At 45.0% G+C, this 111,060-nt stretch overlaps 5 protein-coding genes and 2 long non-coding RNA genes across 10 annotated transcripts in view; 6 read left to right on the top strand and 1 right to left on the bottom strand.

Annotated features, from left to right (window-relative positions):
• Positions 1 to 2,395, top strand: part of LOC310825295 (uncharacterized protein) — a 13,515-nt gene extending 11,120 nt beyond the window's left edge. For both annotated transcript variants that reach the window (XM_083698649.1, XM_083698650.1), the window contains 4 exons: positions 1 to 239; positions 607 to 758; positions 1,149 to 1,192; positions 2,171 to 2,395. The exon at positions 1 to 239 is cut by the window's left edge and continues 47 nt beyond it. In XM_083698649.1, the coding sequence (XP_083554775.1) occupies positions 1 to 239; positions 607 to 758; positions 1,149 to 1,186 (429 nt within the window). In that variant the 3' untranslated portion in view covers positions 1,187 to 1,192; positions 2,171 to 2,395. The remainder of the gene's footprint in view (positions 240 to 606; positions 759 to 1,148; positions 1,193 to 2,170) is intronic.
• Positions 2,396 to 28,214: 25,819 nt separating this feature from the next.
• On the top strand, positions 28,215 to 42,231 carry LOC310825317 (uncharacterized protein). Its single transcript, XM_083698699.1, has 10 exons — positions 28,215 to 28,357; positions 30,093 to 30,378; positions 31,453 to 31,604; positions 32,157 to 32,442; positions 33,797 to 33,948; positions 36,165 to 36,450; positions 37,694 to 37,845; positions 40,030 to 40,071; positions 40,892 to 40,928; positions 41,806 to 42,231. The coding sequence occupies exons 1-9, from the start codon at positions 28,279 to 28,281 to the stop codon at positions 40,903 to 40,905; spliced, it is 1,449 nt and encodes a 482-aa protein (XP_083554825.1). The 5' UTR covers positions 28,215 to 28,278; the 3' UTR covers positions 40,906 to 40,928; positions 41,806 to 42,231.
• On the bottom strand, positions 39,965 to 51,627 carry LOC310825406. 2 transcript variants are annotated; one of them, XR_014555285.1, is made up of 4 exons: positions 50,574 to 50,649; positions 49,797 to 49,897; positions 40,687 to 40,897; positions 39,965 to 40,050 (listed from the first exon to the last, which is right to left on the bottom strand). It is a non-coding gene; the product is annotated as an uncharacterized lncRNA (long non-coding RNA). The 2 variants fall into 2 exon arrangements; XR_014555284.1 differs by lacking the exons at positions 49,797 to 49,897; positions 50,574 to 50,649 and adding an exon at positions 51,442 to 51,627.
• On the top strand, positions 43,881 to 48,785 carry APOLD1 (apolipoprotein L domain containing 1). Its single transcript, XM_083698788.1, has 2 exons — positions 43,881 to 43,929; positions 45,517 to 48,785. Exons 1-2 carry the CDS (start codon positions 43,927 to 43,929, stop codon positions 46,225 to 46,227), a joined length of 714 nt encoding a protein of 237 aa, XP_083554914.1. The 5' UTR covers positions 43,881 to 43,926; the 3' UTR covers positions 46,228 to 48,785.
• Positions 51,628 to 51,745: 118 nt separating the features above from the next.
• Positions 51,746 to 61,969, top strand: DDX47 (DEAD-box helicase 47). Its single transcript, XM_083698708.1, has 12 exons — positions 51,746 to 51,887; positions 53,249 to 53,342; positions 54,551 to 54,739; positions 55,760 to 55,831; positions 56,579 to 56,697; positions 57,872 to 57,943; positions 58,052 to 58,168; positions 58,344 to 58,490; positions 58,750 to 58,887; positions 59,806 to 59,876; positions 60,090 to 60,219; positions 60,590 to 61,969. The coding sequence occupies exons 1-12, from the start codon at positions 51,747 to 51,749 to the stop codon at positions 60,716 to 60,718; spliced, it is 1,419 nt and encodes a 472-aa protein (XP_083554834.1). The 5' UTR covers position 51,746; the 3' UTR covers positions 60,719 to 61,969.
• Positions 61,970 to 65,205: 3,236 nt separating this feature from the next.
• On the top strand, positions 65,206 to 83,473 carry LOC310825774. Of its 2 annotated transcripts, none has more exons than XR_014555530.1 (3): positions 65,206 to 65,282; positions 76,614 to 76,690; positions 83,225 to 83,473. It is a non-coding gene; the product is annotated as an uncharacterized lncRNA (long non-coding RNA). The 2 variants fall into 2 exon arrangements; XR_014555531.1 differs by lacking the exon at positions 65,206 to 65,282 and adding an exon at positions 73,019 to 73,195.
• Positions 83,474 to 91,247: 7,774 nt separating this feature from the next.
• On the top strand, positions 91,248 to 100,444 carry LOC310825789 (retinoic acid-induced protein 3-like). The gene is made up of 4 exons (XM_083699595.1): positions 91,248 to 91,794; positions 94,190 to 95,151; positions 96,557 to 96,615; positions 97,784 to 100,444. The coding sequence occupies exons 2-4, from the start codon at positions 94,236 to 94,238 to the stop codon at positions 97,874 to 97,876; spliced, it is 1,068 nt and encodes a 355-aa protein (XP_083555721.1). The 5' UTR covers positions 91,248 to 91,794; positions 94,190 to 94,235; the 3' UTR covers positions 97,877 to 100,444.
• Positions 100,445 to 111,060: the final 10,616 nt, after the last annotated feature.

The raw sequence follows: 111,060 nt of genomic DNA, 5'->3' as shown, positions 1-111,060 counted from the left end.
AACCAACTAGGAGTTGCAAAGAATGCCATTGATGGGTCCACCTCCACTAACTATATGCGTAGATCATGCACTCACACGGATAGAGAGTCGAATCCATGGTGGGCGGTGAACTTGAAGGGAGAATTTGATGTGTCTAGCATAAGCATCACCAATCGAGAAGACTGTTGTGCAGACCGGCTAGATGGGGCTGAAATCCGCATTGGCAACTCCTTTGAGAATGGCGGTTCTGCAAATCCCAGGTACCTGCGGGTTGAATGTTCTCAAGGGGATCACAAGGATAAGGCACAGAGAAGACAATACCATGGGAAAGATGAGACAATGCAGAAACCACAGATAAAAAATATATCTGTGAAATGCAGTGATCTTCCATTATTCATCTGTATCTTTTATTCTTTTCAGTGTGGATCAGGTTGACCAGTGGTCATCCAGATGTGGCTGGACTACAACTCCCATCACCCCTGACCTTTGGCCTGGGGCTGATGGGAGTTGGGTTCCCACAACTTCTAGAGGTCTTTTGTTTAGCCATTCCAGGCATAAATCATGTTGCAGTTGATGGTGTCCTTCAGTCACCTAATATTATTAACATTAATGGATTTCTTTTTCAAGGTGTGCCACTATCACCTCACTAGGTGCTGGAGAAACCCGCAATTACAACTGTGGAGGATTCAAAGGGCAGTATGTAACATTGACCATTCCAGGCGCTCAGTATCTCACCCTCTGTGAAGTCCAAGTGTTTGGTGTGAAGGTGGATTCATCTGGTGAGTCAAAAGGTTTCTCGGGTGGATAAGAAATGTGGATAAGCCCTTAGTGGTGCAATTGAGGCCTATCCCCATTTGCTGATAGCTGAGCACCCTGCTCAGCATTACTTACAGTAGGCATGTAACATGAGTTCAGCACTAAACTGTTCTAAAACAATTGTGCTTCTAGTCAAGAGCTACCCATTTGGAACGCAGAAAGTGTAAAAGCGAACGGGGGCATTTTATCCCAACAGCCAGAAAGGAGCCACCCTAAGGAGATAGGTGGAGATTGGGCAGATGGGGACCCTTTCCCCTCATCATCTGAGGAAGCTTGATGTTGTCAGAATTGGACACTTCTTCTTGTTTTGGATGTAAACACATATAATCATCTTCCCATCTTGAATTTTGCAGGACATCCAGACATCCCATCCGAAAAGGAAGAAGCATAATTGAGAGTAAGTTCATTGCTCTTTAAATTCACAGATCTAAAAGATCTGTCACCCCCAATATTTGCAGAGGTCTACAAGGACTGGTTCTGAACTCTGTTTTGGACTGAACTGAATTTTGGGTGAAGTTCTGGGCTTCCTCTCAGATAGATTCCTCAAATTTGACTGAGAGGCTTGCTTCAAATTGGCACCATTTTTTCACATGCTTAAGAGCTTCCAACTTATAGGAAGTGGAGTTTTAGGCTATGCTGATCTCACTTCAGTCGCATCCTTCCCTATAGGAACAAAGACCTCAAGAGCTGAATCAGAGAACTACCTCTATTGTCAAATGTCGTGTTTATGGTGATATATGCATTTATTTTATGGTGGTATATATCTGCCCATGGTTTTAGTGTGTGACGGCTGTTTCATTCATATGTATCCTTCCATATAGCAAAGAAGACCTGGCAATGCTTCAGATAGGCAAAGAAGACAATTTTCCACTCTGCAAGCTTTGCAAAGGATTGCTCCTAACTGAATTTCGTATCGTTATCTCTCTTGAGTTTATTTTATTAGACAGAAAACCCTATGTGTTTTTTTTTTGTATTGTGTGCTATTTGTAGTCCTTGTGTATTGTAGGTAACCTTGGATAATTCATACAGAGGCGGAATATACAGTATATATTATTTCAAAAGAAAATAAATAATTGAGGCTGTGGTCATCCCACATGAATGTGTGAACTAGCCTTAAAAGGCCGTGGAGTGAACAACACTTTTCTAATAAGACAGAAGACAGTTAATATTTTAATTATTAGTTTTAATAACCTATATTGCCTGTTTAATATTGTTTTGCAGTATGTTGTCCAGGGAATGTTTGTGGATGGGTAGCTATAAACATGTAATGCATAAAATAAACAACCCTGGGAGGTTGCAGCCCAAGGAGAGCACAGATCCTGCAACCCACAAATCACCCTGGTATCTCAGCTGCCTTATTTTTCTTTCCACATAGATTACATTGCATGGGACAGCAGAAATTGTGAAACCAAGAGCCCCTACATTTGTAGAAAGACACCACAAATTATTGTTAGTAGGTACTAACAAGGAGGAACCCTGGCTGGCTGTCTAGAAGAACCTGCACCCAGAGGGATTGTCAACTCCTTCCATGACTGCTAAACTCACCTGCTACTCATCTATAGGCTGAAATCCCAAATAAACAGTAGAACTTGCAACTCTATGTGGCTGGGTGTGTCATCTGTTACAAGATGGGGAAACGTATTCCTTGATTTTTCTTACATACTTTATTTATTTGAATAGTCATAATTCTCACTTTTTCAAAGTGGTGGTATACCCAGCAGAAACAATTTAAAAATGGCAGACATATTAGTAAAAGCTGTTGGGAAGCAATCTCAGATTTGAAAGGCCTTTGTGACTGAGTCAGACCAATGGGTCCATTTGGATCAATATATGAATGTACTGTAACAGAGACGGAACACATAAAACCACAGCATGGCCCATGGCTTTGTTTCCATGTAGAATATATATGGGAGAAAACCAGCCATGTTATTCTGTTGTGGCAAAAACACATTTGTTATGAACAAAATGGTGATTCTGCCCAAGAGGTGAGGCAAGGGTATGGTTGTACCACTGAGCTTGGCTGTGGACCAGACTCTCCTTATTGGGTGTCGTCCAGATGTTGAACTGCAACCCCAGGAGCCCCAGTCAGCTTGGTTGGAGGAGGTTACTGTAGGCAATGGGTTTTTGAGATCACAGATTGTACTCCTTGCTTCCTACTGCCACCCATTCCTCCTCCTTTATGGCCATGTTGCACGAAGCTGCCAACTGATCTGATAAAGGAGACACTCCTCTCTCTCTCTCTCTCTCTCTCTCTCTCTCTCTCTCTCTCTCTTTCTCTCTCTCGTAAGCTGATTGAGTTTGTTCATAACTTGCAAACAGGTCTGTCAGGTTGTTCCCAAGGCTGTCCTATTTTCCAGATTAGATTAGATCTTTCGGCATTGAATAAATATTGCTACAGTCGAATAATGTTGATTTTCAGGAACTGAAGCTGCTAGCCTTGAACTCTGTTGCAGAAAAAGTTGAATGGATATTGACAGCCTTCCAAAAACCACCCAGCAGCAGAGTTTCAGCTGTCTTTAGCTAGGCAGGATAAAATAAATATCTTGCATGCCTCCCATCCTACTTTTACTCTTGGGTTGGAAAACAGGGAACATGGTCTTAAAACTGTTTAGGAATGGGTGCATCTGTCAAATTTGGTTTCTCTCAGATTTCCCTTCTGAAGTTCCAGTGATGCCAAAACTGGATTTCCCGGGCCAATGGACTGCATGTTGACTGGGGGCCCGACATCCACCCACTCAGTCCATAGGCAAGAACTGATGTTTATGTATATATATAAAATTATCCTAGTCTGTCTCACGGGGCGATTGCAAAGATAAAAAGAGGGGAGAACAAGGTACACAGCCTTGAGCTCCTGAGCTGAAAAACAAAATACAAATAAACAACAAGAAGCAGCAAATGTGTGCAGTTTCAGAACTGCACAGAAAAGAAACACATTCAGAAAGAAATTTTTTAAATTAGAATTTTAACTTTTTTGTAATTTTAAGGTGTGCAATGATTTTACGGATGCATTTGCTGATTCGTTTTATATTTTACATTTATGTTTTGTGGTTACTGCATATGAATCAATGGTAGCCCAATGATGAAAAGGAGACCAGTAGTGGTTGTGTGGCTGACTTGGAAAACTGCATTTACTAGGTAGCAGTGAAGCCTCATTTATTCATTTACCTGCAAGTAAATCATACCAAAAACAGCCAGTTGTGTTTTCCACTGTAAAGGCAGGATACTTGGTGAGTGAATGAAATAATGTGGACATGCAGGACGGCACTTAAATATGCATACAGCTGATCTCTTCATCCAGCGACAGACTAGCAGCAATAACAATATATTCCTCTTTTTTTCTGCCACCCTGGGAGGCCTGTCTGGGAGTCCCAGGTAGGGGCGGTCAGCATTCCTTCCTCTGATTGCTTTACAGAGTTTATGTTATTGAGCATTCTTGGCAATAGCAGCTTCTCTGTATCTCCCTAATTGTTGCCTCCACATTTTGCTTTCTAGCTTTGATTGGCTTGCCCTCTTTTTAAAAAGAATGTTAAGAATCCAGGGCCCTTGTTATGTTGGGGGTCTGGTACACGTGTACCCTCTATATTTCCTGTTGACAGTCCTGTTAATTTAAGATCTTCACATCACTGTGATAATTTTTTTAAGAACTCCAAGTCCTCAGAAGAAATCATCAACGTTTTGCATTAATTTCTCCTAATATGCCCATCTTTGTATGTCATTTTGCATAATATACTGTTGCACACCACCTCAATCTATCAGCAGTGCAAGATTCCAGTAGTTCTAGGTACTTACCCAGGGTTTGATTTCCCCAGTATGAAGGACAGAAAAGACACTGGTGTCTTTAGGATATATGGTGTACACACACACACACACACACACACACACACACGCACACACACACACACACAACTTGAGCCTATGATGGAAGGGCTGACAGCAAGTCTTGTTTCTCCCATAAATGCAGCCTGGGCATTTTCCAGCAAGAATTCACCAGAACTCAGTTCTGTCACCTCTCAGGTAGGCACCATTACCATTATAAGAGAACAAGTAAGGCATTCCTGCTGAGTTCCTGCACCTCTTTTTCTAGAAAAATAGTACTGGCTATAGCTTTGGATTCAGGCATGTCTCTCCACTGCCTACAGGAGTTGCCAGAAGCAGGAATACAAGGTGCCATGCACCCATCATAGAGAGTCCACTCTGGATTTGTGTAGGGATCAAACCAAATTTTATTGGTCAACCAAATACAGGTTAAAGCCTGAAATCAAACGTAAACAAACAGGTCACAAAAACATTATAGCACATAAGGTTAAATCATTATACACACCACAGGTATAGACAAACGGCCAAAAAAACTCCTCAGGGCACGAGACTGGACTCTTGGGCTTTCCTGAGTTGGGAGCCTTTTATCACTGGGTTAACATAACTGATTTGTTCAAGCTAGACAGCAGGTAAGGCTGTGGAGAATTAGCCATGGGGAACCAGGGAGAGTTCCATGACAAAAGATCCTGAACAGCTTCCTGTGTGCTGGCATCTTCACACAACAGAGGGAGAAGAGGGAAAGCACTCATTCTCTTTTCTAAGCTCTACACAATTTCACAGTGCGTGGAGATTCCTTGCACCAGAGGAGTAGTACTTTCCTGCTTTGAGAGAGTCCTATCAATGGGAGAGAAATATTTTGATAGCTTCCCTTGTTGGTTTGGCTTTGTCTGGCTTGCTTAACTTGTTCCAATCTTTTTCTTTTTGCATTCTTGTAACCACCATATCAGATGGATCTACTTCACTTAATATTTTGAACTGAACTATAGGGCAGATTCTTTTGCCTTTAATTCCTTTAATTCCTTCCAGCAACTCCCGGCCTAGTTGCTAAACTCCAGGCAGGACAGGTTTTTCTCTTGAGCAAAGCAAATTTGTGCAAGAAGTTACAACACTCAACGGCTTTCTTACTTGAAGGAAATGGTAAATTATAGCAATAATAGGTAGAGAGTGACACGTCACACCACCCAGTCTCTGTACTCCACAGACAAACGGAGTTCTTATGGGTTTAAAATTAATTAAAAACAGACCTCCGGGGCAAATGTCCTCTGGTCTCCACTGCATAAAATATTGGTAAGACAAGTTGAAACTCCTTAACATGAAGTTAAAACAAAGTTAAGACTAATTTAGAACCTCGAGAGCTGGTGAGCAACCTGAGCTGTCAGCTGTCTCCCTTTCACTGTCAGTATGTGTACGGTTTGCTCCTTAAGCTTTTCTTCTCCTGAATATATTCCACAAGGCAGTGCATGTTTAGGTCCAGAATTTTCCTTTTCTTAGATGGGCTACCTTCCCGGATTGATGAGCCCCATCTGCCCCTTATTTCCATCTACAGCATGTGCAGAAACCACCTTCTTGTCTGTTGGACCCACTATTAGGCCCACCCGCTCAATCCCCAGGAGCCTGTCTTCACATGCAAGAGAGTCCTTTAATTCACCAATGGTTTGAAACCCATCAGCTACCCTCACCTGGTTTAGCTGGCCAGCGAAAGCCATTCCCTGGGTGTGGCTGCTGTCGCATGCTGACAGTTTCTAGGAGCCACAGGTGAGAGCTGGGTGCAGGGTGGGGACCAAAGTTGGGCAAAGTACCCTAGGAAGAGTATGACATGTCCCCCACCAGAGGTATCAACCCTCTCCTAACACCCTTGATAACGTACTACTAAGTAACTGAAGGGGAGAGAATCAGAAATAGCAAAATATGCAATAATGTAGCACAGCACAAATGCTGAAGAGGTTGAAAAAGTTCTTAAAACACTTGGGGAAAACAAAAAGATATCATCACCTGGTGTTGAAAAGACCAAAACAATTGGAGTGCCACTGCCAAAAAGACCCTTAATCTGGTAGACACCCTTTCTTCTTTTGGAATGGACAATGAAGAGTGTCCAAAGAAGATCTATGGGTTCAAGGAGGCATCTTCACCATCATTTTATTTGGGTACCACATTTCCAGCCTCTGGACTTACATCCCTGGAGAAGGTAGAATGGCGCCCTCTTTGTTGTCCTTCTGCTGACAGGTGAAGAGTTTCTCTTTCCAACAGGCTCTTGGAAACTGGCTGCTTCTAATGAAAGGGGTGGAGCACTGGTATGTTTTAAACAGATTTTATATAGGTATATAGTTTTAATTCTTTTAATGTATTTTTAACGATTTCTCCCCCTATGTTTTTAACAATTCTTGTTTTTATCTGTAAGCTGCCTTGAGTACTGTCAGGGGGGAAAGGTGATGTAGAAATAAATATAATACTACTACTACTACTACTACTACTACTACTACTACTACTAGTAATAATAATAATATATAAAAAAGTTAAAACCATGCTCATGGTGATGTACAGCATGAATTTACATAATTACAAGTGTTACAAAAGTAGCCATAACAATACACAACCAAAGTAGAAAAAATTCACATAAATTAGGCAAGGTGGGAAAAGGACTGCAAGGCAGGATTAGCATTCAATACGGTCTCTTGGTTGGGCAAGGAGGCAATCGATTTTAGGTAATCTGACCCAAAGGCTGCTAATGGCTTTAAAGGTTAAAACCAGCACTCTGAATTGGGCCTAGGAACAGACCCACAGCTGACGGTAAAGAGCTGGTGTGATATGATTGGAATAAATGTTAGATGCTTCACATGACACAGCTCTATATAGGTTTGGAGCTGGAGGGGTCTTTTTGTGGTTTGTGATACAGTGTTTGTGTAACTTTGTTCTGAAAGAAAGAACTGAACTATTTATTTACATTTAAGACCATTGTTCATGTACTGTTTCTGATATTTTGTCTCATTTATCTCAGCCTGCCCTTTATCAACCTAATCTCCTCATGTTTTAATAACTGGCAAGAGGTCAAATATTTGCTTTGACTACAAAGTTGAAAGGAAACTTTGAGTGGTCTTTGCTATGAACAGTTTTCTGATTGGAGGAGAACAGCATCCCGGGCAGTTTAGTAACCCCCTTCCCACTCTGTTGGGGGCACTCAAGCCAAGAGCCCTTCTCTCTCTCTGTAAGTCTTGTCTCCTGAGCCTTGCCCAAAAAGGACACAATGCTTCAAGGAAGGATTGTGAGATGGTGCCTTTTGCTGATGCTCTTGACCATCCTGCCTACACGGCCTGCATTGAAAGGTGCGTTACCAAGAATTGGGTGTCATTCCTCCCACTATTTTTCCTCCCCCCCCCCCCAATATTCACTGGTGCAAAGCCATAGAAGGCTGGCTTAATTCCTACTGGAAAAGAATATGACAAGTTAATGGTGACTTACAGATAGCCTGTTAATTTCAATAGGGCTTCCTATGTGATTGCCTGCCTTTAGATCTGGGCCTCTGTTTTGGTTAAGAAATATTTCTTAACAGTAGTTAATCAGGCTCAAGACAAATTCCTGAAGTGCTCAATCTGCCCTCCTCATTGGAAACTACTGTTTGGGGTTTTTATAATAATTTTTATTTTTAATTACAATCCAATAATAGTCTCATTATAGCAATACCAATTTACAATACAATTATTAATACCAATAGTTCAAATACCAAATTGTATAATTTAGATAAGGTGCCCCCCCCACATGCTAGATTTGATGGCTTGGTTATTTGCTTTATTTCTGCATTCCAAAATCTTACTAATTTCCATTACATTCCGGTCATAATAATAATAATCCCTTATATACAACAACTGCAATATTAATAACTTCTATTCATGTTGACACATTAAATTATTTATAAAACTACAAGTCAGGAACTCAAACTATATCCTTGTTCTTCCTGTGTGTGGCAATTATTCTGTCCGTAGTGTTTCTTCCTGTCCTTGTAAGATGTCATGTCTTTCTTTCACCCACTTGTTGCTGTTATCCATCATGCCTTGAGTGAAGCTGATATCCCATTGTTGTTCCAGAAATTTCTCCATCGTTCTGTCCCATGCTTCATTGTTTTACAACTTTAATAATAGCTGCAAAAATCAGTCTGTCCCAATAAATAACCTGTTTTCACAATTTTTCCACTCAGCCTGGGGAAAAGAGTGGTCTGTCAAACTGCAGATGACTCAGTAATGGACCTTATAAGTTCCTTGGCAAGTTCACAGATCTCTTTTTATCCAAATGAAGATAAATGAGCAATTATACTTCCAATTAAATTAAATTCCAAGTCCTCTTAGCATTATTCAATTTATTCCATAAATAATAAAGGATGGAAAAGTCAGCTTTAAGTTTTCATCATAAACCTTTTGCAAAACAGAGCTTCCCTTCCCTTTTCCTTTTTTTTTACACACACAGTTCCGTTTAATGTTATATTGCATATCTATAATCGAATTTCTTCCATCCTCGTTGTACAAATATAAATTGAACTAAACATTCAGAGGAGAGTTGCCAAGTCATAATTGTAGAGAAGAAAAAAATTAAATAACGAAACCATAGGCTCCCCTCCCCCAACACCGTCTTTGGCACCAAATGAGATTTTACCTCTAATTCAAACCTTAAAGTCCTTGCAGTTGTTAATGTTCCACAGTTTGTGATCCCTATCTTTTCCAGTACGCACCTGTACTTTAGTCCAATTAAGCTCGAATTAACAGGATAATGTGTGCTTCTTAATGGTGGCATTGGAGGGTTTTAAGCAGGCAAAGTGCTTTTGCACTCAGCGCCTTCCTGCCTCTCGCAATCCATGCCGGAGTGAGAGCCAGGTACTGAGACAAACTGCGAGTGAAGCCCATTCCCCCTTGTCCCTAGGGGGAATTTGTAAGGATAATTACCCTCAATCACCCTTGTTTTTCCTTCACCAACAGTCTCCCGCTGTTGTGGGAGCTGCCTGCATTAAGGCAGTGTGGAACCGGAAGTCCCTCACTGGGCAATTCTAGCCATGTTTGCTATGGGGTTGGTTTAATTGACAACAGAACTTGCATTAATCACAACTAACTTGTTCCTTTGGTTTCAATGGGCTTTTAGTGTCACTGAAGTAAAGCTCATTGAGTTCAAGGAGATTTACTCCAGGTAAGTGAGTACAAGAATGCAGTCTTAAGCACAACCAACCCATACCCTTCAACATTCCTCAAATGAAAATAGGAAAATTTCACCCTCCCCTAACAATTGACACCATTCCTCCACCCCCTGAGCATTTCCACCACCAATACACCAATGGGACACAGCACACCCACCCTCCACCATCCTAAGGAAACCCCCTAGTCCCAATTTTATGGTATCTTTACGGAGTTTCCGTGTGCTGCTCTCGTTCGCCAGAAGCAGCTTAGTCATGCTGGCCACATGACCAGGAAGCTGTCTGCGGACAAATGCCAGCTCCCTCGGCCCATAGAGCGAGATGAGCGCCGCAACCCCAGAGTCGGTCACGACTAGACATAATGGTCAGGGGTACCTTTACCTATCTTTACAAAAAGAAAAACACACTAATAAATAACTTAAGGTTAGACATGGGTGCACAAAGTGGTGTTTTTTAAAAAAGCCAAGACTCCTTGCATGCTGCTCTGCTCCCCTTTTTCTGCCCAGGATGGTCCTGCTCCGTTTGCACCTTGAAGCCAGTGAGTGGTAGCAGCAGCCTCTCCTCCTCCTCACTTGCTCTCCTACAGCTGCTTCAAGTGGCCATGGAGAATCCATTGAGAGGCCACCTTAGAGACCCCGGGATGCTGCTGCACAGCTGCCACTGCTGGTGCCACCACTGCTGCTCCGAGCAAGCGCCAGCTCATTCTCCTCCCCAAGCTTTGTGGCGGTGGCAATGATGGGGGGCATTCCAGAATCAAATCAGAAGCCAGGATGGCTTCTGTAATTCCAGAACTATCCCTGGAAAACAGGGACACTTGGAGGGTATGCTAACCTTTCGTGCTGCTTGCTGCAGTAACCTCAAGTAGAATATGACATAGGTTTAGAGGCACCATTATACTTCTGGTTTTACTTTGCACTGGAAGCTTTCATAACACCGAATGGGGGCCCATCAACACTTCTGTTTGTGCCACAATTTCTAGGCAGAGAACTGTGATTTTTAGGCATGGGTGCAAGGGAGTGGGGTTTTTTATTTGTGCCACCACAGAAAACCTGTTTGACTTTTGCTTTGATTAAGCGGTAAACAGTGAGTTTTCCCAGGAAAGTGGTGTGACAAAAAAACGCTGTGCTTGGATCCATGCCTACAAATCACAGACCTGAAAGAAGCATTATTTTTTTAAAAATAATTTTTTACAATTGCCAATAAGGAAATACAGGATACAGCTATGTGATTTACTAAGTCAATAATATAAAACATATGCTGAAGAAAAGAATGAATGGCCCATGATTACAAAGGGCTCCATTGTCTAAATCAAAACCATTATAAATCTTTCTTTCATAAAAGAAGATAAAAAGTAATCTTAAAGTTAAAGGTAAAGGGACCCCTGAATGTTAAGTCCAGTTGCGGATGACTCTGGGGTTGCGGCGCTCATCTCTCTATACTTAATCTTAAACTGTATTAAATCCAGACATTCACATAGACCTGCTGGACCTAATGCTCCAGAGCTGCCGTGGTTGTTTATGAAATGAAATAAAACCAAATGGTGAATAAGCAATCTTGGGCTCTTTGGCCCATGGACACTTTCAGCTTTTGTGATAATTTTTTCAAGATTTTCTATTCTTTCTTATAGTTCCCAATGTGGCTCTTGATGGTAAGGCATCGCAGTCCAGTATCTACAATGACCTTGGAAAGCCTGAGAATGCCATTGATGGGTCACCATCTACCAACTATATGGATGGCCACTGCACAAACACAAAACTAGAACTGAATCCATGGTGGACAGTGGATTTGGGAGCAGAGTTTCGTGTGTCCGGTGTTAGCATCACCAATCGAGGAGACTGCTGTGCAATGCGAATAATTGGGGCTCAAATCCGAATTGGAAACTCACCAGGAAAAGGTGGAATCACGAGTCCAAGGTAGAGTAACAGAGTGATGATATTGAAGGGGTTATATTTGACTTTTCTTTAAGATCCTAAGAAGAGCCCTGCTAGATTAGATGAAGGCCAAGGTTAAATAGTCTCTTGTTTTCTGTAGTAGCCAACCACATGCCTGCTGGGACCCCATATATAGAGCATGAGAACAATAGCCCTCTTCAGCCTTTGTCCCTAATAACTGGCATTAAGAAGCATGTTACCTCTGATCCATCCTACAATATGACTTCTAGTTAATACTAATCAATATGAACTGGTTCCTATTCAAGGTGTGCTACAATCCTATTACTGGGCCGAGGGAGAACCGCCAATTTTGGCTGTAGAAAAATGCAAGGGCGGTATGTAACTATCACCATCCCAGGCATTCGTATCCTCTCACTGTGTGAAGTTCAAGTGTTTGGTGAAAAGGTACCTTCCTCGGGTAAGTGCAGAGGTTTCCTTCTCATGTTGTGGTTTGGTGGGCTGCTAACCGATAGCCTTGAAAAGAAGTGGATGGGAGATGTCTAGGCTAGGAAGTCTTTAATGGCAAGGGAAGCTCTGGAGGAGGAATCCATCTCTTCTATTGGATGCTTCATGTCACATGTGCCTCTTTGTCTTTTAATAACTGCAGTATCATGTGATGATACACAAGAGGTGGGGAATCTTTAGCCCATAGGCCTATATAGGCTTGCTAGGCCTCCCTGTTTTGGCCAGGGGGCTATATCAGGAAAGCCATGCTCACTTGCCCTACAACTGACGACATATAGATGACTTTAACATCTTCATGAAGAAGATGCTGATGCCCTGAGGGTAAAGCTGTGCCTGTAAACCTCTACCCTGCTCCCTTAGAGGCATGGAAGCTTTACCGGTAGAAAGCTGGCAACTTTAGTTAGGAGAAGGCTCAGAGTCCGATTGTTGACTCAGTCCAGAACAGTGTGTCCCAAAGTGGATGATACTACCCCCTGGAGGGCACTGGAATGATCCTGGGGGTCTCTCATGGTTCTGGTGGTCATGCTGAAGGTCAAGTGTTTTCCCAGGCATGGGTGAACTCTTTTCAGCTTCACCCAAGCCCGGGAAGTGGACCACAGCTTGCCAATGCATTTGGCCAATGGCAGGCAGGCTGCAGCACTGGCCCCACTCCTGGAATGGATTGTACTGAGGCCTCACTCTGGTCCACCCCATGGGTTTTTAATCCCGGGGCCTAGTCCACCTCCTTGTCCAGTTTTGAAAAAACATTCATACACTCATCACCGGTTGTGTAATGATGCTTACCGATGTAACCAAGAGTTAAAGCCATAGTGATAACTTTATTTTACTTTACAAAGAAACACACCAAGCGCAAGTTATAACCGATCAGTGGTCCAGTCCTCCAACAGGTCTTGACAAGCAAGTCCTGGCAGACAAGCGTGTCGCGCATTGTTGGGAAGTCTGGTGAACAGGCCAAATAGGTTTGGGAACCTCTGGTCTAGGAAGTTCACATCTGTTATATTCATTGATATTCCTGTGGGACACTGACGAAATTCTTCTCGAGTTCTGTGCTATTTGGGGGTTTGTGATTTCAGTGATCTCCATCAACCAAGTATACTTGGGGTTGTTGTTTTTTAAGTAAGATTTGGCATGGCTCAGATATTTTTCATCACATAGGAAGTCTTGCTTTGACATTTAATATATGTTTTAACTAGGAGATGAAGAGGGGACCACATCTGGAATGGAAGAAGCATAAGGTTGGTAAATGATCCTAAGATAAAACATGCTCCAAAAGCCTAAAACATTATATACTAAACATGAACAGTCAATATTTATTTAGCTGGTTAGTTTCAATATAGTAAATTTGGTTTTCTTCACCTCACCAAACACTTCCAGCAACCTGATGCTTTCCCCTCTTGTTCCTAAGCCTCTATAAGGTGGCTCATTTCATCTTGCAGGGCACAGCCTTCCATCCCACCCACACCCATCACAATCTTTAAGACAGTGACCCGGGGCCCTTCAGATCTTATTGGACTCCAACTCCCACCATTACCAGACAATATGGGCAATGGCCAGGGATGACTGGAGCTCCAGATGGGCATTTCCAGATTGGTGATACATACATAGAGTTATGCAATCATTTGTTTTTCTACTGAGAGCTACAAGTGGAAGTGTGTGTGTGTATACTCTTTTAATGGGAGCATCCTGCTATATTACATGCACACTAGTGGGTAGGACTAAGCTGAGTGGATGGGGAAGCCTCCCATAAGTACCTTTCTGCTGCTCCCACCAGATGCATGTTGCCATTGGTGCATCTTCCTTGGGATATTGTGTATGCCTAAAGAAGCAGCTGGGCCTTGTGCTATCTCTAGAAAGCTAGGTTCGATCGGCACTTGATCCTTGCTTTCTGGGCATTGCCCCACTCCTTCCGAAGGGAAAACTCACTCTTTAGTGGTGTTGTGTTCATGCTGATACAGAAAATCTGTCCATGGTTCTGATCTGTGACAACTGTCTCATGCGTATGCATCCTTCCATATAGGAAAGATGTCCTAGTGAGCAACACTTTTATAATAAGATTATAGTATTGCTGTATATTGCATGTTTAGTATTGTTTTGCAGTACAGTTATACCTTGGAAGTTGAACGGAATCCATTCTGGAAGTACATTCTATTTCCAAAATCAGCAGCCAATCAGAAGTCACAGAAGCCCTATTGGACGTTCGGGTTCCAAAAGACCATTGGCAAAACAGAACAATAACTTATGGGTTTGCGGCATTCCGGAACCAAAATGTACAAGTTCCAGGGTGTTTGACAACCAAGGTACGACTGTATGTTGCCCAGGGAATGTTTGGGGTGGGTAGCTATAATCATGTAATGAATGGAATAAATAACCCTGGGAGGTTGCATCCCAAGGAGATGCAACCCACAAATTACCCTGGTATCTCAGCTGCCTTATTTTTCTTTATGCACAGATTATATTTTATGGGACAGCAGAAATTGTGTAACCAAGAGCCGCTAGATTTGTAGAAAGACATCACAAATTATCGTTAATCAGTGGTAACAAGAAGGAACCTGGTTGGCTGTCTAGAAGAACCTGCACCCAGAGGGATGTCAACACCTTCCATGACTGCTAAAATCCCAAATAAACAGTAGAACTTGCAACTCTATGTGGCTGGGTGTGTCATCTGTTACAAGACGGGGAAACGTATTCCTTGATTTTTCTTACATACTTTATTTAAATGGTCATAATTCTCACTTTTTCAAAGTGGTGGTATACCCAGCAGAAACAATTTAAAAATGGCAAACATATCAATAAAAGCTGTTGGGAAGCAATCTCAGATTTTGAAAGGCCTTTGTGACTGAGTCAGACCATTATGTCCATTTAGATCAATACTGTATATGAATGTACTGTAACAGAGATTTAACACATGAAACTGGAGTGTGGCCCATAGGCTTTGTTTCCATGTAGAACATATACAGTGGTACCTCGGGTTAAGAACTTAATTCATTCTGGAGGTCTGTTCTTAACCTGAAACTATTCTTAACCTGAGGCACCACTTTAGCTAATGGGGCCTCCTGCTGCCGCCGCGCCACCGTCATGCAATTTCTGTTCTCATCCTGAAGCAAAGTTCTTAACCCGAGGTACTGTTTCTGGGTTAGCGGAGTCTGTAACCTGAAGTGCTTGTAACCTGAAGCATCTGTAACGCGAGATACCACTGTATAGGAGAAAACCAGCCATGTTATTCTGTTGTGGAAAAAACATACATTTGGAATGAGCAAAATGGTGATTCTGCCCAACACGTGAGGCAAGGGTGTAGTTCTAACAATGAACGTGGCTGTGAACCAGACTCTCCTTATTGGGTGTTGTCCAGATGTTGAACTACAACCCCAGGAGCTCCAGGAGGAGGAGGAGGAGTTGGAGGAGGTTACTGTAGGCAATGGATCTTTGAGATCACAGATTGTACTGCTTGCCTCCTGCTCCCATTCCTCCCCCTTTATGGCCACGTTGCACAATGCTGCCAACCAAGGATTTCACTTTGTCCATCTGATAAAGCGGACACCGTCTCTCTTTCCCACAGCTAGTGTTTGTTCATAACTTGCAAACAGGTCCATCAGGCTGTTCCCAAGGTTGCCCTATTTTCCATTCCATCTTTCAGCCTTGAATGACTATTGCTGCAGTTGTATAGTGTTTATTTTCAGGAGCTGAAGCTGCTAGCCTTGAACTCTGTTGCAGAAGAAGTTGAACAGATATTGACAGTCTTCCAAAAAACAGCAGGCAGCAGGGTTTCAGCTGTCTTTAGGCAAGATTAAACTATCTTGCATGCCTCCCACCCTGCTTTTACTCTTGGGTTGGAAAACAGGGAACATGGTCTTAAAACTGTATAGGAATGGGCGCATGTGTCCATTTTGGGTTCTCTCCGATTTCCCTTCTTCCCTTCTGAAGTTCCAGTGATACCAACAGGATTTCCTAAGGCAGTTCGCTGCATGTCGATTGGGGGCCCTGCATCCACCTACACAATCAATTTGGCAAGAGCTGCTGCTGATGTATCCTAGTCTTGTATAAGTTATCCTAGTCTGTCTCACGGGGCTGTTGCAAAGATAAAAAGAGGGGAGGACAAGGTACACAGCCATGAGTTCCTGAGCTGAAAAGCAAAATACAAATATACAACAAGAATCAACAAATATGTGCAGTTTCAGAACTCTCAGGGGGGCAAACACCCCCCACAATTTTGTCAACCTTAATAAATTTTCACCTTCTGTAGCTGTAAAGTGTGCATTGATTATATGGGTGTATTTGGTGATTTTTAAAAAATATAGTTTATACTTTTGATTTATGCTTAGTGCATATGAGTCAGTAACACCCCAGTGATGACAAGCAAATCAGCAGTGGCTGTGGGGCTGACATGAAAAACCACACTGGGGTGGGGCGGACACTGCAGTATAAAGTCATCATAACAATATCAAGTGAATCATACCCAAACTTTTGCTTGGTAGGAGAGGAGCCTCATTTATTCAAGAGAATTACTTGCAAGTACCGTATTTGCTCAAGTCTAATGCGCCAGCGCCATTTTGTTTCAAAACCTTGAAATAAAAAGCTCTGGAAAGTGATCCCTGAGTTTTAATGGCAGAATGGGTGTCTTGTTGAGGAGTTACTTTTAGCTCAGCTTGTCCTTGAACAACATAAGGAATGTTTTCAAAGGAGTGGACTGTAAATGGATAGACAATGAGGGCAGTTAATCTCTTCACACACCAGGTCTGAGAACAGAGTGCCAGAAGGGCTGCATGCACAAAATGGATTTCTATATGTTTGGGAAACCACAGTGGTGCTGACTGTATGGAAATAATCAAGGCCAACTATGACAATGGATTAAAACTAGCAGAAGGACGAGAAGGCGATGAAAAGAAGGAATGTAGCAACAACAGGAGGAATTGGACATATGTTTGTAACACATGTGGGAAATTATTTAAAAATTTGTATAAAATTTAAAAAATATGGACTGATTTGTTAAAATCTGGAAAACTAATAAAAGAAAGAAAAATAAAAAGAAACAAAAAACGTATTTGCTGGTGAATGTAGTGTGCATCGGCAAAATGTGCACTTTTTATAACGAGTTTCAGTCAGCCTGCTGCCTGCATTGCATTCCGCTTTTCCTCCTCCTCTTCCTTCCCTCTCGGAACTTGTGCAAGTGGAGGGAGCCAGGTTTTAAAATACACACACACACAAACACATTTCTCTCTGCTCCCCTCTGCTGTATCAACATTCCCAAATGGAAGGGTGCCTGGAGCTGGCTTGAGCGCTGATTGGACAGCCTGGCCCGGGGGGCTTCTGATCTGTCACGCCTTCACCGCTGCTACCTCTGTTGTAAGCGAGTTTTTAGAAAAGGATTGGTTAGTTGGTTGTGTCTGTATGTTCATTTTTTAAAAAATCTCTCTGTGTGCAATCTCTCTTAAACAACAACAACAACAAACCAACCATGCTGATGGAGCCAGAAGGGGAGGGTCTCGTGGAGGGGAAGGCCGGCTTTCCCTTGCTTGCTCTGTCAAAAGTTGTGGGTGCCCAGCAGCTTCATGGACAATTTCTGGGTGCTCAGGCACTTATGAAGGCAGGAATCTCAGGGAGAGGCTTTTGGGGACCAAGGCATGATCAATCATGGCCTGCAAAACTACTGTATTTACTCGAATGTAATACGCCATTGAATCTAATGCACACAGTAATTTTTGCAATGTAATTGGGGGAAAAGGGTGCTGTCAGGGGTTCAGAAGGAGAGACACAGGAGGGGGAGCAAATGGAGAGTGAGGAGGAGGAGTACGAGGGGGGCGCAGGCAGTGACAGTGGCCAGAGTTATTCCACAAGCCTCTCTAGCGAATCGGAGGACTCACAGAAGGGAGCGCCGGTGGCCAGAGCGAGGGGGGTTCCAGGGGGGAAGCCCCAGGAGGAAGGGGCCAGCGGGGAGTCCCTGAGCAGCAGTTGGAGATCAGGACCAGCGTCTCCACCAGAGCGCAGTGGGGAGGGGGAGTCCCAGGAGTCAGGACCAGTGTCCTCACCACCAGAGGGAGGAGAGGAGTCAGGTTTGGCAACGCCCACATCAGGAAGCGGGGAAACGGTCAGAAGGAAAGTCACCGGCTGGGCGCGCGCGCCAAGTTCAAATGTACAGGAGCGCGGCACAGCAGGGAGCCCGGGAAGGGAGCCAGGTCCTAAAGCCCGCTGGAGGGAGGGACAAGACTCAGGGGGCTCAGCGTCAGAGGAGTCCAGGAAGGAGGAAACCCCAGAGGGCAGAAGGACCCAGCGAAGGAAAGAACAGCGTAAGAGGTGGAGCCGGGCTAGAATCTTAAACTGGTGTGGGTGGAGCAGTGAGTCAGAGGGGACTTAGCCGGTCTAGCATCAAGACGTGGGTCTGCGCACCCAGAGCTTGGAAATGGCAACTAAACTTTAATAAAGACTTTTGTATATAACATCCACTGGGCGTTGGTCCTCTGTGAGCTGGGACCTAGCGGCAGTCCTGACAGTAAGTCCCCTCTCTCATTTTCCACCAATTTTACAACCTCGTGGAGTGTGGGAAAGCAGCGAGGGGTGAAGATTGGTGCTTCGCGAGCTCACGAAAACCAGGGAAATGACTACCGAAGAGAAGATAGCGAGTCTGCAAAACGCAGTGACGCAGCTGACTGCAGAAATTGCGGCGTCCAGAAAGAAGGAGCAGGAAGCAGCTGTTACCTGCCAGGATCTGCGAGCCAGGTTAGAAGTGCTAACTACACAGAGGCTACCGGCCACCAGACCAGAAGGGATTGGGCTGGGGAACAGAGGAGGGAGCCTTGTGTCTCACTTCAATGGGGACCTGCAGGAGTATCCTAACTTCAGAGCAGATGTACTATATGCACTGCAGCTGCTTGACAAGGACTTTAAAAATGAGGAAGAAAGAGTGGGATTTATTGTTTCACATTTACGGGGAGAGGCGAAATCGTGGCTGCGCAATCTCTGGAGAGATAAGGATCCAGCCCTCCAAAATGTGGGTGGCTTCCTTAAAGTGATGGATGCGTGTTTTTTGTCTGAGATTGATGTGGATATCGCTAGGAAACAGATTCACGGACTAAGACAAGGTAGAGCCACTGTAAGGCAATATCATTCACGTTTTTTCGCATTGGTGAATGTATTGGGCTGGGAGAGAGAATCGTCTGCCGTCAGAGATCTGTTCTGGGAGGGGCTGAACGGAGCTGTGAAAGACGAAATTGCAAGGGGGGAGAGACCCCAAACCACCAAGGGCATTGTGGAGAGGGCACTCACCATTGGGGTTAGGCTGGAAGGACGCCCTTGGGACAAAGAGGAAGGGCATTTGGGACGCACGCCAACGAAAGCACCACCCCCCTTTCCCAAGGAAGCGGCGCACGCTCGATCCATGCCTCCGCTGGGAGGAGGAGAGGAGCCGATGGAGATAGGTGGTGCTAAGGCTCAGTCCACAGCCGGAGCCCTAACGCCGGGAGCAGTCAAAATGAAGCCTCCTAGAGGGACCAGGAAGTGCTCAGCACATGGCGAAAGAGTGTCCCCAGCGGTTTCACAAGCACACTGCAGCCGCAGCGACAGTAACAGAAGCAGTTCAGCAGAGTGAATCACAGCAGGAAAACTCCACTGTCTGGCTGGAAATGGAGTCACTGGGGGCCAGCCAGACAAGTCAGTGAAGCAATCCCCAGTAATGTTACAGCCCACAGACCCCCTCCCACCCAAACCAGTAGTGCAGCTCACCGCATCCCTTCAACTTCCCAATGGGCTCACTGTGGAAATCCCCATTACCATTGACTCTGGGAGCAATGCAGATTTTATAGGCATGGACTTCATCCAGCAACATGGCATAGCCCTTCTGCCAGCGACGGTACCTCTGAACGTCGTCACGGTGGACGGCAGGGAGCTACTGGGAGGGCAAGTGCTGCAGCAGACGCCGCCAATGGTGATGCGCATTGGTAATCACCGCGAAGTCATCAGCTTCAACGTCACCCGCCTGTCAGACACGCCCATTGTGTTGGGCATGAGTTGGCTGGACAGGCACAGCCCGGCATTGGCATGGTACCAGCGTCAACTGACCTTCTGCTCCTCCTACTGCGCAGAACACTGCATCCTCGCTAACCAAGAAGATGAGGGGCACGAAGACGGACCACAGCTGCACTTAGGCATGTTGCAAGCGGTACCCAACAAGTACAAAGAGTTTTTGGAGGTCTTCTGCGAGAAGGAAGCGGACAAGCTGCCTCCCCACAGACCCTACGACTGCAAGATTGACCTCCTGCCGGGGGCGACGCTGCCAACGGGGAAACTGTATTCCATGTCTGAGGATGAACTGCAGGAACTCAGGGAGTTCATAGATCACAACTTGAAGCGGGGGTTCATCCGAGAATCCAAAGCAGTGGGGGGCAGTCCCGTGTTTTTTGTGAAGAAGCGGGACACGCCCCAAAAGAGGCTTGTAGTTGATTTCAGAATTTTGAATTCAAAAACCAAGCCCACAGCCTTCCCCATGCCCAAGATCGATGACCTGCTGGCGACGGTGCGGAAGGGGCGCATCTTTACCAAGTTGGATCTACTCGGAGCGTACAATCTCATACGCATGAGGGAGGGTGACGAGTGGAAGACGGCCATGTTTACGCCGCTGGGCACCTATGAATATAGAGTTATGCCTTTTGGATTACAAAATGGCTCCCACTGTTTTCAAGCATTCATGCATCATGTCTTGGCGGGTCTTCTCTACAAGAAGTGCGTCTGCTTCCTGGACGACATCCTCATCTTCTCGGAGTCGCCGGAGGCTCACGAGAGAGATGTCAGGGAAGTACTGCAGCGGCTGCGGGAGCACCGGCTTTACGCCAAGCTGGAGAAGTGCCAGTTCAACAAGACGGAGGTGGACTTCCTGGGCTACAAACTGTCCGACAAGGGACTCGCCATGGACAGTACCAAGGTACGTGCAGTGCTGGACTGGAAGAGCCCACGCAATCGAAAGGAAGTCCAGAGGTTTGTCGGCTTTGCCAACTTTTATCGCAAGTTCATCAAAGGTTTTGCCATGCAGACAGCAGCCATCACTGACACCCTCAATTCCAAGAAGAAGAAGTTCATCTGGACGGAGCAGGCAGAGCAGTCCTTTCAGAAGCTCAAGCATCTCTTCGCGTCCGAGGAACACCTGCTACACGTGAACCCCAGCAGGCCCATGAGAGTGGAGACGGACGCATCAGACAGGGCCGTGGGGGCCGTCCTGTTGCAGCAAGACCACCAGGGGGACTGGAGGCCGTGCGCTTTCTACTCCAGGAAACTCAGCAAGTCGGAGCAGAACTACACCATCTGGGACAGGGAGTTACTGGCCATACATGCAGCCTTCAAGGCGTGGCGGCATTTCCTCGTCGGGGCCAAACACACGGTGCAGGTCCGTACAGACCATAAGAACTTGGAGTACTGGCGCACGGCGAGGTTCCTGAACCAGAGACACATCCGCTGGGCGGAGTTCTTTGCAGATTTCGACTTCAGAATAGAATACATCCCTGGAAACAACAACATCATGGCGGACGCGCTGTCCAGGAAACCGCAGTATCTCGAAGAAGAGGCGCCGGCGGCAGCCAAGCATATTTTCGCACCAAAGGCGTGGGCATGCGCGTCAGCCACGGTGGACCTGGACGCGGTGCGTCGCGCGCTGCAGACGCACTCCTTCGCGTGAGCCAAGATGGAGGAGGTGCGTAGCGGCACGGTGAGGGACGACGACTTCCAAATACGCAACGGCCTGCTCGTCCGCAAAGGAGCCCTCTACGTGCCAGGAGACAACCTCCGCGCGAGGGTCCTGCAACAGCTGCACGACGTGCCCAGCGCGGGACACTTCGGCAAGGAGAAGATGGTGGACCTAGTAGCCAGAGACTTTTGGTGGCCCAAGATGAGGGGGGATGTCGCGGAATACGTCAGGAGGTGCGACACCTGCCAAAGGGCCAAACCAGTACACCAGCCGCCGGCGGGCCTGTTGGAACCGCTACAGACACCGTTCGAACCGTGGGAGAGGGTGGCCCTGGACTTTGTCACGGATCTGCCCAGCTCGAGAGGCAAGACGGCAGTACTCGTGGTAGTAGACTTGTTCACCAAGATGGCCCACTTCATTCCTTGCGCGAAGGTGGCCACAGCCGAGCAGACTGCCAAGCTGTTTATAGACCACGTGTTCAAGGTGCACGGCCTACCACGGTCCATCCTGTCCGACAGGGGGCGCCAGTTCATATCCAACTTCTGGCAAAAGCTGATGGGTTTCCTGAACGTCAAGGTCAGCCTGGCGTCGGCGCGACACCCGCAGACTAACGGACAGGCGGAGAGAGTCAATGCCATCATGCAGCAGTACCTGAGATGCTACGCGAACCAGCAGCCCTCGACCTGGGTGGACTACCTACCGCTAGCCGAGTTTGCCTACAACAACACGAAACACGTGTCCACGGGGGTGACACCGTTTTTCGCCAACAATGGGCGGCATCCCATAACCTTCCCGGGTTTAGAGAAAGTGAGGGAGGGGGAGCCGCAGGGAGCAGAGGCCGTGGCAGCGGAGTTGCAGGAGATCCACGAGCAGCTCAGGAGGCAGTTAGAGATGGCGAAACAGGCTTACAAAGTGCAGGCAGACCGACACAGGAGGGTTGGGGAAGACATCCGGGTAGGAGACTGGGTCTGGTTAGCAGCCCAGGCAGTTCCGGCCAGATCGTTGGCCAAGAAGAAGCTCGGGCACAAGCAGCTAGGGCCTTACCAAGTAGAGGCGCAGATCAACCCAGTGGCCTTCCGGTTAACACTCCCGGAGGGGTCCAGAATGCACCCGGTCTTTCATAGATCAGTGCTCACACCCTACAAAGAGCCCCACAGGTTTCAGGCACCAGGGACAGTGCCAGACCCGCTCAGGGAAGCACCCAAAAAGGGGGGGTCGCCGAGAAGGGGGCCACTCAACGAAGCCACAGAGATTTTAGACTCAAGGTGGGGGGAGGACGGGATTGAATATCTTCTCGCCACAGATGACACCCCGGCCAGCGCCAACAGGTGGGTGCCGGATTACGCATTGGAGGAGCAGTTGCTCAAGGAAGAATTCCATACACTTTTCCCGCACAAGCCTATGCCGGCGGGCTTTTTCGATGATTGTCTGTTCACACCCACACTCTCGGCCAGCACTTTCCGGGGTTTCTCGTCAGCGGAGGACTCGGCTCCGGGAGGCAGCTCCCCAGAGGGCTCGCTCTCAGGTTTTGGCACGGGGGGATCTTATTGGTGGGAGGACCAACCCGAAGTGGGATGGCGCAGAGACATGCCGGAGGGACCCTGGGAAGTGGCGTCACCTCAGGCGACAGGGGGAGAAGGGGTTTTGAGTGATTTGGGGGCGGCCTCAGATTTCGAACACACCGCCCAGGAGATGGAAGCGGAGGGAATCGCAGTCGACGAGCCCATGGAGGACTTTCCGGACTTATCACGATGGCTGCATGCCTCGGGGGACGAACTGTATCCTGAACTCACCCCGACAACTCTAGAGCACCCGGAACCCGCACCTGAAGAGGGGGAGGTGGGAAGGGGGGCTTCGAGGGGGGGATGGGTGTCAGGGGTTCAGAAGGAGAGACACAGGAGGGGGAGCAAATGGAGAGTGAGGAGGAGGAGTACGAGGGGGGCGCAGGCAGTGACAGTGGCCAGAGTTATTCCACAAGCCTCTCTAGCGAATCGGAGGACTCACAGAAGGGAGCGCCGGTGGCCAGAGCGAGGGGGGTTCCAGGGGGGAAGCCCCAGGAGGAAGGGGCCAGCGGGGAGTCCCTGAGCAGCAGTTGGAGATCAGGACCAGCGTCTCCACCAGAGCGCAGTGGGGAGGGGGAGTCCCAGGAGTCGGGACCAGTGTCCTCACCACCAGAGGGAGGAGAGGAGTCAGGTTTGGCAACGCCCACATCAGGAAGCGGGGAAACGGTCAGAAGGAAAGTCACCGGCTGGGCGCGCGTGCCAAGTTCAAATGTACAGGAGCGCGGCACAGCGGGGAGCCCGGGAAGGGAGCCAGGTCCTAAAGCCCGCCGGAGGGAGGGACAAGACTCAGGGGGCTCAGCGCCAGAGGAGTCCAGGAAGGAGGAAACCCCAGAGGGCAGAAGGACCCAGCGAAGGAAAGAACAGCGTAAGAGGTGGAGCCGGGCTAGAATCTTAAACTGGTGTGGGTGGAGCAGTGAGTCAGAGGGGACTTAGCCGGTCTAGCGTCAAGACGTGGGTCTGCGCGCCCAGAGCTTGGAAATGGAAACTAAACTTTAATAAAGACTTTTGTATATAACATCCACTGGGCGTTGGTCCTCTGTGAGCTGGGACCTAGCGGCAGTCCTGACAGGTGCGCATTAGTTTTGAGTAAATATAGTAAATCATACCAAAAACAGCCAGTTGTGTTTTCCACTGTAAAGGCAGGACACTTGGGGATTGAATGAAATAATGTGGACATGCAGGACAGCAATTAAACATGCATACAGCTTATCTCTTCATCCAGTGCCAGACTAGCAGGAATAACAAGATATTCCTCTTTTTTTTTCCTGCCACCCTTGGAGGCCATCTAGGAGTCCCAGGTAGAGATGGTCAGCATTCCTTCCTCTGATAGCTTCACAACAGAGATTAAGTTATTGAGCATTCTTGGCAATAGCAGCTTCTCTGTATCCCCCTAATTGTTGCCTCCACATTTTGCTTTCTAGCTTTCTTTGTAGATGTTTGATTGGCTTACCTTTTTAAAAATGGAAGTTAAGAATTCCGTACCCTTGCTGGGTTGGGGGCCTGGTACATGTGTACCCACTATATTGCCTGTTGGCAGCCCTGTTAATTTCAGATCTTCATATCACTTTGATAATTTTTAAAAAACAAGTCCCCACAATAATTCATCAACATTTTTGCATGAATTTCTCTTAATAGACATCCCTTTGTATGTCATTTTGCCCAATATACTGCTGCAAGCCACTCTGATCTCTGAAAGCAAAAGTAAACAAAAGGGTCTCAAAAACATAGCACATATCGTTAAATCACTATACACATCACAGGTATCCACAAATGGCAAAAAAACCAAACCCTCAGGGCACGAGACTGGACTCTTGGGCTTTCCTGAGTTGGGAGCCTTTTATCACTGTGTTATCATAACTGATTTGTTCAAGCTAGACAGCAGGTAAGGCTGTGGAGAATTAGCCATGGGGAACCAGGGACAGAGCTGTCAACTTTCAGATTTGAAATTAAGGGATCTGCAGCCTTATCTGTCCCAGGGACAGTCTACGGGATATCTAACAATCAGGGATAGCAGGTGGAAGCAGTGGGAAACGGTGCTGGAATAAGGGAATGTTCCACAAAAAACGGAGAGGTTGACAGCTATGATCAGGGACAGTTCCATGACAAAAGATCCTGAACAGCTTCCTGTGTGCTGGCATCTTCACACAACAGAGGGAGAAGAGGGAAAGCACTCATTCTCTTTTCTAAGCTCTACACAATTTCACAGTGCATGGAGATTCCTTGCACCAGAGGAGTAGTACTTTCCTGCTTTGAGAGAGTCCTATCAATGGGAGAGAAATATTTTGATAGCTTCCCTTGTTGGTTTGGCTTTGTCTGGCTTGCTTAACTTGTTCCAATCTTTTTCTTTTTGCATTCTTGTAACCACCATATCAGATGGATCTACTTCACTTAATATTTTGAACTGAACTATAGGGCAGATTCTTTTGCCTTTAATTCCTTTAATTCCTTTCAGCAACTCCCGGCCTAGTTGCTAAACTCCAGGCAGGACAGGTTTTTCTCTTGAGCAAAGCAAATTTGTGCAAGAAGTTACAACACTCAACGGCTTTCTTACTTGAAGGAAATGGTAAATTATAGCAATAATAGGTAGAGAGTGACACGTCACACCACCCAGTCTCTGTACTCCACAGACAAACGCCGTTCTTATGGGTTTAAAATTCATTAAAACAGACTTCCAGGCGGCAATGATTGACTGGGCTGCAGATTTTGGATATAATATAGACCTGGCAGATTGGGATAAATTATGGAATAATACGGTTAAAATTTCAGCATGCTATACATTTGGAGAAAATATAATAACGATGCTTTTTAGGTGGTACCTGATGCCCAGAAAATTGGTAAAGATAAATAAAAGAGGATCTAACCAATGCTGGATATGTATGGATGCAAAAGGCATGTTAATCCACTTGTGGTGGCAGTGCAAAAGCCCAAAAGCGTTTTGGGGGATGATTCATGAAGAACTTATGAAGATGCTCAAATGTTCATTCTCCCCAAAACCAGAAGCATTCCTGCTAGCCCTAATAGGACAGGAACATATGCAAAAATGTGGAAAGAAAGAACAATTCTGACAAAACATCAGTGGATGTTGAAACTAATAGAATTTACCGTAGCTGGTTTGACAGCTACAATTTTAAAAAGAGCGGAATAATGATAAATATACAAGTGGGGATAGATTTTTGAACACCAGTTTTTTAAAAGAGTAAAAGGATAGGTACAGGGAAAAAAGAAAATATAAACTAAGGAGTTGCAGCAAAATGAAAGGAAAATCTAGGCTGTCAAGGAAAGATAGGCTGGGAAGTCTTCATATGATAGGATCTGATTAGAGATGTTTCATTGTTGTATTAGATGCCTATTATTGTATTAGATGCTCTATTAGACATTTAGAAGAGGTGATAAGATAAACTAGAAAAACACAGAGAAAGAAATGAATGTGTATGTAACTGAAAAATGCAAAAAGAAAAATTTAAAAAGGGGGGAAAACCCAGACCTCCAGGACAGATGAAATCCAGACTTTTGTCCTCTGGTCTGCATTCTGTAAAATATCGATGAGACAAGTTAAAACTACTTAACAAAAGGTTGAAACAGTTAGAACTAATTAGAAACTTGAGAGTTGTGGAGCAAACTCAGCTTTCTCCTTTTCACTTGCCAATATGTGTATTAATCCTATCTACTCAATCCACAAGAGCCTATCTTCATATGCCAGGGAGTCCCTAACACACTAAGGGTTTGAAACCCATCATCTACCCTTGACCTGGTTTAGCCGGCCAGTGAACACTATTTCCGGGGTGTGGCTGCTGTTGCAGGCTGGCAGTTTCAGTAACAACAACCGAACCCCCGAGAAAACGCCCCAGCCCAAGAGTCTGTTCAGCAGCCTCAGCTTCTGCAGGGGGCATTAGTGCAGGTCCCGTTGTCTCAGGCCAGGCAGAAAAAGGACTGCAAGGCAGAGAGCAGGTCTTCCGCGACTCACAGCCAAGAAGGTCTCTTGGTTGGGAAAGCATGCGATCCTTCTTAGGTAATCTGCTCCAAAGGCTGCTAATGGATTTAAAGGTTAAAAACAGCACTTTGAATTGGGTACTGAAACAGGCCGGCAACCATCATTGACAGTCAAGAATTGGTGTGACATTATTGAGATAGCTAAACCCAGAACAGGTGTTAGATGCTTCACATGACACAACTCTATATAGGTTTGGAGCTGGAGGGATCTTCTTGTGGTGCGATATAGTGTTTGTGTAACTTTGCTTTGTCTTTTGTCTTTTTCCATGGAGTTTTCTTGGCAGGGATACTAGAGTGGCTTGCCGGTTCCTGCTCCAGGTGGATCATCTTGGGTGGCCCTGCACAGCATAGCTCATAGCTTCTCTGAGTTATTCAAGCCCCTTCACCACAGCAAGGCAGTGATCCACAGTTGGACAGTGTTCTCGAAGCTACCTATGGGTTTGACCAAACTGCGGGAAGCAGTGGAAGATAGGAGTGCCTGGAGTGCTCTGGTCCATGGGGTCACGGAGAGTCAGACACGACTAAATGACTAAACAACAACAACTTTGCTTTGAAAGAAATAACCAAACTCCTATTTATTTTCATTTAAGACCATGGTTCATGTACTCTTTCTGCTATTTTGTCTCATTTACCTCAGACCCTGCCCCTTATCAACCAAATCTCCTCATGTTGTAATAACTGGCAAGAGGTCAAATATTTGCTTTGACCACAAAATTGAAAGGAAACTTTGAGTGGTCTTTGTTATGAACAGTTTTCTGATTGGAGGAGAGCAGCATCCCGAGCAGTTTAATAACCTCCTTTCCACTCTCTTGTCAGCACTCAAGCCAAGAGCCCTTCTCTCTCTGTGTAAGTCTTGTCTCCTGAGCCTTGCTTGAAAAGGACACAATGCTTCGAGGAAGGACTGTGAGATGCTGCCTTTTGCTGATGCTCTTGACCATCCTGCCTACACGGCCTGCATTGGAAGGTGCGTTACCAAGAATTGGGTGTCATTCCTCCCACTATTTTTCCTCCCCCCCCCCCCCAATATTCACTGGTGCAAAGCCATAGAAGGCTGGCTTAATTCCCACTGGAAAAGAATATGACAAGTTAATGGTGACTTAGAGATAGCCTGTTAATTTCAATAGGGCTTCCTATGTGCCTGCCTGCCTTTAGATCTGGGCCTCTGTTTTGGTTAAGAAATATTTCTTAACAGTAGTTAATCAGGCTCAAGACAAATTCCCAAAGCACTCAATGTGCCCTCTTCTTTGGGAACTGCTGTTGCCCGCCAGCTTTTGTCACCCGGGGCTCATTTGCATATGGGTTACAGCTTTTCAGCAACAATTATGGGAACTAATGGCAGCACTCCTAACCTCTTTACCTCAGAGTAAGCTGCATTGAATTTAATAGGACTCAGGGGGAGATTCTAACCATGTTTGCTCAGGGGTTAGTTTAATGACAATGGAAGTTGCATTAGTCACAACTAACTTGTTCCTTTGGTTTCGATGGGCTTTTAGTGTCACTGAAGTAAAGCTCATTGAGTTCAAGATTTACTCCAGGTAAGTGAGTACAAGAATGCAGTCTTAAGCACAACTAACCCATACCCTTCAACATTCCTCAAATGAAAACAGGAACATTTCTCAGTCCCCCTAACAATTGACCCCATTCCTCTACCCCCGAGGGAAACCCTCTAATTCCATTGTTATCTTATTTCAATCTTTGGAAGATTTACAAAATGAAAAACACATACCAATTAATAACTTTTAGAAAGGGGCAATGTTAGACGTGGATGCACAAAGCATCTTAAAAATCAAGACTCCGTGCACCCTGCTCCACTCCCCCTTTCATTCCTCCCTGAATGGTCCTGATAGCCAAATCGCTACATGAAGCTGGATTTTAGGGTGGCAGCAGCCTCTCCTCCTGACCCGCCCTCCTGCAACTGCTGCAAACTGCCCAAGAGAAAAGGCCAGCAACAGCAGCCACAGAGAGTCCCTGGAGAGGCACCAGAGAGGGAACAGGATGTTCCTGCAGAGCTGCCCCTGCCACCGCCACTACTGCCACTGCTCTGAACAACCTCCAGCTCGTGCTCCTCTCCAAGCTCAGCAGCGGTAGCCCTGACGGGGAATTGGGGACATTCAGGGATCAGATCCCCAGCTAGCATGGCTTTTGTACTTCCAGAACTCTCCCCGAAAAACAGGGACACTTGGAGGTGATGCTAATCTTTTTGTTTGGTTGGAGTACGTGCCTTTTGTGCTGTTTGTTGCGGTAACTGCAAGTAGAATATGACATAGGTTTAGCCAGCTTCATTACACTTCTGGTTTTATTTTGCACTGGAAGGTTTCCTAACAAAGAACGAGGACCCATCCTCACTTTTGTTTGTGCCATGATTTCTAGGCAGAGGTATGTGATTTGTAGGCATGAGTCCAAGTGAGTGGGGTGTGTGTGTGTGGTCCCACTGCAGGAAACCCATTTGACTTTAGTTTTGATTTAGAGGTAAACAGTGAGTTTTCCCACTAAAGCAACGGGGCAAAATAAAGCCCTGCCTGGACCTGTGTCTACTTATGCCAGGCAATTGCAGAAAAAAACTGGTGTGGATAGGTTAGAATTTATGTGAATGGGTTAAGAATTGATTCAGCTCTCCTAGTTTTTCCTACCTTGCAGCTCAGTGGTTAAAGCACAACAGCAACAAAATGGAAACTTTCCCCTTTCTTTCTTTCTTTCAGACACCAACGTGGCCCTCGCTGGAGAGGCTTCACAATCCAGCAACATCCACCCGCTAGGAGCAGCTGGAAATGCCATTGACGGGTCCACAGCCAGTGATTTTAACCAGGGATCCTGCACCCACACAGATTCTGAAAGGAATGCTTGGTGGATGGTAGACTTGAAGGCACAATATCAAGTACTCCGTGTCACCATCACCAATCGGAAAGACTGCTGTGCTCACCGTCTTAATGGGGCTGAAATCCGAGTTGGAGACTCCGCAGAGAGAGGAGGCACCACAAATCCTAGGTACTGTATCCAGATCGGATGCTTTGTAGCCAGGGAAGGGGAAGCTGAGGCCGCCCAGGTGTTATTGGAGTACCACTCCCATCATCTTGATCCATTGTTATTCAAGCAGGTGGCAGTTGGAGTCCAACAATATTTGGAGGGCCATGGGTTTATTATATATCTCCCTTTCATGTAGAGAAGTTGTGAGGTATGATTTTCTGTTCTGCCATGTTTTCGTCACATGCAGTTCATTGTCTGCTGCAGTTCACTGTCTGCCAAAAGCTATGTTATTATGTTTTGCTTTCCACTGTGGCAAAACTTCTGTCATGAACACACCAGCTCCAAGTGTAATCTTGCAGCTGGCTGCAGAATGCAGTCTGGACAGGGGGGCTGGGCTTTCATGCTGCCATAGGAGAGCCCGCAGCTGCCAGCATCAGGTCCCCGTGATCTTGGATGGCTGGCTGATAAGGAAGGAACGGAGAGCAGGCTGGAACACAGCCAAAGCTCCCTGGAAGCCCAAACAGGCATGGAAAGTCACAGAGACAGCTTTTTGGAACAGGAAAGGGCTGCAGCTAACTAAGTAAGTCCAAGGTGTAGGCATATAGGAAGGCTCCTAGACAAGTCGAAGGCTCAATCTCTTCTGTCGACACAGGAAGAACCCCTCAGAAAGGTGATGGGGACTGGAGGTTTGTTAGAGCCGTCCGGAAATAATTGCTTGGGTTTTTTTTGCAATAAATCCTCCTTTTTAATTACTTACGCTTACTATGTTATCAAGCCGGGAACCTGGACTCCTAACAACTACATAACTTATGTAATTTATATAATTGAGTATGTAAATTACGTAGGTTGCATTGTTCTGTTATGCCACGCCAGCATAGCTCTGACAGTAGAGCATGAGACTTTTAATCTCCAGCTCATGTTCCAGACCCACACTGGACAAAATATTCCTAATTTGCAGATGTTTGGGCTAGGTGACCGTCATAGTCCTTTCCAACTCTACTGTTCTATGATTCTATGTGGGGTTTTTTGCTGAAAAAAATTCTTCCATTATTGTTTAATGCTATTCTTCTTTTTATGATTTCATTTCTTTTCTAGATGTGCTACAATAAGTTCTTTGGGTGCTGGGGAAACAGAAACTTTTTACTGTGAATCATCAAAGGGCCAGTTTGTGACAGTTACCCTACCTGGGAAAGAATACCTCACACTTTGTGAAGTCCAGGTGTTTGGATGTAAGATAGAGTCCCCTGGTACGTAGAAAAGATATTGTCATCTATTTGTGTACAAAGAGACTGAGGCTGTGGACACACCCTGTATTTAAATGCATGACTTCCCCCGAAGAATCCTGGGCTCTTTAGTTTAGGATTGGCTTTTGTGATTCTGGAATGTCCAGCTTAAATGGGGCAGTTGATGGGTATAGTATACAGGCATAAACTCTTACTTTCCATGCTCTGCTGCTACTAAGCCTGCAACTGAAATAACGGTTTCCCTGATTACAACCAGGCGCCCCTCCCCTCCCCTTCCTCACTCATAGGGGATTCACCCACTGCTGAGATTTTGTTTCAGCACCAGACAAATACAGTACCCTCCAATATGTTGAGGCTGAAAACTGGAATGCACATTTTTGGGTTCTAGGACCTCGCATACAATTGTGATCTCACATGTTTTTAGGCACCTGCTGAGAGCATGACAAGAGCATTAATTAAGAATTAATTCAGCTCTCTTAGTTTTTCCTACCTTGCAGTTCAGTGGTTGAAGCACAACAGCAACAAAACGGAAACTTTCCCCTTTCTTTCTTTCAGACACCAATGTGGCCCTCGCCGGAGAGGCTTCACAATCCAGCAACATCCACCCGCTAGGAGCTGCTGGAAATGCCATTGACGGGTCCACAGCCAGTGATTTTAACCAGGGATCCTGCACCCACACAGATTCTGAAAGGAATGCTTGGTGGATGGTAGACCTGAAGGCACAATATCAAGTACTCCATGTCACCATCACCAATCGGAAAGACTGCTGTGCTCAGCGTCTTAATGGGGCTGAAATCCGAATTGGGGACTCTGCAGAGAGAGGAGGGACCACAAATCCTAGGTATTGTATACGGATTGGATGCTTTGTAGCTAGGGAAGGGGAAGCTGTGGCCCCTCAGGTGTTAATGGAGTACCACTCCCATCATCTTGAGTTCAAGCAGGCGGGAGGTGGAGTCCAACAATATCTGGAGGGACATGGGTTCCCCATCCTTTCTTTACATATTGAGATGTCATGAGGTACGCTTTTCTGTTCTGCCCTGTTTTCGCCACATGCAGAACTGTTTCCATTCCACAGCAGTTTGCTTTCTGGTGAAAGCTAACTTATTTTGTCATGCTGTCTGCTGTGGCAAAACTACATAAGTTATGTAATTTAGTACAGTGGTACCTCAGGTTACATACACTTCAGGTTACATACGCTTCAGGTTACAGACTCTGCTAACCCAGAAATAGTACCTCGGGTTAAGAACTTTCCTTCAGGATGAGAACAGAAACCGTGCAGTGGCAGTGGGAGGCCCCACTAGCAAGTGGTGCTTCAGGTTAAGAACAGTTTCAGGTTAAGAACGGACCTCTGGAATGAATTAAGCACTTAACCCAAGGTACCACTATACGTATATTAGGCAGGTTACATTCTCCTGTTATGCCATGCCAGCATAGCTCCGACAGTAGTACCCATATTGAGATGTCATGAGGTACACTTTTCTGTTCTGCCCTGTTTTCACCACATGCAGAACTGTTTCCATTCCACAGCAATTCGCTTTCTGGTGAAAGCTAACTTATTTTGTTTTGCTGTCTGCTGTGGCAAAACTACATAAGTTATGTAATTTAGTATGTATATTAGGCAGGTTTCATTGTCCTGTTCTGCCATGCCAGCATAGCTCCGACAGTAGTACACGAGACATTTAATCTCAGGGTCATGGGTTCAAGATTCCTAAATTGCAGGGGGTTGGACTAGATGACCCTCACAGTCCTTTCAAACTCTGCTGTTCTATGATTTCATTGGAATGGAAATGCAATGCAAATCGGGGAACATGATGTAGTCAATTACATACTGTTTTTGGACTGATCAGCAAATAATGATCATATCCACTGGATCAATTTCTGTTCCTCTCATGGGGTGAATTTGTCAACACTGGCCATTTCCACTTCTAGTTTGTCAACATTTTCTGGCATCCCTGCTTTACAGGATTATGCCACAGGGAGGACAATGGAGTGCAAATGTTCCAGACATATCCTTAGCAATTTGATTTCCCAGAACATAGCAAATATTTGCTTTCTTTTCTGACTTTTTCATGTGAGTTCAGGTTACTGAAAAAAATTCTTCCATTACTGTTTAATGCTATAATAATAATAATAATATAATAATAATAATAATAATAATAATAATAATAATAATATATGATTTGGTTCTTTTCTAGATGTGCTACAATAAGTTCTTTGGGTGCTGGGAAAACAGGCAGCTTTAACTGTGAAGCATCAAAAGGGCGATATGTCACTGTTACCCTACCTAGGAAAGAATACCTCACACTTTGTGAAGTCCAGGTGTTTGGACGGAAGATAGAGTCCCCTGGTACGTAGAAAAGATATTGTCATTTATTTGTGTGCAAAGAGACTGAGGCTGTGGACAAACCAACAGAATGGTTGCCGCCCCTTCCGTGGAGGCGGGGGAGATGCACGGGGACACCCATTCTCAGGGATCACAGGTAGGAGGAGGAATTGTGCTAAGACCAGACCATGTCATTACCAAGGAGGCAAGTTTAGTCATTGTTTGAAGTCTATCCCTGCCTCCGGGTCTGGTCTAGACCAGACGGATACTGGAATCAACAAGGGAGACCCACATGCTAGGTGAATGATTCACAAGACGGCTGTCACCCACGACTTGGTCGTGGATGGAGGACTTGACCTGGCATGTGGTTCGATGAAGCAGATGGGCCTGTCCTTGCTCCTGCTTGTCCATCAGGTTTCTCTTACGCACAGCAACCCAGGACATATGGGCGGGTGGGTGCTGCAGTGATATTTAGAAAGTCATTAGCTTACACCAGGCATCCTATTGGGAAGACCCAGTTGTATGAGTGCATGTTCTGGAAGGTGGGCGATAGGAGCAGTACAGGATTCCTTTTGGTGTACTGACCTCCCCACCACACCAAGGATTCCCTATCCAAGCTGCTTCAGGTTGTGGCAGATGTTCTCCTAGCGACACCTAGTTTGGTTGCCCTAGGGGATTTTAACATCCATGCCGACACACTCTTACAAGGGGCCCCTCAGAACTTCATGCATAGTATGACCTCCCTGGAGCTGTCCCTGAATATGTTTGACCCAACTCATAGTCGTGGACATGCCTTAGACCTAGTGTTCACCTTTATGAATGTGGGTGATCTGACACTAAGGGAAAGCGAAACAAAAGAAGTTCCATGGTCGGATCACTTTCTGGTGCAACTGGACTTCTCCACGACCCTTCCCATTTGCAGGGAGGTGGGGCCAATTTGTATGGTCCGTCCCCACCACTTAATGGATCCAAATGGTTTCCAGAGAGTGGTAGGGAATATTTTATTCCGTGTTGATAGTCTTTCAGGTGATTCCCTGGTGGCCTGCTGGAATGTGGACTTAACCAGGGCTATTGACTGTCTGGCTCTGAAGCGCCCTCTCCGATTGCATGGAGCCTGGACAGCCCCATGGTTTACCCAGAGTTGAGGGCAATGAAACAATCGCTGAAATGGCTAGAGTGCCAGTGGTGGAAATCTCATTTTGAATTAGACCAGACATGGGTTAGAGCTGAACGTTGAGCCTACCAAGTGGCAATAGTGACACCGTAAAGGACCTTTCATCTGCAGAAGACAGCAGCAGGAGACTCTTTCAGGTGGTTTGCAATCTAACGGAACCACCTTTGCCGTTGGGGCCTGGTAAGGACCCCAAGATCTCCTGCAATGATTTTGCTAATTTTTTTGCAGATAAAGTCTGCAAAGTTTGCAGAGTTGGAAGTAGGTAGACTCCACCTTCCACCCTGGGAGCAGGGCTGGGGCAGAAGAGTGCTAGAGTCTTGTCTAGTCAAGTTGTATAGGATCGATTCCAATCTGTTACCTCCGAGGATTCGGACAGGCTGCTCGGACAAGTGAAACTGACCACCTGTCTCCTTGATCCTTGTCCATCCTGGCTCATAAAAGCGAGCCAGGAAGGGCTGGGCGATGGGCTCTGCAGGGTGGTGACCTAGTGCTGGACCTTGGCACTCTGAGGTCACCATGCTCACAAGCACCAGAGTGAGAGTCTTTTGGTCTGGTGCTGTGGCATGAGGACTTGCTACAGAGTGCTGGACCAAAAACAGAGAGATCCTGCAATCAAACAGAAGCCAGGATTGGCTTTTGTATTCTGGAATGTCCAGCTTAAATGGGGCAGTTGACGGGTAGAGTATACAGGCATAAACTCTTACTTTCCATGCTCTGCTGCTACTAAGCCTGCAACTGAAATAACAGTTTCCCCTGATTACACCCAGGCTCTCCTTCCCTCCCCTTCCTCACTTGTAGGGGATTCACCCACTGCTGAGATTTTGTTTCAGCACCAGACAAATACCGTACCCTCCAACACGTTGAGGCTGAAAACTGGGATGCACATTTTTGGGCCCTAGGACCTCGCATACAATTGTGATCTCACATGTTTTTAGGCACCTGCTGAGAGCATGGCAAGAGCATTAATTAAGAATTAATTCAGCTCTCTTAGTTTTTCCTGCCTTGCAGTTCAGTGGTTGAAGCACAACAGCAACAAAATGGAAACTTTCCCCTTTCTTTCTTTCAGACACCAATGTGGCCCTCGCCGGAGAGGCTTCACAATCCAGTACCTACAGCTCGCTAGGAGCAGCTGGAAATGCCATTGACGGGTCCACAGCCAGTAATTTTAAACAGGGATCCTGCACCCACACAAATTCTGAAAATAATCCATGGTGGATGGTAGACTTGAAGGCACAATATCATGTACTCCGTGTCAGCATCACCAATCGGAAAGACTGCTGTGCTCAGCGTCTTAATGGGGCTGAAATCCGAATTGGGGACTCTGCAGAGAGAGGAGGCACCGCAAATCCTAGGTACTGTATACGGATCAGATGCTTTCTAGCAGGGAAGGGGAAGTACCACTCCCATCATCTTGAGTTCAAGCAGGTGGGAGGTGGAGTCCAACAATATCTGGAGGGCCATGGGTTCCCCATCCTTTCCTTACATATAGAGATGTCATGAGGTATGCTTTTCTGTTCTGCCCTGTTTTCGCCACATGCAGGACTGTTTCCATTCCACAGCAGTTCGCTTTCTGCCAAAAGCTAACTTACTTTGTCTTGCTGTTTGCTGTGGCAAAACTACATAAGTTATGTAATTTAGTATGTATATTAGGCAGGGACGTGGGTGGCGCTGTGGGTAAAACCTGAGTGCCTAGGACTTGCTGATCGTAAGGTCGGCGGTTCGAATCCCCGCGGTGGGGTGAGCTCCCGTCTCTCGGTCCCAGCTCCTGCCCACATAGCAGTTTGAAAGCACCCCTAAGTGCAAGTAGATAAATAGGTACCACTTGATAGCGGGAAGGTAAACGGCGTTTCCATGTGCTGCTCTGGTGCAGGTTTGCCAGAGCAGCTTCGTCACGCTGGCCACGTGACCCGGAAGTTTCTCCGGACAGCACTGGCCCCCGGCCTCTTAAGTGAGATGGGCGCACAACCCTAGAGTCGGACATGACTGGCCTGTATGGGCAGGGGTACCTTTACCTTTTATGTATATTAGGCAGGTTACATTGTCCTGTTCTGCCATGCCAGCATAGCTCCGACAGTAGTACACGAGACATTTAATCTCAGGGTCATGGGTTCAAGATTCCTAAATTGCAGGGGGTTGGACTAGATGACCCTCACAGTCCTTTCAAACTCTGCTGTTCTATGATTTCATTGGAATGGAAATGCAATGCAAATCGGGGAACATGAGGTAGTCAATTACATACTGTTTTTGGACTGATCAGCAAATACTGATCATATCCACTGGATCAATTTCTGTTCCTCTCATGGGGTGAATTTGTCAACACTGGCCATTTCCACCTCTAGTTTGTCAACATTTTCTGGCATCCCTGCTTTACAGGATTATGCCACAGGGAGGACAATGGAGTGCAAATGTTCCAGACATATCCTTAGCAATTTGATTTCCCAGAACATAGCAAATATTTGCTTTCTTTTCTGACTTTTTCATGTGAGTTCAGGTTACTGAAAAAAATTCTTCCATTACTGTTTAATGCTATTTTTTAAAATAATAATAATAATAATAATAATAATAATAATAATATATGATTTGGTTCTTTTCTAGATGTACTACGATAGGTTCTTTGGGTGCTGGGGAAACAGGCAGCTTTAACTGTGAAGCATCAAAAGGGCGGTATGTCACTGTTACCCTACCTAGGAAAGAATACCTCACACTTTGTGAAGTCCAGGTGTTTGGATGTAAGATAGAGACCCCTGGTAAGTAGAAAAGATATTGTCATATATTTGTGCGCAATGAGACTGAGGCTGTGGACACATCCTGTATTTAAAGCACATTTAAATGCATGAACTACCCCCAAGAATCCTGGGATCTTTAGTTTAGGATTGGCTTCTGTCATTCTGGAAAGTCCAGCTTAAATGGGGCAGTTGACATGTATAGTATACAGACATAAACTCTTACTTTCCATGCTCTGCTGCTACTAAGCCTGCAACTGAAATAACGGTTTCCCCTGATTACACCCAGGTGCCCCTTCCCTCCCCTTCCTCACTTGTAGGGGATTCACCCACTGCTGAGATTTTGTTCCTCCCAATTGTTATGATTCTGCTATGTCAGAGAACCCTGGGAACTGGAGTGTTAAATGAGGGAATCTTTCATTAAAGGATAATTTCCCAGAATTCTTTGGAGGAAGCCATGCCAGTTAAATCATGATAGAACCCAGAAGCGAGATTCAACTATTTTGTTTCTTTGTATTTAAATGATAAATCAGGTTAAGTACACAGTACACCATCCATCATTATCATACCTGAAATTGGGACACGCGTTGCAGCTGGCTGAGTGACATGAGCTGTCCCACACTCTCACCCCCCAAAAAGTGTGGTGAGAGCACAGCATTGGCACCCTGGGTTCATTAGAGGGCTGTGCCAGAGTTCTGGACCTTTGACACTCTGATGCAATCCTGCTCACGAGCTGAGAGTCCTTTGGTCTGCTGCTGTGGCAGGACTCGCACTAGAATGCCGGACCAAGAAAAGAGAGATTCCGAAATCAAATAGAAACTGGGATTGGCTTCTGTGATCCTGGACCATTTCCCCTAAAATGGGGCTGTTGACGGGTATGGTATTCAGGTGTAACATTATTTAAAAGACAATAGGTTATCACAATTGCTAGTAAGGAAATACAGGATACGGCTATGCTATTAACGCAGGTGGCGCTGTGGGTTAAACCACAGAGCCTAGGGCTTGCCGATCAGAAGGTCTGCAGTTCGACGGGTTGAGATCCCGTTGCTCGGTCCCTGCAGGAGCCAACCTAGCAGTTTGAAAGCACGTCAAAGTGCAAGTAGATAAATAGGTACCGCTTCGGTGGGAAAGTAAACGGTGTTTCCATGCGCTGCTCTGGTTCGCCAGAAGTGGCTTAGTCATGCTGGCCACATGACCCGGAAGCTGTACACCGTCTCCCTTTATCAGTAAAGCAAGATGAGCGCCGCAACCCCAGAATCGTCTGTGACTGGACCTAATGGTCAGGGGTCCCTTTATCTTTATGCTATTAACTAAGTCAATAAAAAACATATTAAGAGGGAAACAATGTGTGGTCTATTATTATAAAGGCTTCACCCAGGCCCTGAAAGTGGATCACAGCTTGCCAGCCTAACTGGGCAATGGCAGGCAGGCTGCAGCACTAGCCCTGCCTCTGGGTCTGATTGGACTAAGCTGAACAGGCCTCACTCTGGTCAGCCCCAAGGGTATTTAATCCCAGGGTCTAGTCCATCTCCTTGTCCAGTTTTGAAAAACTATTTGTATATACTTCAGCTGTTGTGTAATGATGTCTACCAATGTAACATAAAGTTGTAGTGATAACTTTATTTTACTTTACAAAGAAACACACCAAGTGCAAGTTATAACCGATCAGTGGTCCAGTCCTCCAACTGGTCTTGACAAGCAACTGCAGGCAGGCGAGCGTGTCGCGCATTGTTGGGAAGTCTGATGAACAGGCCAAATAGGTTTGGGAACCTCTGGTCTAGGAAGTACACATCTGTTATATTCATTGATATTCCTGTGGGACACTGACGAAATTCTTCTCGAGTTCTGTGCTATTTGGGGGTTTGCGATACCAGTGAACACCATCAACCAAGTATACAGTGGTACCTTGGTTTGCATACGTCTTGCTTTGCATACGTTTTGGATTACAAACACATCAAACCCGGAAGTGTGTGTCCCGGTTTGCAACTTTTTTTTTTTTATTACAACCCATTTTTTTGGATTACAAACAAAATTTTTTTGGAGGCCTCATTGGCAAAAGCACGCCTTGAGTTACAACCTGTTTTGGTTTACAAACGGACCTCCAGAACGGATTATGGTTGTAAACCAAGGTGTGCTTTATTTCTTTGGCATGCCTCAGTGAAACACATAGGAAGTCTTGCTTTGACATTTAACATATGTTTTGTCTAGGAGATGAAGAGGGGACCGCATCTGGAATGGAAGAAGCAGGAGGTCAGTAAATTCATGTGTTCCAAAAGCCTAAAACATTATACACTAGACATGAACTGTCAATATTTATTTAGCTGGTTAGTTTGAATCAATATGGTAAATTTGGTCTTTTTCACCTCACCAAACATTCCCAGCAACTCGACGCTTGTCCCTCTTGTTCCTAAGCCTCTATAAGGTGGCTCATTTCATCTTCCAGGGCACAGCCCTCTATCCCACTCACCCCCATCACAATCTTTAAGGCAGTGACCTGGGGCGCTTCAGATCTTATTGGACTTCAACTCCCACCAGTCCCAGCCAATATGGGCAATGACCAGGGATGATGAAAGCTCACATGCGTACAGCTTTCCAATCATTTTTTCCTGCTGAGAGCTACAAGTGGATTTTTGTGTGTGTGTGTGTGTGTGTGTGTGTGTGTGTGTGCACTCTTTTAAGGTGTGCATCCTGCTATATTCCATGCACACTAGTGGGTAGGACAAATCTCAGTGGATGGGGAAGCCTCCCATAAAAACCTTTCTGCTGCTCCCACCAGATACATGTTGTTGTTATTTATTAATAAGGCATGGCAGTGCTATCTGGAACAAATAACCCAATAATATAATGCTTCTAGTCAAGACATACCCACTTGGAATGTACAAACTGCAAAAGTGAACAGGGACTTTCATCCCAATAGCCAGAAAGCAGCCACTCTAAGGAGACTGGTGGAGGTGGGCAGATGAGGACCCTTTCCCCTCATCAACTGAGGAAGCTCAGTGTGTCAGAATTGGACAGTTCTTTATTTTGGATGTAGACCTATATAATCTTCTCCCCATCTTGAATTCTGCAGGACAGCCTGTGTGAAAAGGAAGAAATATAAGTTCAAAGTAAGTTTATTTTCTTTTTTTAAAAAATGATATTTATTCAAGATTCAAGTTTAACAATAAAAACATACATAAACAAAAAAAAAACCACGTGTAATTTCCATTCTTATTTCCTTAAACCTAATTTCCCCGACATACCTCCCCCTTCTGTATTCTAGTTTCATTATCTAATCAGCAAATCCATTCCCTTATTTCCCAAAATCTTTAATAATTCTATTCTTTTTCCATAATCAACACCCCTGAAAACCACAAAATTTTTAAACCCATGTCAATTCTAACCTTCATCAATTCAAAGTAAGTTAATTTTCACTTCTCTTCAAATTCACTAACCTCAAACTTAGGCCTACCTCTTTTTTTTTTTTGCAGAGGTTTATAAGGGCTGGTTCTGAACTCTGACTTGGACTGAATTTTGGGTGAACTTTTGGGCTTCCACTTAGACAGATTCCCCCAAATTGGGCAGAGAGGCTTGCTTCAAATTGGCACCATTATTTCACATGCTTAACAGCTACCAACCTATAGGAAGTGAAGTTTTAGGCTATGCAGGTCTGACTTCAGTCGCTTCCAAACAAAATGTATATTGATCAATCGTCCTGATTTGTTTTCACAAAACTTGCACAGAGGTTATATGGTGTCACCATCAAGGGATTATGCTGCATTTCCACTATGGTTTCACCTCATTTTTCTTACTGGAAACATTGGGGGGAGGGTTGAGGGGGGGAGGAGCAGATTTGTTGTACAAGAGCTGCTTATGGTTGCCAGAACAGTTTCCATTGGTTTAGGTGTACTGAAGGATAGCAGTGTAAAAGGGACCAGCTAGAATTTGTTGAGATTTGCGATTCTGTTCTTTAATCAGCTCTTTTTGCCTTTTTTTGTATTCTAGATCTGTTTGGCACAGCTTTCCCTTTTCCTGACGAAACAGACAAAAGCTATTATGTCTTGGATTCCACACACTACTACTGGCAGCATTTATTCTTTGCAAGAGATTAGTTCCAGAGTTACGGACATGAAATCCCTTTTCTTTCCTGTTGGTACTACAACAAATTCAATATCTGGCAAGAGACAAAGGAACCCTCGATTTAGACCTGAGCAGTACCACAGTCTGCTCACCTCAAATCTGCTATCCACAGCCCTGTCCTATTAGGTACATTTCCTAATAGGAATCCTCTTTATCTTACTATTCTCCATGATTTAGGTTGTCTGTCTGATTTTTATTTTCAGAAGATTGCAGGCTGAAAATGTATTATACGTGTTATAGATCAACATCATCTGATTTATTTTCACATTTCCATGTTTGTATGTACAAGGGAGCAATACATAAAGAAGAAATAACTATGTAAGTGCTTCTTGTATTAACATAGAGAATAAATATGGTTGTGCCTCAATTTTTTTCATTTGTTTGTTTTGTATTGGATCCTATTGATTGGAAGAAGAAAACAGGAGACTTGGATCTGACAGCTGTCTACACATAGTTCCATTTGATTATTAAGAAAAGGGCCTTAGCTTAGTAGTAGAGCTCTGCTTTGCATGCAGAAGGTCTTGGGTATAATCCCTGGCACCTCCAGCTAGGTCTGGGAGAAACTCCCGCCAGGAGCCCTGGAGAGTCGCTTTCAGTCAGTGTAGACAATATTGAGGTAGGTGGACCAATGGTCGGATTCCCTATAAGGCCAGCTCTCTCTGTGTATAATGTATATATTTATCAGGTTCAATTCCTACCAGCTCCAGGATCTTGGGCTGTAGAACACCCCTCTCTGCCTGATGCCCTGGATAGAGTAGATAAGATTAGTCTGTCAGCTGAAGTTAGCATAGTAGGTGAGTGTCCTCCTCCTGCATGTGGATGGCTCTGTTGCATCTGGAATATTGCTTTGTAAGCAATCTTTTGTAAGCATCCACTTTCTTTCTGCTCGTTGCAGAGCATAGGCTGTCTTGCATGCACTGGCTTTGTGGGAGAGATGATGGGTTAAATGGGAGGCCCCCATCTGTATACAGAGAATTGTAGCGGGTGACTTTAAACCAGAACATTTTCCTCCATAGCAGAGCATCTACCTGCTGTGCAGGGGGAAAGCCTCTCATTTCAGTGGCCTTGCAAAAAAACAAAATATGGGTGTGCAGTGATGTGGCTTCTCACCTCAGACTATTGAGCCATCTTGCTCAGTACTGTCCACAGTCACAGGCAGTGGCTCTCCAGGGTTTCAGCAGATTTCTCTTTCAGCCCTGCCGAGAGATGTCAGAGACTGAACCTAGCAGCAAAGTAGGTGCTGTAATCCTGAGGGCTGGCCCTTCCCCAAGCCAGTAGCCGGTCAGCACAGCCACCAAAGAATATCTACCATGGCCACCCACCGCACAACCATTTATCCATGTGCATTCCATGATGTCATTAGGGTAGCTACTACGATAGCTGCTTGCACTATTCTTTTAAAAGCTGGATTGCTCTCCCGCCTGCTGTGCATCCCAGACAACCAGAAAGCAGCAGTTCTATAAAACATTTCATTTCCAAAGTAATTGTGATGATTGGCTGAGATCATACCTTATTTTCTCTATATTTACATAAGACTCTGAAGATTCAGTCATCTGGCTAGCATAGTGTCACCAGTTATTTCAAGAAGAGGAAGGGTAGTGTATTCCCTTTGGGAGATGACTACATTCCCTTTGAGTCAAGAATAGTGTGTGTGTGTGTGTGTGTGTGTGTGTGTGTGTGTGTGTGTGTGTGTAAATGTGCTTTGGGAAAAGCAAACACATAATGTTCACTTGCAAGGATTGTTTCCTGAATACGATACAAGCTGCACTGTCCCCAGTCAGTTTCCAGTGTGTCACATCCTTCTGAATTAGTCGGGCAGGGAGGAGGGTGCCGGTGGCAGCAGAGGGAATGTCAGGAAACGACAAATTCCTGGTGTGATGTAAAAGCAGTCCCAGGGGGGCAATAGGACTGTAGTAAGTATAAATTTGGCTTGTCCAGAAACAGCCTGAGAGTCATTCTTGGGAACACTGGATTGAACTGAAAACCATGGTAGGTGGGATTATTCCTTTGTCCTCAAAAACTCTGTAGCCGTTTATTTAGAAGAGCTTTGTCCTGCTTTCTGCTATCTTATAAAATAATGGAGTTTACCAAAAAAGAGAGACCCTATTTCTCATCCCACTGATTTAAGCAGAAGGTAAAATCAATGATTATAATCCTGCCTTACTTTCTGTCATTCTTATGGGTCACCACTTAATTGGTGAAACTTCCACCATGTGTGATATGCTAAAATAAACAGGTAGGTGATACACAGTGCTTGTTTTGAAGAGTATTAAGGACAGGTTTATATTACTTTGGAAGATACCTCCAGATGACACCTGGAGCATTAAAAATGAATTAATCCATAAACAAACTAGATAAAGAAGCAAAAATGATTGTATGGTCCTCTTGCCCTTGGAAAAGTCATCCAGAAGGGGAAATGTTAATCCAGGGGGAATCAATTAATTACAATTTAAGAATTAGTAAATAATTCCAGCAAATGAATATGGGATATTAGAGAAGATGGGTTTGCTAGTAAGTGCCAGGAATCTTGCTTTTGAGTGGCTATGTTGTGGAAGTTTCACTCAGAGTTGTTTTTTGACAGGAGAATAGGTTGTGTGTGTGAATTATCTGGGTGTCCTTCCTTTCTTTTCTCTGTGGGCTGTAGACACTTCTTGTTTGATAAGCTCCAGGGCATCCTGTTCTCTATATTGGCATGCTACAATCTGCTGCATGAGTACTTGTCAAACGTGACAGGGTGACATTAGATTAGGGCTGTGGCTGGTAGCCTGCATTTGATAAGACAAGCAACGAGGGCAGATAATTCTTTGGTGTGTGATACGAAGCACTGAAGGAGAGTGACAACCAGGAAACCTTTTTTCAAAAGAAATGATGACATTAATAAAGAAAAACATGCAGTTGTGCCCAGGCCTCCGACAGACATAACGGGTTGTATCTAACTTTAATTATACACAGACAATTTTCAGAGGGGTAGATGTGTGCTAAATCTGTTGCACCCAATAACAACAAATAAAGGGGTGAGGTGATCAGGCTCCAGCCTTGCTGGATCACATCAAGGCTTTTCTAGTCCAGCAATCTGTCTCCTACAGTAGCCAACCTGTGCCTACGGGAAGTCAACAAACGGGACATGAGTGCAATAGTGCTCTCTCACTGCTGTTCTCCAGCAACTGGTATTCAGAGACATCCTTATCATTACCTTTAGAGGCAAAGTCTGATAGGATCTGCTCAAAGGAACCACTGATGCTTATAGGATCTAGCTATACAGTGGTACCTCGGGTTAAAGATGCTTCAGGTTACAGACTCCGCTAACCCAGAAATAGTACCTTGGGTTAAGAACTTTGCTTCAGGATGAGAAAAGAAATTGCGCGGCAGTGGGAGGCCCCATTAGCTAACGTGGTACCTCAGGTTAAGAACAGTTTCAGGTTAAGAAAGGACCTCCAGAACGAATTACGTTCTTAACCTGAGGTACCACTGTACTAGGGGGAAAGGTGGTGTCAATGTCCCCGAAGCATCTGCAGGCCTGGCTGCCAGAGTGTGCTGTTACCTTTCTAAATGCCTTTCTCTCTCCCCTTCCCCCAGCTTCCCATCAAGGTTATGGAGGACAACTTTCCCCCTCACACTTTTGATCCTACACATCACTTCCATGTCGTACTGCTGGATCAGAGAAGCAGGCTTCGGGAGCACATCAGGAGTCTCCGGGAGATTTCACGGAGAATCAACAAACTGCACAGACGCTCTCTCATCGCCAATTTCACTGGGAGTTCGTTAAGCGCCACAGGTGCCATCGTGGCCATCGTGGGGCTGTCCTTGAGCCCTGCAACATTAGGGGCATCCCTTTTGGCTTCTGGGGTGGGCCTAGGAGTGGCGGCTGCAGGAGGGGCCGTCACAGTGACTTCCGACCTCTCCTTAGTCCTCTCTAATTCCAGGGAGGTGAGGAAGGTCAAGGAGATTGCAGTGAGCTGCCATGCTCAGATGAGAGAAATCATGCACTGCCTGGAATTCTTGCACCGCAGCCAGGGCCCAACGGATCCTAGGTTACTGCCGGCTGAGAGAAACGCCTCCGTCACACTGTACAATTCCATCTGCTTCATGGTGTTCTGCAGCTCCCACAGCTTCCTGGTCCCCGAGCACAACGAAGAGGTGACCAAAGTGAGTCATGCTGTGCTCAAGGCAAAAGTCCAGAAGCTGGCAGAAAGCCTAGAAGCCTGTGCAAGGCCCATGGATGAGATCTGTGGACTTTTGGAGAACAGGAAAGAATCCCCGCTGAAGACAAGAAGAATAGCACTCTAGGAGGATGTCCAGGGACAAAATCACCCACATCCTCTGAAAATGACGAAAGGGGCCTAAAAGACCTAAAACACACTGTGTTATTCCTATTAGGATAGTGCCAAATCAGAGTTTTCTCCAGGTATTTCTCAATTCTTGCAGCCAACACCCCTCAGGGGCTCGGTCTGTATTGCTCTCCTGTTATGTCTGTGCACGGCAAATAGAAATTGTAGCTACACAAGTGCTGGTCTATGCTCTCAGCACATTCCAAGGTCTGGTGTCTGCATATGGCTGTCTCACAGCACATCATACCTTGCTTTTTTAGGGGGTTAGGGGAGACTTCCACATTTCTCATTTGGTGCTAAAACACTGAACTTGATGCAATTAATGCTTCTGCATGCATGGACTCCAGCATACGTTCCTCCATAGCTGTCAACTTTTCCCTTTTCTTGCGAGGAATCCCAATCGGAATAAGGGAATTTCCCTTTAAAAAAAAGGGAAACATTGACAGCTATGCTTTCTCTCCCCCCGCAGCCCCACCTACCCAGGGTAATCAGGAGAAGTGGACGGGGACACTTGCCAAAGCTGATTAATTTTTTCTCCCACAGCGCTGAGCTAGGTGAAAACTGTGGTCGTGAGGGAACCAGAGTCAGCCTAGGAAGGAAACGGCTGCAGATTCCAGAACTTGCAGTTTCCAAAGCTCTGCGAGGCAGATAATGAGGGAGTCAAAGGCCAGAGAGCCTGAATGAACCTGAATATTTTCCAGTGATGTTCTTAGTAGCGGATGGGAATTGCACTCGCAAGTGCGGCAGGAGTTTGGCTTTGGTTTGTGGCTCAAACTTCATCCGCTCTTTATCATGCATTCTTCCAGTACAGGCAGGCAAATTAAGGCTCCACTAACTTCAGTCTTAGAATCATAGAGCAAGAAGGTGCCCAGAGAAGGTCACCAGGTCCGACACCCTGCAATGTAGGAATTGCAGCTAAAGAATCCCCATGATTCCTCTTGATTCCTATGTGCTTATTCCTTCAAACCAGCCCTGGAAGGGGGTGCTGCCTGCCTGCTTCCTTCTCCTCACTCTTGGTTTTGCCCTTGTAGAACTCATCAGGGAGGAGGACGGGGACAAAGGTAGAATCAGTGCCTCCACCTGCTATTGGCTGTGGCGCAAATATGGTTGACCTCCTTGCCTTCTGCCCTACGAACCTAGTAGGCAACAGCTGCCATTCCTAGCTTTAACTATCACCTATCTAAAGTGGGTGGTCTCCTCTCCCACACCACATGCTCAGGGACATGGTGTATTGGTATATTTTTGTATTTATTTGTTTTGGGTAATTTAAATGTGGATTTGAAGTTTCTATTTAAAGAAATAATAATACAGCCACTCCAAGATGGAAGAGCGCATTCTACGGAGCCAAAGTTTGTTATATCTGAGGCATGGAAATATCCTTGTTTGATGTCCGCTTCCCCTTGTCCGTTCCCCACAGACCCTACCATCAAATGACCTGTGAAAGAAGAGCAGATGGGACTAGCAATTCACGTGTGAATTTATTTATTTTTAAGTCACTTCACCCTTTTTTCAGATTTGAAAAGTGGAGAACTGAACTTACAATTAGAAAAATGAGCAACAAGGGAAACCAAAGCTGACACACACATTTCCCCATCCCTACTCTAAGACAGAGCTTATGATATGCAAATGTTTGTAAGTATATGCAGATGTGAGGGTGACTTGTGATGTCAGTTTTGTGTCTTCAAACACTGCTGATGAGCAAGAACTAAGCAGAAGAATTAGGTAGAAGATAGGACAGCTGTTCTTGCTGGCATCAATTTGTCTAGAGAGACAATGGAATAGTGCACCATCGGGAGTACAGTCAAACCATTGGAGAGTTACAGCGCCTGCTGTGGCTGTAGAGACCAATATGGGAGAGACATGTTTTATTGCAGCTGGGGCACATGAAAGCATTTGGTTGTGCTGTTACAGGTACATTATGTTGTTTCCTCTCTCCGCCTTCCTCCCAGCGGTCATTTCTCCTCTGGTCACTTCTCTGTGGGATGGTATCCCTAGGAAAACAGCAATAAAAAGTTGGAAGAGAGAAGAGGTAGAACTGGGCAGTGGGTATGTTGCTTATGAGGGCAAAACAACTTTACATGAGTAGTGGGAAGGACACTGCATAATGGTACGGGTGGCCTGTGAAGATAAGGAGATGGTTTGAAAGATGCATGTAAGCTCAGACGCAGGTTTACCAACTTGGTGAGAACTAGGCCATAGATTACACACAGCGATGCTATACCTCAAAGACCTGACTGATGCTCTTTATTTCTTTGCTTGTGGCTCAGGTGAAAGGAGACACATTATAATCTTAAAGTGTGGGATGGTGGGCAAGAGACAAGATTTAAATGCACTGGAACCTAAGGAATTTGGGTACGGGGTGAGCTTCCTCTAAACTGATCCTTGACTTTCTGCTCTTTGGGGAAAGGGGCAAGAGAAGTGGCCCAAAGGACCTGCTTGCTATTTTGGGTATTTGTAAAACCAAGGAACAACTTGCACAGATAACTAACTCTGATCCAATACAAAATACAAATTAAATGAATGAGAACAAAGTAACCTTGTGTCTGCGTCTATTTGTATATATTGTTTACTCACAAAACTGTTTATTCAAGCAATGGGAATGCCACAGCAACCTTAGTGGAGGCAGGCTGCTTTGAATATAGTTAATGGAGAGTTAATGTGCATTCGTAATAATGCATTTATTTTCAAACATGCAGGTTGTGTAGGTATTAAGGGGTGCAAAAATAAGCACACTGGCCGTCTCCTTAAATCAAAACAGAATCAATCTGCTTCTTTACAAGTTCTTCTCATGAGGGAGTTTTGGGCTAATGCTGTCTGTCACACAAAGTGCTTGTTTAGATTTCCTGCCTATTGCCTATTGTTATATAAGGACAGGATGTAGCATAGGTGGACTCCAGTAACTGAGGGCTCAGGGACGTCATCATTTCCACAGTGCTCACGCACGTAGCCAGGAGCTTTTGCAATCATGCCTCTTGGGTATCGGAGATCCTTCAGTATCCAGAATGAGTCCTCGGGGATACTTTGCTGGGACTTTCTGAAAATCACTGTCAATCAACTGCTAGGTTTAGGTTTGGCAAATAGTCCACATCTAAGGAAGAACTGCTTCTGATTTTATTTGGTATTATTAATCATCAGGATTTATACCAGCCCTTCAACAAGTTTCCTTTTGCAAGATTTGCAGGCAAATCTCTTAGACTCATTTATTGAATCTAATATCAAATGGCTGGTGCTGGGTAAGATGTTGCTGTGTGAGTCTGTGAAGAACCCTCTACTTTCATACAGTTTGTGACTTTTAGTCCCCTCCCTGCTATTTTGTTAAAACACATGTACAAGTGAGGATCGCTGCCACATTTTTAAAAAGACACTTGGGAGCTGTGCTTATGAGCATGCACAAAGGGAATGCTTCCTCGACAATCCAGAAACCATCAAACTGAGCTATCTGATTTAGTGTCCTTTGCTAGCCTGACCCAGCAGTGGCTAGAGGGCTAAGAGTATACTTCGGAGGACTGGGTTCAAAGGGCCACTTACCCACAAATCTTTGCTGCGTGACTTTGAGTCAGTCATCCTTCCTCAGCCTAGCCAACAGGGTTGCTATGAGGCATCTTTTGTGCTGCCCTCTTTTTGTGCAACTTAAGAAAATAATAAAAAAGTATTTAAAAAACAAACAAATGCAAGCCAATTAAAATACAGCATCAGCTTCAGAAGAAGATGTAACTAAAAACTTCATTTTTAAAAATGCTTTCAACAGCTTTGTTGTTTCTATGATAATAAAAGATAGGGAACTATACAGTGGTACCCTGGGTTAAGAACCTAATTCGTTCTGGAGGTCCGTTCTTAACCCGAAACTGTTCTTAACCTGAAGCACCACATTAGCTAATGGGGCCTCCTGCTGCTGCTGCGCCGCGGGAACACGATTTCTGTTCTCATCCTGAAGCAAAGTTCTTAACCCAAGGTAATATTTCTGGGTTAGCGGAGTCTGTAACCTGAAGCGTATGTAACCCGAGGTACCACTGTAGTTGCTTTTTGACTCCCCCCATCATGGTGCCCCAATGGACCATTACAGGCCCCAACACATCAAAACTAGTTTATGTTTTATGTTTAGGTTTGATTGTAAGTTGCTTTGGATTTTCCTAAATAAGATAAAGTAACTAACAAGTTCAACAAACAGACAAACTTAAATTGTAAATCACTTAGAGGTTCTATCAAGCAGGATATATATATTGTTGAATAAATTTTGTTAAATAAATATATGGATTTTATTTCCTTTCCCCCACCCCTCGGGATCTCCTAATATTTATTTATTACACGACAAAAGTGCTCCCTTTTCTTTCCGAACTCGTCTTCCCCGCAGCTATTTTCCTCTTGTTAGTTCCCGACCTCGCTTGCCCTCCAGAGATGAACTGCAAGTCACAGAACCCTCCGCGCGGACAGCAGCCCTCGCGGCTTTTTGGACTACAGAGATAATAGAATGAAGAGTAACACATCTCTCATTATTTAATGCACTGTATATAAACTTTTGAGCGCTACATTGGAATCCATTTTCAAATCTCACCAGGGGTGGAAATCAGCGCTGTCCATAAAAATTAATGGAGAAAGCCGAGATTTTACGTGGCTGTGACTAGGTCTCAGCGCACCCGCATCCGAACGAAAAGGAACAGTAAAAAGCAGCAGCTCGTGGCTTTTCTAACGAAGTTCTTGCGTCAGAGTGCTTACTTATTTCATAAAAGAACGTTTTAAAAATTTGCTTAGCTAATGCCAATTCCCCGATATGACCCCCATATTGTAGGTTGTGGGGAATGTGGCTGACAACCCTGCAGTGCAGCGCAGTGCAGACTTAAAATTGCAGTTCACATACCAGGCTGAAGGTGCGTTTGAATCCCTGGCTAAACATTCCGCATAGAAAATGCACTTTTAAGCTACAGCAAAGGTCAGTTTTGTTTGCACAGCGCTTCAGCCAGCCAGTGTCCTTCCTCCCGGCGTGTCACATGGATGGAAGCGCCGTGCTTCTTTGACTTGCACGTGGACGACTTGCGCTTTTATTGACTTCTTTTTAATTGCATCGATACCCTTTTCTCCCGAGAAGCTCGAGAAGGGGCAATGGGGTATGCATGGCTCGTCCCAGCTCCATATTACACTCATGATGACGACAGCCCTGCGAGATGGGTTGACTTACCCAAGATCACCCTGCGAAGTTCGTGGCCGAGTAGGGATTCGAACTCAGATCTCCTCCTATGTGCTGATTCTACACTCTCACCACTACACCAGAGACGCGTTGTTTTTGTTTTGTTTTTAAGTGCTTCCAAACAATTACATTCGCCGCATGAAATAACACCCGAGGTATAAGGCGCAGGCTTCTTTCCCCGTTAAGCGCCTCCAAATTCCGGCACAATTTTCTCCATTGAAGTGGAAGACGGCTACACTGCAACCGGAAGTTGGTGTCGCGTGTAACTCTACTCTTTTCCTATCTCTGCGGCTCAGATGCTCGTTCCGAACGCGCTTGGACTACGAGTCCCAGGGTACCTCGCGGCAACCCGGAAAACGAAGTGGGTACCGAACGTGGCGGCCGGCATGGAGGGCGAGGGAGCCGTCGAGGAGACCGCGAAGACCTTCCAAGAACTGGTGAGCGGGGAAGACTCGTTGTCTCTCTTAGCTCCCGACGACCCTTTACTTGCCCAGCGGTTTGACTTTTGAATTTTATTTTAAAACCAAGTCCAGCCATTGCACCGGAGTAGACGAAGCTGCCCCTCCGCCCCGCTCTGCTCAGTTCTGCGGAGGAGCTGCTATGATGGGGGCAGCATTTCTGGAAGCAGCCAGGCAATCGCAGTGCTCAAGGCTGGGGTCGCCCAGCTAGGTAGTGCTTTACAGCGTGGCAGTCATTTCCCCACTAGTTGCTTATACAAGCTTTCTTTCTCCACTGAGAAAATGCCCCGTTGAAACCATGGGAAAGTGCGTGTGCAGAGAAAGCTAGAGGGGTTATATTATACTTTGGTTGGTGGTGAGGGTGTTTATGGTCTGGTTGGCCCAGCGCTCAGAATTGCTTAGCGGGTTTGCATCTTGCTTTACAGCAGACAATGTTCTAAGGCACTGCAGTGGACAAAACGAAAGGAGAAAGATAAATGTGGTTTCTTGTGTAAAGGGATATTTTGCTATGTGATTGTGTGCTGCTGTCCTGCTAAGAAACTAAAATACGATTTCTCAGTTTTACCGTGACCTGGGTAAGGTCAGGTGTTTGGAGCAGGTGGTGCTGTGGTCTACTCTAAACCACTGAGCATCTTGGGCTTGCTGATCAGAAGGTCAGCGGTTCAAATCCGCACAACAAGGTGAGCTCCCAATGCTCTGTCCCAGCTTCTGCCAACCTAGCAGTTTGAAAGCATGCCAGTGCAAGTAGATAGATAGGTACCGCTGTGACGGGAAGGTAAATGGCATTTCCATGCACTCTAGCTGCCATCACAGTGTTCCGTTGCGCCAGAAATGGTTTAGTCATGCTGGCCACATGACCCGGAAAGCTGTCTGTGGACAAACGCCAGCTCCCTTGGCCTGAAGCGAGATCAGCGCCACACCCCATAGTCATCTTTGACTGGACTTAACCATCCAGGGGTCCTTTTCCCTTTTGGGTGAGGAGAGGCTTGGCCTATCCACAGCACCAGTGGCTCTTTCCTTATTTTGCTTGTTTTCATTTTTTTTTTTAAGTGTCCTATGTTTTCAAGTTATCAAAGTTTTGAGATGAAAATAATACTTGTAGCTTATCGAAAAGACCACGGTCAGGTTCACATTTAACAACCAAACCATACCTTAGCCCAAACATGCAGTCTCCCTGGGAGGAGATCGCAGGCAACCTTGGCTTAGGTGGCATGCTGTAGTATGCTAAAAGGACAGGAGAGGATAGGTTGGTTTATCGAGTTGTGTGAACCAGGACTTGCTGGATTCTGAAGACTGGGATCCCTTGCTAATTATGGTTTCTTTTCTCTTTGGAATAATAGGGAGTGACGGATGTGCTGTGTGAAGCCTGTGATCAGTTGGGATGGAAGACACCGACAAAGATCCAAGTCGAGGCCGTTCCAGTTGCACTCCAAGGTGAGACTGGGAGCTGAAATTCAGGAAAAAGAGAAATCTCTTTCTAGAAATAAGAAGAGGCTCTCCTGTGTTTCTTGTATTATAGAACTGTATTGTCAGTCATTTGTATTACACAGACTTGGATCCATATGGAGTTCCCCTCACCTTGGACTATGAAGCAATACAGCTTCCTGGTCTGTCCTGCGGCAAAAGTGTAAGTCTCCCCAACTCCACAAGTCTTCTGGCAGGGGAGCTGTACCATTTGTGGGGAAGCCCCATCAGCAAGAAGTCAAGTGGGGCCTGGGCTTTTTTAAGCAGTGAGATAGCCAAGTTCGTTCAAACCCAAAGAGACTGTGAGGATATATGAGAGGCATCTTCCAATATCCCAAGGGCTCCCACATGCAAGATGGAGCAAGCTTTTTTCTCCTGCTCCGGAGGGGAGGAGCTGAAGCAATGTCAAGTTATAAGAATGGAGGTGGCACCTAAACATCAGGAGTAACTTTCTGACAGTAAGAGCTGCTGAGCTCCCCACGAGGCATGGTTGGCTGTTCTTCCTTAGAGGTTTTAAGCAGAGGTCAGGTGGCCGTTTGTCATGTCTGCTTTAGTTGAGATTCCTGCATTGCAGGTGGTTGGACTCAATAACCCTCAGGGCCCCTTCCAACTCTACAATTCTAGGACTGAATTTATTAATTAATTTATTATTATTATTATTATTATTATTATTATTACCCCACCCATCTGACTTGGTTGAAAATGCTTTAATATTACTTTTCTCGGTGGTGAGTTCAACTATGTTATTTCTCAGGAGAGACTTCCATTTTCATTAACTGCCCTCCAAAATGTTACCTGTACAATAAGACAATTAAACAGAGAAGGGAAATGTCTTTTGGAACTCTTCATGGAGTGTTTCATAGTGCAGATAGCCACTGCTGCTACTCTTCCTGTGCCAGCTTCTTTCCAGCTTCTTGGTAAGAGCCAAGGTTGAGGAGCTGTTAACACAGGGGTCTTGTACAAACCTTCCATGGCCTGTACCCTGTATCTTCAAATAATACGCTTATTACATTGGTTGATGTTTCTTAAGTTATGTTAGCTGATTTCAAGCTGTCACTAGTGCAAAGATTTCTCTTCTAGTGCTGCTCTTGTTACTTTCCAGAACTGCTTTTGAATTTCCTCCATCTGTGCTGTTGTATTCCTTCAGCCCTGCATGTGACACACCTCTTTTCTTGTAGGCCGTGACATCATTGGCTTAGCAGAGACTGGATCTGGAAAAACGGGGGCTTTTGCATTGCCCATCCTTCAGGCACTGCTAGAGACACCTCAGCGCTTCTTTGCTTTGGTCCTTACCCCGACCCGGGAGTTAGCCTTTCAGATCTCCGAGCAGTTTGAGGCACTTGGATCTTCCATTGGTGTCCAGAGTGGTGAGTGGCCTTGCTGCAGTGCTAAGAATTAGCAGAAAACAAAATGGAATTTGTAAGGAGAAGAAGCAGTCGCATGCTTTTCAAAATAAGAATAGTGAAATACCAGATTCAAGAAATGGGACTATATCCCACTTCAAAGTGTGAATCTTAGTACGCCTCTAGTAGAGGTGGATGGAGCAGCCTAGTTCCATTCCTCATCAGTTTCGCATGCATTAAAGCCATGTCCCCCCAAACACTCATTTGTGTATTTATTTTTTGCATTTATTTTTACACATTTTTGAAGCCAAAACTGCTTTGCAAAATTTGGGAAGGTTCGCAGCCTCATTGTTAATTGTGTTGTGGTCTGCATATCAATGAAGGAACTGCAAATTAGGTGGGTTTGTGCTAAAATACACCCATGCCTACCTTATGATCGAAAAGTTAACACTGGAAGTTTCTGGCAGTTTCTCTTAAAAACAAAGAAGCAAGCAGAGAGATTTAATCAGGTGGGTCTTATTTCACTCTCACCGTTAATATTTCTCCATGTGTATCCCCCCCCCCCAAAAAAAAAAAAATTGTGTAAGCCGTGCAAATGAAGAGTGCTTGGTTTGCACAATTTATTCCAGTTTCATAATCTAATTGCCTTTTAAGCATCAAACTTGTTGCTTTGGATTCATTATTTACCTCTTGCAGGGGTTTTTTCTGGATATGTAGCAGTTGATTGGAGCTGCTTACACTAGTCCATATGAAATAGAATGGAAGCTTGGCTAAGACTTCCTTCCTGAAGCTAATGCAGGGTTCTTTTTTATAATATGTATTTGTCAGTGTTGGGGTGTCTTGTTCGAAGAACGCCTCTTAGCATCTAAACATAGCAATCCAGTTCCAATACTAGGCTGCGCCTATGAGCAAGCTTGGCAATGGATAAGGGGCCTGAATTTTGCCTTTTATTTTCTTGTAAAGGAGGTAATGGGGAGGGCGGTTGTGAAGTGGCTCAATTTCAATGGGCTTCATTTAACTTTTCTTCTCTTTCTCCCCTCAAAGCTGTTATTGTGGGAGGAATTGACATGATGGCGCAGTCTCTGGCCCTAGCCAAGAAACCCCATGTAATAATTGGTAAGAAACAGGCAGCATCAATGATTCAAATGATTGTAATGAGATCTTAATAATTCATATGAATGAGGCCTATTGCACACCTGTGTCTTTTACATCTGCATAAATGAGGTCATGAAAAGCATTAGGCCAGCAAACATATCTTTTATTCACACTTCTGATACCTTCCTAGTTTAATGCTAAGCATCAGCCACAGGTCTTGTACTTTAATTTGAAACAGGAGCAGGCATGGGAGCTCTCCCCACCTCCCCCAATTTCATCCTAGGGTCCACATGGCTCAGGCAGAGCATTTGCCTTTGAACCACAAGTTTGCTCATTTATCATTTCTGATAAATTAGTGTTTCTCTCATGAGTGTTAACTGATGTGTGCTGCTTGACTGGAAGGGCTGGAGTATTTGTCATCTGGCTTGAGAGTGAAAAACTATATTAGGTTGACCATACTTGACTGCAACCTCCATGGAGCAAATCTCTCAAAATAACTTCCTGATTTACTTCAAGCCTCCTCCACACGCCCCCCCTCCCCCCACTGGGATACAACTAGCCATGCCGTATTAAGCCTGCATAAAGTTCTGACTTAATCCATACTCCAGTGGCTGTGGCTTTTGGCAGAAGGAAGTCATGGGACTCTGAGAATTGGCAAACGAGTGAATGGGGGATACATGGCAATAGTGCTTTGTGTGTTGTGTTTAGTGTTTCTTTTTGAATGCTCTGTTTGGTAAAGTTGAAAGTTTGTTTGGTATTCTCCTGTAGCTACACCTGGCCGCCTTATTGACCACCTTGAGAACACAAAGGGCTTCAATTTGAGAGCTCTGAAGTATTTAGTTATGGATGAAGCTGACCGGATCCTCAACATGGACTTTGAGACAGAGGTGAGCACTGTCAACTCTTGTCGCCTTAGAATGGTCCTTTGCAACATCATGGAGATGGTGCTTTTCAAAACCGTTTAACATGTACTTTAATCACCATCATCATCACACACAAGGTGGCTTACATGACAAGAATTAAAAACATAACATTCATTAACCAATAAATAAAATACATAAAAAAGTACACAACCAAATTGGAACAGTGTCCACATAATCATAATAAGATTGAAAAATAAAGATACAAAATTTAATGTCAGTAACAACAACAACAAAACCCAACCAAGCACCCTAAACAATACCACAGCCCAAGGGTCTGTTCAGCAGCTTTTGCAGCTGGAGTCAGTCCTGGCTCCGCCCTCTCAGGCCAGGAGGAAGAAGGTCAAGGCAGGGAGCAGGTCTTCTTGAGCTCACAGCCAAGATGGGCTGTAGGACCTGCCTCTGTTTGATTCCCTAATATGGAACACACAGCCTCTGTTGTCTTCACCACTTAGCAGCTGACAGTATGTTGTCATGTTTCCTGTGTTTGCCTCTCCAGTGGATCCTTGTTGACTGTTGGGATCTGAAACATTCTCAGATACAGTGGACCCTCTAGTTACGTACTGCTCTGGATACGTAACTTTTGGGTTATGAACGCGGCAAACCCGGAAGTGTATATTTCTGGGTTTTCACTTGTGTGCATGCGCAGAAGCGCTTAATTGCGCCGTGCGCAGAAGCAGCGCCTCTGCCTACGGATTTTCAGGTTGCGGATGGATCCCCTGGAATGAATTTAATTCTTATCTGGAGGGTCCACTGTACTAGGTTTTAAGATGTTGCAAGGCATGTGGATACTAGACTTGTAGTCCTATTATCAACTATTGCTCAGGTTGCTGTCCAGAGATTCTTCCCTTCCCGGTTCACGTGTAGTAATCTGCAGTTGTAGCCCGAGTAGCAAGACCTTATCTGAAGGCATTGGGATGCTTTCTCCCCCATGCTGCCTCGGTCCCCCTCGACCCTCACAGCACCGCTCCCTCCTTTCTGTGGAGCAGCAGAGTGCCTTGTTTTTCAAAGGAGGCGCTTCCAGTGTTGCTTTCATCAGACTGGATTGTGATACCACTCCCACAGTGATGCAGTATTCATCTGCATGCACATTAATTACCTTTCTAGTTGTTTCACTTTCACTTGCCTTCTTTTTTCACAGGTAGACAAGATCCTGAAAGTCATTCCCAGAGACAGGAAAACATTTCTCTTTTCTGCTACCATGACTAAAAAGGTATGGGAAGGTGTGGCATTTTGCATGAGTTCAGCTGAGGTGGTGGTGGAAATTAACAGGTCATATCAGCTAAATTTGTGTCTGAAAACATTAATTATTTCTGTTCAGGTGCAAAAACTCCAGCGTGCAGCTCTTAAGGACCCTGTCAAATGCGCTGTTTCAACTAAGTACCAGACAGTTGAAAAACTGCAGCAATACTATGTCTTCATCCCTTCCAAGTTCAAGGTAACATTTATTTTTTCAGCTATTTTATTTTCTTTAACTTATTTCCTGACTGTTGTTTCGTAGTCCACTAGGGTTTTCTCTGTCCCTTTGTCCTTTTTTGAAAGTGTTTTCCTTTCACCTAATCTCCATTAGTTTCCTTTCAATTATTTCAGTTTCTTTTCTTTTCTCTTTTTAGGACAGCTACCTGGTCTATATTCTGAATGAACTTGCTGGAAACTCATTCATGATATTCTGCAGCACCTGCAACAACACTCAGAGGACAGCCCTCCTCCTTAGAAATCTGGGCTTCACTGCCATCCCCCTCCACGGTCAGATGAGCCAGGTACAGGCTGACCTGAACACATTCATTTCTGGAATACCACACTGAAATAATGATCATATTTTAAGGGCAAATATGATTTGTATGTGTCACCAAGCTTGCTTTCCCTTTTGTTAGCTTATCTTTTACAGACTTTCATTTTTGTAGAACAACAGACTGTAACGGCGGAACGATTCACAAAACCTGACTCATTTCGCTTTCCCACGCTGGAAAAATCTAAAGCATGTTCATTTGCCCTTTCTCTCTGTCTTACTCTCCCCAGAATAAGCGATTAGGATCGCTGAACAAGTTCAAGGCTAAAACACGTTCCATTCTGCTGGCTACCGATGTTGCCAGCAGAGGCCTGGACATACCCCATGTGGATGTTGTCGTAAACTTTGACATTCCTACCCATTCCAAGGTGAGTTATGAAGGCAGGGTGCTGGGTTACAATTGTGCAGCCCCTAGTTTGAGATATCCTAGTGGAGTTTGCAGAAAGAGATAGCCCTCTTCTTCCATAGTTGCAACATAGGATTCCATAGCGATGGAATAGCTAAACGCCCACCTCCACGTGAGCCCTCAAAAAGCTGAGCATTGAAAGGATGGGGAACCATTAATACATCAATAAGACAATAGGGGGTTAGATGGGTCTTTAGATCAGAGAGCTGGCAAATGTCCTGCTCTGGCTGTGACTACACTCCTTGGAAGGCTCAGACTTGCAACGTGAGGGTGTTCTGGCATAGGTCTTTGCTGCTTGGTTCTTGGATGAACATTTGTGGCTAGGAGTGCCTTCTTAGTTTTGCTTGGTGCATTGCCCCACTTGTAGAACTGCCTGCCCAGGAAGCTTTGCTTGTCTCCTTTCTTTACTGGCCTTCAGAAAGCAAGAGAAGATGACTCTTATTTAAAGCGACCCGTTCAGAGCTTTAACCTGAATTATTCATTTTAATCCAGAGAATTGCTGGGTTTCATATTTGTCTTCTGCGATGCTTTATGAATGCGGGTTTACAAACTGTTTCATGGTTGCTGTATTTTGTTTATTAAACTGCCTGTGAAGCCTTTCTACAGAGTGGTATAGAATCTAAAAATAAAAAATATTATTGTGAAGATACAATGCCTGCAACTGTATGAGGAGGCGGATGGCTACAGCCACGTGGTCAAGCCCATCTTTTTCACCTCCTTAGACACTCTTGAAACATACTGAATACATATTCAGAAGGAGCTGCGTCTAGTGAGCATTCTGGGGTCTCTTGCATAACTGCTTCGGAAAACACTTTCTTTTTAAATGGTATTTTGCCTTGCTTTGCCTTGCGTTCTGTGGCTTATTCTGGATCCCTTTCAGGATTACATTCATCGTGTGGGGAGGACGGCTCGGGCTGGGCGCTCTGGAAAATCCATCACGTTTGTCACACAGTAAGTTGTGCCCTCTGCTCCTTCCGCTGGGCCACAACTTTTACTCCTCTCCTCTCCTCTCCTCTGAATAAGTAGAGAAGCAGCTTTCTGAAGTGGAAATGCAACTGAGTTGGGGGAAGAGGCTTTTTTAAGGGGGTGGGCTCTTAACTAGTTTATGGGCCACTGGTTAAGAAGAACCATTCGGATGAGAGAATTTTGTCTCACTTCCCCCAGGTACGATGTGGAGCTCTTCCAGCGCATCGAGCACCTGATAGGAAAGAAGCTGCCTGCCTTCCCCACGCAAGAGGAGGAGGTCATGATGCTGACCGAACGTGTGGCTGAAGCACAGCGATTTGCTCGGATGGTAGGCTGAACTTAAGGCTATGTTTGCGCTTCTGCAGACCCCCGTGTGGGTCCGTTTCTCCGTGGACATGCATGCGCAACAAATCATTGGGGTTCTGTTGTGCAGAGGTGTGGCTGAAACATTAGGATTTGTACTGCATTGAGAGTATTGTTAGCTAATTCTACACAAGGCTGTTCCTAGTTATAAGGGGCACTGTTTCCTCATGCATCCTTGCAAGCTGGGTTTTGACTCTATTTGTTTGTGCAATGTTTACCGGCCACCCTGCATGGTGACTGAAGGTATTACGTTTTCAGCTCTTGAGCTTCTTGATTGCTTCTGTGCCTCCATGCTTTGAATGCTCAAGCAACTTGCTGTCTGGCTTTCCTTGCAGGAGTTGCGGCAGCAGGGGGAAAAGAAGAAGCGTTCCCGTGAAGAGGAAAAGGAAGAGGATGACACCGAGGGAGCAATGGGGGTCAGGAACAAAGTGGCTGGTGGGAAAAGGAAGAAATGGAAAGCCTGAGAAAGGAAGACACCCAGAACTATTTTTCCACGTTTTTAAGCTGCTTGGTTTTCTGAGTCACCAGTATCGGAATTGACCTTTCAGCATATCCCAGAGAGCAAAAGGTTTCCTGATCCACTAGCATCTTTTGTAAACTTCTGTAATCCAGAAGCAATTCTCCTGCAAGCCTGGGAAATCTCTTTTAATGCTATGGGGAGGCCTATTACTTCTGCTGCCAGCAATTGTTCCTGTCTACCAGCAGGCCACAGTGGATTCCCTAGGCTACATGAAATGGATATATGGCAGAACTTTTTCAAGCTGCTACTATCAAAGTCAATGGAAAGAGACATTTGCACCCCTAATTTTATAAGAAAATTGTCCAAAATAAAAACAAAGTAATAAAAAATGCATGCTGTGCTGGCTCCAAGACGTGCAGGCAAAGAATATGGAATAGGTAACTTGCATCTTAAAGTTACTTATGTAATCACAGCTTTGTGCAGGTGTTTGTGGGCAAATAAATAAGTGAGAGCAGCAGAAACCTGCTCTCCATTTATTTATTTCCCACCCACGTTCACAAAGTGGACTTATTCAGCTTAGGGAAGGCACTGCTAGGGCTCTGGCAGCATCCCAGAGTCCCTGTGTTACTTTCTCAAAGCTGGGTAAGTGAGTTGCTAGGCTTTGGGAAGGAGGCACAAGAGCTCTGGCTGGGTCCTAGAGCCCTTGAGTCTCCTTTCCAAAACTGGCCAAACACTTGCAAGACTTAGAGAAGGATGAAGGAGGGCTCTAGGACTCTACCAGAGCCTCACACTGCCTTCTCAAATTTGGGTAAGTGGCTTTACACCTTGTGGGGTGGGTGGGGCAGTTCCAGGTGTTCCTGTTATTTTTGCATATACATGCGGACCCCCAGAACCGAATCCCTGCGTAAGATACAAGTTACCTGTATTTGTGATAGCACCTGTCAGTTGTGAATGCTTTTATGTACAATGCTGCCTAGTAACCCAGACCAGTGTTATGTAGAAAAGACTGATCCCCCAAATAGGGGAAAGTCTGGCAGATGCTTGGCTGTTTGCCTGTGAGTACAGAATGCTGTTGAAGTGGGTTTTTCTTTCCTCATTATCTCAGCCCTGAGGCCATAAAGCTGAGAGGCAGTCTTGATTTAGTTCAAGGTATTTGGCAAGGTGGATTGTCTTGCTGAGATCCTGCCTGTCTGCAGTGTTGAGGTTGGTGGAATGAGAGAGCTTTTAATTAAAGTCCTTCCATCCTCTTCCCCTTTAGCTGTCTCTCTTTTTATTGTGGCTCTTTCACAGTCTGTGAACCTTAAAGGTGACATTGCTCAAGCAGATCTGTCCAGTCAGGGGACTGGCTGATTATCTGGTGCTTCTAAGTTGTTTCTATTTTGAACACACCCTGTTTTTAGAATAGAGCTGTGAGCAGTAGTAGAACTCTGTTCTACTTGCTACTTACCAGGCATCTTTGATTTTCAGTCATGCATTCTGACAGCCCTAACCTGAAGAGACCAGTTTTCGTCTTTGGTACTTGTGCAATGCCTGTTTGTCATCATGGGTGAAAATGTGGGTGTGCAGGGTAGGGGCGGGGGACTTATATATAGCAAGGATCTGTGTGTGTGTGTGTGTGTGTGTGTGTGAACTGTGCAGCAGCCCAGTAGAAAACAACTTCTCTGTAGGAATGGATGATAGCTCTTCTCTGTAGGAGAAAAGAAAATCAAGCATCTAAGAGGCAGAACTTGCCTTGCAGGGTTAAACCTGCCTCCTCCTTTTGCTCACCTCAGTAGCAGGAATGAGAAGCAGGCTTTGCCTCTTCGCAGTTGTATCCTAAAATTGCAGTCTGTTTCCGAGAGCCTACCCCAACTGCGTTCCTAGAGGTTTTGTAGGAGCAAGTCAGCTATCTGCATGATCTGGTGTAGCCACACTGTCATTTTGAGTACAACACCTGCTTATTGTGGGGAAGGAAGGGAGCCCTTTTGGGGACACATTTAGATATTGTAGCTAGGAAAATTTTAAACTTGAAAGCAATCCTTTCAGATACTTTTCAGAACTGGCCAGTGTGCCATTCCACACATTTCCTTCCCTCAATTGCTGTTTGTGCATTCATGTGATAAATCTCAGTTAACCAGTGATAGGTAAGGGACAGGCCCATTTTCACCAACAGTCCTTCCCAAAGTAGACCTGCTGAAATCAGTAGACCTAGAACCATAGAACTGTAGAGCTGGAAGGGACCACAAGGCTCATCTAGTCCAACCTGCGATTCTGGAATCTTTTTGCCCAGCGTGGGGTTCAAACCCACAACCCTAAGATTAAAGAGTCTCCTGCTACAGGACTGACTTGTGTCCATTAATGTCAAGGGATCTATTCTGAGTGCAACTTAGTTGGCTATCGCCTTCTGTTGGGAAGTATTCTGGCCTATGCATGGGTTTTGAACAGTGTATCCATTGTCTTTTCATGTACATTTTGCACAGAAGGAGCAAAGCCTGTGGAAGAGAGCCATCATTCTTGGCTTAAGGCCCTCTGCTATTAACCAGTGGGCTGCACTCTCCTCCCTCCTTTGCCATATTTTTAAACTTGTAGCCTCCTCCCAGGCTAATTTAACATGCAGCTATGAAAACCAAAGATTAGAAAACCAACATAGTTGCTACACCCACATACTTCACGGCCGCCTCACCTGCCAAAGGTATGCACATCCAGTTTTGCTATAAAAAATCCCCAAACCACCCTCCTCCTAGTTTCAGTGCTAAGAAGTAGCTTCTTTGTTTGATCGCGATGACGGCAAGAACGATGCTTATATAAACAAAACAAGTGTGTGTGAGGTAGCATGCAAGACTTGATCATAGCGCTACTCTGAGAACTCGGGGGCATGCGTGGAAACAGCTGAGTTGCTCTAAATGGGAAGCACTTGAATTCGGTGTTCAGTTTCTGGGCGAGGCTGTCAACATGGCTACAGGGAACTGATACCAGTCAAGAACAAGGATGAGCTAACTGTGGCCCTCGGGCTAATTTTGTGCAGCCCTCAGTCAGATTTCATAAGCCCTCTGCGAGCAAGCAGTTCAGGTCTCAGGCAAGAGTGAGATGTCCCTTTCCCAGAAGTTTGCTGGGGAGAGAAGGGGGGCAGAGGAAAAAGAGGGTGTTGTATATAAGAAAAAGGGGGAAGCCCTGCCCACCACTGGGTTTGGCCCCACCCACAGTTGACATGTTTCCCCCTCCCCTTGGGCCCAAAACAATTTTATCCAGGGGGGGGGGACTTGCCCATTCCTGCTCTAGTTTAAGACTTAACAGGTTTGCAATGGTTGTGGAAGTTCAGAATGTAAGCAAGAGTTAAAGTAGCGAAAGTTCGCTAGGGGAACTACAAGATCACCCCACCACAGCCACCCCAATGCTATTTTCTAAAATTTGCCACCATGTCTTCCATTCAGATGACCGACCATGCTTGCACCCCATTCCTATTTGTTCTCCCTGCTCCCAATGTTTGCTTTCTTAGCATATGTAAAATCAGTGCTATTTTTTCCTAGAAAAATAGGGGTGCCGGCACTCACCACGAATGCCTCCCTCTTAGAATGGCAATGGTGCCCACCTGAAAAGTGCCAGAAATGAGTTCCTCCTGGAAGAAAAGCCCTGCGTATAATTTAAAGGCAGCTTTTCGAGCCTCTGCCAAATGCATCTGCTCTGCTCCATGTATACACAGGCTGCTGATACCAGTGTTTCGAGACAGTGATAAGATTGTCTTTGAATCTCTTTTTCTGCCTTTGTTGCCAGTTCTGGGTCATTGTAACGGTGAGTCCAACTGATTAAAAGCAGTCTGGCTTTTCCCTATTGATTTCCAAGAGGCTCAATGCACTTTACAGACACACAGGTTGGGTATGGTTAATTCATTGGTTTCTAGAGAGTTTCTGGGAAACTGTGTGGTTGTGAAAGTAGGTAGGAGAAGCAATGTGATCTCTGTGGACTAGGGGTTGCCAGTGTGGTACCCATGGGTACACATGAATTCCCAGAGGTCTTCCCTGGTATCTGGTTCCTCCTGCCCAGTGAAATCAGACATGAAATAAGCATTCTAGTGTAACCAAATAATACATTGGTGAGTGTGGTACCCATGGCAGTTTCTGCAGTTTGCAAACACGGGACCAGAAAGTCCAGTGACCCTTGCTTGAAACTCCTGAGTCCCTTTGAATATTAAGCTGAGCTGTGGCCATGAGAGGAAAGGGGGATGTAGAGAGGCTCCCATAGATACCGTGATGCTTGCCTTTTTCTTCCAAAAGAGTCGTTGCAGGGAGGTCAAAGACACACCTTAAATTTTCTCCTAATAAATTGCACACATAAAAATTTGACTTCTGACTCCCTGACAATGAGCTGCAACCACTTGGTCTGTGTGTTTATGATGGGGCATTTGCCAGGAGTTTTAGCCAGGTCTTTATCTGCACAACTATGTGTTCTCCGATAAAGATTCCTTTTTTCTTACAAAATGCTCTTTGGACATTCCACTTTCTACTGTTTCCAGCGTTGGCTGAGTGTGCTTGCAGTGAAGCGAGAAGGTCAGCATCTACAAAGGAATCTTCCCTGAAAATATTGCAGAAATGGTACCTCATACCTCTTCATCTTACACCTATTAACCCTTCCCTTCACCTGGTCTGTAAGCAAGGATGTGGAACTAAGGCACATGGCAGCATATGTGGTGGTATTACTTTACGGTGTCAGGTATTGGGGAGACAGTCTTTCTAGAGATACATATTATCACTGGTCAACAAATAACTCAGTCCCTTGTGTTAACTTTATTGAATACACAGGGTCAAATACAGGTATTTCTTTTAGAAATCTTGGTTATTTGTTGTTAGTAATTAGATTTGTTATAGCCTGTTTGGGGGGAGACTTGGGGCATCCTTATCCAATTGGTTTAACAGAGTCTGGCAATTGCCCTTAATAATTAAATTGACCGTCAAAATAAGCCTGGGCAAAGGACAGAGACTCCAAGATTCATTTACAACTGGCTGGTATTGTCTTATGGATTACATGAATAAGAAAAACAAAAGCAACATTGAACTTTCAAAGACATCCAGATATTTTTGGTTGCTGTAGATTAAATAATATTATATGCTTTAGACTGATGACTGGGTATTCTTATGCCATATCTTTATTGTATACCTTGTGATTTCTTTTAAGCGTGTGTATGTGTGTGGTTTTAAAAATATATATCCTAATGAAGCTATTTGAAAAAGAAGGTCATGCTTGCATAATGCTTCATCTATTGATTAGTACAGCCTTCCTTCCCTATCCAGCTACCTTCCTGATGTTTTGAACTCGGCTCCCATCTGTTCTAGCCAGGCAATGCAGTGCCAAACATGTGAGGGCACCAGGTTGGGGGAGGCTGGATCAGTGAGCATGTTTAGTTGCGAAAACCTATCACAAGTAAATTTAGTTTTGCACAAAATAGGGTTGGCATTGGACAGGTCAAACAAAAATGGGATCAGTGGTTGAAAGGACATTCAATAATACTTGAGGATCTAAGGAGTTGACTTTGCATGAAATGTTCGTAGCACAGGTGTGTGCATTCAGGCTACAAACTCAGGCCTCCACCCCATGCAAAACCTTGTTAGACATGTGTGCAAGAGGTTGTTGTGCAAGAATAACAAAATGGGCTTGGCTTGCATTTGTTTCTGGCTTAGCTTCCTTCCCGGTTCTGGCAAATGGCCCAGAGATGTGGCTGGCAGCTTAGATCTCTGGTGCTGCCCTGGCTGTTTTTGTGTTTGCCTCATGCTGCATCCCAGTAGCGAACTCAAGGCGGGAGTTTGGAGCCGAGGTCCAGGAAGTCATCTCGACAGGAAAATACATACCCTTGCCTGAAATTCAGCACAGCTGGTTTACCACATTCGGAAACAAGCGAATAAAGACGCTATCATCTAAAGACACCCCCTCCATGCAATGAGTCAATTACATCCAGAATTTTAGGCTCACTGCTGCTTCCTTCCAAATCCAAATCTGGCCTCCCTGTCGGAGGATGCCTGCAGTTTCGCATAGAGCCAGCAGAAGGAGCTGTGGCTTCACTAGGACGGAAAAGGGCTGCTTCTTGCGAAAGGGAGAGATCTTTGCAGGGCTGCCTCCTCCATGAGGAATGTGTGTGATCCTGACTCCTGGCAGCCCCAGCTGGCCCTGCCATTATTCAGTGCTTGCCTCCAGCAGCACATTTCTGAAAGGTTACAAATTGTCAATGATTTTGTTTATTATATTTTTACTGCTGCGATGAGGTATGGAGAGAGATGGAGATTTTCTGCCTCAGGCGTCACAGTACTCGGGTCGGCATTGCTTCCAATAAACCTGAGGTGCAAGGGCTCCTCGCTCAGAGGAGGATATGCTTACTTAGACCGAGAGATGCAAATGCAGAAATAGTAAGTATTATAATCTAAAGAGGAACACATCTCGCCATCATGCGGAAGGCTGGGACTGGACGGTCTGCTCATGGCTGCTGTCCAGGTGCTTAAAACCGTTCAAACAGAAATCAAGCATTGCTCTGTCTTTCTTGGTTCCCAGCTTGCTGCTTTGCTTCTACCTCACATCACTCTTGCCTTTTTTCTAACCACCAGCTAGTTGAGGGAGTGGGGGCACCCATTTGCCATCTTGCACAGATCCACGTCCTTTGCTCTCTTAATGGTCCATCACTCAGGGTATTGTCTCAACAGAAAGCCAGTCTGGCTTATATTTTAACACTTGCCACATCCAGGGGTTAGAAGGCTCTTGCCATAAGAGCCTCAAGCCCCCCTCCCCCCCAATGCATGACACTATCTTAAGCAGCAGCAGAATCAAAAGCTTGTTTGAAAAATAATATTTTCAGTAGCTGGTGGAACATGGCAACTAGTCCAGCAATGTTGCTTATTGCTGATTTTTCACTTCTGTAGGCAGCCAGCTCAGGGGTAGGGGACCTCTGATATGCATGGCAAACACATCTAATGGACTTCCAATTAGTTTTTTAAAAATGAAAACCAGCCCTGGGAGGCAGCCATTTTGATTAAGCACATGGAGGGGATTAATCCTTTCCTTGTCAGCCATTTTCCTGCTCAGAACCATCCCTCCCTTCCGAGCTGTGTATCCCCTGTTCTTTATTGGGTTACAGGTGTGTCTACAGTATAAACTTTGGATTTGGCAGTTTGCCTCAAAATTTGCGGCTTGGCACTTCTTGATTGATTTTATATTCTCAGGTGTCTTGTGTGAAATCTTTTAAGAGGTCATCTGCATGTGATCTAACACATACCATATTTGCACTGGGTTATCCCATTAGCAAAGAGCTTTGCCAGCTCTAAGGCGTATCTTTATCTTACTGCCTCAAATGTCCCTCATTTCAGAGAATATAACAAGCAACAGAACACGTAACAGGGTTTTATAGTTGGTGAAACCATTCTGCTTCAACAACTTCCTCATTGCTCCTCCAGCCTGAACTCAGAAAGCTAGCAACCAGGTTTTTAAAAACCCACACAGCTCCCATGTACTCTGTACATTAGGGATGGGGGAATCCCTGGCCCTCTAGATTTTGTGCCTGGACTCTAACTCCCATCAGCCCCAGTGAGCAAAGTCAGTGGCCAAGGATGATGGGAGTTGTAGTCCAACAACATACAGAGGGTTGTACCTTCTCTATTGCTGCTCCACAAAGATAACAGTCCTCTTCTCAGTCACAGCAAGACTATTGATTTCCAGCCTATAATAAGAGACGTTGGGCCAAGGCAGCAGAATTCACAGTTCATGGTTCATCATTCTGGGTTCCTGATGCAAGTAGTCAAGGTGGCTTTTCATATAGGGAGGCAGGAAGAAACATGATTGAATCTGCACCCTGGACTGCTGCGCACCTTGTAAATTACCACAAGAAACTTGGGCTTGGTCCATTGGCTCAGCGACAGCCAGGGCAGGCTTTAAGCCCTGGAGATATGTGTTGGCTATATTTTCTCTGCCTGGCACAGTGCTGGAGAGCAGACTGACTAGCCACACAGGTCACAGTCCTCGCCGCTATGATGAGATGAACTGTATTTCTATTTAAACTATAGTAATTATTTCAAAATGTCCATTTCTACATATAAATGAGCATATGCAAATCGGTGTTCTCTTTTGCCCTCTGTTTTGGTGAGGCATAGCAGAAGGGGACGGGTCCTCTAGAGCTCCCTTCAATGCTTAACATGGCCTATGAATGTTAGGTTTGATGTTATGCAAATAATGGCATTGTCTAGAGGCTCTTCCTCCCCTGCATTTGAGTCTAAACATTTGTATCCCTGTGATATTCTGCAGTTACGGAAGTGTAGTGGCAACACCATAACATTGCACTTTCTGACATTTCTCTGCTCCTGCCAATCACACTCCATCCTAAGCGCTGGTGGACACTGGCTGTCAGAAGCTATACTTTGCTCCAGAGTCAAACACAGACTTTTTACTTGCATGCAACTATGAGGATATAAACCTTTCCATGTTGATTTTAGCATGGAGAGGTTTCGTGAATTTTTTTTTAAAACATCCAACAACAGAAAAGCAAAATGGGGTTTGTGTGTGTCAAGTTCTAAGTAACAGTTGTACCATGTGCAATCACAAGTTTTCTGTAAATTATGTTACTTGGAAGCTGGTGTTGACAGAATGATTTGTTAGCTTACCCTATATTTCACATTCATATTATCACAGGATAATTTCCCCTGTTTCAGTTTATACCCCTGAAACCCAGGGGTGTTTAGCGTTGCTTTACATCTTAAGATGCTAACGAGCACATGTTAACGAACCTGGATCATGCACCCTTTAAAAGTGGCACCGTTTGGAACATGCATGCTGTCTCTCCCTCCTCAAAAAATGTGGAAAAACAGTGTGGTTCTTTCTGTCATGTACTAACAGGAAACCAAGATGTGTGTGAACTTCAAACATTATTGAGTACGCAGCAGGGTGCTTTCATTTGTATCTGTTAAAACCATAATGCATGAAGGAGAGCTGTAGCATGCAGCCCACTCCATGCTGCTGTTACATTGCCTTTTCTTATTTCAATAGATTTTACATGGCTACAGTGCAGTGACAGTTCTGAATGGAATCCTGCCCCTGGTGTGTGGTATTCTTATATCAATGAAGGCACATTTGCTCTGCTCCAGGAAGGAAAATTTCCATGCATAAGCAGCCTTCTGAGTGTGTTGCCAAATTGGTGGTCTTTTTTGGGTGTAATACTAAGCTATGGTCAGGGCTGTCTTAAGCATATGCGGTGCTGGGGTGCAAAGATCCGCCTGGCACCCACCCCCCCAGTTACCCAGTCCCAGGAGGGCAGGAGGGAGGAGCTGGCCGGCTGCCTCAGCGTCTCGCTGGCTCGGTCGCCCCTGAACTCACAGCACAAAGCCGCTCACAGCAGAAGAGCCCACCGCAGCGCTCCGAATGATGGGCGGACTCTTCCCTGGACTCAACTCTCGGGCCCCAGACTCTCGACCTGGTGCCCCTGAGAGCCCGGCACCTGGGTGTCCTGCACCCCTAGAGCCTATGGGTAAGACAACCCTGGCTATGGTTTAGAGTTACATAGGTGAGTCTTGGGCTTGGGAGTTATGCTCCTCCTCCTCCTGGGGCGGCTATAAAGAGACAGGAAGCTTCCCCTTCCATCTGTAACTAATTGTTATCATAGTGTCTCAAACCAGTCAGACTGTGGTTAGCCTTAACTAGGCCCATGCAGAGGTGTGAGGGAGGCCAGGTGCACTTGCCTTGGGCTTTGGAGGGCTAGGCTGGCCAGAGGGCCCTGCCAGGGGCTTGCCGGACTTGCACTGTCATGCCAAGAACAAGACTTCCATCCTGGGCCTCAGACAAGCTCTGCACAGGTCTGGCCTTAACTATGGTTTATGATTGAAATGAGCCAATTTCAGACTATGGTTTAGAAAGCTGGCTTAGTTCCCTAAACTATGGAAGAGAAACGTGTGGTTCTCCAGATGTTAGACTCCAGGGCCAGCACAGCCAGTGGCCGGAGATGATGGAAGATGTCATCCAACAGCATCTACAGGCTGCCGGTTCATCATTCTGGTCCTTAATTTTAGATATGGTTCATCAGAGTTTAGGGTTTGCAGTTAAATGGAAATGGAAACAAATGCTCCCAAACCCACATGGTCAGAGAGCATTTCCCTCAACCCGAAATAACCACCTCATGCTGCTAAACATATGGATTGATGTGGGATAGGTGGGAGCAGAGCTTATTTCAAATGATGTAGATTCCAGACGAATCTGAGCCCCAGATCTCCCCTTCACAGAAATTAAACACTGCTAAGCAAGTCTCCTTTTTCACCCACATCAAGACTTTATTTTGGTTAAAGTCCACATAGCAAGAATGCTGTGAGTGAATACCACACATGCTTTCACTGTGGAGAGAGCTATTCCAGCACAATCTCAGGTGCTCAAAGGGAGACTTCAAAATGTGTCTGGTTTAGTGGGTCTTTTGATTCACTTTTGAAAGCTCGAGAACAAAGGCAGCACTTGCAAAAGCACATCGGGAAGCATGCACAGCGTTTCACCAGAACAAGGAGAGAGGCCACTCTTCCTTTTAGCCAAGGAAGATTGTGGAGTCACTCCCGAAAGGGTGTCTCTCTGTGTGTGTTGCTGTTGTGGACAAGGTGAACTTAATGAGGAGAGAGAGGGAGGGAGCATGCACACATATGGAAAGGAAATCTTGAAGCAGGAGACCAGCTCCTTACCTACACTTTTGCAGTTGTTTTGCTAACAATTAGAATTAACCAGTGTTTAATCCTTTCAAGTTCCATGGAACCCTTTAAGTCAAAGACCAGATGAAGCAAAGCAAATACACCATGTTCATGTAAGCATGTCTGCAGAGAGAGTAAGATAGTGAGCTCTTGCGTGTTCCTTCCTCCTGCTGTAAAAAGAGCTTTAACATTCAAGGTCACCTATACTAGGCCAGATTATTGGGATTTTGTGTGTGTGCCGTAACAATGTTACGAGGTGTATGTCTGAACCCACGTGTCTGTCCACCACCTGTGTGCTCCCTACACATGCTTCCAAGAAGTTTAGGATCTTTTGCTGGCGTCAGTATGCATGCCCGTTGCCCCATAAAGAAGGTACATATCTCAATCAATCAATCAATCAATCAATCAATCAATCAATCAATCAATTCTACCTCACTCATCTAGGTGGCTTCCAATAAAACATTAAAATACAATAATTCATCAGATATTAAAAGCTTCCCTAAACAGGGCTACCTTCAGATGTCTTCTAAAAGTCGGATAGTTGTTAATTTCTTTGGCATCTGCTGGGAGGGTGTTCCACAGGGCGGGCGCCACTACCGAGAAGGCCCTCTGCCTGGTTCCCTGTAACTTTGCTTCTTGCAGTGAGGGAACCGCCAGAAGGCCCTTGGTGCTGGACCTCAGTGTCCGGCCAGAACGATGGAGGTGGAGACGCTCCTTCAGAAAGTTTGGTTTACTAAGCGAAAAGAAAGAAACAAGTTTATGGGTTACAGTCAGGTTCAGATATGCAGGCCGCAAATCATGCAGCACAGACACATCTTGATCTGAAAGGGTAAAAGAATCCCTAACTATCCCCAAAGCCTAGAGAGTGGGTGTAACAATGTGCCACAGACCCATGCTAAAAAGAGAAGAAAAGGGGAATATACCCAATATTGAAGGAACACTAAGTCAGGGATCAGAGATCAGTGCAAGAGTTAAGCTCTTCCTTTTAGATCCTGTACTATCAAGGTAGCAGGAATCTAACCCGTTCCTGTATCCAGCGAATGTATGTTTACTATCCTGTTGACTTCACCAAGTTTGAAGTTGAAAGGAAACGACCCAAGTAAGAAATAACTGGTTATCTGCATGTTTCCTGAATCGTGAGTTTACCTTGGGATGAAGATCCTATTGTCTATGCGGAACCCAATTCTTTCTTACAGGAGGTGATAATTAATCTCAGCTGTTAACATAGGATTAGTGTGCTGATCTCCACATTAAGAGTTAGAAGGTCAGGATATTTACTCATGCCTTCCATGTCACATTTGAGACAAATATAGCTTATTGAGGGGTATCTTTTTAATATGAAGTTATGCCAACTGCACTAGTGCCAGGATCCACCAGATTACAACATGACACTGGCTCTGCCTTCAGTTTTATGGTTTAGACATTGCACAAAAGGAAACAAGTCCAGGGAGGAAAGAGTAAAACAAGCAAATTCAGTACCAAAATGTTTCAGATGCACAACAACCAGGCAGAATGGGTCTGGGAAGATAGTTCTAGGAGAAGAGAAGTCCAAAGGCAAGTGCATTGTGTTAAAGCAATCCCTGAGTCCTATAAAATATATCCTTTCCTTTTGTGTGTGTGGCTTGTCTCACCTATTAACTCATTGTGTTCCTTTTTTGGGGACTACTGAAAGGGTAGGAAGGGTAGTTCTGTGGCAGAGGCAAAGTTCCTGACATTGCAGTAATAATAAAAGGGTCTCTGTGGTACCTTGGAAAGACTTCTGTCAGAATGCCTGGAGCCAGGGCCAGATTTGCAGATGAGGCCCTAAGCTACTGAAGGTAATGGGGCCCTTTATATGTCCAGCTGTCCTTTGTCAACAACAAATTGTCACTGTTTTTTGTGTTGAATATATGCTATCTGGTAATTTATGGACCTAATAGGTATCTAAAGCCATTTGCACATAACAAAATATTTATTTTATTAAAGTAATTGTTGAACTGAAATACAATTAAGAAGAAGTATATAAATAGTGAAATACAATTAAGAAGAAGTAGCACCCCCGGGTGCAAGTAGATAAATAGGGACCGCTTACTAGCGGGAAGGTAAACGGCATTCCGTGTGCTGTGCTGGCTCGCCAGATGCAGCTTGTCACGCTGGCCACGTGACCCGGAAGTGTCTGCGGACAGTGCTGGCTCCCGGCCTCTAGAGTGAGATGGGCGCACAACCCCAGAGTCTGGCAAGACTGGCCTGTACGGGCAGGGGTACCTTTACCTTTACCTATATTAATACAGTGTTACCTCGGGTTAAGTACTTAATTTGTTTTGGAGGTCTGTTCTTAACCTGAAACTGTTCTTAACCTGAAGAACCACTTTAGCTAATGGGGCCTCCGGCTGCTGCCACGCCGCTGGAGCACAATTTCTGTTCTCATCCTGAAGCAAAGTTCTTAACCCGAGGTAATATTTCTGGGTTAGCGGAGTCTGTAACTTGAAGCGTATGTAACCCGAGGTACCACTGTAGTGAAATAATTATTACTACATACTGTTGCTGTATGTAGGTTTTATTTTATTTGTTTTTCATCTTATATTTTGGAAATGTACATGCAGTTTTTTCCTTTAATTTTTTTGGGGGCCCCCAAGAGCGTGGGGCCCTAAGCTATAGCTTGTTTAGCTTATACGTAAATCTGGCACTGCCTGGAGCAGAAGTGTGTTGCATGCACCACTGCTGTAGCTCACTGGAAAGCCATGCCCTCAGCAACACCCTCTTCACCTCTTCAGGTATCCTTTCCTGCAGGACCACTTTGCTGATAGCAGGAAGTTTCTTTGGCAAGCTGTTGCCCATTGGGCAGAGGGTGGAGTAAGGATGTAAGCAGCCATCCATTTCTGTTCCAAGACGTATTTGCTGCAGGCAGTGCTGCTTCTGTTCTGCTGCAGTTTGGCTTCCAACAAAAAAGACGTTCATGTTGCCGTCTGTCATGGTGAAATTTGGCACAATTCATTGTTTTCCCAGCATTCATTCCCATGCAAAGGAAACACAATGCTTACTGATAGCGGTAACAAAAACAGTGAATACTGATTGCATTTGCCAGATCCATTTCTCTTCTGGACACGGGATGAAGAAGTGAATGTCAGCAATTTCTGCTCCAGTTTCCATTTTTGTCTGAATTCTCTGACATCCTGAGGGTGGAAGAGGAAGAGTGCAGTCTGAAGGTTCAGTATACACGTTCCATTCTGTCGTGCCAGCAGAGCTGCAAAAACAAATTCTCTGTGTTAGTTACAGTATAGGAATCATCCATCAAACTATCACCTTCCTGGAATCCATTTATTATTGGAGGCTGGATTCTGTTGATAAGAACAACAGTAATGTTGACATTCGCAACACAGAGAACAAATTCAGAGAAAGAGAGTGTCTTGGTAAAATCTGTTCCCGGCATCAGGTGAGGCTTGACTGAGTGCTGGCCATTGCTGTCAACAGTGGGAAGGTATCCTGTGTTTTCAGTTATTGGAGTCTTAGCCTCTTAGCAAGCCATTTCCACAAAGTGCATGAGGTCCATTTCATCATCAGAAAGACGCTCATTATCTGTCTACTTGATACTAGGAGGAGACCCTCTTCCTGCTGGCTAAAACCAGCTGAGGTGTGCCCCAGATGCTGCCTCAGGTTCTCTCCCCACATTCCTCCACCCTTCTCGACTTGGTTGGGTTTTCTTTCGAAGGTTTTAATTCAGCTTTCAAGCTAGCTCTTGCACAAGCAGGTTAAAATCTTGCTGGTACTTCTTTGAGACATCAAGGAAAGTATCAGATTTACTGCATTTTCTGGGAGGTGACGAGGATGACGAGTGATCAGAGCAGGGCTAGCAACTCGAAGAAGGATGTCTATTCACCATCTCAAGCTCTTTTTGTTCCTGACATCCCTTTCACCCATGTCATGTGCATGGTGGAACTCCCTGTTTCTGGCCTGGCCACTTGTCAAAAGAAGCCTAGCAATTAGAGATGAGAAATCCATGACGCAGATCATATATCTTTTCTCTCAGTCTTTTCTCAGCGATTTTAACCAGTTTTTAATAGCTCTCGTGGGGGGATATTAATCACAGGAGTTGACCTAATTGAGGAAACTGAGAGATCTCATTGTTAGCACACAAGGGGGGGATGATGTCTTTTCCATAACCTTTAGGTAGCAAATTAATTATCCATAAAGATACTAGAATCACTGAAGAAATCACTTCCATATCCTGCAGCCATCATGAAATCAAGCAACGCTAGGGGCTTTTTTTATATTGGGAAAGGTACAAGTGGAAACTGTGGCATTCAGAATTTTAACCCGCCAGTCATGCCCTTTTCCAAGTGCCTTCATTACATTTCTCCTCCCTGTCTGGTTTTCTGTGCACCTGCCCCAACAGTTAGGGATGGTTAGTATCCCATACTCATTGGACATGCTCAGTCCCCAATAAGCTGTTTTAATGTCCCTCCTGTTTACTTGCCCCTTTAAAGAGTTAGTGTGCTTCTGCAAAACTTTGGTTCCCCCAAGCCTGTTGATACCTCCACCTTGTGCACAGCTGGTACATTTTGGATGCATAAGGCTCCACACTCATAGAATGGATGGCTCAGTGAGTAGAGCATGAGGTTTTTAACCTCAAGGTTGTAGGTTCGAGCCCACAAACGATTCCTGCATTGCAGGGGTTTGGACTAGATGTCCCTTGGGGTCTCTTCCAGCTGTGTGGTTCTGTGGAATTCACTATTGGTATATAAGATTCAAAGCTAGAATAATACCCTCCCGTTGAAATAATTAGTGTAGCTACATTGAAAAATACTGACATGCTTTCTCTGCAACTTCGATACAATACAATACAATACAATACAATACAATACAATACAATACAATACAATACAATACAATACAATCACATTTGTTCAACACTTTATGTAGCATTAAATTTAACATTAAGTAGACCACAAGCTTAACATGAGTCAACAGTGTGATGCAGCTGCAAAAACCGCTAATGCTATTCTAGGCTGCAGCAGCAGAAGTCTAGTGTCCGGATCAAGGGAAGTAATAGTCATGCTCTATTCTGCCTTGGTCAGGCCACACCTGGATTAATGTGTCCAGTTCTGGGTGCCATAATTTAAGAAACATATTGACAAGCTGGAACATGTGCAGAGGAGGAGGACCAAGATGATCAAGGGTCTGGAAACCAAGCCTTATGAGGAATGGTTGAGGGAGCTGGGCATGAAGATTGAGCAAGCTTGTTTTCTCCTGCTCCAGAGGGCAGGACCTGAACCAAGGGTTTCAAGTTCCAAGAAGGGAGATTCCGTCTAAACATCATGAAGAACTTTCTGACGGTAAGAGCTGTTTGACAGTGGAACAGACTCCCACATGAAGTGGTAGACTCTCTTTGCTTGGAGATTTTTAAGCAGAGTTTGGATGGCCATCTGTCAGGGATGCTTTAGCTGTAAGTGTAAGCTGAGCATGCGTGTCCCATTTTGGCTTGATGCACATAAAAGACAAATGGCGAAACTTATCAAATGCCAAAAAACACACACAAAAAAACAAGTGTCAAATCTGAGGCCAGGGCAGGTCCACTTATGAGGTGGATTGAGGCAGCCATCTTGAATGGCAAAATACCATGGGGCATTTGCCCCCACAGGCGCCACCCCCACCCCTGCTACCTCCACCAGTGAAGTGATGAGACCCGGTGGCAGCTTCTGGTGAGATCTGGCAGAATTCTCAACAGATCTTGTGGAGCTCACATGAGATCTTGCTGGAAGCTGCCACCTCATGACCCTGGTAAGTGAGGCTTTGGTGGAATGGTTTCAATGATGGGGGGCCCAGCCCCTTCCTGTTTTGCCTCAAGCATTGAAACAGAATGAGTTACCCATGTCTGAGGCCCTCTTTGAGCTAAGGCCCTTACTCCCTCTTTAATGAGCTATGGTTCTGGGTGGTAAAAGGGGATTTAAATTTACATACCTAGTAGCAGGATTTGAGAGCAGCAAGCATCTAAAGTGGAGGACCCATTTGACCGTTAAGTCCTGAATTTAACATTTCCTAGGAGGGCCTTCTCGGTAGTGGTGCCCTCCCTGCAGAATGCTCTCCCTTCAGATGTCAAGGAGATAAAGAACTACCCAATTTTTAGAAGACATGTGAAGGCAGCCTTGTATCAGGAAGTTTTTAATCTTTAATGTTTTATTATGTTTTTATATATACTGTAAGCTGCCCAGAATGGCTGGGGAAACCCAGCCAGATGGGTGGGGTATAAATAATAAAATATTTGTTGTTGTTGTTGTTGTTGTTGTTGTTTAGTTGTTTAGTCGTGTCCAACTCTTCATGACCCCATGGACCAGAGCACGCCAGGCACTTCTGTCTTCCACTGCCTCCCACAGTTTGGTCAAACTCATGCTGGTAGTTTCAAGAACACTATCCAACCATCTCGTCCTCTGTTGTCCCCTTCTCCTTGTGCCCTTCATCTTTCCCAACATCAGGGTCTTTTCCAGGGAGTCTTCTCTTCTCATGAGGTGGCCAAAATATTGGAGCCTCAGCTTCAGGATCTGTCCTTCCAATGAGCACTCAGGGCTGATTTCCTTAAGAATGGAGGGGTTTGATCTTCTTGCAGTCCATGGGACTCTCAAGAGTCTCCTCCAACACCATAATTCAAAAGCATCAATTCTTCGGCGATCAGCCTTCTTTATGGTCCAGCTCTCACTTCCATACATCACTGCTGGGAAAACCATCGCTTTAACTATATGGACCTTTGTTGGCAAGGTGATGTCTCTGCTTTTTAAGATGCTGTCTATTATTGTTGTTGTTGTTTCTTTATTATTATTATTATTATTATTATTATTATTATTATTATTATTAAAGACGGATCTTTTCCAAAATAAAACCAAATAAAACTGGCCTAGCTAGTTTTCCTGATTTGAAGAATCGCAATTCTTCTTGCAGCTCAACATAGTGGAGACTTGCAAACTTGCACCAATAATAATAGTAATAATAATATCATTTCCCCCCACAGAATAACAAAGCTAGACATTTGCGACCAGTGCAAAATGTGCAAATTAAGCAAACCTGAAACATTTGTTGATTCTCAACCATTTATATCTGTTTGTGCTACTCGTAGTGGGGAAGAACTATTTGTTAAAACTCTCTTAGTACCCCAATGTTATTATATCTCACCGGGCAGTGGCCAAATCTGTCTTTTCAGCCATGAGGGCTAGAAATTTGTACTTGAAATTTAAGAGGAGATTCCAAGAACCCTGAATACTGTGCCCAGTGTGTGTTTCTACTCTTGAAGTTGTAGCATCAAGAAATGCTAGCAGTTCTGTTGACAGGGCAGACAGTGCCTTCCTCTTTTCCTCCCTCTTTCTGACTGTTTTCTACTCCTGCTGCACTTGCCAGCCATGTCTGTCATTTGTATTGAATTGGGATTGCTTTCCACCTCTCACAGGCAGCAAATTGCTGGTTAAACATTCATTAAATCTTTCCCTGGGGCATGGCTTGTGACCCACACATTTTGCTTCTGTTGACCAAACAAGTGGAGGAATGTGTCCACAGGCTATCGGCTCCTCCAGAGTGGGCAAGGAGCCCACAAATGTGATCTAAACCCTGACCGGGACTAAGAAGGAAAGCCAACACCTTTTTCTTGTTGTTCGGCTTCTGTCCCTGGGAAAATGCAAGCTTTGTAGTGAAGCAATATAGCAAACTATAAATAGAGCCTTGCTGGTAACCCAGCCTTTAGGCATCAGAGAGTTTCTCTCTCTCTTCTCTCTCTCTCTCCCCACCCCCATGTGTGTGTGTGTGTGTGAGAGAGAGAGAGAGAGCGCACAATTTCACTTGCATACAAAATACCAATAGTGATACAACCGGTGGCAGATTTATGGTCTGTGGGGTTCTGTGTGCCGCCCTTTTGGGGAGCTCTATTCTGTGGGTTAAACCACAGAGCCTAGGACTTGCTGATCAGGAGGTCGGTGGTTTCGAAACCCCGCAATGGGGTGAGCTGCCGTTGCTCGGTCCCTGCTCCTGCCAACCTAGCAGTTCGAAAGCATGTCAAAGTGCAAGTAGATAAATAGGTACCGCTCCGGTGGGAAGGTAAATGGCGTTTCTGTGCACTGCTCTGGTTCGCCAGAAGCGGCTTAGTCATGCTGGCCACATGACCCGGAAGCTGTACGCTGGCTCTCTCGGCCAGTAAAGCAAGATGAGCGCCGCAACCTCAGAGTCGGCCACGACTGGACCTAATAGTCAGGTGTCCCTTTTCCTTTACTATTCATTCACCTATATAAGCATGACTATGTCTAATTGTTTAGTTGTTTAGTCATGGATGAGGAGTTGGTAATAATGTTTCTGCTTTTTGCACTGTGCTTCCTCCTCCTCAGACAACTTGGGAACAATCTCTGCTGTGAGCCAGGAAATAAGAAAAGGTGATGAGAATCATAAGGCACTGAAATGGGTGCTGCTCCCCCTCCCCCAGGGAACAATCAGGGGGCGCGGAATGGATAATAGTGATGATGATTTGGCCTCTGTACCTTTCCATCACCAAACAACATGGGAATAACCTGGGAAACATCTGGCAGCTGGTGTAGCACAGTGCAGAGAGTGTTGGACTTGGACTGGCAAGTCCTGGGTTTCCTGCTTTGCCACGAAGCGCACAGAGTCAGTCACGATTTCTCAGCATAACCTACATAACAAATTAGTTTTTTTTGGTTTTTTTGTTCTGGAAAAACTATTAGGTGGAGCAAACCAGAATACCAGGTGAGGTAATGCACCCAAGGGTCCTATCCTGGCTCTGCAACCCTGACACCTTCATGATCCTTGCCATATGGTTTCTTCACCCATCATTCCATGTCATCCCCATGCAAGATGCTTTATGTACCTTCAGTGCTGCACCTTGTTTATGATTCCATGGAAACTTCACCCTGTGCAATGTTCTGGGCTGAGCAGTACTTTCATTGCTTCAGAGCTCTGCAGGACAGGTGAAAGGTCTGTCTGGTCCAGCATGCTGCTCTCCGCATTAAGATATATATTAAGATATGTATTAAGATCAAATGTGAGGCATGGCAGGGAGGTCCATGTGGCATAGTGGTCAGCGTGTTGGGCTAGGAGTGGGGAGATGCAGGTTCAATCCCCACATAACTATGAAGCTCAGAGGGTGACATTGGGCTAGCTGCTACCTCCCTCAGCTTAGTTTACCTCACAGAGTTGAGGGTAAAATGAGGAAGGGGTGGCCATGTACACTACCTTCAGCTCTCTGGAAGAATGGTGGAATAAAAAGGAAATAAATAATTTCTTATTAAAAAGAAATATTTTTATTGAAAATATTTTCAGCATAGAATACAATAAAAACAGATCAATCTAAATAAAAATGAAAAAAAGAAAATAACATAAAAGAAAAAGAAAAGAAAAGGGGGAAAAGAAGGGGAAAGAAGAAATACAAAGCTCTCCATCAGAGGTAGGTCTTAGCCCTTGTCTCACACAATAAGGTGTGGACCCTCCCAGTTCTCACCTGGTTGCTTCCCTTTCTTCTTCCGGCCTCCCACCCTGGAAGATCTTCCCTTCCCTCCCTCTCACAGAAGGTCTTTTACCTCCCACCCGTCATCTTCCTGTGATGATCATCTTATCTTGTCTCATATCAACTTCTTGCATCCCATTTGCCATGTTTCTTTCTTAGTCTCCACTATACGTAAAGGGTAAGCAGAGGTTATCTTTTAAAAGGTGTGTACAATAAACTGGACTTATTTGGGCAACAGTGGGAGCACATGATATGCCTTCTCCTTTTAATTATGTTTTCTTTGTGTTTTTTGAAACAGTCTTTTTTAAAAGGAGGGGTTCTCATCTTCTTGCAAGATTGGGTCTGGTGGTGATTCCTCTGTTTCGCTGGTGGTATTCTTGATTTTAGAAAGCTGTAGTGAGGCTAAAGGAAAAACCAGCCGGTTCTATTTCTAGGGCCAATGCCACTGAACAGTGGCCATTTGGGCTGGGGCTGATGGGAGCTGAAGTCCAACATTAATATCTGGAGGGGCACATGCTCCCTGTCCTTGTTCTACCATTTTGTCTGTAATATCTCTGAGGGTGGTAAGGATTTGAATCCAGAAGTTCTGGGTCAATGGACAGCTTATCTACGTATTATGAATCTAAGCATCTTTTTAGACCGAGTGTCCCTGGCATCAAGTACCAGGAAACTAGTGCTTTGTAAATGTTCTGTTTATATTTAGTGTACAATTTAGTAGTGTTGTTCCAAACTTCATTTGGAAGTTCAGAGCCAAGACGGGTTTCCCACTTGGGCACATAGCTAGTTTTCTGGGCTGAAGGTCTAATTAGAGAAGGTGTTGCAGATCCTGAAAATAAGGCTTTCTCTGTAGGGATAGGGTATCTGTGACCCTCCAGATGGTAGATTCCAACTTCAACCCCCAACCAGCATGGCCAGTGGCCTGGGATAATGGAAGCTGTAGTCCAGCAATATCTGGCGGGCTACAGGGTCACCATCTTTGACTTACAGATTAAAGTGGACGGAGTTACCTGGATGCTTGCCAAGCGAGATCTTGTTTCTTCTGTAGGAAACTCTGGGTGGCTCCTCTTGAATGATCTGGTCAAATGACTAGCTTTGCTCAGATGCCAGAGCACATTGCAGCCAGTATGTACAGAGCAAACAAAGCTTGGCTTCTAAAGTGCTACTGGAGCATCGGCCAAGATATTTTATACGATCTATACAGATCTTGTTGACTCAAATCATTGTGCAATTCAAGAAGGCAACTCCCACCCACCCATCTGTAGGAGGAAACACCAGAGAAAGGGCATTTTGGTGTCTCTGCCATGCCAAACATGGCACAACAGGAGGACCATCATTCTTACGCTGGTCCCAATGCCAGGTGAAGCTGTGACCACCATGGGCTGCTGATATTTTAACAGTAAAAGCTTGCCGCTCTATAGTATATCCCACCCAGATGCAAGTCCACCACACCTCTGTCTTACAGCTCACATCATATGTGATGTCAAGTGTGGGGCAGGTAAAGATGGGGCTGGACCCAAAAGGGGTTCAGGGATGGCCTGCAAGGCCACCTGCAAAGCACTGACAATCAGTGGATTGTTCATAGCGCTATGCAAAAAACAGGTCCCCTGGTGTGTTTGTGACATCAGCTGATTGACAGGCAGACAGTCCTGCCCACGTAGCAAATTTGACCTTTGAGTGGTGCAGGAGGTAAGGATCTGGTGTTATTCTAGGGACTCCTTGTCTGTGCCCCCCCCCCACCACCTGTGCTTCTGGCCCTGATATTAGGATGTGAGCCAAGAGGAATGGGTACAAGTTGTGGAGATCAGACAAAAGGTGGATGAGGGGTGTAAGGGACCCAGTGTGTGTGTGTATAATTTATATTGATCTTGAGGGAGAATTATAAAAGTGAATTGGCATTTATAATACTCAAAGCAGAAACAGTCTTTGAACATTATGCATAAGGTAAAGGTAAAGGGACCCCTGACCATTAGGTCCAGTCATGGCCAACTCTGGGGTTGCGGCGCTCATCTCACTTTATTGGCCGAGGGAGCCGGCGTACAGCTTCCGGGTCATATGGCCAGCATGACTAAGCCGCTTCTGATGAACCAGAGCAGCGCACAAAAATGCCATTTACCTTTCTGCCAGAGCGGTACCTATTCATCTACTTGCACTTTGACGTGCTTTCGAACTGCTAGGCTGGCAGGAGCAGGGACCAAGCAACGGGAGCTCACTCCGTTGCGGGGATTCGAACCGCTGACCTTATGATCGGCAAGTCCTAGGCTTTGTGGTTTAACCCACAGCGCCACCCGTTCAACCCAAAGGAAGGAAGAGAAAGAAAAACAAATTACAGATTAATCATTGAAGTCTTTTTAAACTATTTCAACTTTTTTCTTTGCAGGGTTTAACAAATGCAGCTGGAGATGCTTAAGATATGGAAGGTCTATTACAGCTATTATTATTATTATTATTATTATTATTATTATTATGCACATCCTGCCTTTTTTCTGTGACAGGGACTCAGGGTGGCTTACAGTTAAAATAGAAACAGTTATAAAGAATTCTATATACCTGCCTGTGGAGCTGAGGTTACTGGAGCCTCAATTACTTCATTAATAAATTAAATAAAATCACACCATGTCAAACAAAACTCATTTTTGTTATACTTTCTGTATCTTTTGGGCTAGCTTTTCAGATAAAGCAAAAAGCAAAACAAGAATATACCAGTATTTTAAAGCAGCATTTTCCAAATATTTCCAGAACCTTGAAGTGGTTAATCTAGCCACTGATAAGAGGAACCTGATTAAGCCTTTATTCTTGCCGTCAAGATTTTGCCCATCCCAGACATTTGAAAACGCTAAGGATGGAAACAGAATAACATCTGGATGAGTAATCTTCTGTATTTTCTCAAAACCCTTCCGCAGTGGGACATGTACCCCACGTGCAGAGAGAGAGAGAGAGAGAGAGAGAGAAACTTTTGAGGCCTTTCATCTCCAACAGCTTGGGGACGACATATGTGTGATATGTGACTATCTGGTAAATGTCAGGTGCCATCTAAAAATAAATATGAGGCTTGTTTCCTTATATTTCCTTATTTCCGCAATGATGAAATTGAATGTGTAGCTTGATCTCCCAGATTTTTTTGCTAAGTATCTTCGTTGAGTTGACAACTAAATTCTTTTTCACAGCATTCGTTTGGTGACAGTGATCCTGGTCAGGCTGTCACACCTATGATTTCCAGGGAGGGTTTTTAAACGATAACACAATTTTAAGGAGTGTGTTTAACATCAATTGTAGTTTGGCCCAAAGTCTTATGAAATCAAAGTGCTAAGAAACAGTGACTAAAAAATGCCCAAAGATTCAAGGTTGCCATATGTCTTGAATAGCTAAGGAGGAATGTAGAAAAATTAAAGACGCATCTCTTCATTAATGGAGCTGCGGGGTGGAGACAAGAGAGAAAACGAAGCACACAAGAGAGCTTAATTTAGGCCTCCACACTTTGTGACCCGCAAATCAAAACACAGCTCAGCAACCGGGTCTGGCAGTCCACGAGGGGCTAAACAAACCTTTCAGAAATGCCTGACTGGGATTGCAGAAGAGTGTAGGAAGTGACAGACTGTGGCGACTGTTGGTCTGTATTCAACTTGGTAGGTCATAAGTTGTGCACGCCTAGTTTAAATATACACAGGGAGACATGATACTCAGTGTTCTGGAATGCATCTGAATAATGTGCTTTTTGGCCTGTTGGCTGGCTACCAAATATGCCTGCTTCTTGCTGCTTAGCTACATACAAAATATGTATTAATGACATCAAGGAAACTCCCTTTATATTCAGGTTTACTTGGGAACACATACACGGCAGGTTTTACGTGCTACCAAAAATCCACAAAGCCAAACAACCTTGAGCATTCCAACAACCAAACAACCTTGAACATCAGCCAACCACACAGCTACTGAAAGGATTTATTTCTATATTGACTTAAACTTACAAAAGATTGTGCAAAGCCTCCCATCATTAGTATCAGAGACACTAATGACTTCTTACTTGAAATCAAGTCTCTAAACAAGCAGTGCCAATTCCACACCAATACTATACTTTGGATGTCACAGCTATTTACACCAATGCCACATAAAGATGGTGTTCAGGCTTTAAATGCGTTCCTTAACAACAGAAATTCTAAAAATCCTCCAACAGAGGTTATTTGCAGTGCTTTTTTTAAATAGAAAAATAGGTGTCGATACTCGCCATGAAGTTGTTACAGTAAGTGTCACACTTTTTAATCAAAAAGAGAAATGTGTCGGTGCTTCATACCCTTCAGTAAAAGTAAAGGTACCCCTGACCGTTAGGTCCAGTTGCGGACGACTCTGGAGTTGCGGCGCTCATCTCGCTCTATAGGCCAAGGGAGCTGGCATTTGTCTGCAGACAGCTTCTGAGTCTTGTGGCCAGCATGACTAAGTTGTTTCTGGTGAACCAGAGCAGTGCATGGAAACTCTGTTTACCTTCCCGCCGGAGTGGCACCTATTTATCTACTTGCACTTGACGTGCTTTTGAACTGCTATGTAGGCAGGAGCTAGGACCAAACAACAGGAGCTCACCCTATCGCGGGGATTCGAACCACCGACATTCTGATCAGCAAACCCTAGGCTCTCTGGTTTAGACCACAGCGCCACCCGTGTCCCCATACCCTTCAGTACCCTCTTTAAAAAAGCACTGCTTACTTGTAATAACAACATTTAAAGGAGAGCATCACTTGCAAGTACAAGGCATGGCTATTGTGCTACCGTTGCTCCATCTTAGGGAAATCTATTCTTGGGAAAACTTTAACAAGACAACCCATAAGAGCTCATTAAGAAACCACCTGCATGGTGGCACCAATATATTTGTGGTCTGAACTTAGAACAATTTACAAATTACATCAAAACTCTGTTCATCCAGCTAAAGCTAAAAGGTAAAGGACCCCTGGACAGTCCAGTCAAAGGTGACTATGGTGTGCGGTGCTCATCTCACTTTTCAGGCTGAGGAAGCTGGCATTTGTCCACAGACAGCTGTCTGGGTTATGTGTCCAGCATGACTAAACTGCTACTGGCACATGGAGGACTGTGATGAGTGCTGAAGTGCACAGAAATGCCGTTTATCTTCCCACTTCAGTGGTACCTATTTATCTACTTGCACTGGTGTGCTTTCGATCTGCTAGGTTGGCAGAAGCTGGGACAGAGCAATGGGACTTCACCCCGTCACACGGATTCGAACTGCTGACTTTCTGATCGGCAAGCCCAAGAGGCTCAGTGGTTTAGACCACAGCACCACCCGCACCTCTCATCCAACTACCAAGTTTACATTCAACAGCACCACTGACAATCCACACATCCCTTTTCTTGATGTCCTCCTCACCATTGCAAACAATAAAATAGCCACTGTTCTTTATAACAAATCCCCTGATAATGCCCATATCTAAACTATGCTGGAAATCCTGCTATCCAAAGCATGCATTTTCAAAAAGTGTCTACACCTTGGCTTTCAGGAGCAAATTCATTTGCAGCAACAAAGATAAATATCAATGAAGGATCAGAGAGCTGAAAGAACACCTTCTGCAAAGAGGACATCCTCTACATCCACCAAGCTTCCATTTTGTTTAGAGAAAGCCTCCTGCATCAAATGAGGTGCCAAGTAACAAAGAGCAATATATCTCATTTGCGGTAGATTTCCATCCAGCATCTCCTATCACCTGGTAATAAGAGAAAGCTACCTTTTGTTAGCAAATACTGAATGGCTTGCTAAAGGTATCATTCTGCCAGCTTCCAAATCTATGCAAACTATTAGTGAGAGCTGTACCACAGATCAGCAATCATGGATCTCATCCATGTAATTCCAAACCCTGAATCACCTGTGTGTATCTCTTGGTGATAGCTACCTTCAAAAGCACCAGGAGAAGTAGAACATAGTCAGCTGTTTTAAACTCTTTAATATTGTGTTTCAATATTGTAACTCACCCTGAGACCTTAGGGTGGGTAAATAGTAATAATAATAATAATAATAATAATAATACATCAAACAATACATTACCTGTGGATCCTGCAATATAATTTATATCATTGAATGCAAAAAAAGGGATGTCATATCCTGTATGCAGGTAAAGCTACAATTGACCTATGCAAACATTTTAGAAACCACAAATTGATGATTTTGACAAATGAAGGTCTTCTGAGCACCACATCCTCAAACCTGCAACTTTGGAAAGAGCAGCATTTTCATAAGAGCAACTGTTGAAGAGCAACCGATGAAGGCAGAAACTCAGATGTTTAGCTATCAGAATTTAAAATTTATGTTTTCTTAGTCACAGTAACAAAATATATCATTTTAGTAATTAATGGCATCGTACCAGGATCCAGAACAAACTTGTCCAGAGTGCTGTTTGATGCTTCCATTACTTTCTCTCCCTTCCCCTCTCTATATAAATCATAGCAAATTTACATTTGACTTTATATTTTGTGTTCTTTTGGCAGCTTTACATATCACACTTCCAATGTGCCCCTGATGATGTGTATGTTTGCTATTCTCCCTAGCTGCTTCTTTACCGCATATTTACACCGGAAAGCCACTCCTTAAAACTCTAGCCCAAGTAAGAATCAAATGACTCATTATGTTAAACATGCTAAAGGACATAAGTAAAAGGTGAAGCCTCTAGTTCCAGATTTATTTTAGTTTCCCTTTATTTTAGCCTCCTTACAGCATGAAAAGAACAAAGTGGAAGAAGAAGCCCCTTTGCTGCCCATGGGACATTTTGCGACATTCTGGTACCCTCTTCTTTTCACCCTCAAGCCGTAGTCCTTCCCAGTGCTTACATGTTTGCTGCTCTCACTCACACCAAAATATCACTCCAGAGCTTCCTGAAGCACTGGAACCTGTTGCCTGTTTGTTCACCCTCCCTTTCTTAGCTGTCTCTCCTCCCAGTCCCTTCCCTTTCCTGTAGGTCCAGAAAAATGGTACTCACAGCCTTTGATGAGACATAGCTAATGTCCCAGAGTATGTCAGACTAGTTTGTTTCATTTGGTGGCTTGACTAGTGACAAAAAGCTTTAGAGCTCTATTCTGGACATTGAATGCTTCACAGACTTTCTATGGAAAGTGACAGGGAAATGCATTGAAAAGTATGGAATGAGTAGATAACTAACGGGGAGACGTATAAACTCCCCAGTAAGCAAGTCAGAATGAATGCAGGATGGATGTTCATTTCTATATAACCACCCCACAAACCAATCAGAACAAATGCTCAATAAGAGCTGGGTATAAACTAACAGCTGCATAAGCTTTGTGAAAGCAAATCAAGATGAATACTAAAAGAGAGAGAGATTGTTTAGAGGGACCCAGAGAGAGAGAGAGAGAGGAAGCCACTTTGTACTGTCTTGAAGTGAAATCCCCATAGCATCGCGTTGCTGAAATCTGAACAGATACCTTCTTTTCAGGGGATAGAAAGATTCTTGAATTCTGTATAGTGTCAAATCTGAAGCAGGAAAACCTGCGTTCAGATATGTGCTAACATAAACACAGTAAGGCTTGAGCAAAATATATACTGTATCTCAGACACTGGCTGAATTTCTTGGCTGTCAAATGGCAATATTAAAGAACAGTGTTACACACTGTTGTTTCAAAAGCCCAAAATAAAAGACGGAAACATCATTTGCAGTAAGCATCATGAATTATAAACCATACTAAGATGGAACAAAATAAATATTAGCATTAGTAATATTATTAGTAATCTTTATATGGGACTCTTAACTTTTAGTGACATTATCAAATGTGTCTTTGGCCACAACCAAAGTATATAGTAAAGGATATTTGTCACTGAACTTGGTGCCCTGATTATGTTTGCTTTTTCAGCTATCAGAGCAAATACAGTATTCTGAAGCTCTGATTCACAGTCCCATATAAGATAACAGCACTGAATGGAGAATTCTGGGGGGTGGGTGAATGTGGCATCACAGTGATAATACAGCAAAAAAACAGGACAGGACAGAGGGTGGAACCTATTTAAATCAATAAGTCAAAACTCATATATCCACAGTTATTATTATTTATTTATATTACATGTTCCATTGATAGCTGAATGTCCTCTAACAGGGCTTGCTGCAGACAGAGACACTTTCTGACTTGGCTCTGTTGACGTTGGTCAAAGCCTCCCTAGTCTCTGCCAGTGAATCCAAACAGCACTGTTTTGATTATATCTTCCCTGCATCTTGACTCTCCATTTTCCATTGTGAGGCTATTTAGGCCACATGAAGGAATCCCAAATCCTATGTGTCCCTTATGATAGTTATCAGCAATCAAAAGCACACAGGACACAATAGTACGTGCCCTGTCCTGCCGTGTGCATTTAATATTTAATAGCCTCTCTTCTGTCTTTTACACATCGTTTCTTGACGCTTCTTAGAATAAAATCAATGAAAGCATTCTTGGCAAAGCTGCTGTCAAACCAGCCAAAAGGCTGTTTCACGTGGCCTCAACATATTCGAGATTAGCTCAGGGTGTGGTTGCACCTGCGTTGCTTGGGCCCCTAGGGCTAACCTCAGGTATTTGGACAGCCCAGGTGAAAAATTAAAATGATGACCTGCACTCCTATTCAGACTTCAGTTCACTGCTCTGGCAAAGCCTTCCTCATGCCTGGCTATGTGACTTGCAACAGACTCCTTCTGTTCTGGAGCCGAGCCTGCTGGGATCATTGACTGGCTCACCTCTGCCCCTCCAGAAGCTTTGTCTCCAAGTCCTATTTGGGGGGTACTGCCCAGCTGCCAGGCAGTTAAATCTGGCATGAGGCACCCACTGAGGCACCATTTGTCCTTCCTTGCTTCTAATAGTATGTAACCAGAGTCCAGTGCTCAAATTATTTGGGGGTATGGGGCACTGCTCCACCAACCTCAGCCTGCCCTCAGCCAGCCTTCACTTGCCTGCCTTCTTACAACTAGCTGTGATGACTCTACCTGCCATTGGCTCTAGCTCCCTTGGACGTTGACCTTCCTCCCTCCCGCCCCACCAGTCACATTGGCACCAGTCACAACCGGGGGAAAGGTAAAGGGACCTCAAGGAAATCTACAATCCCCTGAGTCACCTCCTCAGCTGTTGTTGAGATGATGCCCACAGTGGCCTTTGAAAAATAGTAGCTGGGAGGGGGCTCATCATCATCATCATTTTTTATTTATACCCTGCCCATCTGGCTGGGTTTCCCCAGCCACTCTGGGCGGCTTCCAACAAAGTATTGAAATACAGTGGTCTGTTAAACATTAAAAGCTTCCCTAAACAGGGCTGCCTTCAGATGTCTTCTAAAAGTCTGGTAGTTGTTCTTGTCTTTGACACCTGGTGGGAGGGCGTTCCACAGGGCGGGTACCACTGCCGAGAAGGCCCTCTGCCTGGTTCCCTGTAACTTGGCTTCTCACAGTGAGGGAACTGCCAGAAGGCCCTCGGTGCTGGACTTCAGTGTCCGGGCATCACATCTCCTTTAATTTGAACACTGAGAATAGATATGTTCTGCTACTACGTCATCAGCAAACGGCTTCCCCAGTTAAGATGCCTGTGGCAGACACCTACAGTTACCTTATATCAGGTTACTTTCATACATTGCACCCATTTTGAAGTAATAACACAAAGCAAATTTCATAACCTGTGATGCTTTTTCCACACTCAAAGCTGGCCTTGAGCCTGGTTTGGCTGTGGTGAAGTATACTTGTAGGAAGTGCAGTGTGAACCTGAGGTGAACCACAAAATGGCATCCATTGCCAGAGAAGAAGGGGGAAATAACGATCTACATCAGGTACAAAGGGGGTGAGTGAAAATTCACATCGGGAAGAAAGGTGTGTGTCAAATCAACCTTACCTGATGGTTGAAGGGAATCAAAGACCCTCATGGGAGGGAAGAGGCCTGTTCTAAATCAAGCTGGGCAGGTGCGGAGCCTAGGAGACTCCAAGGGCAGCTCCGCCATTTCCTCCCTAGAGGTAGGAGGACACCAGCAGCACCTCTTATTTGCCAAGAGGCCACTGTAGCTGTGACACTGGGTGGGGGGCTACCAAGGTGGTGGCAAATCTGACTTCCAAGGCTTGTACCACAGCCGTCGCTGCCACTATGGCAACAGCTGTGGGCAATGCATTCTTGGAGGCCAGATCTGCTGCCCCATGGATCCTACCACCTAAGGCAGTTGCCTTGCCTTGCCTCATGGGTGAGCCGGCTCTGAGTGTGAGTCTGTGCACATATCCTCTGTATATTTTTTTCTTAGCTGATCTGGATGGCAAAACATCTGATTTGTTCAGTAGGATAAGCACTAGAAATTCCTCAGTGTCTACCGGCATGAGCAGCTTCTGCTCCAGGGATCGAATGTACAAAGAAGAAAGAGGGAGAGGGAGAGGGAGACTTAAAAGACTGTTCCTCATGGTCACTCTTGAACTTCCTCAGTACACTAACTTAGCTGAATGTTAGGTAAGTATAGAAAGCAATGAAGGGGAGGAGGAGCACAATGGTGTTATTGTTGGCCAGGGGTCTCCCACCAGCCCATATCCTCTTGGTTTCTCAACTCCCAGAGAGGTGCAATTTATCAACTGACTTGATGAATGGTCACGGATTCAATTGTGGGGTGGGGAGAGGCACAGGATCCTTCCCCACCCAGCTGCTGGGGTGACTGTCCTGTTGACGTCAGACATTTTTACCTCATCTCCTGGCACCGGGACGTTATATTTATAACAGCACCAGGAGTAGTGGAACTGGAATAGGCGTGTCCCTACTCCATCATCTCTGCTTTTTTCCTCATTTGCTTTTAAAGCTGCCCTTAGAGTGTGAGAGAGCAATTTTGCTGCTTGTCTCGCTCGGGGAGAGAAGAACGAGCAGAGCTGAGATTATTTGCCGAGTGGGTGTGCGGCAGGAATTTCCCTGGTTTGCCCTCTGCTACTGAAGAAGACGCGTCTAGCCGTGGGAGCACAGAGCACACTCAAGGTAAATCAAAGGCTGTGATGGGATCGTAGAGCAAGAGGTTTGGTAGGAGGGAGTCCTGTGGCTCTTTCTCAGCCTGACCCCAGGGCATGCTGCTGTGGTGCAGTTTGTAGCTTCATTTCTGGACTGCTAGTCTGCAGATGGGATTTTCTTTTCAGGTTTTTAGCATTACAAAGACACCCATTGACAGCCATTCTCTGGCTCTTTCCTAGAATCTGAAAAGTGCAAAAAAAATTCCTTATTTATGCATACACACTGGTGCGCAAAGCATGCCACGACTGACGCCTTCCCTGTAGATTTATTTTGCGTTCTCGCAGCTAGCAAGTCTTAACCGGAGTACCTGGAATTCTGTTGATTTAGCCCTGCTATTATTAAGCAAGTCGGTATCCCGTTGGCGTCAATGTGTTCCTTCTGTTCAAACGCATGCAGCACTGTTTAATTGGTTTGTGGATCTGGCTGTTTGACCTCTAGCTATCAGCTGCATGTGGTTTTAAGATAGCTGTACACCTCTAAGTGGAGGGTAGCAAACCAGGCAGTGAATGAATGATTTGCAGCCCGGTACTATACATGTTTACTGGGCAGCAAGTTTGCATAGGTCTACAGCCTGAGTGCTTAAAAGTATTTTTCTTTTTCTCAGAAATGGAGAGGGTGGGGGGATTTCTGCCTGGCCCTTGTACAACCAAGGCAAGTGCTAATGTTAAAATGACACATAGGGGTTCTGATTTGGAAATTTCTCACCAGAAGAAGCAACTTACCCCACATTCAGTCTTTATGGTGAGTTTTCTGTATTCAGTTATCTGAAGGAATTTCTCTGAGCATACGGCAGATGGAGGAAAGGGGTGTTCCTGCTTGATACAGTGTTGACAGTCCTTTGGAGAATGCGGTGGCATTTGCCTGAACCTGCAGGCAGTTGGGGCTTGACTCAAAACATTAAAATTTGGTGGCCCACATTTGCCCCGAAATGTCACATTCCATTAGAGGGCAGTGCCAGACCCTAAAGTGAGTGGGGTCAGACCCACACACAATTACAGTGGTACCTCGGGTTAAGAACCTAATTCATTCTGGAGGTCTGTTCTTAACCTGAAACTGTTCTTAACCTGAGGTACCACTTTAGCTAATGGGGCCTCCTGTTGCCACTGCGCCGCAATTTCTGTTCTCATCCTGAGGTAAAGTTCTTAACCTGAGGTACTATTTCTGGGTTAGCGGAGTCTGTAACCCAAAGTGTTTGTAACCTGAAGTGGCTGTAACCCGAGGTACCACTGTACGCACTCAACACACACAATCACACACAGAGAGGCATTTTTCATGGGGAAAAGTGATATGTATTTGTTATTCCGTAACTCTGTTCAAGTTTCACTTTCCATTTTTCATTCCTTTGGACTCCCCACTCCGAAAGTCTGTAAAAACAAGCAACCCAACAAAGCTTGACTATGTAGAAGGCAAAAAAGAACCAGTAATGCCTGCTGGTGGCGCTGTGGGTTAAACCACAGAGCCTAGGGTTTGCTGATCAGAAGGTCGGCGGTTTGAATCCCCCTGACGGAGTGAGCTCCCGTTGCTCAGTCCCTGCTCCTGCCAACCTAGCTGTTCAAAAGCACCTCAAAGTGCAAGTAGATAAATAGGTACCACTCTGGCGGAAAGGTAAACTGCGTTTCTGTGCACTGCTCTGGTTTGCCAGAAGTGGCTTAGTCATGCTGGCCACATGACCCGGAAGCTGTACGCCGGCTCCCTCGGCCAATAAAGCGAGATGAGCGCCGCAACCCCAGAGTCAGTCACGACCAGACCTAATGGTCAGGGGTCCCTTTACCTTTACCTTTAATGCCCGCTGGAGATTACACTGCCAAACTTCAAGCCATGCCATATATAGCTCTTTAGTCTGAAACTTCAAAAGGCAATTGCACCCTGAAAATACTATACCCAAGTTACAAAATACACAGGCACTTCTTGCATATTTGCAAGGAATACAAGTTCAAGCACCCCCATCTCCAGGTGTTCTGGTCTTTCAGCAGATGGTTGCTCATTTTTGGCTGGCAAACCAAGAAAGCTGGGAAGTGACTATCTGAACTGGGACAATAACTTTTAGTCTTTTGATGGCATAGGTAAGGCAATGTATGCCTTTTGATTACACGATCCTCACTGTAGTAAATAATATTTGTAGATATAATGGTACTACTAGATTAGTTCACCATATGCCTAGATTCCATAATCCATAACTCAGTTAATGAAATAAGGCTTTATCTGAATCAATTTAATAATTATTTGATTCCTTTGACATCTCTAGGTAGTGTCTGACTTGGTTCAGCTGTTCTGATATTATCTCCTTCATAGAAGTGTAGGGTTGTAGTCCATTTCACTCTCTTTTTCAAATCATGCTTTCTCATGCTTCTCTCAATTTCTACAGGTATTCCTTTAAGGCGGCATCCACTTTAGGGCTGTCCTGAGGCACCATGACCTCCCGGCCAGTCTGTCAAGGCTTAGATCGAGACTATGACTTCCTCTGTGACACCAAGGACTATTGGGGCGTTGTTGTGGAATCCTTTGCTACTGCTGGTGCTGTCGTCACAGCCATCCTGATCCTTGTGCTCGTTTTCCTTGTATGTAAAGTCCAAGACAACACAAAGCGAAGCCTGATCCCTGTCCAGTTCCTCTTCCTTCTGGGCACTCTAGGAATCTTTGGCCTCACTTTTGCCTTCATTATAAGGCTCAACGAGAGGACTGCCCCCACACGCTTCTTTCTTTTCGGGGTCCTCTTCGCTCTCTGCTTCGCCTGCCTCCTGGCCCATGCCTTCGACCTCATCAAGCTGGTGAGAGGAAGACGCCCATTTTCGGTACTGGCGCTGCTGGTTTTCGCCATCAGCCTGACCATTGTGCAGATTATTATTGCCATACAGTACGTAGCCATCAACAGCCAAGAGCTGAGAGCCCTGAACTCCACGAAAGGTTTGACACAAAAAAGCCGCGTGGACTTCGTTCTGCTTCTCATCTACGTGCTTTTCCTGATAGCCCTCCTCTTTGTGGTCTCCACTTTTGTTTTCTGTGGGTCATACAGAAGGTGGAAGAGGCATGGCACGCACACCTTCTTCACAGCCCTGTTCTCCATAGGCATCTGGGTGGCGTGGATCAGCGTGTTCATGACAGACTTTGGGAAAAGGCCAGAATGGGACGATCCCACTATCAGCATTGCTCTGGTAGCTAATGGGTGGGTCTTCCTGATGATATATGCAGTGCCTGAGCTCTGTTTCCTCACCACGCCACGGAAGCCCGGAGACTACCCTCCGGAGAATGATGCCTGCCAGCCTAAAGTCCTGAAAAAAACCTACGGAGTAGAGAACCGAGCCTATGCTCAGGAAGACAACGCACAAGGTATGGCTATCCATAGCAATGCCTGTATGTCTGGGACTGGCAAGTGCTTTGTGTGATAGAGAGAGCATTTTTGGCAAGCTAAAATTATTCAGATGCTGCTGAATCATTATTTTTTTAACCCATTTTAAAGCATTCCCTATGACAGCTTCCCATGTTCTCATTTGGTGTTGCAGAGCACAAAGAGGGCCACACTGGAAGTGTCTTAGGAAAGGCAGGCACTTTTTAGGACAATCCTGGGCCACAGGGGAGGTGGGAGGCCAGCTTCCTAGTGTTTCCTGTAATGCAGGCTCACTGCCACCTAAGTAAATGCTTATATAGCCAAAGCCTATATAATGATTTATGGCATTCATTTGTCACTTTTCTTTCTTTCTTAAATCTTAAATCTCAAATCAACATGGATCAGGATTCAGTCAGGTCCCCAAATGGGAAATATTTTTGGGTGGCTGAAATCCTAGATGCACTTACCTGGGAATAAGGCCCATTAGGGGCATCTAAACCAGTATCTAGCCCACTGCCAAAGTTCTCTCCCAGTCCTACCTAGAGATGTTGGGGATTAACCCGGGGACTTCTGCATACAAAGCAGATGCTCTGGTTAGGGGGCAGGCCTTTTGTTAGGCGGGGGCAGAACCTCAGTTAGCTATGTATTTATATTTATTTTTATTGATTTGGGGCAGCTGCCCCTCCCTGCCCCCCCTTTGGCTATGCCCATTGATGCTCTGCCTTTGAGCTACAGCCCTTCCTTTATGCAAAAGACAAAGGCTTTCATTCTGAGTAAATACAAATTGGACTGGGCTGACAACACACTACATCAGAGGTTTTCAACCTTTGTGGCTCCACAGCTCCCTTCATTCTTTCTGTGGCACCCCTGTGGGGCTCAGGAGCCCAGTTATGTCACCCCTTGCCTGCAGGGCTGGCAGCCTCTCACCATTTTTCGAACACCCTCCCTTGTGGAGTGTTCCCTCAGCCTCCTCCCCTCTCCTCTCTCCTTGGGAGTACTCTGGGCAGCCACAGCTGCTGCCCCAGTCTCTGAGCTGCCCACCCTGCCAGAAAGAGAGGTGCTCCTCACACTGCCCCACAGGGGCCTGGGAGGCACCCCCTGGCCAGCCCCAGAGGCACCATTTGCCTGCAGAGCTTGAAGTCAGGGCTGCTGTAACAAGCAGCCATGCAAGCCTTTGGGAGAGATGCAAGAGGGTGTCAAAGAGGAGGGAGAAAGGGAAGAAGGAACAGAGGCCAGTGTTGCCCACAGCACCCCTGACCATCCTTCAAGGCACCTCAGGGTGCCACGGCTATAGTTCCCAGGATGTTTTAATTGTATTGTGTATACACAACTATTGCTGTAGATGGTTGTCTGGAAGGCAATATTAAATACACTGACTCACTGCCTCCCCTTGCTTGTCTTTTTCAGTTCCAAATGCAAACAGTGGTCCTTCATATCCTCCATATTCAACTCACTTCCAGCTGCAGGTAAATAAACAGTCTTTGATTTTCAGTACGGGAATGATTTGTTGCAATGCAACTTCATTCAATCAAGTGGCCTATGAAGGAATTTCAACATGTTTGGATAATTATTAAACATTTTCGAGTTGGTGTTTGGAACTGCCACTCACATGAGGTTATGTGGTCTTGGGGCTGTGTGGGACACAGAGAACAACTCAGCTAACAAGCTGCATTTGACATCTGGGTAACGTAGTTCTTTTTGGCTGCATCGAGACAACAGAATAGTTTATGTTGGAGCAGGTAATAGAATTGGCTGTAAACTGCAGAATGCTTGATGCAGTTGTATAGTGGGTCCTGCAAGCAACATCCCAGCCAACCAGAGACCACATGGCGAGAGTTTCCATGCCACTGCTGATATTATTGGGGACAAATAAAGTCAAGTATGAGTGAAGGCAATGCTTCCTTCTGATCACATGGTTGTTAACCAGTCAGGAATGTGTGCCTCTCCCCTCTAAGCAATCAAAGATTATTGCTGTGGATATGATGAGTCTCTGTGCTTATAGCGAATGGCGGATGAGTTGCTTCTTCTCTAAAGAGGCAAAGAAAGAGAGGGGATTGTGGGGAGCTTCCATGTCCAAACTTTAAATGGAAGATGCCAGTAACTGGGGAAGGAGGGGTTGGGATCACACTGAAGCACTTTATTCACCTTATGCAGCATTCTAGAAAAATACGGTAATTAAAAGGGAATCATTTTTTTGCAGCCACCAAAAGCTTCCACGACCCCAACCCAGCCCCATTGGCTCAAGTATATTTCCTTGCAAAACTAACCATGTGGTAATATATCTAGCATGCAGTTTTGTCTGGACAGGTTCTCTTAAAAGGCCTGCCACATCAGGAATCACCGACTACAGATTAAGAGTTTGGCTGACCTTTACCCCCTGATTAACGAAGGATTTCCCTATACATTACCCAGGCTCACTTCCGTTATAAGTGACCCAAGCGTTGGATTTTCTTCTAGGTCTTGGGAAAAGTTGGCCACTACCAACCTGCTACTGCAAAAGTTGGGGCAGATGGCTCTGAGTCTCTTCCTCAACCTAGTTAAAAAGCAGCTCTGCTTTCTCAAAAGAAACATTTAACAGAACATATGTCACTTAAAAACCTTATAATTCCACTTCCTTCCTCTTTTTTTGCCTAGAACCTTGAGCCCCAGCAGGATTTCTCCATCCCACGGCCAAAAACCCGAACCAGCCCATACCAAGAGTATTCTGGAGGGAAAGGTGTCAAGTAGCCGTCCTGCTACGAATGCCAGAGAAGCCATTCTGAGTTGGCGGAGGTGCTGGAAATCATCACGGATATAGCGGTGCTTCAGTTTTTATTAAATCAGGGACAGAACTCAGCGCTGCAGCGGATGAAGGAAGATGCCTGTCTTTTTCTCCTGCACACCTTTTATATCTGCCTTCGTACACTTGGCACTTTATAATGTTTTCTTTTACCATGTTCCTTCATTTAATGAATTGCTGTAGGCTTTTTTTGATGTAGCCTCTCCCCTCGTGTGGTTACAATCATGCCACTCTTGCTACTTTGCTGCCCTGCCTTCTGCCACCCAAGTGCTGAGGGGGAAGGTCTGAAGCATGGAGCTTTCTCTACGGAGCTCTCGGTGTGGTTTAGACCCCTGATTTGCACAGGATTATATCACCGGGGGGGGGGGGCAGCCCATAAATGGGGGGGGGGGCAGTGAGCCTAGCCATGCTCTTCCCCTCGACAGCTGCAATTGCTTAAGAGGCAATCTCCCAAATAGGGCTTATGGCTTCTCTCAGTTCCACAGAGAATTCTATACCTCAGCATTTTGCCCAAGCTTGTTTTTCTCCTCACAACACAGGAAATATTATATCCATCCCATTCACTCATGGGGTTCCCTGTGAGTAAAAATGTGAGTAAAGCTCAAGGAGTATTCTTGGCCCAGGCCACATACCTAAAATCTATGTATTTGCGTTTTCTTCTAACCTCCCCCCCTGCCTTTGAAGCATTGGAATTTGCAGGAATATTCGATGATAACTGTACCATTTAGAAGCCTGCGAAATCTCTGAATGTCTTCCTTTAAAGAGGTCGCCTGTATCAGTGGCTGTCTTTAGTCCCACGTGCAATGCCAGGCCTGTAATAGCACTGCTGTCCTCAAATCCTGTCAAATTCCCCCTATCTGCTTTTGTGGAACTGAGTCACAAAGGGAAGTGGCCCAAACAAAAACAAATCAGTTTTCAAACCAGGAAATTGCAGTATTTTTAAAAGTGAAAGTCATTCCAAACTGTCTATAGATCTGCTTTAAACACAGGAAGAAAGCAGAGGGAGGCAGAAAGAAAACAGGTTTAAAAACTGTGTACAGCTTTGAATGAGATTTCTTTACAGACTTCCTGCTTTTGCCATTGATGCCTAATCTCTCCCCTGGTGAGACTTCCAAGCCCACTGAGCATGCTGAGGGGACCTAACATGAAGACTGTTGGGAGATGGGGAGATTGCTCTGCTTTGCAGAGGACAATCCTGCAGTTTGAAGGCAGTGATGTGTGACAGCATAGAAACAGGATAGTAGATTAGAATAATTATCTCTAAATAAGCATCTCCTCCTATAAATTAGCACATGCAAATTTTATGTGCTGTTGTGTAGAGAGGACCCTTGACTATATGTAATACACAAACACAAACATGAGGAAGTCCTCTGAGTGTGTGAACAGTGGTGTGAACAACCAAAATAATGCATTATGGGGGGAAGAGGCGGAGGCGGATCGCAAGAGGTTGGGATGGGCAAACAGATGCATGGCCATTTCCTGCCAAAGCTACATAAGAGATGAACATGATCTCTTGAAGTCAACATGGCAACAACTCCACAGAGAGCAGTTAGTCAAACCCTCCTGGGGGCAAAAAATCCCTACCTATAGATCTTCTCTGCCTGTCATTGTTAGCAGATTTCAGTGACAGAGAAAGGGAAACTTTGGAAGCATAATGGTGGTGGCGGAGGGAATTCATTGAATGCCACTAAGGTGCAATCCTATACCCGCTTACTCTGGGATCAGCCTCATTCAACTCAGTGGGGTTTCTTACAACTCTTTTACCACTGTTAATTAAACAGCATTTTAGGACATACCAATGCTAACCTCTAGCAAAATGTTGCATATTGGAGTGCTGCTGTTCAGGATTCCACCGACTCTACTCTGCTCTATTCCCCCTGTCCTGGTTTTTCATTCTCCTTGCTGCAAGAGCCAGTCACAATTTTGTGGTCACTAAGCTTGCTCAGTCTCCTCATTGGGCTGTTTGGAGAGGTGGTTTCCTCCTAAGAGTTTTGCACCTTCCTGAAGATTTTCTATACTTCTGCAAACCTTGGGGTTCCTGCTGATAGCTTCCTCTTGGTGCAGTTTTTGGCTGTATAAGGACCAGCACATAATAGTATTAAGATTGATATTATATGATTGCTTTATATGATGATTGCAGATGGGGAAGAACACTGGCGATCACAAGCCTTACGCATATGGCAAACACTTCCAGAAAGTTGTTTCAGATTTTAATGAGGAGCTGGGGAAACTCTTTTACAACTGGCTCAAGAAAAATAAGACACAATTCAGAGAAAGTCAAGCTTCTTTTTCCATTGATTATAATGGGATACGTTAGTTCTGTGCTTAACAATGCTCCCATTAAAATCCATTGGGGGGGGAGTGCATAATTTTGCTCCTTAACCTGTGGGAAAGGATTCTTCAGGTTTTGTTTTTGCTTGTGTGCTTGTAAATGTATTATATTATTATTTATTTGTTTATTTCTCATACCACACGGAAAACATTAGTCTGCATTTAATAAATAATTATAGACGGTGTGTATTGATAATGTGCTCTTTTGACAATTTCTGTTCACGGTACATATCCACCCAAGCACTTTGCATAGGTACGAAGACCATAGCAGGGTTTCAAGATACAGTGGTATACCTCGGATTAAGAACTTAATTCGTTCTGGAGGTCTGTTCTTAACCTGAAACTGTTCTTAACCTGAAGCACCACTTTAGCTAATGGGGCCTCCCACTGCCGCTGCGCCACCGGAGCATGATTTCTGTTCTCATCCTGAAGCAAATTTAACCTGAGGTACTATTTCTGGGTTAGCGGAGTCTGTAACCTGAAGCGTCTGTAACCTGAAGTGTATGTAACCCAAGGTACCACTGTACTATACTGAAGGGTGCATCTTCGCATATCTAAGGGGCTGTGACCAGGTGCGTCAACTCTAGGGGACTGAGGTGTCTTCAGCACCTTTGATATTTGTTTGAAGGGAGCCCAGCCCCCTCAGTATTGAGGGACTTGACGTGCATTGCACACGTGTGATATCACACACATGACACATCGCAGCTTCAGCGCCTGGCTCTGCCAGAGTGTTCAGCCTCTTACAGAGGATGTAACATTGCACATGCTCCATGAGTGATGTCACATACATGCGCCACATGCATGATGTCATATGCATGCACCATAAGCTCCACCCCCTCAATCTTGGGAGCAAACGGGCATGTCTGACTGAACTAAAGGAGATCATATTGCTAAGAGAACTTTTGCTAAGACACAACTCCCATCGTGCCTGGCTATTGGCCATGCTGCCTGTGGCTGATGGAAGTTGTGGTTCGGCAACACACAAAGGGCCTAAATTTCCCTGCACTCCTGTTTTAAAGTCTTCAACCCTCTTTGTCTCATTGCCAATGAACCCTGAAAAAGGAAAATAATATTTTTTTATAGAAATATGATTCATATATCATCATGACACTCCCAGACCATTTTTAATTACCAGCATTTCTGTGTTTATATGGCATGTTTGTGCTTGGGTGTGCTCACAGAGATCCTTACATTGTACAGAGAAAGGAGGGTGCTGGGTGGGGAGGTGTTGTGAGAGTGTCTGGGATCAGATACATGCAATGCCGAAAATAACCATGAGATGAAAGAGGCAAAGATGCTGTAGGAAAGTAGAAGGGGCAAAAAATAAGTTGCGTTGGAGGGCAGATGAAAAGAGGTGAGACAAAGGGAAGCAAGGGAACTTGCCTGTATGGCAGGGGTGGCCGATGTGGTTCTCTTCAGACATTATGCGAATGCAACTCCCATCAGTGTTGACTTTCCCCGGATAAAAAATGCACTGAATAAGTGAATTCATGAGTCTGACACCAGATTTTCAACCAATATTTCTGCTCATCACACTTTGATACCTCATTCCTCCCCCTGGGAGTGACAGTATTGCCTGAATGTGAGGTGTTTTCTTTTAACCATTGCTAGCCCTTTTCAGTTGCAAGCTATACAATCAACATGCCTAGTTTCTCAGTTAGGAGTGCAAAAGTTTATAAAGTTTAATGTTTATAAACTTTTGTACTCCTAACTGAGAGCAGGCATTGTGGGAGCATCACATAAACAAGTTCAGCTCTGGATGGTTTATGGAATATGTTTTCTAGGTTTGTGCCCCCTTACTGGTCCAACAACAGCCTTGGGTAAAATTCTTGTCCTCCACATTTGGGGTGCACCCTTTGCACAAACTTTTAACACAGAGCTGCTTCTTTTTCTCACATCCTTTGAGGACAAGGAAAAACTATGGATCAGTCTGATAAGGTCAGCTCAGTATATTTCCCTCAAGGTGTCCCACCAGGAAACAAATGGCACATCACTTGGCTTACTTGTATTGAAGCAGCTTTAGTTCTGCTAACATTCATGTGTGATATCAGTAATCCTAAACATACTTACTAGGAAAGGTATCCTTTTAAACACAGTGAGGCTTATTTCAGAGTAAATGTGTTTAGCCAACTAAGCTGGAAGTAGGAAGGCTTAATCTGTTTACAGATCATATTCTACAAATGTGCCAATGACAACAGGACAGACTGATTTCTGACACAGGAAATTAAGAAGACCCTGATTGGATAGCCCAAATACCCATCTAGTTAACCATCCTTTTCCCACCAACCAAATGCCTGTGTGAGAAGCTCACATGCAGGACATGAGCACGATAGCATCCTCCCCACTCATGTTCCCTGGCAACTGGTATTCAGAGACATGTTGCCTCCAGTACTGGAGAGATACTACACGGCCATCAGGACTAAGAGCTGCTGGTAGACTGATCCTCCATAAATTTGACTAACCCCTTTCTCGAGCAGCCCAAGTAGGTGGCCATCCCCATGTCTTGTGGTGACAAATTCCATAGTTTAACTAGGAGCTGTAACTTTGTATTGTCTGTCAACATTCAGTGTCACTCGTTTAAGTATTACCAGAGAGAGAGGGAGGGAGAGAAAGAGGGAGAGAGAAACTTTCTTCTGCCCATTTTCTCTGTACAGTGCTTAATTTTATACACTTCTACCATGTCTCCTGTTTACCTTTTTTCTGAACTAAACAGTCCCAAATGACCATGAGCTTCCTCTCAGGACAAGGTGGCCCTTCTAAGTAGGTCCCAGCCCTGTCTGAAATCCCAGATAGCTGCTGCTATCCATGAGTGTAGACCAGCCCCGTCCAAGACATCTAGAGCAGTGGTCCCCAATTTGCTAAGTACTGTGGAGCCCCTGTTTTTCAACAGCCAAGCCATAGACCCCCTACTTTTGAAGGTTTTGATATCTCTGTGGTAGTTTGTGTTACATGAATGGTGCCACGTACCCCCAGAGTGGGTTACATGGACCCCCAGAGTCTCCAGACCACCAGTTGGCAACTGCAGAGCTTGAGGGCACCAGACTGGGGAAGGCTAATGTATGCAGTAAGAGGGACCATTGGGCTGACTTGTTCCAAGGCACCACTCTGCATTTCTCTTTCTCTTCATTCTTCGAAGGTATGCTGCCGCCTTTTTGCTTCCTCACATTCCTCCCCCTTTGCTGCTAACCTCCATGGATTCCCCAGGGGTTTGCCCTCCACCTGACCTCTCCTGCTCCTTACTCCATGCTTCATGTCTTTGAAGGCATCCTCTCTTTCAATGTGTTCTCCTCGATCCCTGCGTAGAACGTCCTGAAGTCGCCCAGCTTCTCCTCCACCCTAAAAGTCAACATGCTGCTATGCTGTGATCAAAAGTTTCGAAGGAAGCTGCTGTTTGCTTTTCTCTTTGCCATGGTGACTGCACACAGCGCTGGATTATGTAATGAATAATGCACCCCTCCCATTTTAAAGCACATGGACATGGCTGATGAATAGAGGGCCTTTTCTTTTTTTCTTTCTTTCTTTCTTTCTTTCTTTCTTTCTTTCTTTCTTTCTTTCTTTCTTTCTTTTCTCTCTTAAAAAAAAGTCTTCCCCACCCAGTCCAAAACATTAGGCTGGGTCCCAACATTTGGCTTGACAACAGCAATGACCAAATTCACCCGAAGGATGAATGTCAAGAGGTCTTGAATATTTCAAGGTGGATTTCACAAGTGCTCTGACTGAAGGACTGGAGAGCTGCATGCACTTGCATCTGCTGCCAGAAAAGGGATCAAGGGCAATAGGGAGACTCTCTGGTCTTCTGACAAGAGCATAAAGGCAAGGTGGAGACTAGCCTGGCACCATCCATCAGCCAGAGAGCAGGGAGCAGGGAGCAGGGAACAGGGATAGAGAAATCTTTCCATTCAAGTTTATCTCTTTTTTCCATTCACAAATTTGGTTTTCCACATTTCAATACATGCGTGTGTGTGTTAAAAGTCCAGCATTTCAGTGTGAATTACTCCTGACATACACATTTTTGTACGCATTTTGTACATACACATTTATTTACACTTTGTTTGCAAACAATTCCCCCTGATATAATGCATTTCTGCATGGTGTGTTTAGTTGGGGAATGGCATCACAAAATGTGGAGATGTGTCATTTTTAAAGAACAACTGTGTTTCAGTTAGCATATTGGCTTGAGAAGTATGAATTATGTCATTTCACATGAAAATGCAAACAAAATCCAATTTATCTCTCCTCCACTATCCTCCTCTGAGCATACAATTCGCGTACATCATCCTTCTATGAAGGATTGTGTCAGGGAAATGGTTGCATAACAGCAAAGAATGGCCACTCTTTCCAATTTGCATGGAATCTGAGGTGAGTAGATGGGTGAGATTTATCAAACTGGAAATGAAGGTAGGCTGGGTGTGATCTAAGCAGATGCTTTGCATGCCTAAAAAGGGCTGTGGACCACATTTCCACTCCAGCCTTTAGAGGAAAGAACGGCAAAAACAGCAGTTTCGGCAGAAACTTCTATAATCTTTTTACCAAGTCCACAAATCCCGTATGAGTTGAGTGGTTTACTGTAGTTACATGTGCTTTGCTGGGTCTTGAGACTGCGCTGATAGCTGTGCTCAGAGTGGACCCATCAAAATCCAGCGACCTTAGCTTTTTCTAGACTAAGTTAAGTCCATTGATTTTCAGGTCTTCTCTGAGCATGATTTAGTCAGATACAACCCACTGTTTTTACATTAACTTTCAGCGTTATTGGATTGCATTTTGTTATTTTATTGATTGATGTCCAGAGTGGTTTAACAATCAGTCCCTCTACACAGGGAACTCGGGGAATTGTAGTTCTTTGAGGGGAGCAAAGGGTTTCCTCACAACCCTCAGGCATCTGCAACAAACGATAGCTCCCAGAATTCTTTGGGGGAGGCTATGACTGTTTAAAGTGGTATCATAGCGCTTTAAATGTATTATGTGAATGCGGCCCAAATTGTGAATCCTTCTCTTTTTTCTCATGGAAGCCATATTTTAAGGGTTCCAACACCCTCTCTGAAGCAAAGTCTCCACACTGAGGCTCTGTCACCACCACCACCCGCAGCCTAAAATGGGGAGGCCCCAGAAACTTCCACAGTATTGCAGAGGTCTCATTTATGGGGCACTTGCTGACTGAGGAGGAAAGAAGCCTGTGAGAGACGCTGCTTTTCACCTCTGAGGACGAGCACATAGTCATATGAGGTGGCTGGAGTATTTGCCCAGGGGAATCATTGATTCAGATATTGGGGTGTTTTTCCCACCCAGCACATTAAAATGGAAGGCTACTCTGTGAGAGGTATTGTTAGGGGGTGTCCCAGGTCTTTTACAGCAGGCCCCAGATCTCATACTCCTCAACTGTCCTGCTTTAAGTGGGACATTGTGGACTTACAGAAGCCATCCTGGCTTCTGACTGGATCCCAGGATGTCCCATTTTGACTCTCACAAGAGTGCAGCCCCACAAGATGTCTCCTTTGGGGTGCTGTGCTCACACAGGAGTCATTTGGCGAGTCAGTTGAGCGGAAGCGTGACATCAGGCAGTGTGCTCCCACCAGAGTACCCACTGTTGAGGTTCATTCCGCTAAGCTGGTGAAAATCTCTACCCCCCCAACTGCCTTCTTGTTCATGGTTCTCTCCAAGCCCCACCTCTGGTGGGGGTGAAATGCAGCCACGCAGAGAGGGCAGGAGCTGGGGCAGGGCATATTCGTGGATGAAGAAAGTTGGGTGACAATTGTCTGGGATGGAAAAAGGAAGGGGTGCATGTGGAAGTGAGTGGAGGGGAGGAGGAAAGTGAGGTGTCCGGTGATGGAATGGATCTAGGTCTCTCTCTTCCTCTGTCACCCTTTACTGTGATCAACTGCAGTCATTCTGTCACCAAAAGGCGCCTGTTCCAATTTTCCCCTGCAACATGTTGGAGGGTATGAGCTCTCCTGCCCTCTCTCTGCTCCCCCCAACTTTCTTCTTCTTCTTCATTGCTTATAGGATGGCTGGACACACTGCAGTTGGCTAGGTGATCCTAGCCAATGCCATCTTACTTTCAGAGAGGCAGCTACATATGCAGATTTGTGTTGTCAGCCTGTTCTCCAAGTCCTTTAAGTACCTTGCACTACTCAACAATATATTACATAGGCCTGCAAGGTGTCTGTTCATTCTTTAAATAAAAGCTGCCAGGCCACAAATCTTCCAAGCCTGTACTTTCTTTTTTAATGATTAGGTGGAGCAAGCCAGTGTTCCAGGTGAGGCTCCCCACCCTTCCTATGTCTCTCTGGGCTTGAGGTTCCAAGTTCTGTCCCCAGTGCCTCCAAAGAATCCTGTGTAGCCTGAGGGTGAAGGATCTCTGCCCATGATCTAGAAGAACTACTCCCTGTTTGGAGCAGAGCAGGGTGGCCAATGTGGTTTCCCCACTTCATTGCTGGACTCCATCTCCCATCATCCCTGACCATAGGCTTACGCTGGCTGGGGCTGATGGGAGTTGAAGTCCAGCACCATTAGTTTATGTGTTCATCTGAAAATTTTAATTCTCTGACTGGGGAAGAAAGAAGGTAGAAGTTGGAAGGAAAGACATTTGCCCCTTTCTAGCCCTAAATATTCCATATTCAACCCCCAAAGAAACCTGCGCTTTCCATGGTTTCTCATGGTGGCCGTACACTCCCAAGGCAGGGCTGTAAGGGATAGGAGAGCCTGAGGAAGCATCTTTAGTTCAGGCACAGGGAACCTGTGGCCCTCCAAACTTTGTTGGACTTTTAACATGGCTCATGGTCAGGGATAATGGGAGTTGTAGTCTGATAATTTCTGAAGGGCCACAGTTTTTGCCACCCCTGCTTTAGAGAAAGGTTTGGAGCAAATGCTTCTTGAGAACACGGTTCTGCTCCACGTAGAACCAATCCTATCATTTCTTGTCCCTTCTCTCCCTTTAATGAGGGTTAAAACTATAAACCAGAGGGGAAAGTGTGTAGCCCTTTAAGCTGCAGTCCAAATTCATCTTTCTCTCTCTTTTCCGTAGCTCCCCTTCATCTTGTTACTGTAATTTGTCCCAATGTGCCCCAGTCTTACTTATTTAATCCCTGCCGAGACCTCTCTGGAATATGCAGTGCAGGGATGCTTCTCCATCCGTTTTGTGTGGTTATTATTTTTTCTGAGTGTGACATCATGTGGTGAGATACAGCTGTTGCATCATGGCAGGAAGGGCGACTCTCAGCTTTCTGACAGCTTCCCTTAGGTGGTGCTCAATAGTGAGGGTGTGTGCCCTGGAGTGGGACAGAACACGAATCCTGAAATGCAGTCCCTCCTAAATAACATATTTTGCCCTGCACTGTCTCAATCAAGAGCAGACTTCAGCATGCAAAAATTAAGGAGAAAAAAATGCCTTCTTGTGCTCCTACAAACATGAAAACATGCTCCATGCTCTCCATACGTTTGTAATACAGGCGACTTCCCACGTACGCTGGGTTATTTTCCAGCCCCACGCGTGCATAAGTGGAAATCACCTTTAAACAAGTGCCCTTTTTGCTGCTTTCTCTCCAATCCCGTTCAAAAACACTGTACCAAAAATACCCACAACTGGAATTGAAGCTCTGGGGCCGGCAAGGAGACTGGAGGACGTGTAGGAAAGAAGGTGGTGCTGCTGTGCTACCCCACACACCAGCTGTTAGGTGGGGAGGCTGAGCAGCCTAAACAAAGTCCCACTGTGCGTCCGGTCTCTTCAGGGCTTCCTCTTCAGGCTCCAGGGAGGGTCTCCTCATGAGCCACAAGGACTCTCCTGCGCTCTCTCCTGCCATTTCTGGGTATGATTCTAGTTATTTAATTATTTCTCGGGCCCACACATATTCGCAGTCACACACGAGTCGATCACGTGCAAGTGAGGGGGGTGCCTGTAATTATCAATGGAAATTAATACCAATGTAGTTAAACCACATTAATATGAGAATTGGACCTGAGCTGGTATTGATGGACAGCAAGAGGGAAGAGGAGGAGAGCTTAGAGACTAAGCGTATGTATGAGAGAGGAAGAATTTGAGTGGAAGCACCTGCACCTGTGTGTGTGCATGTGAGGAAGAACTCAGCACGTCCCCCTGGCATTATCATGAGCATTCATTACATTTCTCCCCTTCCCTTCACCAGGAGGTTTCAGGACAGGTTATAGCAATTTGAAATACTCTATTAAAATCAGTTAAAACAAATGGCAGTCAAGAGAATAGTGGCATTTGCAAAGACCAAGCAGCTTTCTAGTGTGCTCCAAGAATAGCCTCTAAGAATGGATTAGAAAAGCAGAGGGTCCTTTTTCAACTTGAGAGCCACATTTCCTTTGGGGAAACCTTTTGGGGGGGCACTTTTGGGTGGTGGGTGGAGCCGGATGAAAAAGTAAGAGGAGCAATGAATGAATTCTACCTTTGTACAGTCATCTACTTTCTAACACACTCACACCCATCCCTCTCTCCTCCATGGAAGCCATCGAGAAGCATTGTCAGAGTTGTTGTTTTTTTAAATGTATTTTTATTAAAGATTTTCTTGTGCAATGGTATGTGCAATGTCTCTCATGTGCAATGTGTAATGTAACATGCCCTGAGTCAGCTGCAGCAATCTGAGGGATCTCATGTATCTCTGATGAGGGAGAGCCTAGCCTGTTACCAGAGGTGGATTTGGGCAAGTGCTTCAGAGCTTTGGGGGTGCTGCAACTATGAAGTAGAATGGAAGGGGAGAGGCAGGGCGTGCCAAATTTTGGTGTCACATAGGGCGCCACCGAAATTTGAGACCCCAGGTCCACCTCTGCAGTGACATTTCATGCCACACCAAAGTGCCACAAGACTCTCTGTTCTTAAGGATCAAGCATCCTTTGAGTCTCTAGAAAGCTACATACCAAACTGCTGCATTGTGAACCTTAATCAGCACCATGTTCTTAGCGGCAAACCAAGCAGGTTCTCGATTGTGTTTTGAATTTGTCAAATTGGAAGTTAATGCCTAGTATTAATTTCATCACCAACTGCCTCCTTCAGCAGGAAGGCACTGCTGTGCTGTAATAACTTTCACTTCATGATATGGTTAATGAGAACTTGCTCATAAAGAATTGTCATTGTCTTTGTGCATGTTTTTACTGCCTCGATAAGTGTTTATATTTGGAAACAGGTGGCTTGTAATAAACCTGCCAGCTCCTGCTAATTGAACAGGTGATATCTGAATAAATACTGATTGCTGAGCCGCAGAAATGGATGTTTCAGAGAAGTGGTCCTGGGCGAAGGGCTTCGCTTGCACTTTCATAAGCTTGGCCACTCGATGGCAGCCTTGCACCAAAAAACTCACCGTGTTGCCTTACAGCTGAGCTTAAACTAGATCTGGCTAGAAGAAAAGTCAAATCCTCGCTCTGTCCTCTTGTGCACCATTGTCTTTAATTCTTACAATCACAAGCTTTCCTTAACAATGACATGCTCTTGTTCTTCATGTAAGTGCTGAGTGATTAGACTGTCGAGTGTCTTAAGCATTTTCCGATTATGATTTGGATGATAGGACAATATGGCAATTAGATTACAGTGTGGACTGAACGGGCATCAGCATCAAGATCAGAATGAGAGGCTGTGATCTCATTATCCTCTCATGCAGGCTGCCACTTTGAATCATATAATCATGAAGCAGGGGAGAGAGCAGCCAGAATGCCCAACCCGTTAGCTTTCTAAGGATGGAGCCACAACATCTGAGACCACAGTTTGCTATCAGTAAAGAGCAAGTGCAGGCAAGGGGAAACGCAACAAGGTGTTTACATAACAGGGGGAAGCAGGCGACTCAAGGAAGGAAGCCACTCCGCATGCTTGAAATGCGGGCAGGGTCTGAATGGCGTCAGTTCTAAATGCCGTCTTGGGGAACGTAAGACAATACAGTGCCTGAAAGGCCACAGCATATAAGGCAAATTAAAAGCAGCATTTCCGACCTCCGTTTAGTGCAGCACAGAAATCAAGATGTTGCAGTTAAACAACGTCAACATGTGCTCTGTTTCCATATCAGAATTAGGAATAAAGAATATATGATAGAAAGACCCTTTTCTGTTTCTTGGAAAGCTACAACAATGTTGAAAAACAATAACACAATTAAATGTTATGAAAGTATCTTCAAATGTTGAGAAAAATATTTATTATATTTGAATAAAATTGAACACACAAACATACAAGGCAGAAGTCCATCTTTGATTTCATTTTCTTATTCCCAAGCACCAAATTTTCATGCAAAAGTATTGTCTATGACAGTATTAGGTAGATCTATTTGCTTATGTCAGTCAAAAGGCTCTAGATGTTTTGCACATAAACATTCTGTTTGTGGTCACACTGCATCATAGGTGCTATAGTCTTAAAGCTAACTAAATTGCACTGTTTTCACATAAATGTGTTTCTTGAGAATGAGGATGGTCTGATATGAGAGGATTAAAATACAATAAGGAAGTTGGTTTGGTATATAGATTAAGATACTATAGTTTATGCAAAAAGTGAAATATCATGAAAAAACAGATAAAACTAGTATATATAATGCTTATTCATAAAATTGTGTTTCCTAAGTAGATTCATCCAAAGCACAACAGATCAACCACCAGCATGTTTGGATCAGATAATGGTAGAACTATGATAGCTAACATAGAGAGGCAATTTTCAGAAAATTCTGGCAATTCTAAAATAACTATATCTGATTGGGAGAAAGAGGGAACCAAGCCAAGGACTCTGTGAGCATTTACACCTGAGGAGTGCTGCCATTTATCAGAGTGTTGCAAGTGAAAATTAAACTCAAATCCACACTGGGTTCTCCTT

This window comes from Podarcis gaigeae, assembly GCF_964106915.1.
Source record: "Podarcis gaigeae genome assembly, chromosome: 10".
Classification (NCBI taxonomy): Eukaryota; Metazoa; Chordata; class Lepidosauria; order Squamata; family Lacertidae; genus Podarcis; species Podarcis gaigeae.
The sequence above is the reverse complement of the archived record's forward strand: the minus strand, read 5'-3'. Positions and strand labels throughout refer to the sequence as shown.

Excerpts from the sequence above, each read along its gene's own strand:
- LOC310825317 (XM_083698699.1), top strand. The coding sequence starts at position 28,279 with ATGCTTCGAGGAAGGACTGTGAGATGCTGCCTTTTGCTGATGCTCTTG. Across the intron at positions 33,949-36,164 it reads ACGGAAGATAGAGTCCCCTG|ACACCAATGTGGCCCTCGCC; the intron begins GTACGTAGAAAA and ends TCTTTCTTTCAG. Across the intron at positions 37,846-40,029 it reads ATGTAAGATAGAGACCCCTG|GAGATGAAGAGGGGACCGCA; the intron begins GTAAGTAGAAAA and ends TGTTTTGTCTAG.
- LOC310825789 (XM_083699595.1), top strand. The coding sequence starts at position 94,236 with ATGACCTCCCGGCCAGTCTGTCAAGGCTTAGATCGAGACTATGACTTC. Across the intron at positions 95,152-96,556 it reads TCAGGAAGACAACGCACAAG|TTCCAAATGCAAACAGTGGT; the intron begins GTATGGCTATCC and ends TGTCTTTTTCAG. Across the intron at positions 96,616-97,783 it reads CAACTCACTTCCAGCTGCAG|AACCTTGAGCCCCAGCAGGA; the intron begins GTAAATAAACAG and ends TTTTTTGCCTAG.
- DDX47 (XM_083698708.1), top strand. The coding sequence starts at position 51,747 with ATGCTCGTTCCGAACGCGCTTGGACTACGAGTCCCAGGGTACCTCGCG. Across the intron at positions 56,698-57,871 it reads ACATGGACTTTGAGACAGAG|GTAGACAAGATCCTGAAAGT; the intron begins GTGAGCACTGTC and ends CTTTTTTCACAG. Across the intron at positions 58,491-58,749 it reads TCCACGGTCAGATGAGCCAG|AATAAGCGATTAGGATCGCT; the intron begins GTACAGGCTGAC and ends TACTCTCCCCAG.